This window comes from Gossypium hirsutum, chromosome A05 (assembly GCF_007990345.1).
Source record: "Gossypium hirsutum isolate 1008001.06 chromosome A05, Gossypium_hirsutum_v2.1, whole genome shotgun sequence".
Lineage (NCBI taxonomy): Eukaryota > Viridiplantae > Streptophyta > Magnoliopsida > Malvales > Malvaceae > Gossypium > Gossypium hirsutum.
The window spans coordinates 98,530,495-98,672,038 of record NC_053428.1 but is presented as its reverse complement, the minus strand read 5'-3'; the positions used below and the strand labels follow the sequence as shown (position 1 = coordinate 98,672,038).

At 33.5% G+C, this 141,544-nt stretch overlaps 13 protein-coding genes and 1 long non-coding RNA gene across 34 annotated transcripts; 9 read left to right on the top strand and 5 right to left on the bottom strand.

Moving 5' to 3' along the window:
- Positions 1–1,226: 1,226 nt before the first annotated feature.
- Positions 1,227–7,169, bottom strand: LOC107897907 (putative glucose-6-phosphate 1-epimerase). Of its 2 annotated transcripts, XM_016823510.2 has the most exons (9): positions 7,153–7,169; positions 3,405–3,551; positions 2,888–3,008; positions 2,740–2,796; positions 2,483–2,640; positions 2,255–2,386; positions 1,912–2,014; positions 1,735–1,834; positions 1,227–1,653 (listed from the first exon to the last, which is right to left on the bottom strand). In XM_016823510.2, exons 2-9 carry the CDS (start codon positions 3,461–3,463, stop codon positions 1,436–1,438), a joined length of 948 nt encoding a protein of 315 aa, XP_016678999.1. In that variant the 5' UTR covers positions 3,464–3,551; positions 7,153–7,169; the 3' UTR covers positions 1,227–1,435. The 2 variants fall into 2 exon arrangements, with proteins under 2 accessions (XP_016678999.1, XP_016678997.2); XM_016823508.2 differs by lacking the exon at positions 7,153–7,169 and having other exon boundaries at positions 2,888–2,962.
- Positions 7,170–7,198: 29 nt separating this feature from the next.
- LOC107897908 (ribosomal RNA-processing protein 8) lies at positions 7,199–10,411 on the top strand. The gene is made up of 9 exons (XM_016823512.2): positions 7,199–7,592; positions 7,675–7,736; positions 7,943–7,994; positions 8,398–8,512; positions 8,657–8,751; positions 9,194–9,300; positions 9,396–9,510; positions 9,848–9,892; positions 10,180–10,411. The coding sequence occupies exons 1-9, from the start codon at positions 7,410–7,412 to the stop codon at positions 10,249–10,251; spliced, it is 846 nt and encodes a 281-aa protein (XP_016679001.1). The 5' UTR covers positions 7,199–7,409; the 3' UTR covers positions 10,252–10,411.
- A 439-nt stretch (positions 10,412–10,850) lies between these two features.
- Positions 10,851–14,777, top strand: LOC107897906 (serine/threonine-protein kinase STY13). Its single transcript, XM_016823507.2, has 6 exons — positions 10,851–12,059; positions 12,214–12,346; positions 12,517–12,712; positions 13,392–13,516; positions 13,614–13,772; positions 14,148–14,777. The coding sequence occupies exons 1-6, from the start codon at positions 11,929–11,931 to the stop codon at positions 14,460–14,462; spliced, it is 1,059 nt and encodes a 352-aa protein (XP_016678996.2). The 5' UTR covers positions 10,851–11,928; the 3' UTR covers positions 14,463–14,777.
- Positions 14,778–31,919: 17,142 nt separating this feature from the next.
- LOC107897905 (CRM-domain containing factor CFM9, mitochondrial) lies at positions 31,920–34,990 on the top strand. Its single transcript, XM_016823506.2, has 4 exons — positions 31,920–32,384; positions 32,691–32,976; positions 33,330–33,731; positions 33,841–34,990. Exons 1-4 carry the CDS (start codon positions 32,311–32,313, stop codon positions 34,858–34,860), a joined length of 1,782 nt encoding a protein of 593 aa, XP_016678995.2. The 5' UTR covers positions 31,920–32,310; the 3' UTR covers positions 34,861–34,990.
- A 1,347-nt stretch (positions 34,991–36,337) lies between these two features.
- Positions 36,338–38,528, bottom strand: LOC107897903 (uncharacterized). Of its 4 annotated transcripts, none has more exons than XM_016823505.2 (3): positions 38,103–38,197; positions 37,984–38,029; positions 36,338–37,793 (listed from the first exon to the last, which is right to left on the bottom strand). In XM_016823505.2, exon 3 carries the CDS (start codon positions 37,770–37,772, stop codon positions 36,696–36,698), a length of 1,077 nt encoding a protein of 358 aa, XP_016678994.1. In that variant the 5' UTR covers positions 37,773–37,793; positions 37,984–38,029; positions 38,103–38,197; the 3' UTR covers positions 36,338–36,695. The 4 variants fall into 4 exon arrangements, with proteins under 4 accessions (XP_016678994.1, XP_016678993.1, XP_016678992.1 ...); XM_016823504.2 differs by having other exon boundaries at positions 36,338–37,796; positions 38,103–38,182; XM_016823503.2 differs by lacking the exon at positions 37,984–38,029 and having other exon boundaries at positions 38,103–38,528.
- A 9,098-nt stretch (positions 38,529–47,626) lies between these two features.
- On the top strand, positions 47,627–50,565 carry LOC107897902 (uncharacterized). 10 transcript variants are annotated; one of them, XM_016823500.2, is made up of 5 exons: positions 47,627–47,688; positions 47,755–47,827; positions 48,432–48,506; positions 49,821–49,993; positions 50,130–50,565. In XM_016823500.2, the coding sequence occupies exons 1-5, from the start codon at positions 47,642–47,644 to the stop codon at positions 50,266–50,268; spliced, it is 507 nt and encodes a 168-aa protein (XP_016678989.2). In that variant the 5' UTR covers positions 47,627–47,641; the 3' UTR covers positions 50,269–50,565. The 10 variants fall into 10 exon arrangements, 2 of the variants coding, with proteins under 2 accessions (XP_016678989.2, XP_016678990.2); XR_005927346.1 differs by having other exon boundaries at positions 47,641–47,688; positions 49,799–49,993; XR_005927345.1 differs by having other exon boundaries at positions 47,641–47,688; positions 49,791–49,993.
- A 1,814-nt stretch (positions 50,566–52,379) lies between these two features.
- LOC107897897 (golgin candidate 6) lies at positions 52,380–58,536 on the top strand. The gene is given in 19 exon segments (XM_041114226.1): positions 52,380–52,715; positions 53,167–53,219; positions 53,312–53,439; positions 53,551–53,603; positions 53,855–54,001; positions 54,099–54,172; positions 54,264–54,333; positions 54,549–54,602; positions 54,732–54,814; positions 55,029–55,104; positions 55,186–55,272; positions 55,398–55,511; positions 55,599–55,670; positions 55,744–55,929; positions 56,056–56,159; positions 56,327–56,375; positions 56,574–56,639; positions 56,744–57,499; positions 57,747–58,536. Coding segments are annotated over 19 exon segments (2,736 nt in total). The 5' UTR covers positions 52,380–52,691; the 3' UTR covers positions 58,287–58,536.
- Positions 58,537–58,685: 149 nt separating this feature from the next.
- LOC107897898 (uncharacterized) lies at positions 58,686–62,637 on the top strand. Its single transcript, XM_016823491.2, has 9 exons — positions 58,686–59,757; positions 60,245–60,300; positions 60,393–60,475; positions 60,651–60,729; positions 60,927–61,037; positions 61,295–61,404; positions 61,520–61,603; positions 61,781–61,818; positions 62,274–62,637. The coding sequence occupies exons 1-9, from the start codon at positions 58,854–58,856 to the stop codon at positions 62,342–62,344; spliced, it is 1,536 nt and encodes a 511-aa protein (XP_016678980.2). The 5' UTR covers positions 58,686–58,853; the 3' UTR covers positions 62,345–62,637.
- A 184-nt stretch (positions 62,638–62,821) lies between these two features.
- Positions 62,822–67,569, bottom strand: LOC107897899 (uncharacterized). Of its 7 annotated transcripts, none has more exons than XM_016823496.2 (16): positions 67,224–67,531; positions 66,855–66,945; positions 66,220–66,318; positions 65,985–66,155; positions 65,696–65,851; positions 64,832–64,936; positions 64,526–64,609; positions 64,323–64,438; positions 64,108–64,209; positions 63,911–64,027; positions 63,725–63,781; positions 63,560–63,626; positions 63,423–63,476; positions 63,251–63,325; positions 63,136–63,171; positions 62,822–63,060 (listed from the first exon to the last, which is right to left on the bottom strand). In XM_016823496.2, exons 4-16 carry the CDS (start codon positions 66,066–66,068, stop codon positions 62,944–62,946), a joined length of 1,170 nt encoding a protein of 389 aa, XP_016678985.1. In that variant the 5' UTR covers positions 66,069–66,155; positions 66,220–66,318; positions 66,855–66,945; positions 67,224–67,531; the 3' UTR covers positions 62,822–62,943. The 7 variants fall into 7 exon arrangements, with proteins under 7 accessions (XP_016678985.1, XP_016678982.1, XP_016678984.1 ...); XM_016823493.2 differs by having other exon boundaries at positions 65,985–66,096; XM_016823495.2 differs by having other exon boundaries at positions 65,985–66,093.
- Positions 67,570–68,930: 1,361 nt separating this feature from the next.
- On the top strand, positions 68,931–72,585 carry LOC107897901 (SAGA-associated factor 29 homolog A). The gene is made up of 9 exons (XM_016823499.2): positions 68,931–69,309; positions 70,162–70,255; positions 70,474–70,550; positions 71,067–71,176; positions 71,373–71,455; positions 71,544–71,597; positions 71,756–71,909; positions 72,092–72,105; positions 72,293–72,585. The coding sequence occupies exons 1-9, from the start codon at positions 69,192–69,194 to the stop codon at positions 72,393–72,395; spliced, it is 807 nt and encodes a 268-aa protein (XP_016678988.1). The 5' UTR covers positions 68,931–69,191; the 3' UTR covers positions 72,396–72,585.
- A 12,841-nt stretch (positions 72,586–85,426) lies between these two features.
- LOC107897896 (uncharacterized) lies at positions 85,427–87,117 on the top strand. Its single transcript, XR_001684312.2, has 3 exons — positions 85,427–85,617; positions 85,848–86,204; positions 86,298–87,117. It is a non-coding gene; the product is annotated as an uncharacterized lncRNA (long non-coding RNA).
- Positions 87,118–91,716: 4,599 nt separating this feature from the next.
- LOC107896206 (uridine kinase-like protein 5) lies at positions 91,717–95,496 on the bottom strand. The gene is made up of 14 exons (XM_016821307.2): positions 95,354–95,496; positions 95,179–95,270; positions 95,029–95,098; positions 94,830–94,945; positions 94,644–94,740; positions 94,343–94,422; positions 93,942–94,136; positions 93,766–93,849; positions 93,624–93,684; positions 93,415–93,475; positions 92,444–92,537; positions 92,275–92,347; positions 92,119–92,201; positions 91,717–92,043 (listed from the first exon to the last, which is right to left on the bottom strand). The coding sequence occupies exons 1-14, from the start codon at positions 95,451–95,453 to the stop codon at positions 91,900–91,902; spliced, it is 1,350 nt and encodes a 449-aa protein (XP_016676796.1). The 5' UTR covers positions 95,454–95,496; the 3' UTR covers positions 91,717–91,899.
- A 724-nt stretch (positions 95,497–96,220) lies between these two features.
- LOC107897895 (probable methyltransferase PMT9) lies at positions 96,221–99,990 on the bottom strand. 2 transcript variants are annotated; one of them, XM_016823489.2, is made up of 8 exons: positions 99,500–99,990; positions 99,129–99,293; positions 98,853–99,035; positions 98,126–98,720; positions 97,809–97,921; positions 97,458–97,678; positions 97,020–97,331; positions 96,221–96,586 (listed from the first exon to the last, which is right to left on the bottom strand). In XM_016823489.2, the coding sequence occupies exons 1-8, from the start codon at positions 99,749–99,751 to the stop codon at positions 96,583–96,585; spliced, it is 1,845 nt and encodes a 614-aa protein (XP_016678978.1). In that variant the 5' UTR covers positions 99,752–99,990; the 3' UTR covers positions 96,221–96,582. The 2 variants fall into 2 exon arrangements, with proteins under 2 accessions (XP_016678978.1, XP_040970156.1); XM_041114222.1 differs by having other exon boundaries at positions 99,129–99,208; positions 99,500–99,721.
- A 14,908-nt stretch (positions 99,991–114,898) lies between these two features.
- LOC121228977 (uncharacterized) lies at positions 114,899–118,196 on the top strand. The gene is made up of 3 exons (XM_041112030.1): positions 114,899–115,736; positions 115,941–116,153; positions 117,925–118,196. Exons 1-3 carry the CDS (start codon positions 114,899–114,901, stop codon positions 118,194–118,196), a joined length of 1,323 nt encoding a protein of 440 aa, XP_040967964.1.
- The last annotated feature ends 23,348 nt before the right edge of the window (positions 118,197–141,544 follow it).

Sequence of the window (141,544 nt, the reverse complement as noted above, 5' to 3'; positions counted from 1 at the left end):
AGCAGCTTGGAAAAGCCATGGAACATCACAACCATAAATACAATAAAAAACAAAACCTGTTCCAAAAAAGATGAGAAAAGTTATGGCAGTGGACATGCTTGTAGCGATTCTCTTGATTGTCCTTTATCTGTTTCTTGGCCATTGGTATCGAAACCAAAACTCAGGGGTCAAGGTTTGGTCTATTGTTGGCCTGTTGCCTGCACTTGTTTCCAATGCAGAAGGAATCTTAGATGGGGCACGTTCAAGTTCAAGGGACTCTGGTTTCCAAGCTTGGACTTTGTTATCACCCATCCTATGAACATTCAACCAAATTTTACAAAGAAACCATGAAAACACTCGAGAAAGGTGCAGAGTTCAGGGAAATCTTTGAGCCCTTCGGCCAAGGAATTCTCACTTTGGACTCACACGTATGGAAGAGGCAAAGGAAGGTGCTGCAGTCATTAACCAAGAACAACAAGAAGTATGCAGCCTACTAGCAAATGCTCGAGGGAAGTCTCATCCCGGTCCTCAAACATTTTCTGAGGCTTGGAACTGAACTGGACCTCAAAGATGTGCTTCACTTACGATTACATAGAGGCTTTGCTTTATAGGAATGTGGTGCCTCAAATGGTTTGGAGATTGCAGAAATGGTTTCAACCTGGTGAGGAAAAAAAGCTGAGCAAAGGGTTGGGAATTGTGGATGATTTTGTGTACGATTGCATTTCATCAAGATAAGAGCAGTTAAGGTGATCCAAAGGCCGATGATCACTTCGACTTGTTGACAGCTTATCTAGTGGAAGAAGAATCAGACGTGTGATTTAGGAAAATCAGAAGCATAGGACTCACATGATTTTTCTTTTCTGGCTCATCACATCGCATCTGTCCGTTGAAAACAAGATTTTGGAAGAGGTCAAAGCCCCAATTGTCCACAAAGTAATGATGGGAAGATGGTGTGTTTCAGTGCAAAAGAGCTGAAAAAGTTTGTTTACATACATGCAGCATTGTGCGAGACATTGAGACTGTATCCACCAGTACCTGTGAACAACAAATCTTCAATCGAAGCAGATATACTTCCGAGCAGGGATCGTGTGGGTCCGAGAACAAGGATTCTTCTATCAGTGTATTCAATGGGAAGAAGCGAAGAAATATGGGGTGTGCAATGAACATAATCCTCAATAATCTTCCATTATGTTTCAAAACAACAGTTGTGACGTATTGCTATTGATATACTTCAATTCATCTATAGATGTACTAAAATGGTTATCTTTAGCCAAAATATGTAAGAGTGAGAAAGTTTTCCATCTACTTATAGTATATATATATATAATCCCTCTCAGACAATGTGAAATGCCCTATATTGGCAACAACTACACAAAGAAGTGCATTTATATTTTACAGCAAATAGGACTAACTATTTGAATCATGAGAAAACCTTGATTTACTCTGAACCTGAGTATCAGTGAAAGCCGTAAAGAACCTTTCGGGGATCCAACTGTCCGCTGCAATAACTAGAGGAGACTGTGGAGATCTCTTGTCGGCCTTTCCATTCTTCAAATGGTTTCAAGATGATCGGGGTTTCTATAACAGCAGAATCTACACATAGCATGGATTGATAATCCTCATCCCCTAAATCTTGCAGAGCCTTAGCCTTTTTATCCCATGGATTCCATACAACTGCACACAAAGTGAATGTTTAGATCCTTGGAAAGAATCAAGCATTACAAAAGCAAAGTAACTTAAGAAATTTGAATGAACCTGCATCCGGCATCCCATCCTTCCACAGTTCGAATGTCCTCTTCTTCTCGTGGTCAATGATGGCAATCTTTGTTGGGGTGCTCAAATATACTCTTTCAAACTAAAGCATAATAAATATATGTTTTTAGTTATGGTTTTAAGGCTTTACACATGCATACGAATATACGAGAGGACTACCTCGCCATCAAAAGTGATTGCATCAGCTTGCTCAGTGAACCTTTGCCTGTTATTCAAATTGTCAAAATAATCGAGCGTCTCCAAGCCCTCCACACGCACTTCACTGCAAATTTAACAGAGTTTTCCGACTCTTCTAAGCAAAGAATATGGAACTTCTTCCTCAATCATCAATGCATAATGCATAAGCAAAATAAAGCAAAAAAATGAGCAAAGCTGTCCTGATATGTCATCACTACAGTTCATATTCGAATTTATATCGATTAGGGCAGTTCAACATTTAAAACCTTCTGGCCATTATTGCATGAAAAAGAAGAAACAGCGGTCAAAAAATCATGGCCCCAACCTGATGTCAGAGACAGAAAAATAGTTGCAGAGTGTGAACATGAAAGAGAAGGCCTTGTTATCCGTATTCCTCACACGAGGGATCAACGTCAGCCTGCCAGCACTGAGAGTTACACGAAGACGCAATTCGAAGCTGCAAAATTGCAGGGTGATCAACATTCATCAGTGCATACATGAAGTCCGCTTTTCCACGTTTAATCTCAAAAGAACACAGGATACACAAGCATACCAACGGGGCCAGATCTTTAGATCCTCTTCTGTAGACTTCAATATAAGATCCACCGATGACTGGTTGTTAGCAGGAGGCAAAGGCGAAGGATCACTGTCCAGTGACCACATTCGGTTCCGTGCAAACCCATGCTGCTCCAGCGAACCAAGATTTCCGAACTGCAACAACCAGCAATAAAATAAAGAACATACACCCTACCTTATCCTCAAGAATGTCTCTAAGCTTAAGGTTCTCCCAACTCCGTGGTATATACTAACCTGAGGAAAGCAGATGGGTATACCTCCCCTGATGGCTCTAGGTGGCTTCCAATTTGCCTAGGGATCACAGGAAAAACAAGTAAATACAAAGACAACACCAGCATTTTAAGATCGAAAAACATATAGAATAAAAGAAGAATTAATTCACCTTGCTGCTCATAAAAAGCAGTTCTTCCCTTCTTTCGTTCTTCCATGAAACAACTTGTCCACCATAGAGTAGCACCTGAAACTCTTTTATGTCAATTTTGAAGCACCCTTTATGTACTAATCTGATAGAAATTTCCAGTAGCAAAGAAAAGGGAGAAAGATGGTTAACATATTTGATAAACACATCCACCCACACACATACATCTTTCGAAATGTTATCAACTTTTATCCATCAATTCAAGAGTTATAATCATAGCAACAACCCCATTATTTGATAATCAGATTATATCTGACTTGTTTAATTATGTAAACTTTAAAATAGAAAAGGACTTGAGCTTTAAAACAAGATATTTGTCTCAAAGTAAAAATATATCTGATAACCATATTCACCGTTAAAATATCAATCTCCCCTACTTTTCACTCTATTGCTTCAGATCACCTGGCCATTTCCTTTTTCACTGCAAATTGCTCTAAATTTCTTGTTGATAAAGATTCAGGGAAAAGAAGGCAAAACAAACCTCAGCAGATGAACCAGTTGGTTCAGTGAGTATAATTCTGTGCAATCCATCAACATCATGAACTAGATTCATTGGCATAGCTTTTGGCCTTAATCTGGCCCTTATGCTACTTGAAAATGGATTTACTTTCCCTTTCCTCCACTCCAGCTACACCATAAATATAAAAAAAAAACCCAGTTAAATAAACATGCAAACAAACAAGAAAAGCAAGAAAATTTTCACATCAAGATTTCATATTTGAATAAGACAAGTTAACACGACAAACCCACATTAGAAAAACAAAAAATTAGAACTTACATTTACAGGTGTGAATGTGATGATAAGGAATATATATATATTTAACGAATAAAAAAAGAAAAGAAATGGAAGATTTTGGTAGTAATATCAGTTTCGACTATGAAGAACACCCAACTTTTCACCAACTCCCAAGTTGGAGAGAAAGCTGTGAAATAAGGAAGTAAAGAATATTAAAAATTGAATATGAATATATATGTGTGTGTCTAGAAGAGAGAAAAAGAAAAAGAAAAAGAAGGGGAAGTTATGGTGAAAGGAAGGATATCCAAAGAAAACCCATCAAATGTTAACTATTTGTAATGCTTTTTGTCATTGGATACTCTGACTTCCTTCTCTGTCTGTCTCTTTCATTGTACATCTGATGTTGTGTGTTTTGTCTTTGATTTTTTTTCTCTTTACATCTTCTTTCTTTCACTTTGCCATGTCTATTCTCAACCTATTTTTATTTCACTACATCAAATATTTCTTGCTCTTAAATACACTTATTAACTGTCAATCAAGATTTTATAATAATTTCGAATTTAACTGTGATGATCATTTTTTCATTAATTTTAAATATTTATTAACTTTCTCAAACTCTTAAATAAATAAAAAATATGTGTTTAAAGGCATTCAAAGAATTTTTTAAAAAAAAAGTTGCTTATTTGATTTTTAAAATAAATTTCTAAATATTTTTTGTTTAGATGCTTTTATTTTTATATGTTACATTTAAAAATAGTATACTAAATCAGAGGTGCTTAACCATTGAAGAGGAAGAATCTCAATCTCAGAGGCTTATGTTCATTGAAGTTTGACACGTACATAAGTGATCTTTTAAGGAAAATTTTAAAATAAATCAACGGTTCTAATTGGTTTATTGAAATCTAAATTTTGTCTGTTTTCATTATTAGGGATGGGAAAATATTGAGTCCACGTCACTCACACCCCTAATGAAAATGTTCAAATTGTAAAAATTTCCCCTTCATTTTTAATTTTTACTTGGAGGGCCCATACTCTTTCATATTATATTTCTTGGTTACTCTTCCAATATTTTATCATTTATTTTCAAATTTTCTAATCGACATAAATACTGGAAAATTTTTGAAATATTTTTTTTAAATAAGTCTTATGTTTTTATTATATTAAAATATTATTTTTACAAATTTTACTATAAATAAAATTACATTAAAAGGTTAACTGGCCTAGAGATCCTCATTTTACTATTACTTTTTATACTATTATATTTTAATTTAGTTATTTTTAGTTAATATATTTTTCGAATTTTAAAGTTTTAATCTTAATCAAATTTTAGTCTTAATAGATTTAATGATTATCATATGAATAAGAGCTGAAATTTTAAATTTTAAAAAAAATATAAAAATAATTAAATTAAATAAAAAAATTAAATTCACGCATAATATCTAAATAATTTAATTATTATCAAGACTAAAATTTAAATAAATTGAAAAAAAAGAAGGGTGAGATGGTGTTAGGAATAGGGTAGGTAGGTAAGAGAGATAAGGGGGTAGGCAAATTGCAAGCAAACAAACAAATCTATTGTAAGGCAAAGGAGGAAATGCTTAGGTATTCTTTTCAAACTTTCGGTGTATTTCTCATTTCATCCAGTCTAATCTTAACCCTACCTTACATCATTTTCACTCTTTTAATATTTCATATCAATCCTTAATTCCTATCATTTTCTATAAAGTATATTATATAATAATACATTATTAAATATTTTAAAAGAATTTATTTTTAAATATGCATTACCATTTTATTCACTAACCATGTCTAACCATGTTGATATTAAAATTTATCATATATCCAATTTGTCCTCTCCTTACCTTAGGAGTAAGGGGCGATGCTTGAGACATGCCCTCCAGTATCCCCCCTTTTTTTTTGATCCGAACATTTCCCGTAGACATTGCTAGGGTTCCACGACCAGTCCACAGAGGACCTAAGCTACCATATTGTTCGAATCGAAAGCCCTCAATTCATTACGAGGCTTTCAACTCCCGCCCAACTCAAATTCAACACTGTAGAATCCATTCAAGCTAGCATCGAACAAGCAATAATAATGGAACACTTTCCGGAGGGTAATGTATCGGGCAGGGGTGATATCGGTTTGGTTCGATTAAATTTTTTAAATCATTTATTATAAATCGGTTCATTTTGATTTTTGATTTTTTCAAATAAATTTTTTGTTTTGATACTTTTAGATTTATTTTGATAAAATAGTTTTGTTTTACTGCTTTTAAACATTATTTGACAAAATTTCAATGTCTTTTCTATAAATATTTTTAAAAATTAATAATTCTTTTAAGAACTTTTAAATTACATTCACTATTTTAAATATAAAATATTTATTTTTATATCATAATAAATTAAAATTTATTATATATTAAATAAAAAATAGAATTTGGTTCAGTTTCAGGTAATCCCAATTTTTGAACTTACATTCCATAAACCGTCAAAAGACTTTGATTTGGGTTGATTTTCGGTTTGGTTGGTTTTTTGCTCACCCATAATCCCGGGGCACAACAACAAAGCCCTCTCATGTAGATCAATTGACACTAGAAATTTTATCACATGTGTATATGGGTGGAAATCACAAATTTAGAATACAGATGTGTGTTTGAAAATAACATACAACAAATAATAAAACGTATGTTTGAAGCTAATTAATAATGACACATAAAATATGTACAATATTAAAATGAAAATAATTAGATTAAACTATGACACTAACTTAATCAACAACATTATTAATACTAGAAATTTTATCACACTCTATGCATGTGTAAACTACATACTTAGAACTAAAAAAACATGTAATTGGGCACACAAATTTTGAATTGAATATTGACTTTTAAAAATTTGGAGTCAACTTTGAAAAAAGCTACAATTTTTAAATACAAAGGAAACTCTATTTTTTTTTCTGATTTAGCTTTGATTTAATGGTCATTTAAACTTGATCTAGGAATGATGTGGTTTGCTTCAAGGGTTTTGAGAGTTAATCTTCAAGTTAAGTTTGGCTAGAATTTGATTTGATTTGGATTTAAGAGTAATCAAATTTGATCTTAAAAATAAGTTTAGTGAGAGTTTGAATCTAAGGATCATTTAAACTTGATTTTGGATGATTAAGTCTGCTTAATTATCATAATGACTTGTTCTTGAAACGAGTTTTGATCTCTCTTCTTCAGTTGAACAAAGACGACTTTTCTTTAAAACTGATATTGTATTGTTCAAAATTTCTTCAAAATTTTTAATTTTTTCAAAATTTTTTGTAAAGAGCTTGTAGAACCAATGCCGTTGCTTCCAAATATAATAACAAGCTGACGCGAAACAACTCTTCCAATTTGTGTCCATTATTATTTTAAGTATTGAAAAATATTAATATTAATATATTTTATAATTAAAAATAAATATTTAAATATTTAAATAAAGTTAAAGTGGAGCTAAGGTGATCTCTTACCCAAGATCCGATTGGGCGACCCATGGACAGGTTTAATAGCTTATATGGCAACTCCTCTGTTGGTTCTCTCGGATGAGCCTTTAGCAGTGATATTTGGGCTTCAAAAACACAAGTATTGACTTAGAATGGCTTGAAAACAGCCCAATTCCTCTGCAAAAACCTTCGCCCAATTCTTCTGCAGGAATGATTCCCTTGGCTTAAAACAAAGAGCAAAGGACTTTGGAAGCTGCCAATAATAGAGCAGAAAACCAGAGACGATGAAAGAAGAACAAAGCAGAAAGCGGAGAAGGGGGAAAAACAAGAAACCTCAAAAAACCCAACCATCTTTGCTACCTAAACACTCAACAAAGCTTCACAAAAAGACCCATCAACAAAAAAACCCTGCCCATCAATCTTCTTCTTCTTCTTCTTCCTTAAAATCCTCTAGTTTTCTTGACAAGGTTACTTCTATATGTATTTGCATATATGTAAATATATATCCGATATTGGATTTATTTTTATGGGATTTATTTCAATATGCAGATGAAAGCAAGGCTAGCTGGTGGGCATTTTAGGATGATCAATGAAAAGCTTTACACTTGCACGTATGTTCTCTTTCTTTTCACTTCTCTTCTATTTGAATTTAGTTGCGTATTGGTTTTGCTCAAGTCCGAAGGAGGAAAAGAAAGAAGTTTTGTTTCTTTGCCTTATGTACAAGCGGTGCTTTATTTTTGTATTTAGTTAATTTTTAGTTGAAGTTGTAGCTTTTCAACTTAGTAATGCAAATTCAGCTTCGTTTCTTGTGTCTTAGTGGTAAAGAAGCACTGGACTATTTCAAAGAAGACCCAGAATTGTTTGACATGGTAAGCTTTAAAATTATTACTGTTCTTCTATTTAGCTTCTGTTTGATATTCAATTGCATTCCATGAAATTATATGTCCTTATTTTATTTTATTTTTATGTTTTCTTGTGAGAACTATTTGCTTCTGAAATTGAATCCTTAGGTTACAAACTTTTTAGACAGCTTACAACTCACCTGCAATGACTTCTAGTAGGATCTTTGCTTTGAATTCGTTTGTTATGCTTCTGCTAGGCCTAACAGATGTTGAACTATTATTGTTATGTAACCATGTTGATGCATCTAAAGTGCCTTTTGTTTCCTTGTCATTCATGGTTCATGAATGGTAGTTCTAAGTTCGAGCTGATGTTCTTAAGTCTGATATTGAAGCTGCATTCTGGACTTATACATTTCGCTCACTTGGCCAGTACCATACAGGATATCAAGAGCAAATGTCACATTGGCCTGAGCTGCCAGTCAATATAATCATAAAATGGCTGAAGGAACGTAGTTCTTCTTTGATTGTAGCTGATTTTGGATGTGGTGAGAATTTGGTTAACTGGATTTTGCCTTTGTGTATTGCAATGATAATTTCTTGAACTCATATCCATTATAAATGTTTAACTACATCCGTTATTTCTTGTTTTGGCTCTTCTGCCATTGTCATCCTGCTCTATTTTATCACAGGTGACGCACGCCTTGCAAAAAATGTGAAGAATAAAGTTTTCTCGATCGATCTTGTCTCAAACGATCCTTCAGTAATTTCTTGTGATATGGCAAACGTAAGCCCCTCCTTCATCCTTTATACGAGCTTGTTATGATCATTGCATGAGTCCTTGCTGTCATCACTGAGTGTTATTACATAATTTTGATCCATCAGTAGGTACACTGCATATGCTATCAGTTATATAGCATCTGTAGGGAAAACTACTGTCTGCCTGCAACTATCAGTTGCCTGATGCAAAATTGGTTCCATAGGATACCATACAACCAAACACCAAGTTTAATTACCTTTTAAAACGAAAGAAAACACAACAAGCAGATGGTTCCGTTTATAGGTTTCATTTTCGACAATGAATGCAAGCTGTTATATATGGATCGAAGATAAGAGTTTAAGAATCTCTGCCTCTCTACATGTGCACACATGTGTCCGAATGTTTGAGAACACGAAGTATTGGGTGCTTCCAATGTAGTAATTGATTTTTTTTTGAAATTTTCTGGCAGACTCCACTTCGTCCTTCATCGGTAGATGTTGCTGTCTTTTGCCTTTCATTGATGGGGACGAACTATGCTAGTTACCTTAAAGAAGCATGTAGAGTTCTTAAGCCAAGGTTTGCTGAGCTTTAATATATTGTTTAATGTTTGTTGTTACCCTTTTTTTAATGAGTTTTTCGTTAATTAACCCACTTGTTTTGGTTCTTCACAGTGGTTGGCTTTTGATAGCAGAGGTAAAGAGCAGATTTGATCCAAATAATGGAGGAGCAGACCCAAATATGTTTTCAAAAGCTGTTTGTGAGATGGGATTTACTTCAGCATTGAAGGTTATTATCTTTCTTTTATCGGTTAATATGTGAAATCAACCCTAAACTTATACGCCCTTTAACAATTTGGTCAAACTAGCCTAATGGACTAAATTGACTAATACTAAGATGGCATTAATATTTAAAATATATATATAAATTTGACTTGAGAATGGCAATTTGATATTGGCTTTACCACATAACATTAGCATTTTATATAATCACTCTGTTGGAGTAATCTAATACAAGGTTTGGTACCTAATTGTGATTTTATGTAACTTACATATGGACCCTTTTATTTACATCAAAGCATACCATTTATCCTTGGCTAACTCATTCAATTCAACCCTATTTGCAGGATTTCTCAAATAAGATGTTTGTTTTATTATACTTCAAGAAAAAGGTTAGTGACTTTTTTTTCTCTTTATTGTGTTGTTCCGACTTTCCATTTTTATTGAAGTACTCGTGTTTGACCTCTGTGTCCAACACATTTTAGATATGGGTATGAGATTTGACCTTCCAAGGATCCTTCAAATGCATGTAAAAGACTTACCAAACACATACCACTATTTGACATTTGCACCAGACTTCGAGTAAACAAAGCTGATATGGGATGGCATGGCAAGAATTATATGTAGTTCCATTCATATCCCATTGTTCCTTAACCTCTGTTCATATTTTCCATTGTAGGAAAACCAAAGTTCACATGGGAGAGAAATTGAATGGCCAGAGTTGAAGCCTTGTATATACAAGCGTCGTTGAGATTAACCTTTTCTTTTATTTGCTTTGATAAGTCAAGCTTGTTGTCAATCATAGATCCACTTTAATGTAATTTTAGGCCACATTTTAGCAACTGTTTTTGTTCATTGTTATCATTTTTATTTGAGACGATCAAAGAACAAGGCATGATCATTTCATGACTTTTGAGTTTTGGCAGGTTTAGCTATGTTGCCTGGATTTTTTTTCTTGAAATATCTATTTAAATATGAATATAGCTTTTAATCATTCAATGCGTAGAAAAACTTTACAAAGATTAACATATCTATTACGTTTAACACTGGAATCAATCTTCTCAACAGACCATGTTAGTTATATTTTACTTGGACGAAATAGGCTCAAACAAAAATATCATCGAAATTAGTCCCACAGTTATTATATATTATACAAATACCATAAAATACAATAGAGAGAAAACATAGATATATACTTGTGAAATATATGATTATACTGAAATAAAAGGTAAAGAATAAATAAAATAAGGAAAGGTTAACAAGAAACATGTGAGAAGCAATGGAAGGTGGAAGAAGCGAACATGTCTGCCCTACTTATCCTTTTTATTTCCAACACCACCAGAATGCATCACATGAAAATACCCAACTCTCAATCTCATGTCTCTTCCAAATTTTGCACTAGCTTTCATTTTCAAATTATATAAAACACCCAAAACAATCTAGCCCTACCAAAAGAGAGAGAGCAACTGCCTTAATAATTTGTTTTCAGTGCATGGTTTCATAAGAAAGTGGATTTAATCAACAATTATTTAATCTCATTCTCATCATATGATATGAACCATCTCATGAATCTTATGCAGACTGAATTTTTACTTTTTCATGTTTGGTTTATGATCAAATACAAAATTAGTTCAAGAAACAAACAATAGAAATCACTGTTGTTTAAGACTCACAAAGAATAACGCAAGGAAATCAGAAGGGAAAAAAAGAACCCAGCTTTCATTGCACTTCCATAGTTCTATTACAATAACTTTCAACAATTAAATAATCTCTGTGTCTGTCTCTTATTAATAGCCAGTAACCAGTTCTTATCCCACCATTAATGCTCCCAGTACTCCAATAATTCTTCCTTTCATTTCCTTTACCTTAATATAATTCAACTATTGCATTTCTTTGCTTACTCAGCTCACATCCCATAAAAAAACTTATCTTTGTTTTTAAAATTATTTTCTTGTGTCAGTACTTGCTTGTTTGCTGAAGGGTCTTTTCTATTGTGTGTTATCTCTCTCTGGGTTTATATATTTGAATTTTCTATTACTACATATTCGTTTTATTTTAATTTTTTGTTTGTTGCGGGTTGTCTGCTGAGAACATGTGGGACTTTATTCCTTGCCTCCCATTAAAGGGCAGTTCTTGATGGTTTTTTGGATCTACAATCCCTGATTTTTGGGATGGTTTTATTGTTTTAAAGCTGGGAAAATAAATTTAAAAAAAGAGAGTAAAAATTCAGGCTTTAGGTTCTTTAATGTAGGCAAAGGCATGTACTTTATTTCCTCTTTTTTTTTTTTGCCCTTCAGCTATGAAAAGTTTTGAGTTTCTGAGCTTTTCATGTTCACTTCAAATGCGGGATTTTCGAAAGGGTACCTTATTGTTTGTTCAATAGATTTAGTTTGTTTTATTCTTGTTTTAAAAAGGGTGGTTTCAAAGTATGGGGTCTGGAAATGATTTTTTTTCAACTCAAGAGTTCAATTTAGATGCTAAGTGGTTGATTGATCCTCAGCAGCTTTTTGTTGGTCCTAAGATTGGTGAAGGTGCTCATGCTAAAGTATATGAGGGAAAGTAAGTCAATTTCCTTTGGATTCTACTTCATCCTGTTTGACCTTTTGATCAACTGTGAAGAACAAAAAGCTTGTGTTTCTTGATAATTTGATTATCTGTAGCTGTTATTAAGTAACGGTTATCTCATGTAATCTAATACATTGAATGCATTTAGATACAAGGATGAGACTGTCGCTATTAAAGTTGTTCGAAGAGGGGAAACCCCTGAAGAGATTGCAAGGAGAGAAGGAAGGTTTGCAAGGGAAGTTGCAATGTTATCCAGAGTTCAACATAGAAATCTAGTGAAGGTTGTTGAATTATTATATATGCCATTGATTTCTTGTTGCTGACTTTTTTTTTTTTGTGTGCGTGTGGATATTGTTAATGAATATCTGCAAATCATGAAGTTTGTAAGTTATCTCAATTGGAAATAGGTTCATATCATATCTTAGTTATCTGAGATTTTATCTGTTTCCAGTTTATTGGAGCTTGCAAGGAGCCTATCATGGTCATAGTAACTGAGCTCTTACAAGGTGGGACATTGCGAAAGTACCTTCTGAATTTGCGGCCGAAGTGCTTGGACTTGCGTGTAGCGATTGGGTTTGCACTTGATATTGCTCGTGCAATGGAATGCTTACACTCCCATGGAATCATTCATCGGGACCTGAAACCTGGTATGACTAGTGTGTTATTAAGCCTGATTTAGTAGTGTTCTTAGAAAAGGTTAAAACTTCTATGTTTAATTGCATTTTTGTCTCCATGTATCTGTAAGATTTGGTGTTTAGAGCTTTATGGCTTTTGTTCCTTTATATTGTTCTAGTCCAACTCGTAAAACAGCAAAAGGAATCCATGATAACCAATGGTGTGTGTTGCAAGTTATGTTATCCACCATAAAGAGTTTACAACTGATGAGTCCTGTTTTCCATATTTGTATGTGGCCACTGATAATTTGATCAGTATAATTTACTTACCTTCGAAAAGAAATACGAAAAAGAAAAAGTTTTTCTTTGAATACCAATGCATGTTCCAAAGATCTATTGCTTATAATGATAAACGTAAGATGATTGGCACGCAGGCCATTTGACATAATATAAGATGGCTTAACGTTCAAGGTGTGGCATTTGGGGTTTTGCAGGATCCAGTTATTTTGCTTGTTGACACCCTAGTTGTTTTCACCAATGCTTTTATTGGGCCATATAGTGGGTGTTGGAGGGATTGAATATGCTATTAATGATTCCAACGGCAAATTTAACTTGAAGTAAATGAAAGTAGCAACAGTCCTTAATGAAATTTATGCAATATTGCTGTCACATCTCATAGGTATGCATGATCCTGATTCTTTTCTTTTCTCAGAGAACTTGATCTTGACCGAAGACCATAAGACAGTTAAGCTAGCAGATTTTGGTTTAGCCAGGGAAGAATCGTTAACCGAAATGATGACTGCTGAGACCGGGACATATCGTTGGATGGCTCCTGAGGTAATGTACTGACCTATTCAGAACTTAAAATCAACTTTTCTTCCCTTTAGTTTTTTTTTTTTTTCTGAGATGCCAACCCTTTTACATATGTTAACAGCTTTATAGTACGGTCACACTAAGGCAGGGAGAGAAAAAGCATTACAATCATAAGGTGGATGCCTACAGCTTTGCTATTGTGTTGTGGGAACTCATCCATAACAAGTTGCCTTTTGAAGGCATGTCAAATTTACAAGCGGCTTATGCAGCTGCTTTTAAGGTAATGATGTGCAGTCTTTTTCTTATAATAATTTTTTGATATTAATGATTTCTTGAGTATGTGCTTGTTAGCCTGCCTTGGAAAACCTCGCCTGATACTATGTACCATGAATGTCACCGTAATACTAATATGTTATGGTCGAGAAATTACCTGACCACTGTTGAACCTGGATAGTTCTACCTTATCTTATACATAAGTGATTTGGAGAGTGTCCAGTTCTCGATGATGCTAGAGTAGCATTCATCTTGAAAGCTGTTCAAAGTTTGTGTTTGCCAAGAATAAGCTCATATACGATTAAGTTTCTTCAAATGCAACTATGGTATTCCAGTATTGGCATTTGGCATCGTGGTCTAAGTTTTAACTATGTTGTTTCAGAATGTCAGGCCTAGTGCTGAGGACCTTCCAGAAGATTTGGCATCAATTGTGACTTCATGTTGGCAAGAGGATCCAAATGCTCGGCCCAATTTCAGCCAAATCATACAGATGCTATTACACTATCTCTCAACCGTTTCACCACCCGAGCCTGTGATGCCTCCTAAGAGAACGACTTCAGAAAATGCTGTATTGCCACCAGAGTCTCCTGGTACAAGTTCATTGATGGCTGCAAGAGATGACGTAGTGGAAACCCCAAAAGCCACTGAAGAAGACCAGCCTAGAAGCTTCCTGTTCTGCTTCAACCAGTGTTACTGAATCTCTCAGACGCACAACTTCACTTTCGAGGATATCACAAACTAATATTTAGGGGAGTTCAATAAGATAACTAGTCTCGGATATTAGAAAGAATGCAATCTAATCGGATTAGTTTAGTTCAGTTATAACATGTATATGACAGAAAGCTGTCTGGTATGAATCTGATGTGTCTGTTAGCTTTATATACTGATTTACATGAATTTTAGAATGCCCTGACCAAGATGGATCAGAAAACTTATGGGGTTTAGGAGTTGCTGTGATGGAAATATCAATGTATATAAGGTGCATCCTAATGCCTATGCTCCTGTTTTCTTCTTTAGAATTTGCATTAGCTTTTACGTTTTGACATGCTATGCTACTCCAACTCGGATACGAGTGTTGTCTGTATAAAATTTCAAGGGGTTTTAGAAGGGTTATATTACTCTATCATGTTCAATATATGTAAGATGCCAATACTTCAAAAAAAAAAAGGTTAATGAAGAGCTGGAACAACCAAGTTAATAACTTCAATTGCATTATTCATAATCTTTGATTTCGTTTTTAGTGAACTGAGTAGCTGGCTTGAGAATGATTGAAAGATCTGCAAAAATGGAACGAAAAGGTTAAAGAAAATTAATGTGTGAGTGAATCTAAGAGAAAGAGAGGAAAACTAGCAAGACTTTGGTCTTAATTATCATAATTTTAATGTTTAAGAACATCCTATCACTTAATCTTTTCTTGATTTTAATGCTAGCTGCCAATAAAACCTGAAAGTTAGTAGAAGACTATAAATCAAAAGAGTGTGAGGATACTAAGAAAGAAATTGAAGTTTGATAATTATAGATTCAAGCTAGTAGTCAAAGGCTTTAGACAAAAAAAAGGTACATTTTTTTCTGAGCAGAATAAGATCAATAAGAGTTGCTATCATCTAACAATCCATCAAATGGATGTAAAAACAACTTTTTTAAATGTCAAGTTAGAAGAAAAAATTGTATGGGGCAACATGAGAGCTTTGTTGTGCCAGGTAATGAAAATAAAGTGTGTAAATTGTTAAATGGTTTAAAATAAAACTCTAGTGGCATGTGAAATTTGACATGTCTTTAATTTTTAATGGTTTTAAAACCAACAAAAGTGATTGGTACAAATTAGATAAAAATTCACATGCCATAATCTATTTATATGTTGATAATCTTCGTAGGAGAAGTAAATGTAATACTTGGCATGAGGTTTCAAAGACTTCAACTAGTATTTTTTAAATCAAAACTCATTATATTGAAATTTTTTAAAAGAAATATAAGTTTTTTCTATTATAGACTCTTGTGCTCTCTTTTTAATCCAAATGTACATTTATTTCTTATAGAGAATTATAAGATGTATGTAATAAAAAAATATATTATTGGTAGCTTGAGGTATGCCAATGATTACACGTGACCTAACATAACTTATGTTGTAAGGATGCTAGCTGAATTTACAAGTAAACCAAACTTGGAGCACTAGAATGTAGTTAATAACGGGATGAGATATTTAAAAAAAGATTCTAAGTTATGGTATACTTTATCAAAAGTATTTTGTACTAGAAGGATACAATGATGCTAAGTGGAATACATTATCCGATAATTTCTAATCTACCACTAACTATATATTTTTACATTGGGAGATGGAGCAATTTGTTTGAAGTATAAAAAGCAACAATTTATAGCAATCTCCACCATGAAGGTTGAACTTATGGCATTAACCTCAGTTAGTGAAGAAGTAGGTTGATTAGGGTTTTTTTTATATATTATTCCAATATAGAGAAACCAGTGTCACTTGTCTCAGTCTATTGTCATAATACTACATCTATTGGAAGAGTTGATAGCAAATATTATAAAGGAAAATCCACATCTACAAAAAGAAAATATGGTTGTGTGAGATCTCATATAACTAATGGTACCATGTTCACAATATTCAAAATGGTAATAATCTTGTAAATCATTTGAAAAAAAAACTCTAATTAGAGGAAAGATTTGGATAACATTGTCAAGGGATGAGATTAAAACCTAAATAAGAATAAAAATCAATTACGAGGATACCTACCTAATGATTGAAGATCCCGAGAATCAAGTTCAAAGGAAAAAAACAAATCATAAAGTTGTTTGATGTCATGCATATATAAATAATATATATAAATCCTTCCCTATGATGTAGTGCATGAATTTTGTAACAATAATAAAGGTCAAATGTAATTTATATGCTTAATGAGGTCTATAGCTTATTTGAGTGGATGTAGAGTTACAGGAGCATCCTTGATAGCATCACCCATATGAGTTTGGAAGTGAGGTTGTTTCCTATGAGCATTAGGGTTTATTTTCTAAAACACTTATTATAACTGAGATAAAGCACATGATCATAACGTGTAAACTTATGAAGTTCATTCTAGAGCACTAGAAATCTTTGTTTTCTCAAAGCAACATTAATTCAAAACTTAGTTCATTATTAATTTTGGAGAAGAGATAGTTCAACACTAAAGTGTAGGCTTAAGTAACTGACAACTGTATTATGCATAACTCTTTATCTTCATCTGAAAATTTTAGTTAAATCATTTCATTAAAATAAGTGCAAAAAATATTGGAGTATTTTAATGAGAGAAAAAGTTTATAAACTCACTTTATTAAATGTTTAAAGTTGCATTAAATTTTTAAAATTTTATAACCATTTAAAATCCAACATTTGCTTTTAAAGTTTTACTTTCATTACTTTTAATTTAAGGCATTGTTTGATAGATTGAAAAATTAAATGTTAAAAATTAAGTATTAAATTTAAATTATAAAATATATTTGATATATTACTTAAAATTAAGTACGGAATATAATTAAATTATTTGATAAATGAAATTCTTAAATTATAAAAATATGCATTCTACATTTTCATCCTTATTTGATCTATTTGTGATGCTAATCCTCTTACTTGTGATAAAATTCCACCATTTTTTGATGCATTTTTTAATTATCTTCATCTTCATTGCCGACATTTTCTAAGAAAGCATCTGTAATGTCTAATTTTCTAATATAGTTATGCACAATTACACAAACAATAACAATATATAAATTTCTCTATACTACATACGGATATGGTTCCATCCTCTTCAAAATTGAAAAACGAGCTTTTAAAACTTTGAAAGACCGCTCAATCACGATTTTTAATTTGACACATGCATAGTTAAATATCTCTTCTTTTGTATGAGGGCGAACACCATTACAAAAATTAGGCAACCAATATCGTGCATTACGATAAGGTACCATAAATCCTCGAGTATGTGTGTATGCGACATCATAAAGATAGTATTTATCTATTACAAATTATATAAACATTTTTATGGATTTATTACATAATTATTTATTGAAAAAATTTACTAACTTGGTGGAGGATATGGAAAATTATTTTCAGCATTTTGCATGGTTTCTGCTAATACTCTTGAATCATATGCTACACTTTCCCATTCAACCAGCACAAATGTAAATTTCATATTAAAATTACATGTAACCAGCACATTTTGATAACATTTTTCTTGTCCTCTTCCTAGGGTCCCATCAAGTGCACGAATGGCACCCTACTTCTAATTAATAAAAAGAAAATTATTAGAATAATAAAAATAATAACTAATCCTACAATAATTAATTTACTACCTTAAATACAATATATTTAAATCATCATCTTATATAAGCTCACTTTATTAAATGTTTGAATTTACTTTAAATTTTTAAAATTTTATAGCCGTTTAAAATTCAAAGTTTATGAACATTTGCTTTTAAGGTTTTACTTTCATTACTTTTAATTTAAGGTACTGTTTGATAGAATGGAAAATTAAATGTTAAGTATTAAAATAATAGTCATTATAGAGAATGTCTACTGTGATTTCTTCCAGCGCTAATTCCGGTGAGGCTGAGGACGGTGGTTCGCCTGAAGGTCGTTCAACCAAAAAATTTTGGAATAAAGATCAGAGAACAAAGTCTGTTATATCAGTAACGAAGAACATGGTCCATATGCCAACAGTGACATAGAATGATAAATTGGTAGGTACTTTGTCAACAGCAGAAAAGACGAACAAATTTCTAGAGATGGATTTAGATTATGAACTAGAATTTGATGAAGGGGGCATTAATAAATCATATATTAACGATGTCCCTACTATTGACTTTTCCAAGAGGATTAATTAATTGTTAGTTAAAGATATGGCCTTGACGGTCGTTGTCAAGTTGCTAGGCAAGAGTATTGGATTTAAGACCCTTCAAAACAGAATTTCAAATCTTTGGAGACCTTCGAAGCCTTTCCATCTTATAGATATCGACAATAGTTATTACCTTGTTAAATTTCAGAACAAGAAAGACTATGGAAATATGCTTTCACAAGGGCTTTGGATTATATTCGGGCAATAAGTTATGGTTCAGCCTTGGTCATAGGACTTCGATCTGGCGAAACCTTATCTGAGCGTGTTGAAAACATAGATCCGACTCCTTGACCTTCCAAGCCACTTCTACAATTGTAAGATTCTCTGGGAGATTGGAGAATTAATTGGTAAGGTAGTGTGACTGGATTTTAATACCGATAATAGGGCACGGGGTAGGTTCACACGGCTAGCTATTTTCATTAATTTGGACAGACCCCTGATTTCCCAGATTCTAATAAACGGAACCCCCCAACGAGTTAAGTATAAGGCTTTGCCTGTTGTTTGTTTTTCTTGTGGTAGGTACGGACATGGACAGGATCTGTATCCCAATGGGAAAAGAAATGAAGCTAAAGGGGGAGATCGATTTGCAGAAGTTAAAAATGAAAAGTCTGATTGGGTAATAGAGTCTACCAGAACGGAAGGAGGGTCAACGAGCTACGGTCCTTAGATGTTAGTAGAGAGAAAATCAATGCGAAAACCTAGAGGGATTGGAGGAGTTGACGGTGAAAATAAGGGGAGTGAATTTTCAGGATCAATATTCAACATTCTGTTTACTAAAAATAAAGGTAAGAGCTCTAATAGTGGGATTAGGGATACCCGTGAGGAACAACAGGTTGAAAGAATACATGGTAGAAGGCGTGGACCAGTTTTGACGAGCTTGGGAAGCGGTCTGGTACAAGGGCCAAGTAAGTCCTTTTTTAATGGACCAAATGTTTACAATGAGGACCTTTTAGGGAAGACCACTTCTGGTGACGTCTTTTCTTAAGAAATAGAGGCCTTTCGAGGGTAAGAGTCTCACTTATGATGGAGAACCTGGGGGTTTCAGTCCTCCCAAATGCCGTGGATTTGTAAAGTGTGTTATCCGCAGCTGATGTTTCTCCTTTGGATGGGGCCCCATTAAATTTTGAGCATAATTTTAATGGTAGTAAAATGGGGGTGTGTGTTTGGAAGCTGTGAACCTTATTATGGATAGAGAGTCTTCGCCCTTTTCACCTACTGCTAATTTATCCCATTTTAACCCTATTTTTTAAGGCCCTATTGATGTAGAGGTCGGGGTCAAAGAGATGTTGCTTGATAAAGAGAAACATAGTGCAATAATTTTTAAAAATAATCAAAGTCATGATACTAAAGATCTTGTTTCTGCTAATAGTGATGGTTCTTCTAGGAAGGCTCTCACCTCCTCAACTAATCACGGAAATCACATGAAAATGGGTATTTATCGAAGATGAAGAATTTGAGTAAAACTATTCGTGGGTCAGGCAATAATTTTAAGGTTTCAAGCGATCCTCAAGTGTCGTTGGCTGAGTTGGTCAATTCAATGGTGGAGTTTATTTCGTCTCAGTTTACGACACCAAATGGTAAAGGTTAATAGGTTTACTTACTTTTACATATGGATTTAAATTTCAATATTATGTCCTGGAATTGTCAAGGTTGTGCAAGGTCTAATTTTTCTCATATCTTTAAATAATATAATCTGGAATTTAAGTATGATATTGTGAGCTTATTGGAGCTAAGAATTAGCAGTTTAAAAGTTGGCGTTGTAATCGCTAAATTGGGTTTTAAACACTCTTATCGAGTTGAAGTGGTGGGATTTTCATGAGGAATCTAGATTGGATTAAATGATTCTATTAGGGTCAAAACAATTCGTAATAATCACCAATTTATTTTGGTTCGTGTCTTATATAATAATTTTCATAAAGATGTGTTGATAGCCTTCGTTTATGGAAGCTCAAACAAGACTAAGCAAAAATCCCTTTGGGAATATCTGAAATTAGTGATTCCTAAAGAAACGATTCCTTAGATGATAATAGAAGACTTCAATGCTATTTTTTCAAAGAAAGAGAAGTATTGTGGTCTCACAAGGGGTAAGCGTTGCCCCTATTTTGGTCACTTTATGGATTCTTTTGCCTTGCATGACTTGGGTTTTAGAGGTCTGAGTTTTACTTGGCAGAGGAATATGATCTCTAAAAGACTCGATCGTGCTATTGGTAATGATGATTGGGTTAACTCTTTCCTTAATTGTACGATCTCTCATCTTTTTAGAATCAAGTCTGATCACCGGTCCATTTTTCTTTCCATTAGGCTGGATATCCATATTTTGAGGGGACGTTCATTCTGTTTCTTAGTGGGGTGGATTAAGCATGGGGGTTTTCTTATTTTGTCAAAGATAAATGGTCTTTTAAGGGCAACATGAGTGACATTCTTTTTTATTTGACAACTGATATCAAGATTTGGAATAAAATAGTGTACGGCCATATTGGATCAAGAAAAAAAAAACTTCTCTCGAGGTTAGCAGGTATCTAGAGGGCTATGGAAAAATCCTACAATGAACGGCTTGCGGGTATTAAGAAACAGATTAGAGATGAGTTGGGGCCTGTTTTGGTTTACGAAGAGTTGTTGTAGAAGCAAAAGTCCAGATGTGAGTGGTTTAATCTTGGTGACTGTAATACAAAATTTTTTCATAGGCGTACGCTTAGAAGAAGGAAGCTCAATCTCATTTCGACCTTGCGCATTCATGATGGTGATTGGTGTTATGACCTTGAAGTTCTTCAATCTGAGGCTGTTACTTTTTATAAAAATCTCTATGGTGAGATGCCAACCCTTCTAATTAATTTACCGCTTAGTTCATTTCTAAGATTGGATGCTAGAGAAACTGATTTTTTGGGCAGGTTGGTTTCCAATGAAGAGATTAAAAGGGCTCTGTTTGACATGGCTCATTTAAAGGCTCTCTGTAGCGATTATATTCATGCCATCTTTTTCTAGAAACAGTGGAGTATGGTGGGAAATGATGTTTGTAATTGGGTTAAAAAGATTTTTGAATATGGCATCTTTTATCCGGATTTGAACAATACTCTCATTACTCTAATCCCTAAAGTTTCTAATCCTAAAAATTTTTCATAGTTTTGACCCATCAATCTTTGCTCCATACTCTATAAATTAGTGATGAAAGTTATAACAAACCATTTCAGGGTTGTCTTTCCCAGAATTATTGCCGAGGAACAAGTAGGGTTTATAGTTGGGAGAAATATTACCGATAACATCTTTATAGCCTAAGAAGTAATTCACTCTATGAGGGGTAGGAGGAACAGAAAACCTTGGATGATGATCAAAATCGATCTTGAAAAGTATATGATAGGGTGAGGTGAGAGTTAATTGGTGCATATATTTAAACAACTAGTATTTCAGATTATTTGGGTAAGGTTATGATGTCTGCGATCTCAAACTCTACCATGCGGTTATGTATGGAACATGCCTCTTACTCAAAATTTTAAGTCGGCCAAAGGAATACTCTAGGGATGTCCTCTATCCCCTTATTTGTTCGTTCTTTGTATGGAGTGGCTTGGACATGACATTCGCTCCAAGATAGCTAATAATCAGTGGAATCCAATCAGACTATCCAAGTTACGTCCTAACTTGTCTCATCTTTTTTCGCTAACGATTTAGTTATTTTTAGTAGGGCTGATATGAAGCACGCCAAAATCATCAAAGGAGTATGGATTGCTTTTATGCTTACTCATGCCACAAAGTCAACGCTCACAAGACAAATACTTGTTTTTCTCATTGTGTTGATGTGGATTTTGGAGAACGAATTAGCAACTGGATGGGGTTTCAAAAGGTTAATGATCTTAGATCCTACTTAAGGGTTCCCTTATTCCATGTGAGAGTCACAAAAGGTACCTTTAGGTTTGTGGTAGAAAAAGTACGCAATAAGCTTTCTAGTTGGGATACTAGACAATTATCTTTTACCGAGAGAGCTACTTTAGCTCACTCTATTTTGCTTTTCCTACCTAACTATTTTATGTAGACTATGATGATTTTTAAAGGGATTTGTAAGGAGATTGAGAGTTTGGTTTGGCATTTCATCTGGGGTTCTTCAAATGGGAAGAGGAAGTTGGGTCTTATTAGCTGGGATTTAGTTTGTCAACCACGTTCGAATAGAGGTCTTGGTTTGAAAAAATTGGAAGACCAAAATGTTTCATTTCTCATGAAGCTGGGGTTTAATCTGATTTCTAACCACAACGCCTTATCGGTTAAGGTTATTTAGTCTAAGTATGGTTTGAAAGAGAGCTTACCTAATAGCATTACGAAGAATAATTGCTCTTTTCTTTAAAAAGGTCTGCCGAGGATATAGCCCTTGTTTAGAGACAATTTAATTTTGTCAATGGGTAATAAGAAGTTTATTCAATGCTGGTTGGACCATTGGATACCACAGATTAAACCTTTAGTCAATCAGATTCCTTTGCACCGAAATTTGAAAGCAGATTGTCGACTTGAAGACATGGTAACTTCGGGAGGCAATTGAAATCTTGATCTCTTTCGCTTATGGGTCCCTAAGTCTATTATTAGACGCATTATGAGCATTCTTTCACCATACCCTGTTGATAGATCATATAGGATTTCTTGGGCGCCAAGCCCTAAAGGGGACTCCTCTGTGAAAAGCGCCTATTGATCGTTGAAGGAAGATTGTTGGAGCCCCAATAACCCTTTGTGGAATACTCCTTGGAAATTCAAAGGCCCTTATAAAGTTTGACTTTTTCTTTGGCTCACTTTCAAGCAACATTTACTCACAAACTTGGAGCGTGTTTGGCGAGGTATTGGCTATGAAACTTCGTGCCCGATATGTCGTCATGTAGAAGAAAGCATTTTGCATGTTTTGAGTGACGATTCGACGGTAAAAGAAGTTTAGAGATAGATTATTCCTTCGAATCATGATAATTGGTTTTTCTCTTCCAACATTTCAAATTGGCTACTTTCTAATTTATAATCTATTGAGAGATTTGACTCTTTAGAAGTTAGTTGGACAAGTCTGTTTGGAATTATAGTGTGGAGGATATGGAAGAATAGAAACCTTTATATGTTCCAAGAAATTATGTGGGAAGCGACACAAATCATTAAAGCCTTTATCACTTGGGCGAAACAAATTTGAAGCACCCGTAATATAGTTTTGGATCGAAGACGTGATACTGCTCCAATAAACTCTTTTTCAATTAATTGGATTTATATGCATACTGATGAAGCTGTCAATTTAAGTATAGGTTATGCATCTACAGGGGGAGTGATACTATAACAACCAAATTTTAGTGGTGTCAAAAATAATGGTTTCGAGACCCCAATTTCGACTAGAGAATAAATATTTTAATATTTATTTAAAGTCTATGGGATTATATTAGGGTCGTATTAAAGTTTTTTTAAGAAATTTTGAAGTTTAAATGGTTAATTAGGTAAAAAATACTAAATTGAAAAAGGTGCAAAAGTTGAATTCTATTAGTTAAAAGGACTAAATGGCTATGGAAAGGTAAATTAATGGACTTAAATGGTAAATACACCATGTGCTTATAGATAGTGGACGGTTATGAGTGTTGGTTGTATAAATTGAATGTTTAATTAATGGCAAACTGGTAATTAACTAATTAGTGTGAAATTAAATAAAAAAATTAAGGCAATCATCTTTCTCTTTGATGTTTTGCTGAAATTAAGAAAGAAAGAAGCCATGGAAGGGGTTTAAGCATTCAATTTTCTCTTTGGAGCTTGCATGGTAGGTTTTCAAGCCCTGTTTTTATTAATTTTTATGTTTTTGAGCTCGTATTAGCTTAATCTAGCTAGTCTAGGGTTAATTTGCAAAAATGATAAAGGTTGATGGACTTGCTATAGTTGAGTTAACTGTGTTTTGATGTTAGTTGATAGATTATCAATCTTAGTTGTTAAACAAACTTGCTTTGTTAAGTGGTTTTTGATGAATTTGGGATTAGGGATTAAATTGTTGAAAGTGTAAAAATCCATGGATTTTAATGTGAAATGTTGGTAATTATGGGTGGTTCCAAGGTCCCTAGTAGAACTGGTTAACATGGGTTTAGGTTAAAATAGTTAAATTTCAAGTTACGAGCTTAAAGACTTATTGAAATATTAGGGGTAATTTCATAATTTTACATTAATATGAATTATTGATTGAATTGAATGCTTGAAGCTATTTGAAGTACTTAATTAATTGAAATTATCTATATAGATCAAGATAAACAACAACCGATTTTAAATCGAGGAAAGGCTAAAGCTTTGGATTAGTCTCAAACTCTACTTCTACGACTATAGTTATCGAGGTAAGTTTGTATGAATTATAATCGTTTTAATGATAGTTAAATTGATTATCTGTTATATTGTGTTAGTTATAAACAGACTTGAATATACATATATCAATGTTTTGAGTAACTGATGGATAAATAGTCCTGCTTGAACCTTAAGAATTTTTACGATACGAATGACATGCCATTTAAGAATTTCATGTTTCGGGTGCCGATCTTGAATGTCCTACTGATGGCTGAGGTCTTACATTTATCGTGGATTTTCCATAGCTCGTGTGAGCAGCATCGTGTAGCTAACATTTCGACCCACAACTCGTGTGAGCACTATTGAAAAGGAAAGGTTATGGTTATATGGAAAGGTAAAAGAAATAACATGATATGTAGACAATTGGATATTGATTCATGATCTTATGAAAATGATTAATGTGATTAATTATGTGTATATGAAAATCTACTTATGATATAGTTGAACTTATATGTATCATGTATGAACCTACTAACTTGTGAGTTTGATGGTACTTATATAGGGTTTTACTAAGCTTATGGTATTGGTAATGATGTATGCTTATTTTATAATTTGTGCTTAAGAAATGGTAAGTTATGTTTGAGTTTATATGAACTTACTAAGCACTAGTTGCTTACATAGTTATTTTCCTATGTTTCGTAGACTATCGTAAGCTCGATCAGTTAGAAGCCTTTCAGATATCTATCACACTATCCAACAACCATTTCGATAGCTTTTGAGTTATTCTGGCCAAGGTTATAAATGACATTTATAAGACCATTTTATAATGGTTGTTCTTGAATGCGTAATGGTTAATTTGGTATGTATATGCTTTTGAAGTTTATGTTTTGTTTGATGGACTTTTAGTGCCTTAACGAGTTTTAGTCATTTTGGCCACTTTTAGGTACTTGTTATATATGGTCTTTTTGGTATGCTTGAGGTGAAATGTGAATGGTTAAATTGATGTCATATGGTAGTTAAAGGAACTAGGTTTTGTGCTTGAAATGTGGCTATGTTGCTTTGCTTTGGTTAATGATGTTTTGGTATAAATGTGGTGCCTTTGAATGACATATTGGTTAGATGACATAGGTTGATTGAAATTTTATGTTTATGTGTTTGAAAGGTGTTTAGGTATTTTGAATGTAAGCAAAAATGAAATGTTTGATTGGTTATGTTTTGGTATTGAAATGGCTTAATTTTAGGGTCAATTATGGGGCACACGACCTTAGACATAGACTGTCACACGACCATGTGTCACTTATTATTTTTGGTGTAAAACACGGTCGTGTGTATCAAGTCAGTGAGTTACACGGCTTAGTACACATATGTGTGTCATAAGTCAGAGAGTAACACGACCTGCGATAGGGCCGTTTGACCCAATTCAGTGAGTTACACGATTTGAGACACGGGCTGGGACAAGGTCGTGTGTCTCTTTGTTCGATTGTTACACAGTCTGGACTATGTCACACGGCCATGTAACTTGTAACACCCCTAACTTATCTCCATCGCTGGATTAGGGTTATAGAGCATTACCGATCAATCAAAAATTATTTAACATCATAATATTAAATAGATTAATCTCATTCAAAATCATATCAAACATATGGATTTTGTCCTTAAATCGAGCCTTCAAGGCCCTAAAAATAACTTAGAAGTAATTTGAGACTAATTTGAAATAAAATAGAAGTTTTAAGAAAAATTGCAAAAAATATGAAAATAAAGGTCACATGGCCGTGTGGCCAGGCTGTGTGACATAGCTCAGGCAATGTAACAGTCGAACAAAGGGACACGGCTGTGTCCCAACCCGTGTAACTCTTTGAGTTGCCACACGCAGCCGTGTTCTAGGCCGTGTAAGTCACTGACTTAAAACACTAAGAAATTTCAAATGACACACGATCGTGTGACAGCCTGTGTCCTAGGCCGTGTGATCCCAAAAATTGACCTAAAATCAAGCCATTTCAAGGCCAAATCATACTTAACTAATCATTCCATTTGGGTACACATTCAAGGGATTTAAAAATCATTCAAACACAACTAAACATACTATTTCAAACATTCTAATTCATCTAACCAATATGCCATTCAAAGGAACCACAATTGTACCAAAACATCATGGATTAAACTAAAGCAACATAGCTACTTTTCAAGCAAATAACCTAGTTCACATATCTACCAAAACATATCACAAATGACCATTTTCAAGCCATCACAAACATACCAAAAGATCATGCATTTCAATTACCTAAAGGTGGTCAAGATGATCTAACTTAACAAGCATTACAAGTCCATCAACCAAACATAAACTTCAAAAGCATAAACATACTAAATCAACCAATTACACTTTCATGAAGTACCATTACAAAAGATCCTATACATGTCATTATTAACCTTGGCCAAAATACACAAAGACTATTGAAATGGTTGATGGATAGTGTGATAGGTCTTCAACGAGCTTCCAACCGATTAAGCTTTCAATAATCTATAAAACAAAAGAAAGTAACTACGTAAGCAACGAGTGCTTAGTAAGTTCGTATAAACTTAAACAAAACTTTCCATTTCATTAGCACAATTCATAGTTTAAGCATAAAATCATTAGCAATGCCATAAGCTTAGTATAAGCCTATACAACATCATCAAACTCACAAGTTAGTAAGCTTATCCATGATACATATGAACTTAACCATAACATAAGCAAATTTCCATATGCATATCATTTATTACATTTGCCTTTTCATAGATTATGAACCATTTCATTTACTTACTTACCATGACAATCCCTTTTCTTACCGGTTGAACCATCTAGAATTGCATCGGATACTCAGGAATACTCACACACATAGTGTGTCTTTCCATATAACTGTAACATTTCCTTTTCAATAATGCTCACATGAGCTGTGAAGTGGGCCTGCTCACACGAGCTATGGAGAATCCACAACAAATGCAGGACCTCAGTCATCGGTAGGACATTCAAGACCAACACCTGAAACATAAAATCCCTAATGACATGTCATTCATATCTGAAGAATTTTTAAGGCTCTAATGGGATTCGTTATCTGTCAATTATTCATAAAATTGATACATTTATATTCAGATTCATTTAAATTAAAACAAAATAGCAATTAATCAATTTAAACAACATTAATACAATCATAATTCATACGAACTTACCTCGATAACTAGGGTCGTAGTAATAAAGTCAAACTAATCCGAAGCTTTAGGCTTTCATCAATTTAAGTCCGATTGTGGTTTATCTTGATCTAAATAAATAATTTCACCCAATTAAGTACCTCTAGTATTCAATTTAATCCATAATTCATATTTATATAAAATTATAAAATTACCCCTAACATTTTAGATTTTTACAATTTAGTCCTTAAGCTCATAATTTGAAATTTAACTATTTTAATCCTCCATAATAGCTAGCCTAATTTCATAGGGACTCATACCAACCCACATAAACCAACATTTCATAATTTTAACATGAAATTTTACTATTTTCACAAATAAATCCCTAAATGCAATTTCATCAAAAATTACTTACAAAACATGTTTACTTTACAACCAAGATTAATAATCTATCAAATAACTTCAAAACCTATTCAAAAACAACAAAATAAAGTCCCTCAACCTTTAACAATTTTGTAAAATAATCCCCGGGCTAGCTAGATTAAGCTAAAACGAACTCAAAAACATAAAAATCATTAAAAATGAGATACAAAATCATACCATGCAATGGATTTAGCCCTAGCCGAACTTCAAGCTTCTCCTTCCATGGAGAATTCAGTTGAAACAAAAATAAAATGAGGACGATGATAGTATTTTGATATTTGTTTTGTTTTTATTTAACTAATTACCAAATTACCCTTACTAATTTAACTTAAAACTAGCATAAATAATGCCATATTTTTCCACCATCAATATATATTGTATATTTACTATCTTAGTCCATTAATTTAAGATTCATAGCCATTTGACCCATTTAACTAATAGAACTCAACTTTTACACCTTTTACAATTTAGTCTTTTTTACCTAATTAACCATTTAAACTTCAAAACGTTAAGAAAATTTTAATATAATCTTATAGATATTAAATAAATATTAAATAATAACTCACTCTTTAGAATTGTGATCCCTAAACTACTGTTTCCGGCACCACTGAAAACGGGCTATTACATGACCCCTGTTTTCAAAATTTCTTACTTTTCCCAAATTTTTTGATTTGTTTCAAATTAGTCCCAAATTGCTTCTAAGCTGTTTTTAGGGCTTTAAAGGTCCAATTTAAGGCCCAAATGTACATATATGCTAGGGTTATAATGAGTTTTAGGTAATTGTTGTTAAATGACATTATTGATATGTTTTGATATTAATTGTTCGAATTTGGATAATGATCTGTAACCCTAATCTGGCAATAGAGACGAGTTAGGGGTGTTACATATACGGAATCATCGAGGAAATTGGATTTTGGGCTTTAATCATTCTCTTGGGGTGTGTTCGATTTTTTATGTTGAGCTGTGGGGTATCTACGATAGGCTCTCTTCTTCATAATCAGGTTTGAATAGGATTTTGATTTACACTAATAGCCTTGAGGCAGTCCATGCTTTGCGAAAAAGGAGTTTCACAACTATTTCAAGTTTAGCATCGGTTAGGCAAATCCAACTGAAGCTATGAAGTTTCGAGCAATGGGAGATCAGACATGTTTTAAGAAAAACTAATTTAACTGCTAATCGGATTACCAAGATGGTTTTTTCAAAGATGGAGGAGTGAATGTTTTGGCTTCTATTCCTACAAATCTTCTTGATGTTCTTGAAAGTGACAAAGCTAGTTTGCTTTTGATTGTATTAGTGTAGTATAAGCTTTCATGATTTGTCTTTTATGATCAAAAAAATGTTAAAAAATTAAGTACTGAATTTAAATTATAAAATATATTTGATATATTACTTAAAATTGAGTACGTAATATAATTAAATTATTTGATAAATAAAAATTTTAAATTATAAAAATATGCGTTCTGCATTTTTATCCTTATTCGATCTATTTGTGATGTTCATTCTCCAACTTGTGATAAATTTTCACCATTTTTTTGATGCATATTTTAAATATCTTCATCTTCATTGTTGACATTTTCCGAGAAAAACATCTGTAATGTCTAATTTTCTAATATAGCTATGCACAATTACACAAGTAATAACAATATTTCTCTATACTACAAATGTATATGGTGCCATCCTCTTCAAAATTGAAAAATGAGCTTTTAAAACTTCGAAAGACCACTCAATCACGATTCTTAATTTGACATGTGCATAGATGAATATCTCTTCTCTTGTACGAGGGCGAATACTATTACAAAAATTAGGCAACCAATATCGTGCATTACGATAAGGTACCATAAATCCTCGAGTATGCATGTATGCGACATCACAAAGATATTATTTATTAATAAAAAACTATATTAAACACTTTTATGAATTTATTACAGAATTAATTATTGAAAAATTTTACTAACCCGGTAGAGGATATGGAAAATTATTTTCAACATTTCGCATGGTTTCTGCTAATAGTCTTGAATCATGTGCTACACTTTCTCATTCAACCAATACAAATGTAAATTTTATATTAAAATCACATATAAGCAGCACATTGTGATAACATTCTTCGAGTCCTCTTCCTCAATAAGGGACTTGTTTGTTAGTTGGTATTACTACATGAACAAGAGTCCCATCAAGTGCACGAATGGCACCCTATTTGTAATTAATAAAAATAATAATTAATTTATTACCTTAAATACATCTCTCAATTGTTGGTGTTGTTGCTACTATGTTATTATAGTTGTGTACAATAATTTCTTTTGAAAAAAGAAACATTGCATTCAGCACTTAATGAAAGTAGAAATGTATTGTTGAGTTGAATGGTAAAATCTTCTTATAACATGATTTTTCACATTGTGATGAAATATTTTCACATTGTGATGAAATATTTTCACTTTCTCTTCAATTTTGATATATAACAATTATATTTCAACCATCCTTTAGTTTTTTGAAATGTTCACACATACGTATAAATGTTTGGTTATTCATTCTTAAAATTTCTAGACAATATATTGAACCATTCAACATCGAAATAGTATCCAATCTCCTCATAACTTGTTTCTTTCTCATTATCTTTTTTTTATAAGAAATAATGCAATAATTGTCATTTATTTTTCATTTAACATCCTATAAAATAATGAAATAATCATTAAAATCAAAAGATAAAAAGAATAAAAATATATCAAACAGAAAGAAACTAATGTTTTTAAAAAACGCAAAAAGTCTTCCATAATACAACCATTGTAATACTACTTGAAAATAAAAATAAAAGTAATTCACAAGTAACATGGCAGAATCAACAAGCAATTAACAGGCTTTTTCTCAAGTGCATTTGAAAATAAAAGAACTATGGTTGAACCCAACATTAGTGCTGAACATTAGCCGAAAACAAGATAAAAATAATCCATAAATTCATAAATGTATATGCATTGAAATTAATAATAAATAAACATCTCCTGCCAAAAACAATTAATTGATCATTCAGAAAAAAAAATAGATTAATTTTTTTCGATGAAAAGCAAGGTATACAATGAATTATTTGGTTTGTGCATCGTAACAACATGTGCGGCAGTTATCCTTACCAAAAGGACGCATCTTCTCTCAAAAGAGTGACTTAATCTATACCTCAATCTCCGTTACCTTATTTTAACCAGTGAAATTGTAATAGTTCAGCTTATATACTTGTATCCAGAAGAATTATTATGCAACCTTCTTCAATAATTCTATTTCCCTTGCTGGATTAAAGAGAATGAAATTGTGCCGAAGTTTACGTACTTGACTCGATTGTTTATGGGCCTTTGCTTACGGCCTTGAATTGATTAGGTAAGTGTCCAGACTACCTTTCTCTTATTTATACGCCTTTGCTTACTGCCTTGACATGATTAGGTAGAATTGCTAAATTCTTCTTACATTTTGTGCTGAGCTGAATACAGAAACTGTAAAAACTTGTTAAATCTGATAGAGGAGGGTGGTGTTCTAGTGCGGTAAAGATGTGTACTTGTTGCTTATAGATTTTAGAAAGTGAAAAAGAAAAAAGAGTCATTTCCCAGACTCAATGACCATGAGTGAAGTGAAACGGCGTCGTTTAAGGGCATTATAGAGATTATATCTAACAGTAAATTAATGGTTTGTCCCTCTCGTTAAGCGAAAAACTAAAAACCCAAAACCCTGGAAACACTTCACCGTTACCCATTCTATTTCGGCAAAGATACCATGAAATCAAAGAACTGATTTTCGGAGTGAAGAGGAAAAGAGAGGTCTTTATTGCCAGATTAAATGTTTGCTGCTAGGCATCTTCAAAAACACTGCTTGAAGACTCTGTCTTCTCTGTTGCAATCAAATCCCAACAGGTACATTTCTCCTTCTTTCCCTATAAATAAGACTAAATCAAGCTCTGGACATCGTCTTTTCTTGTCATGTTGTTAGTTCCCATCAATCAGACCTATAATCTAAGACACCTTTGTTCTTCAGTTTCCTTTACATCGGAACAGAGTGTTTTATTAGTTTTTCATTACTTTTTGGGGTTTTATTCGTATTCTTTAGTTTGATTCTTGATGGACTTTTAACAATTTCTTATTTCTAACAAGTTTCCTTTTTTACTGTAAAAATTGGGATTTATTCGTTTGACTGTTTTATTATTATTATTTAAAATGCAGGAATGTTGTGGCTTTTAAGGATACTGCTCCCAAACTAATTTCAAGCAATGTGATACGGTTAGATGGATGTTTTGAAGATAATTTTGCATCATTTCCTTCCTTCACTGATCCCTTCAATGGATGGTTTCGGATGATGTCGACTTCAAGGGGGAGAAGTATGCGAAGCAAGGTCGAAAGACGAATGCAGAAAGAGTCTGGTAAAACAGCTAGGGAAATCCGGAGGGCAAAGAAGATTAAGAAAAAGCTTATGACTGATGAGGAGAGGCTTATTTACAACCTCAAGAGAGTAAGTTTTTTGTGCCATTAATAAGTGACAATCAACTATTTCTTGCTGTGATTCTATGTTTGACGCTTGCCTGTAGCATCTCGTAGTTGATTTAGTGTAAATGAGTTTTAATGTTTTAACTCCTTTTCAAGGTTAAACAATCATTCAGACGAAGAGTTTGAGTGTTCTCTTCTGTTTTCCAGTGTGGTAGTTTTATTGTTGCTAGAGGATTGTTAGAATGATGCTTTACTGTTGAAAAATGGAAATTCTTAGCTGAGAAAATGAGTCATAAGTTCTGGTAGTTTGCTTTGGTCGTTTATTATTGGTTTTCTGAAAATAATTCAATCGGCATATGGTTTGTACAACTAACTCAGGCTAAGAAGAAAGTTGCACTTCTATTACAAAAACTCAAGAAGTATGAGCTTCCAGAGCTGCCGCCTTCTGTGCATGATCCCGAGCTTTTGACCCCTGAGCAGCTTCAAGCATTTAAAAAGATTGGATTCAGGAACAAAAATTATGTTCCCGTTGGAGTCCGTGGGGTCTTTGGAGGAGTTGTCCAAAATATGCATCTCCACTGGAAATTTCATGAGACAGTGCAAGTTTGTTGTGATAACTTCCCCAAAGAAAAGATAAAGGAAATGGCAACCATGCTTGCGAGACTGAGTGGTGGAATTGTCATTAACATACACAATGTGAAAACAATTATCATGTTCCGTGGAAGAAATTATCGCCAACCAAAAAATCTGATTCCCATCAATACTCTTACCAAAAGGAAGGTAAGTAAATTTATCATGGTCCTTACACATGAAATTGCATTTGTTTTGCATCAATGTTGTATCTGCAAAGTGTTTAGAATTATATATTCCTTGTCATTCGTAAATGCAGGCATTGTTCAAGGCCAGATTTGAACAAGCTCTTGAAGCTCAGAAGTTAAACATAAAGAAGATAGAACAAGAACTTCGGCGAAAAGGTATTAACCCTGAGGATCCAGTTGCAATGGCCAGTATTCAGAGAGTTGCTGCAACATTCTTCAATGCAATCGATGAGAAAGAAGGCAGTCCATATGTCTTTCGTGGTGACAAGTTGCCTATAGCAGAAACTAAGACAACTTTGGCACATGAAGAAGCTCCCGCTGAGAGTGACCAGGAGGATCTAGACAGATTCATAGCTGAGATCGAGCATGCAGCTGATCGAGAGTGGGCTGAAGGGGAAGAAGAAGAAAAAGAAGAGATTGGGAGAATTAGATACTGGAATAGACAAGAGTTTGGAGGTAGGCCTGGGAGATTCGATAACCTTCAAAATGATTACTCTGATGACGAGTTTAGAGGGTCAAGGGGTTGGGAAGGTCCACGTGGAAACAAGAGGACTGCTGGTAGTGAGGATGAATATGAAGATAATTTTGGGGATGCTGCTGGGCTGGATCGGGATAATGCTGGTGGTTCGGAAGAAGATTTTGAGTTCAAGAGACCTATGGTGGAAAAAATAAAGCAAGATACAGTTGGAAGGTGGAGTAGCACTGCTGGTATCAAGAGAAATGCTGGAGGTAGTTATAGACGAGCAATAGCAGAAGAAGATTCTGAGATGGAAAGTATGTTGGATGACCTCGACAGTGCAATGCGAGAATCGGAGGTTGAGGAAGATGAAGATGATGATTTCAGAGCATCAAATCGTAGTAAAAATTTCAGGAGCAGCAGTGATGAAGAGGATGGATTTTATACCACAAAGGGAAGTGAGAAAAATAGGGTCAAATATTACGAGAGTGACGGTTATGAAGATAATACCGAGCTTGAGAAGTCAAACAGAGCCGCATATGGGAAGGTGGATAGGATTGGTAGAGACAGAAACGCGGATGCTGAATATAGGAAAAAGATCACCAAGGAAGCTGATGATGTGTTCAGTGACTAAATCTAACAGGATCTGAATTATATTGTTAACATTATTCATATTGCGGGATAAAATGTAGCATCATATACAGAAAACTGGGTGGGAAATACTTTGTGAGTGCAAAATGAAATGTTGAATGAAGTTTCTCGTCCTCTGGTTGGTTCTTAAAATTCATTCCATGTTTATTGATGATGATGATGTATTACAGTGCTGCTGTTATCTGAGTCTTCCTCTCCTGATGAGTGGTAGACTTGTTAGTTCGGCTGAAGGTCTCATGGGGAAAAGAAAATACATGTCCTGATAGTTTAATCTAACTGGATGGCGCATGATAAAATTTAAAAAGAGGCTTCAATGAGTTCCACAAACATCAGTTCTCCACAACCGCATGCATCAATCATAATCGCCAAAATCAACACCAATTTGAATGTCAAATAAAAAATAATATAAACATCAAATCAATATATACGATATATGCAAACACATGGATACATAAAATATGTAGCTTTATTTTCTCAAGTTAGTACCCAATAATATAGAATTTAAAGCAAGTAAAGTCAAGGGGGACGGTGCACACCGCACAGCAAAACAAGCAGGAGCCTAATGTAGCTAAACACGTTTGCATGCCATCAATCACAAATTGACAGATTAAAAACAGGTAATCTAATTTTAAACATTTCTTTAAAACCTAGTCGGCTTAAAGTTATTTTTTTAATATTTAAATATATTATTTTTATATTATTCTATATATTACCTTCATCCATTGTAATGAATATGATATGTTATGTTACATGGACAATTAAATTAGTAAATTTTAGATACAAACGAGCATATTCATTTGTTGTTTTTTTAAAAAGGATTATTTGTTTAAAGAAACACTTTCAAAAACATATTTCAGCATAAATATTAGAAGATTGAAGAAGCAAGGCGTATGCATTCAAGCAATCAATGCAGAAGAAGCAATCTTCAGATTGGTGAAACACTTGTTTGACCTCAATTTCACGACCCTTTCCCATTAGTAGTTTGAATTTTTCGTCATTTACACCTGGAAGTTTCAACTGTCGTTCCTTTATTTTATAATTTATATACATATACGTATATGGATACTGTGTTCTCTGGAAGTTGGGAATAAAGAAAAAACCAAGATTGAGAGTTCAACTACCAATTAAAAACATGTAAGAAGTGTCCCTGTTCTGTTCTGTGTTCTGTCCTGTCCTCCAAGTGCTTGTTTAGAAGATTGTGGGTGAAATTTATTTAAAATAATAATTTAACTCAAATTTTAGTCAAAAAGAACCTTACTTTATTTATAAAGGTTTATTTATTTATGACAAAGGCAAAGGGCCCCAGATTTTGTATACTGAAAAATATAAAAATGTCTTCTTTTCCATCCATATGGAAAGCCAAGCAAAAAGATAAGAAAACTTTGCACCATCCATTATGTTTAACATCTTACTGAGAATATGATCACTTAAAATAATTTATGAAATAATAAAGCAATATATGAATAACTCAGCAATATGACCAATAGAATTAGCAAACAGCAGTCAAATGGTACAAATCAACGAGTTATGGATCAATTACTTGAAGAAAAACAAATTTCCCACCAATGAGAAAAATCCGGCGAAGATGTCATTCGACCGCTGAGAGATATAATAAGTAAGCGTTGCAAACCAGTAAATCTTTCTCCTACAACAAGTTATCAGATATGCCTCCGAATTTGTATAATGACTAGATTTTGTTGGATAAAGGTATTAATTTTAGCAATGTTAAGCTATAGCCATTAAACGGCCAATGGAGGCCCTTTCCTGTTCGTGGAAGGACTCGTAATTTAAGACTTTCGAGCAGGTTGTTTTCTTGATTCAGCCACTCTCTCTTCTGCAGTTGCCGGGCAAAAGGTATTTATATTTCTCTGCATTGTTCAACAGATAAGCAGGAAGATGGACGGCTGAATACGAGTGGGGGATCGGTCCCATCTTCCCGATGATCTCCTTGAATGTGTATTCTTCGGGAAGCATGTCGAATAGGTCAGCCCCTTTGCAAATTACATCCTGAATCCTCTTGGGGTTCAAGTAGTGAGGGAACCTCACTCGGTCGGTATGGCTGTAAGCTTTCATCTTGAATATGAACTCACTGACGTACCGAAAACAAAAGCTACAATGCCACCCTGAATCAGACAAGATTATATCGGATTGACGATAATGAGCATATCTGGTCTTGCCCGGCTTGTACCTGTGGACCGAAGCTCTCCAGCTCTTGTTGTCAACATGATACTCGAAAGAGTACAAATAGTTTCTCAACTGAAGATGAATGACAGGCGGTATATCATCACACCACCTCAATAGATTAATCGTATGCCCACTAGGGATCTCATCGACATCAGACATTGTCAATAAATCATCCTCTTCTATCCCGGCTATTCTAAGAAGCTGATCCAATGCAACTCTCTGATACGCTTCTTCGACAAAAGGATTTTCACCCTTCTTGAACCTCCCACCAATCATCCCATATGTCAAACGAGGCTCGACAAACTTAAATTGATGTCTGTTGCCAGCGAAAAGCAATGGTTTCGGTAAGCTAGTGAACGTGGAGTTAGACTCGAGAAGCACAAACTGCGTTACGTAGGGAGACAATTCATTCCAACGAAGTGCGAGGATGTCAATCTCGTTGTTGAACAATACCGCATCGAAGACACGTCTAGGGGACTCACGGACTTTCCATCCATGAAGATGGCAGAGTCTCTCCATTGTCACATTCTCATTATAATAGTGGGGGATTTCATGGAATGGCTTAGGAGGTGATCCCCATAGCGGTCTGAGGAAATAAGTGATCTTCTGACCGTGCAAATATATGCCGAACATGAACACCGGGATTGCGATGAGAAGGACGATACAAATCCGGATATCGATCCCCCGCAACATACACCGCAATCTAGACATCGTCAATGCTGCAAAGGATGCCTGCTGCAGTTTATACACAAATGCAAAGCTTCTAAGATGAAGAAATTAAGCATAAACAAACAAATATTACGAAATTCAATGTCAATTTATGTCTACTTAACAGCATCATCTCTAATAGAGAATATTATTTTCCCGAGAAAATCATTTCTTATCAAAATTCATTTTGTATTATCAGAAAGCATTTTCCCACCTTTCAATTGATTTCAAACGATCACCAGACTAGAATCATCAACTATCTAGAAAAAGAAATACCCATTAATCCAAACCCCAAAATAAGCTAAAAAAACAAAGTGAAAGCAGAAAAATTACCTGTCCACAAACTTTTTCATAGATATCATCAGTCTTCTTTGAATTAGAGTAGCCGCCAGACATGATTAAACAACCGCAGAAAGAATGCTGATGTTGAAAATAAAAAACTATTTCTTTTCAGAATTCAAATAAAAAGAAAAGAAATCCCCAAAGAAAAAGGCCAAATTTTTGAAGGAGAGAAAATCTAGCGAAATAAACCCAGTAAAGAGTTAAAGTTTAAGAAAGAGTTGAAGAAAAGAAAAAATCTAAAATTCCCTTCCTTGCCTCTGCTTCGTGTTGTGTAACGTCAATTATAGCCGTTTGGTTGTTTTTCGCTCCTTCACCAGATTCTTCAATTCCAAAGATAAACGAGAATTTATAACCCCACAAAAATTCCTCCACCAAAATAAATTCATAAATAAAAATTAAAATAAAATCCTCCCCACGTCCCATCCCCAACGTAACTTCCCAAGATTGTTATGTTATGTTGAGGTGTTCGTAGAGGATTATTACCTCACATGCGCTGATCTGTCAAACCTAGGCGGTTGCTAAAACCTGTCACCTTTCTTTTTGAGTTAACTCGTCCGCGTTATTCGTTTCTTAATAAAATGGAAATTTTTTATTTTTAACTATTTATTTCGATTTTTAAAACTCATGTGAATTAAGATAAGATTTAATTAATATAAAATTTTATTTTCCGAGGCTGTCTTTTACAGTTTATTTATTCATTTCTGCATTTTTTTTCTTTATTTTTATGTTTTACACACATTTTTAAAACTAATTTAATAAAAATAATTAAATTTCATATTACATTATATTTTTACCTTTTATTTTTTATGCTTATTACAATCTAATTAAAAAATTGTTTATTCTTTGCTTAATTCGTTACTAAGAATTTATGTAAGAAATATACTTACTGTAAGAATTAAATAAAATTTTAGTTGAAATAGAAAAGTTAAAAATTTTAAGAATTTATAATATTATAGGTTTGTAAGTTTTTTTTTAATTTTATATAAAAAGATGAAATATTTTTATAATAATATAAATTACTCTATAATTAAATCTATGCCAAATTAACTTGTGATATTAATTAGTTAAGAATTTTAATTATAATATAAATCTTCTATACTTTTACTTGCTATTTTTTTTCAATTATTTAAAAAAATTAAAAATGTGTTTTTTTTTCTGGAGTTGCTTTATTTGAAAGAAGATTACTTAAGTATAAAAAAAGAAAGGCAAAAAGTTTTCTGGTAAGCCAAACATGGCCTTTCTGTTGGGATTGGTATGAAATTGATAATTAGTAACTATAGATAATGTATATAATCTTTTGGAGGGAAAAAAGACAAAGAAAGGTTTTTTTTTTCTTTTCATTTTTTTTGTAAGAATGAGTAGTGATTTTAAGATTTTAAACAAGTTTTAGGAACAAAAATTATTTTAACTACTTAACTTTGGTTTTGAAATTTTAGAAAATAATAAAAATTAAAACCATATAATAAAATATATAGAATGAGTATGCACATAATAGTATACTTTTTAATTATGGAAATAATTACTTTTAAAAAATAATAATTTTTCTGAGTCTAAGTTCAGTTGGGATTGGCATTGTTGCCAGAGTAGGAGAATGTGGTTTTAAGCGTGTTGAGGTGTGTTTATCCTCCTATCTCCAGATGAGAAGAAGTATTGGAAAATTTTAAGCATTGTATCAAAAAATGTTTAATTTATGATTTAGCCCCTAAATTTTACCCATTTTCCCACTTTGGTACCTAAAGTATCAATTTCCTTTTATTTTTGGTCCATTTTGTAGTGGTTGTTAAAAAAATTCGTTATACAACTTCGGCTAACGAAAAAACGCAATGTGGCATGTTTTGGCCAATGAAAAAATACCGCGTAGCAATTAAGTTTATTTAAAATAAAAATATTAAATTTAAATTAAAAATAGAAAATTAATAATATTAAATATTTAAATGTTAAAAAATATTTTTAATTTTGATCGGGGTTGACTAATTGTTGACTAGTCGTTGACCGGCATTGCCGGTCAACAATCGATCAATGTTGGTCAATGATCAGTCAAAGTCAAAAGTTTTTATATTTAAATATTTAATATTATACTTTTTTATTTTTTAATTTAAATTTAATATTTTTATTTTAAATAAACTTAAATATCATGTGACATTTTCTTTCATTAGTCAAAATGTGCCATGTGCCGTTTTTTCATTGACCAAAGTTACTTAACATATTTTTGTAACCATCATTAAAAATATAAGAAATTAATACTTTAAATGTTAAAATGGAAAAATAAAGTTTAGATACTAATATGCTTTTGAAGTCAAATCATAAATTAAACTGAAAAAAATAATTTATTTTTACATTTATGGTCGATTACTGATATTTTCATAGAAGATAAAAAAGAATTAAATTTTAAAATAAAAACCTTATTTTAAAAATCTCAAATTATAAAATCAATAATTTAAGATAAGAAAATATTACTCCTTATAATGTAATATTATTCCTTATAAAAATAATTTGTTGTATTTATTTCTTTAAATCTGTATAATTGAATCAAAATGAAAGTTTCATGTATATATTTAAACCACAATTGAAATTTCATATGTATAATTGCACCAAATCAAAGTTCATATATCAAATTGCACATTGAATTAAAGTTTATGTACAATTTTGGAATTTATCCTTATGTTAGGAAGTAAATAATGACATTGGTTAAGGAGATTAATTTAATTTTTTAAACGTATTTTTAAAAATGGGTAAATATCAAAATTATACATGAATTTTATTTTAATGTGCAATTTGATAAATGAACTTTGATTTGGTGCAATTATACACATTTAACTTGAATTGTGATTCATATGTATATATGAAACTCTGGTTTTGATTCAAATATATAAATTTATTTTCATATTGGATTAATATAATTAGTTGTGCATAAAATAATCAATGCAAAATGAAGTTAATTGGATAATGTTGTTATTGATTTGTAAAAAATGGATCTAATCAAAATTTCGTGTATAAAATTATATAGAATCGAAATTTATGTATAATATTACACATTATAAAATGTTGAATAAATACCTACATGCATGTGTAAATTAAAACCATGGTTAAGAGTTGTGGTTTAAATTATGGGTAAATTATAAAATTAATCACTTTTGTTTGCCTCAAATTACATTTTAGTCACTTATATTTGAAATGTTACGTTTTAGTCACTTATGTTTTTTTTTTGTTACGAAGTGGTCATTATCCAAGTTGGCATTTAAAACCCATTTGGACTGCCACGTAGGATTACTGTTAGGGAGGTAATGGAGCTTAACGCTAAAGTGACCACTTCGTAACAAAACGATAACGTAAGTGACTAAAATATAATATTTCAAACATAAATGACTAAAATATAATCTGAAGCAAACAAAAGTGATTATTTTTACACTTTATCCTTAAATTATTGCAGACCACTCTCGTTCAATCATTAGGTTTTCCTTAATATCTTTTTCATTTGTATATCATAAATGCTTTAATGATGGTTAGAGATTTCTCCAACTTTTTTTTTTACACATTTTAGGTCCTTCAATATTAATTTCTTTTATACATATTGAGTTTTAACTCGATTAGTATAGACATTGTTGTCAATGCAGGAGGACGTGAATTTAAGTGTGTTGAAGCTCGTTATCCTCTTATTTATTAAATTAAAGAAGAGCTATGAAATGTGAAACATGAACGTGTTTAGAAAACAGAAAATAAACCCTTTATATTTCTATTGCTATGAAATGATTTGCCCTAAATTGTTTGCTTTCTCAAATAAGTATTATTTAGCTTTTTGTACGTGTTTTCTGAATGCAACGTGATGATAGTAACATCCATTACTAACTTCTTCAAAGTGGGTAAGTTCAGATAAATTATTTAATTGATCCTCAATGAATTTTACAAATATATATACATTTACTAGTATATTTAAAAATTTTAAAAAATAATTTACAAAATACAGCCAGGAATTAATTTTTTATTTAAAATAAAAACTCCATACCAATGTCTAGCAAATGAAATATTAACATCATACTATAATATTAAGCAAAAACAAATCAAAAATTAAAATAATAATCTGGACTAAAACTTGCACATAATAATACATTATAAAAATAGAGACTCATACATGGCAATTATCCATGATAGAAGTCGAAGCTATGAAATCAAGTATCCAAAGGAGAGGTGTATGACTCTTTATACCATGTAATTTTTTTAAAGTTGTAAATTAATATAAATATAAAATTTCATTTAACTTTTTTTAAAGTTTCTCCTTAAAAAAGTTTTTTATCTTTTTATTTTTATTTTTATTTTTGGGAGAGTTAGCCTTGGTTGCAAACTATGCCACACAAGGAATGATAATTCTATGTATCTTCCTAGAAATTTCAGACTATTTTATTTAAGAAAAAAAAAAGGAAAGCATATTCTTTACATTTTATGGTTTAAACTCAAATGATGGAAAATATTTGTCTTTTTAGAAGGGTTTGTTTGAGAGGGAAAGGGATTGTTTCCCATTCCTTTATGTCCCTATTTTCTAGAGGAGAATGTGTAAAGACGGAAGATTTAAGATATTGAATGTTTAAGTTTAAATTTTGTATAATTAAATTATTTTATATTGATTTATTTTTGAAAATGATAATATATATATGAATCAAATGTTGATAATGAAAAATAGTAACCTCATTCTTGTGATTAACATATTATATTCTTTAATTTCTAAAGTTGTTACATATATCACATGAAAAGCTACATAAAATAAAGATAGTTTAGGCGATTTGTTCTATTTGCATTATTGATGAAAGCTAGTTGGAATTAATGTCTCACTTAAACATTGTAATAAGCTCCATTATAGGATCTCATTGTTAAATTTACAAGAAATTAAGATCATTAGCTGTTATCGATGAGATTTTAGGTCCCTTTTTTGGATCAATTTTTTGATGAATTTGACAACAATATGTTTAAATTATATTTGAAGAAAATCATATATAAAATGGGACCACGTGGTTCTTTCCGCTTTCAATACAACAGTTTAATGTTTTTAGTGACGATTTTAACTTCCACAAGTATAAATTGTGAAATTTTAGTGACAAATGGCTTTTTGAGTGTGATGGATAAATTGATTTGTTGACCAGAAATGTTGAATTTCCTACCAAGTTGCTGTTGAGATCTCCACCCATGTACATTGTCACCACATAATTCTCTTTTTCTTCATAGTGTTGTGTGACAAGATTTGGATCGTTCATTTGTCCTCTTATATTCTTAGGGTATCTCAACTTAATGGATATTTCAAACAAAACTTCCTCAAATTCAAAGCATAAATGCCTACTTTACCAACAATTTGCCTTTTCAATTTTATGTAGGAATTCAAAGCATTTATATCGTTTTTATGAAATGATTCTACAAATCTTTATTGTTTGGAGTTAAAAGTGGATTAGATTATGAAAAGTGGTAAGTGAAAGTACTTTGAAACTAATTTGCATGGGTGAAGGATGTTAGAATAAATGTTGGGATTTGATTTTGATTCTCAACACACAAATATTCTTAAACCTATTAATTAACAAAATCGCCCGATAACAACTAATGAACATTTTTAAGTTGAATAAAATAAAATAAATAACATTTTGAGTCTCGTTTATTAAATGAATCCTACATAAATAAAACATATTCAATTCATTTACGTTCATGAACAAGCACATAATATTCATTCAAAGTTCCCTAAATAAATATATAAAGCTTGTTTATTGTTCAATTATCATATAATTGATGATATCACAATTGCTTGTGAGTTTATATTTTTTTTAATTAAGGTATCTTCCATATTTGTTTTACCATCCATAGTTATCAACCCTTTCAAAATTTGTAGTTGTCCAGAAATATCATTTTTAGGATTTAAACTTGAGTTTTCTCTTACTAACAGTACTTGTTGGTGAAGAATGTTTAATTACATGCTCATGAGCATGTTCCCGAAAATATTCACTTACTTCTTACAAACAAATTCATTTAATTTAAATGAAAATACACAAATATAAATAATTTTAAATAAACGAACCCAATTTTAAAATTCTGTGTTTCTTAACAAATACAAATAGAACATAGAATTTTAGAAAAAATAGAATAAAGAGAGTTCTGGGTTTGTTTAGGGATGATATTGACTATTAACAAGATAACCAAAAGAGAAACTAAAAAATAATCTTAGCCTATGGGTATTGTGTCTTGAATCTACCTTCATTTAATATTTTGATAGGATAAGGAAAAACTTTGAGTGGAGAATATGTTACATGCCCCTTTTTGTTCCTAGTAGTTTTGACAAAGAAGCAACAGGCTTTACTTGAATTCATCTAAGAAATTATCCAATTATTCTCAGTTTCGGGCTTCTCAAGTGGTGTTTCTAGCCGGGCTAAGCTTCGAAACTCATTTCATTATTTTAAAATATTAATATTTTTATATTTAAGATTTTTTTTAGTGTGATCATATCAACACTAATACATCGGATCTCATCAAAATTCTGCAGATAAATGTATTTGGACGAGGGTAGTATTAAGATGAGTGACATCTTAGGAAGTTCTCGTGTTGTACCTCTCATATTTTACGATGTGTTTCGAATTTTATAATTAATTTTTTCAACAATATCAATATTCAAAATTTGATAAAATAATCAAGTTATGTTTTTTTTTTGCTAAAAAAAGATTTAATACCTATTTTGACCTATGTATTATATACAAATTCTTAATGGAGATTTTTTTCTTTTTTTTTTCTGTCATTTATTCTATCTCTCCATCTATCTTGATACCTCATTTCGTATCTCTGTTAAAAGAATCCCACCAACCCAACAACAAATGCCATGTGTGATGTGTCAAACAAATAAAAAAGTAAATAATAAAAATTCATAAAAATGAAAAAAGAGTTTTTTTTAAATATAAGTCACTGTCTTTTAAATTAGATATATATATATATATATATATAATTATTAAGAATGAATGCTCATAGTGAACATGAATGGATGCATGTCTAGATTTATCCCATCAAAATTTAAAAAAATAAATGAGAAATTATTTTGAAATTATAAAAAAAATAAAATTATTGAAAAATCACATCTAATATAAATCTAAACAAATTATATTCAAATTCAGCTGAATATGAATGTCGATTTGTCTAGACTCATTTTAAACTTCTATTTTTAGTAGCTAACTCATAAAAATTATAAAATTATAAAAAATTACCAAAAAAACTATTTTTTTAATTTTTGTTTTTCAATTTAGAAGAAGCATATAATTTTTTTTTTAAAATCATGTTTGAAGTGAGCACAGATGAATAAACGTCTAGATTCATCTTATTAAAATTCAAAAAATATAAATTTAAAATTATTATTTTTGAAATTATAAAAAAATAAAATTATTAATAAAAAAAACCTTATCCTAGACAAGATGGATGTCCAAATTCAATTAAATTTGTATGTCTAATTGTTGAGGCTTATCCTAGACAAGCATTTTTAGTATTTTTTTATATTTTATAATTTTAAAAAATAAAAAATGGTATTTTAAGAAAAATTATAAGTTTTATTATTTTAATTTTTAGATTTTTCATATATATTTAAATTTTTAAGGATTTTTATTTTTATTTTTGAGTTTTCATATTTTAAAAGAATTTTGACTTTTTTACATGTGGCACTATTTTATTAGTTGATATGATGTTATTTTAATGGAAATCTCAAACGGAGGTAACAAGATAAACAAAATGATAGTACAAGAACACAAGTGATCAAAAAATTTCTTGAGGTACCAAACTGAGAATTTGTGTGTAGTATAAATATTAAGATAGGTATGATGTAACCACTCGATTTTTTATGGTATCAGAAAAGGTGATTTTGAAATTTCATTTTCATAGGCTGAGTTTGTTAATATTAAATATGAATATTTATAGAGTTGGTATAAAAATATTTTTAAGTTTAGTCTTGTAATTTTGTTGAATTAATAGCTAATTTAAGTACATGGAGTAAATTGTAAAAGTCTAATTGCTATATGTTTTTAACTGACGAAAGATTTAAGGACTTGAATTGCAATTAATCAAATGTCCAAAATGATAATTTAACCATTTTGGAATATGTGTTAGTGGATGTTGTTGTTGGAATCCACTAAGGTTACATACATATTATTTTAAGCATGTCATTTGTTCATGAAAATGAAAATTAATTGATTTCTTTATGTTGCTATAATGGGTTTTATAATTAAATAATATATTTGATTAAAACATATCTAGTATGCAAATTTGTGTTAATAAACCAATGAATTTTATGGTTATTCATTTAGTTCAAAGAATTGTTAAAGGTATACATTTTATATTATTTCATATGTTAATTATTTAGAGAAATGATATGAATAATTGTAGATAAAAAATTCTATGAGCATGAATGGTTGGACTTTGAATTAAATTTCATGCATGTTTATGATGATGGTTATGAAAGGAAAAAATTGTTATTTTTTATTATGTCATATTTTTATGTTTGAGATATGACTTTTATTAATATATTTAATTTAGGCTTGTTTCTATATATGATCTAGCCAGTTATTCTTGGTAGTTAATTGATTATATAAAATTCTTGTTAAAAGGACTTTAAAAATATTTTGAATTGATCTCATATCTTATTATGGCTAAACAAAATAACGAGTTATTTGTTTTACCAATTTTGCTACATTCCCTGAAGTGAATGTAGCTATTCATAACAATTATGAAAATTTAACTTATTATCATTATTGACAAATAGATAAGAAGAAGATGGATGATTCAAAATGTTGCCAAATGTTTATTCTTAGTACAAAATATTCAATGATTTATATTAATTTATCATTTCTTGAAGCAGATGATATCTATATAATCTTATTGGTAAAAAATATGATATATGCTTACATTATTGTCTGAATTACTTTTTGCACATTTATCGAAGTAAATGTTTGCAATAAATATAATAAATTTTTTTTAGATATTTGAAGATTTTAACATATTTTCTAAAGCGAATATTGCACATAGTTGTTTGGAAATTATATTTATTTTGTTGACTTAGTGGCATTATAAACTTCACATTGATTTACACATTGATTTAGACATTTCTAATAGTAAATGTCACAGTAATAGTTATATGTGGATATAAAGTAAAAGGAATGGCAGTAAAATAATCAACTTGTCAAAAATTATAATGCCATTATTAGTACAATTGAAATGCATGTTAAAGTAAACCAGAATTTTATTGATACAAATACGTTTACTACTTGGCGTGACCAGTTAGACCATATTGGATAATATATGATGCGAAAATTAATTGAGAATTTATATAGACATTGGTTGTTCTCAATGAAATTGATTATTAGAAATTCACTAGCTGAAATTGAGATTTAGGCTCCGTTTGTTTGCAAGAAAACATTTTTCAAAAAATATTTTCTTGCTTTTCCAGTGTTTGTTTAACTAAAAACATTTTCCAAATGGAAAATATTTTTAAGACACGGGTAAAATGCCTTACGTTTTTTGGAAAATGTCTTATGGATTTCATTTCTGTAAGACATTTTTCGTTTCCTCCTTCATCCAGGTAAAAGTCTTCTTTTTCCCTTCTTCATTCATTTTCCTTCTTCCGTTCTTCATCTTCTCTTCTCAGGCTGCTGTTTCATTTCTTCTCTTTCTCTCTTTCTCGGGCAAATCTCGCTCTTCTTCGCTGGGTCTTGGCTAAGGTATGGCATAACGCTCTTTTTTCTTCTTCTTGTTCTTTAATTGTTCACATTTTTACCTATTTTATGCCTTTCTTTGTTGCTTTATTTTTAATTTTTTTCTGGGTTTGGGTAAAATCTATTGATTCAGGGTTTTACCTGTGCTTCTGTAATTTCAATATCATTTCAGATTTTGATGTTGGGTTTATGTTTGAGCCAAAATTCATGAAATACATGTTTAAGTCTCTGCGAGCAATAGAGAAAGTTTTTTTTTCAGTCATTACAGTTTCAAGTTTTGAAGTCTCTCCAATCACTTCTGGTTGAACTGGGATTAGGACACCATTTTTCAATTTCCCCTCCCCACTACTTTTGCTTCAGTTTTTGGGTGCTTTCAGCTTTGCTTTGCTTTGTTATATATCTTCCTTAGGCAAAACAAGCAACTTTGATTAGTGCCTTAAAACAGTTTAAACCTTACCAACTTTCACTATTAACAAAAGCAAAATATATATACATACACAGACATATATATACACAGTGCTTAAAAGCTTGTATTGTTTGCCTTCTTCCCTTTTTTTGCTCTTTTTATCAAACTGAGAAAAGCTGCCTTTTTTTTTTTGGTTGCTTGGAGCTTTCGAGGTCAGAGATTAAACGGGTGACTAACTCTTTTTTTCGGTTGATCTTTCTTGGATCCAATTTCCTTGAGGTAAGAGAAAGGAAAAAAAAGAAAGTTTATCTTTTCACTTATTCTATGCATAAAAGTTTGCAACTTTCTCCTTTGTTTAATACCCAAATTAATTCCCAGTTCTGTGCTAAAAGATTGAATTTTTCTTTTGATGGAGTTTTATGTTTCAAATTATACAAATTTCAAGAATCCCATCAGTTTTGTCTCTAAAGTGTTTGTAATTTTTCATTTTTGATTGATCTGTTCTCAATCTTTTATACTATTTGGATAAATTTTGAGTTTTAGTTAAGTTGTTTAAGGTTATTTATTTTTGGTTATGGTGTTTTTAAGCAATATGTTTTTGTTTATATATATTTGATAGATATGTTTTTGTTTATTTCCTTTGTGGTGTGATTTAAGCTACTGCAATTGTGCTAATTCGAATAGAGTAACCTTGAGCTTCATTCGGAGATGTAGACTCCCTTTGGCCCTTCTTTCTCATAGTTGCGAATGAGTTCTCCAGTTGTGATGCACATGTGTGGCCCTATTAATTGCATATTTGTTCCTTCAAAGGGTGCTCAAACATGGACGATGCACCCTTGAAAACTACATGCTACTTTTAAAAAGACAAGTTTCAAAAACAAGAGTCTCTTCAAATGTAAATGGTTTGTATAGTTTCCAAGAATAATCTACTCTACTAGAGTTTGGGATGTATAAGATATGCTCAAATGATGTGATGTCATTAGTTACTCAACTTGACATACTACCTAAATGCTCACATGAATAAGATACCCTAACAAATGGTTCTAAAAAAATATGCAAAACTAAGATACCCTAGGGATTCATTGCTGATATGGTGAAAAAAGGATGGGAAAAATAGAAGATGCAAAGGCGGATATTTGTGTTTAAGATGCCAATACTAATACTAGATTTCACTTTGTTAAAGGCATGTGGATTCGGTGATCACATTATATATCCATTGGTGCACAATCTTTGACTTTTGTTTCTCTTGGATTCTGGAATAAAGAGTCAATGTGTTTGATTTTATTGACAAATTTTTATACTTGTTCATAAAGCTTTGGGTTTCTAGCATAGAGTAGTTACCGTCCAGTCAAAATTTTCTTCATTAGCGTGAAAAACATGTTGGATTCTACTTTTATAGGGGCTTTAAATTAAAGTTTGAAAATGGTCCATCAACTTCTAAATAAATTTATTCATACTATTTTTATTTTCATAAAACTCTCCTAAAGTTTTCTTTGATTATGAGCTTGGATGTCATGTTTTATCTGTTTTGTGTATATTTTCTTATGTATGCTTTCCAACAAGGTGAAAAGGGCTTATCCTTTGCAAGTTTAGGCAGCTGGTTTTACTGTTGCTATACTGAAGAAACTCAACTCAAAGAATGGATCCGAAAAAGGAGAGACCAATTCCACATTACAAAAAGCGGAACCTCAAATGGTTGAAGTTGTAGTGCTAGCTTCCCTGGAAAAGTTCTTTAAATCCGTTCTAAATATGCCGGAAGTGGAAAGGTAGGTTTTCCTTTTATGATCCGATTTTGCTTTCCACATAAATGTTAAATGAACACATACATGCCATGCTATTTGCTCTCTCCGAATGCAATCAAATCTTGTGCTTGTGATAAACAACTTGTGGTTCCTACTACAGAAAGTTTAGAGCGGTGCTTGATGCAATTTTGGAGGCCCATCCGCACTGTCTACAGCTATATCTTTATAGCACAGCTGATAAGTTCGTTCCGTATAGCACTGTCCCCCATCCTTTACTGTCAAAACCCCAACAGATGTGATTTGTAGCTCTTCCTTTAGCATTGATAACCAGCTCAAGGCTCGACATTGCACATTCTACATGGTGGCCATAGGCTGTTTCAGTTACTAGCCAACGGTTGGTTTTAGTTTTAAAGTTATTTGGAGCTAGCAATGCTTGCATTGAGTTACTGATGACAAACATTTGAAATAACATGCATTAAGACGCACAGACATTGAGAAAAATGGTATTGTAAATATTTCATTAAAGAGATTTGAAAGAAGAATGGATAGTTCTGTACTTATGTCAAACTTATTTATACATGCTTTTTTTCTCTTCATGTATTTGGCATTATGGATCTATTTTTCAGAATTCATATATTATGGATCTAGCTTAATAATGGAGTATTATTATATATTTAATTTTATTTATTTATTTATAAACAAATCATTCCAATATAAATAAAAATAATTTAAAATATAAATTTATTGATATATGTAAAAACAAATTTTCCGAAAAATATTTTCAGGAAATCTGCCAAACAATAGGAAATATTTTACACAGATTCATCCAAACACCAGAAAAGTAAATCATTTCCAGAAAAGTAAATCATTTTCCAGAAAACATTTTATTGGCAAACAAACGAACCCTTAATGTCTTGCATTTCTGACATGAATATGAGCTCATTCTTCCACCATGTGGATGGTTTTGATATTATATGATTTTGGTAGATGCATCAACAAAATAATTTCATATGTGTTATCAATTTGCAATCTGTCGTTTGCAAGATTGATTATTTAAATAATTAATTTCATATTATACAATTAAGACAATCCATATTGCTCAAGCTGTTGAGCTTATATCTTAGTCTTTTATTGATTGAGTTTGAAAAACTTTTGTAAAAGTTTATTATTTATGCTCATAATGGTTTAGAGAAATTATTAATTGAACGCCTCTGATTAATATCTAAACCATTACTTATGAGAACTAAACTTCCTAGTTCAACATGAGATTATGTTGATTTACGTGTTGTATGCATCAAGCCAATAAGTTATAAATACTCCCCATTACAATTGGTTTTTGATCAAGAGTTAAATATTTCCGATCTTTAAACTTTTGTATGTGCGTATATATTCTAATTGTTCCACCACAACGCACAAAGATGAATGAATCCTCAAAGAAAGTTAGGAATATATATTAATTATGAGTCTCCTTGTTTTATTAGATGTTTTGAATGTATTTGATATTCAATTATGACATAATCTGTGATTACTATTTTGATTTGTCAGTTTTCTCGACATTAGGGGAGGAAAATCATAGTTGAATGAAATCACTGCTTGTAATGAGTTATCATTATCTAAATCCTTATAGAGAGTAATTTAAACTAGAAGTTCAAAAATGATAACTTTTAGATATATTATTAAACTGACAGTTCACAAAAGATTTAATTTGCGTCTAATGGTTGTTGTTACAACTTTTTATGAATTACCATGTTGTAAAGTTTATATTAAAATTCTTGAATGATTTAGAATGGTAGAAGTATATTGAAATTATCGAGAAATTGTTCATTTACATGACTTGAAATAATTTGAACATATGTGGTAAATTTAATTTAGTGATAGTAGTTGACAGAGGATTATAAAATGATCCAAAATACCTATTTATATTTTTATAGTAGAATCATGATTAAAATTTGTTATAATTATTGTTGAAACTAAAATATATTTCTCCAAAATTTTTTTCACTCATGAATTTCAAAAGAATGGTGATATAAATGCTTAAAAAATACATTCAAATAGTCATTTTCATGAAGCTGTACTCTTTTTTCTTTAATCAAGGTTTTGTCCCATTGAATTTTTCTGGTAAAATTTTTAATGAGGCAGCATATTATACGTATTATAGATATGTGTTTGATATATTTTAAGTTCTAGTAATTATTAGAATTTATGTTCTATTTTATTTATACTTCTTTACTTTTTACCCTATTTTCTTAACACAACAATTTATTTAAAATAAATTTGGAGAAAACCTACATACAATTTATACAACATCCACATTGATTAAAGCCTAAATCTAACAGATCACCGCCGTAGCATGGGCCTCGCTTGACCCAAATCACCATTAATACGCACAGTTTATCTATCTCTCTAACTTTATTTATTAATTTTGCCTTTTGGCTCAAAAATCTTTCTTTCGATAATCGTCAACTCGCTGTGTCAAAGAAACGACGATCAAAATCCACGTACAACGCAGATCCAAATTGAAATTTGTGTCATATTCCTTCTCTTTCCATATCACTCGATCCTAATCAAGTCTTTCCATTTTTGCCCTAGACTCGCTTCTACTACCCTAATTGTTAACTTCGATTAGGTCAATCCATGATTTTCACTTTTCAATAATTTCGTATTTCTTCGCTTTTCTTTTTCTTTATAATCAGGATTTTCTGTGCTCCTTCATTGAGCTTAGATGGATTTGGCGTCTCGTTACAAGGTGAGTTTTATGTTTAATTCTTGTGATTATTACTTTCTTTCTCGATCATTGGTTGGGGTTAATGTTATTCTAGTAAATCTTTTATGTATACATATTTAAATTGCAATTTTGATTTGGTTTTAGCTCAAGATTGATGTTAGAATTAATGTGATGAACCAAATTAGCAAATATATAAGTTCGTGTCGATCCTATAGTTTCTCTGTGTTTGTAAATTAGATTCAGCCTATTGATTTTCTTATTAAAAGCACGGTTTGTAGTCTTGCATTTTCTAGAAAAAGTAATTAGAGAAGCAACAGCTTTTTGTTCCTCTTATTGCGTGTGTTGGTTAAGGTCATGGATATATGTTCACTGGATGTTGCTTAAATGGATTCTATTGGTGCACTGATTATGAGTGAAGTGATTGGTTAAATTTGTTTTGTGATTATTAGTATTAAACTGAGTTCTTGTGCAGGGGGTTGTTGGGTTTGTTTTTGGCAATGAGAACTCTAATTCCAGTGAGGATAGGTAACTGAAATGAGAATATCAGTACTTGCTGTTTAATTTGCTAATTCGATATTGATGACGTGACTGATTTACCATTTTTCTCATGTCAATAGTTATGTTGAACGGTTGCTCGACCGTATAAGCAATGGTGTCCTTGCGGAGGACCGGAGGCATGCTATTGCAGAGCTTCAGACCATTGTGGCTGAAAGCCGTGCTGGGCAGCTAGCTTTTGGAGCTATGGGTGTGTATTTCTATCTTGATCAATAAAGCTAGTACTGAAGTTAAATTTGTCCGTCTTTCTTGACTTGTCTTTCTATGTTGTTTAATAAAGCTAGCATGTAAATTTTTTCAGGTTTTCCTGTACTCATGGGTGTCTTAAAGGAAGAACGAGATGATGTTGAAATGGTTTGAAATCATTTTTTCTTTCTGTGTTTCATCTATTTGTTCTTCTTGTTGTTTGTCATACAATGTTTCTCTGTAGTGATATACAGTATCCCCAAGAGAACTTTTGGCCAGAAGTCTGCAGTTCAAAGGGCCTTTTTTATTCCCTTGTAGACCAAATATTGTTGTTTCCCTTTATCCTTCCATTTGAAACAGTTCATTGCAAATTTCCTGAAACTTGATAAAAACGATTGACATTCATTCCCTTTATGCAGGTTCGTGGTGCCCTTGAAACTCTTGTTAGTGCTTTGACACCTATTGATCATGCAAAAGGGCCTACAAATGAGGTTCGGCCAGCTTTAATGAATACTGATTTGCTTTCCCGAGAATCAGAGAGCATTTCTCTTCTACTAAGTTTGCTGGTGAGAGTTCTTTGTATGGATCGGGAACTTATTTTATCTGTTATTATGGATCTTTCATGTGATATCATCATTTTCTTCTCTGTTGGTGATTTTGTAGTCTGAGGAGGATTTCTATGTGCGATATTACACTCTTCAAATTTTAACAGCCCTTCTCACTAATTCTCCAAATAGGTATGAGTTTTACAAAAATTCCTTCTATCCTAACTGGATGTTTATTTTTGTTGGTTTCTGCTCGAAAACCTCTTGCTGAATTCATATTCAGGTTACAGGAAGCCATTCTGTCTATTCCTCGTGGTATTACTCGACTTATGGATATGCTGATGGACCGTGAGGTAAACAGTTATTAGCCAATTGTTTTTCATGCAAATTTTGTTAACTTCCATGTTCTGCTTTATTGTAGGTCTGCTTTTTTAATATGTCTCTTCATGAACCTTCTGCTTATCTTACCTAAATTTTCTGTTTGTCTCAGTTTTTTTGGGATAGGATATTGATGATATTATGTAGGTCCTTTCTTTTTTTATGATGTTGATCACTGTCGGTCTTCCAGGTTATACGGAATGAAGCCTTACTGCTTCTTACATACTTGACTCGTGAAGCTGAGGTGAGCCCTTTGTGTTTGTTTATACCTCTTCCCTCTTCTGCCCTTTAAATTTCATTCTTTTCTTTTGCACGTGAACTTCTTTAAATATGTTTGATTGCCTTTCTAACTAAGAGAGTCCTATGATTTCAGGAGATTCAAAAGATTGTAGTCTTCGAAGGTGCATTTGAAAAAATTTTTAGTATCATGAAGGAGGAAGGAGGTTCTGATGGGGTGTGGTTGTGCAGGTGGTTCATCAGATTTAATTCTGGACCTCAATGAACTTGTTCTGGCTTGTTTGCTGTTTGAGCAATTTTTTTATTTATTTTCCCTTTTTTTTTTTGTAAATTCTTTTTACCATGTCTGTGACTTCTTTAGATAAGTCATGTGTGCAGTCAATTCTGTTATGGCAATGCCACTTTTGGAGAATCCTATTAATGAATTAATGAGGTAATGATATATTATTCTTGCCCAGGATTGTCTTGAGTTGCTGAACAACCTTCTTCGCAGTAATGCCTCAAATCAGGTACACTCCACGTTTTATTTTCATTGTCATTGCTCTCTGTTTACGAAGTTTTCTCTGGTACTGATTTTAGGTGTGTTTCAGGTGCTACTAAGGGAGACTATAGGTTTTGATCCCTTAATATCAATCTTGAAACTAAGAGGAAGTTCCTACAGTTTTACTCAACAGAAGGTTAGACACTCAAGTATTTACAGCTTTATTTTCTTTTCTTTTTTTCTTTTGTAGCCATTCCAGTTGATTGTTCACAAGCTTACCGGTGATTTTCCATTTTCGTGAAACAAACAACATGCCAGTAGACAATTAATTTACTCAGTGCGTTGGAAACTATTAATTTGTTGATGATGGGAGGCTCGGAAGCAGATCCTCAAAAAGATTCAAACAAGATCACTAATAAAACAGTCCTAGCTCAGGTTAATTATAAATCATGTCTGCTTGAATTGACTTCGTGGAGAGCTATCTGTTTTTGTGATATGTTATCCCTGTTTCCTTAATTGTAGAAGAAGTTATTGGACCATCTACTAATGCTGGGTGTTGAAAGCCAATGGGCTCCAATTGCTCTGCGCTGTTCGGTGAGATCACTTTCTAGATTTGTTCTATTTCTTCATTTCAGCATACCCTCTTCTAATGCTTATATTTTGCCAGGCACTAAGGTGCATTGGTGATTTGGTTGCTGGGCATTCCAAGAATCTGGATGCCCTCTCCAGCAAAGTTCTTGGTGAGGAGCGACAAGTAGAACCTGCTTTGAATTCTATTCTCCGAATTATTCTGCGAACATCTAGTATGCAAGAGTTTATTGCAGCAGACCATGTTTTTAAGAACTTCTGTGAGGTTTATATCGTAGCATTCTCTTTACTTGATATTTTTCTTTTGTTAATAGTTATGTCTGTTATTTACAATAAGTCTCTTGGTGAAAGCTGCTGTTGCTTGATTGTGAATTTTGGATCTTATGTTTAGAAAAACACGGATGGGCAAGCAATGTTAGCGTCCACATTAATTCCACATCCAAATTCAATGACTGATGCTTCTCTTGAGGAGGATGTGAACATGTCATTTGGAAGGTTTGTTTACTCATAGTTCTTTCTTTTTCTCTATTATAGGCTATTCTGACTAGGAATTGAAATCTATGGTGCTAGTTAAATCTTAAATTTTTATTTCTGTTTGTTTGTTCTGTATAAAACTCCTGCATTTGATGAAATTATTTGATTGCGGTGTATATATGTGGCAGCATGCTTTTACATGGTCTTGCATTGAGTGAAAGCGATGGTGATCTGGAGGTAATCTGATGTTCTCAATTCTCCATGGTTAATCATCAACTTAGAAGAACAATACAGAGAGCCTAAGTTTGTTGGACCATCTCATGATATATGCATTAAGATTCTATAAATATGAATCTCTATCATTTAGCATACTATTAGATTTTCTTAATGGTGCTTATCGCCTGAGAATTGTCCAACTAATATTGTGAAGTACAGACTTGTTGCAGGGCTGCTAGTGTTATTACTCATATTCTTAAGGACAATAGTCTGTGTAAGGAAAAGGTATGCTGTCACTTTTTTTTCTTTCTTTTTCACTTGCATCTAGAGCAAAATGACAATTTTATGCCTCTGCTTTTCTGTAATCTAATTTCATTGGAGATTTGCAGGTTCTACAGATTGAGCTTGAAGCGCCAATGCCATCCTTAGGGGCTCCAGAGCTACTATTGCACCGAATTGTTAGGTACTTGGCAGTTGCATCTTCAATGAAAAATAAAGATGGGAAGCCAGGTTACTCGTATGTTCAACCAATTATCTTGAAACTGCTCATCACTTGGCTAGCAGATTGCCCAAATGCAGTGCAATGCTTCTTAGATTCACGGCCCCACTTAACGTATCTGCTGGAGTTGGTGTCAAGTACATCATCAACTGTGTGCGTTAGGGGGTTGGCTGCAGTTCTCTTGGGAGAATGTGTGATTTACAATAAATCTAGTGAAAATGGAAAGGATGGTTTTACCATAGCTGATGCCATAAGCCAGAAAATTGGGCTTACATCCTACTTTCTGAAGTTTGATGAGATGCAGAGAAGCTTCATTTTCTCTTCAGTGAAGCCAGCTCAGTCCCATAAACCATTGACAAGATCAACTACTGCTAGCATGGCAGAGATTGAAGATGATGAGAATGATTTGACAGATCAAAAGAATGAAGATCATCCAATCCTCACATCGGTATTTGATGCTCAGTTCGTTAATTTTGTGAAAGGTTTGGAAGTTAATATTAGAGAGAAAATGGTAGATGTTTATAGTCGCCCTAAGAGTGATGTGGCAGTTGTGCCAGCTGAACTGGAACAAAAGGGTGGAGAAAGTGATAAGGAGTATATCAAGCGGCTAAAAGCATTCGTGGAGACACAGTGCTCTGAGATACAGGTAATTGGAAACTAAAAATTAGAAAAACTCATTAGTTGAAAATCACTTTACTATTTATAGACCTGTATTGGATTTCATTTGTTGTCAATTACTTGTATTATTTTCATTTTGAAAATTAACCGCTATTATAAACTAATTATGTTCATTCATTGACAACACTATCTGTGAATATTTGTTGTTTGTCAATTATCTTCAGATGTTCTTACCTGTCTGATCTCCTGTTTTCTTTTTTCATTTTCATATCTAGAAACTTCTTGGCCGAAATGCCACTTTGGCTGAGGATTTGGCAAGGACAGGTCATTCCCATCCTGAGCTTATGGCAGGCAGTGGCTCAGATAGAGTTCAGATAGAAACGCTTCGTAGAGATCTTCAGGAAGCATCTCAACGGGTAGAGATGCTGAAGGCAGAAAAAGCTAAGATTGAATCAGAGGCATTAATGTACCAGAATTTGGCAGGGAAGCTGGAGTCTGATCTCAAGAGTCTTTCAGATGCTTACAATAGTCTTGAACAGACCAATATCCACCTAGAAAAAGAGGCGAAAACTTTGAAGAGTGGAGGGACATCAACATCTCCCGATATCGAGGCAATAAAAGCTGAAGCTAGGGAAGAAGCCCAGAAGGAAAGCGAAGCAGAGCTGAATGATTTACTCGTGTGCCTCGGACAAGAGCAGAGCAAGGTGGAAAAGTTGAGTGCAAGGTTATCTGAATTAGGCGAGGATGTAGACAAACTGCTCGAAGGTATTGGAGACGATATGGCGCTTCCTGAAGATGAAGACGAAGAAGATTGATGGAGCTTGTGTTAGTACTACTAGTACCAAATATTATTATGTCTTCAACCTCTCTTGAGGTAGGCTGGTTGTATGTTGTCAGCTCCCAATTTGTACATTTCCTGGGGAAACTGTGCAGTTTATTATTTACCAAGGAGGAGTAATTAATCTTTGTTCATTTGGATTTGTGTCATGATTTCTATAGACCTTTCCGGAGCATGTCAGAAAGCTGGATTTATCGTCCACCCAATACAACCTGTTCATGTCTAAATCATGTCGGATTTATTTATTTTATTTCTGGAATTATATTTCGTTGTTATAAACTTAAACTTATGATTACTTTGTTAAATAGATTTAGAAAAAAATTAGGACAATCTTTTTTTTTTTCATTTTTAAACTATTGGGCCTTGCCTAAAGCCTTAAATTTTAGACCAAAATCCTATTAAATCTTTGAATTTCAGTGCTTCGACAAGGGCTCTGCTAAACGCCTGAATCTTTAATTACAAAGAAAGAATCGCTGCTGTAAACCTTCTACTCTCAAAGCTTGAAACTTCAGTGTAGGCAAGATTTCCCCTCCTATAGCTACAAATGTCGCTTCATTTGCTACGTCCAAAGATCCTATATTTCTTTACAGCAACTGGGTCTAGTCGTCTCTTATCATCAAAATCCTGTATTTTCACGAACAATTTGATCTTTTCAAAGCAGCCATTTTCTTCATTTTTCTTCTCCACAACATCGACTCCTTACCCTCTTCAATATGACATGATCATCAACACCCCGACTCAGTCCCAACCTACCCCAACTCGCCGCCGACTCAGTAAACCAGACTCTCCCAACTCACCTGAGGAAGAGGACCCAGAAAAAGAATTGGGTTTTGATTCATGGGTACAAAAGAAACTGACTTCAGAAGAAGAAATGGATAAGTCTAAGAGGAAATATTATAAAAAGAGAAGGAAAAGAATGTATGGTTCAGATTCTGAAGATGATGATAAGGGGAAAAATGAAGATGGGTTTGTTGAATTGAAGCCTAAAGTTGTGGAATTTGATAGGCTACATGAGAGGGAAGAAGAGCTCTACTTTTATGATACATTTGCCTATCCTTGGGAAAAGGATAAACATTATAAAATGGTTTATCAATTGGAAAAGAAGTTTTTTCCTGACCAGTGTTTTGATAAAGCTTTTCTTGAGCCTGGAGAATCAAATGAGAAAATCAAAATTAAGGGAAAAAGTAAAAAGACTGATGATAATAATAATAAGAATAATAAGGTGGAGGATAAAGGGTTGGTTTTTTTTGAGGAACAAGAAAATTCAGGTGAGGATGTGAAGGAGAAGGTTATTGAGAAGAAGGTGGAGGAGTTTTTCAAGTGTTTGAAGAAAGTTCCCAATAAAGAAACCGACGATGGGGAGCCTTACCTTGTTAGTAGGAGTACTGGGCTCCCCCCGAGATGGGATGGTCCATATGGGACGGTAATTTTGGTGAATAAGCCCAAAGGTAAGCTAAGAGTATACTTTTGAATGCTATATCTTGATTAGCGTCTTATTTTGATTTCCTTAAATCTGTAATTTATCTATCAAAGAGTGGAGGTCTTTTACTCTTGAAAGGGTTGCATTTCGTTAGTGTTTTTGTGCATTTAATGATTTGTGAGCCTTTGTTCCTAGTGAAGTAGGCATGCTTCCTTATTTGGTATTATGTAGCTTACAGTCTGATGTTAGCCAACGCCTAGGACAAGGTGGAAGGTTCGTTTTTACTGCTTGCTTTTGGCTTTAGTATAGGGACTCTTCTACTTCCTGTTTCTAATTCGGAGAGGGTGCGAATCATATTTGTTTGGCCGCACTATTAATTGTTAGGACTCTTTATCTAATTCTTTGACTTGCTGATATACGAATATTGAAAATCCTCAGAAGATAAATGCAAAAGAACTTTCGGAATTATGATATTGACTTGTATCAAATGATAACACTATTATATTGCAAAACAGGATGGACCTCATTTACCGTTTGTGGCAAGCTGCGCCGCTTAGTCAAAGTGAAAAAGGTAGTGTTTTGCGTTTTTACATCTTGATTATTGGATAACTTATTACTTATTTTCATCTATAGTTTTAACTTTTTGGACTATACTTATTACAGGTAGGGCACGCTGGAACACTTGATCCTATGGCAACTGGTCTATTGATTGTATGTGTTGGTAAAGCCACTAAGTTGGTAGAGAGGTATGTTTGATCTGATTTCATGTCTGAATTGTAAAGACTAGCTCTTTCTTTCAATGTCCAAATCCAGACTCCATACCCTTACTTTCCTGGCTTTTTGGCTTGAAACTGTAGATTTTCTTTCTCTTACATGCACCAAATGAATTTATCTGAGGGGGTTTGAATATTTCAATTGCAGATACCAAGGAATGGTAAAGGGATACATCGGAGTTTTCCGATTAGGGGAGGCTACTTCAACTTGGGATGCTGATTCACCGGTGTGTATATCATTCATCAGTCAGTCTGAATAGGATCTGCTGTTCTTTGTCCAGATTATATATATTCACTCCACTCTACTGTTATGTGCTGTTTAATGTTTCTCTAGTGACAAGTCTAGAAGAGCTCAGCATGTATTTATTTAGTTCTGGGACATTAAACCTGCTATATTTTTAAGAGTCAATTTGATCTTATATAGGTTATTCAACGTGAGCCTTGGGAGCATATCAAAGACGAGGACATAAAAAAAGCTGCTGCATCCTTCTGCGGAGAGATATGGCAAGTTCCTCCAATGTTCTCTGCCATCAAGGTAAGGTAGAAAAATGCTTTAGGGGATTTAGAATTATTTTTCTGAACTTTGTATAGAAATACTTTTCACCTGCTTTGGGGACAGAGGTATTAATAAAACTCTGATACAGTTGTATGTGTTTGGAGTGCTAAATGTATAAACTTCTATTCCTTCTTCCTTATATGCGGTGTAGAGTGTACCTTACTGGTTTCATCTCAGATTCTCGCGAACTTGGGAATTTACTGAGTAATAAAAGAAATTGTCAATATTGTGAATAGGTTGGTGGTGAAAGGATGTATGAAAAAGCAAGAAAAGGGGAGACCGTTGAACTTTCACCCAGACGAATTTCAATTTTCCACTTTGACATTGAGCGTAGCTTAGAAGACAGGTGCCTATTTCTTCTTCTTCTTCTTCATCTTATTTTTACCTCAAAAAGAACTGGTTCGGTCATCTTAATACAACATAACTCAATCTTGATTTTAATATTTCTGATGTCTTTGCAGACAGAACTTGATTTTCCGAGTCACATGTTCAAAAGGAACATATATCCGATCATTATGTGCAGATTTTGGGAAGGCTTTGGGCAGGTAATCATTTTCTAATAATTTGATCATCAAAAGTTTTATGCCTTGTGTTTAGGCCTGACCCTGAATTTTATTTAGCTCATTCATGATGATAATAGTTTCTGGATTCTAGAATAAGTACTCAGCTTCATCGCTTCAACATTTGAGTTAATATTTCTCTTATTTCCTTGGCTGTTTCAGTTGTGCTCATTTGACGGCTCTGCGAAGAGATTCAATTGGTAAGATCCCATCATTATGTTAATAGATTGGTGCTCTGATCAAATAGATCTTGATGATTTCACAATATAAAAAAGAAGATAGTGAAGGAAAAGAGAACAACTGCTATATAAATTTATCATTTCTTTCTTTGTTTCGGTTTCTCTGCGAGGTGCCCTGGCACATTTCTTTTACAACAATCCTACAATTCTGTGCAATCACCACAAAGACTGTGTATGGTTCCATACCAGATCCTACACAAATTTGAACCCCTTGATTTTATCGTTGTTGTAGTTGAAATGGTCCTAGTCTAAAGACGGTCTTTATGTCAAAGTTAGGTATAATGCTAAATGAAGAAACAAAACACGAGATGCATTTGTTTTTTGTCAGATTAGAAGGGAATATAGCAATTTTTTAGTGGATTTTTGTTTTGAGGTGCAATAGTTGGTTAAGAGATCATGTCTTTTCCTCATTGTAGGGGAATATCCAGCGGAGGATGCATGGGAGTTCAAGGAACTAGAAGAAGCAATCACTAAAGGTTATTTCTAGCTGCATCTCCGTTGTTTCAAGAGTCCTAACATTGATGATCAATCAGCTCCAATCTTCAAATCTTTCTCCCCCATATTTGTTTGTAACGATTAAAACTGCAATAATTGTTAACATTAATTTCTTTTTGGCTACTAGTTTTATTCTTTTGAAGGCAAATTTTCCAAGTTGTACAGGGCAGAGATGACTGTCTCACATGAATGCTTAACGATCTAAAGCATTTACAAGTTTATGTAGTTGTTAATCGTTTACTTATGTTGATAATGGGGGCTAAGGTGCCACCAATGCCTTTCTGAGCTTGAGCCTCAATGAACACCTTCGCCATTTGTTCATACTGCAACTTTTGGTATGGATTGATTTGCATCAGGAGAAGAAACAAATAAGAAACTTCATAAATCTGAGTGGGATTTAGTTGAGTTAGTTCCGACAATTACTTTTAATATATATGATATAGACAACACTTGTGCATGTGCTCTGATAGGATCAAAGTCGCATTTTCTTGTATCCAAAAATCAAAGTTTACTAGGTCACATATAGAAGTGACTGACTTGTACAACTCTAATGCTATTGTAAAAAAAAAAAAACTATATTATATCCATTAATTAATTAGCTGTTAAATTGTAAGGATCAGTAATTCCCAGTGATGCATAATATGCTTTCTCTGCAGTAGTCATCCGATCCTGGAACATTGTCCATTCTTTCCTACACCTTTGCCTCACCTGTCATTAACCCAACTCTCATCAAACACATACATATATAAAATTGAGTGAGAGAGAGGAAAATGTAGTTCATACCCCTTCCCATGGAGCCCTTCCACCCTCTGCTTCTCCCTGTGAGAAAAAAGAAGAAAACAGAAGTGAATGATATACTGTGCATATGAATATGGTAATATCAATGGTCAATGATTACCTGGTTCCCAAGAGAAGGTACACTTTGATGTACAATCCACTGAGCATCTACAACCCCAATTTTCTCGTGAGGAGGCTGCTCAAGGACAAAATTGCCAAATCAACATAGGATTGTAAGAATGGAGAAAGCTAACTAATGTAGGAGGAATAAAGACGGTCTCTAAGACTCTGACCTCGACACATTTCCTAAGAGAGAAATCTAGACCCCATCCGTGAACCAAGTCGTTCTGCGTTTCAAAAGAGAAACTATATTATAAAAAGGTAATGACAGCAAATTGGCAACATCCAAAACCATAAGCTCATTGCTTACTTGAATCATATGCCAAACACATCGCCATGCTTCCCGAGAGAACACTGTAGCCATGATCTCCACAAACCTAAGCATCCAGTATGCAAGAGTGATTAGCTACGATTCAAGAAATAAGCAACAATATGTTTAATCATTTTAACAAAGGGGGTTAATTATGTTTCATACGCTGCACATGGAGGCAAATGCGGATCGTTACACCAGCCAGGTCTCTCATCAGTATCCCTATAGGAACAAAAGCAAATGCCAAAGATGAAACTACCTTTCTAACAAAGAACACACTCCAACCTACGCGGAGTTACCAATTAGGAATATGTAAACTGCAATCAAGCTGTTAATGTAAAATGCTCTTACTTGTGAACTTCGGTGTCATTTCTCTTCCTTGTCATTGCCCATGTCAGCCCAGCACTATTTGCATCTAAACCTGGCTGGGATATTTCTAAACCATGTTTTTTGACAAGTTTTATGTATCTGAGAATGGAAGGGGTTCAATTTTAGCTTTATGCAAACGGACTTTCACTTGAAGCAATATAGTCAACTTATGGACTTACTCCTCCGCATTGAAGTTCTCCACTCCAAGATCCTCATCCCACATGAAGATGTACTCATAGGGTGCAACAATATCAGGGTGCAAAAAGCGCTTCGCATACCACCTATATGAAAACTTAAGGAGTTCATATACAAACACAACTGGAGCTTGGGAAAATCCCATACAACCAACTACACTAACATAAGATTTATAAAGATAAAGGAGTCGGTTGCTAACCATTTAGCCTGCTTTTGAACACTCACGTGAATTGCTCGCTTTGACCACTCAAACTCATCCCATTCACTGGTTAGGCCATCGTAATGAAACAACAAAATAGTGAAGTTCTCCGAGAACTGTAAAATATTGGTTTTAGATAAGAGAGTATAAACATGCCAGAGAATATATATGTGTATGTGTGCATGCAGTGAGAGAGGACAGACCTTTTTCACAGCTGCATCAATGTTGTTTTTCTGATTATAACCAACGGTAAAAGTTACAAGGTACTTTGGCTTGATGGTTAAGTCCTGCAAATATGACCCATCAACCCGGATTAAATCAGAGAAAAATGATCATTGCCTTATTCAACTTCATCAGGTTACAAGAGTCGAGAATGCGGTAACACAAATTTAGCTTTAATAAAATTCTTCCATACGTTAGACGGCAACCAGTTTGAGTTCTTTGACATGAACCAAACTAGGATGACAAAACATAAAAAAAGGAGTCAATGTGAAGCAGATGATGCATACCTCACTTGGCAGACCCCATAGTCGACGAAGGAATAAATCGGACTCAGGTGCAACTATACCAGGGGGAAGTCTTTCAGCACCCCGTGGATTTGTTGGAATCCAGATCTGCCGTAATTAAGGATTAAGAGTTAGTGCTCATGCTAAAACCTGAAAGTGTTAATGCTTATTGATTTTCCTTGAAAATTGTTACACCAACCACAGAAAACAGGCACATATTAACCTGAAAAGGAGAATCTAATCCAAGTGGATTTTCAGCTCTATAGCCAATCACATAATGTATGAATAACAGTGAGACACCATCAGAGGTTGATGCACACAAAGTACTATACAAGGCAAGGAGTAAAGGAGATTCACAATGTTTGTCCGGCCTAAATTAACAACAGTTAGAAAGCGTGTGCATCCATACCCGGGCAAAATCTTATAAAACGATTAACTTTTGTTTCTTTAGTTCACAAAACGATTCTAACCAACACATGAAATTTCCTTGATATGACATAATCATCAAACCAGAACCAAGAAGTTGTACATGCAATTCATTAGAAACATTCTAAGCTTCCAAGCTGACATTAGCAAACATCATAGCAGATTAGGCCATAAAATACCTCCTACTTGAGGAGCTCAATCCTAAAGAAAAGATGGTTTCATGATAGAACTGACGTCCAGATATTCAATTCCTCATTATCAAATATGCATTTGACAGCTTGGTTATGAAGAGATTTTTTTTTTGTGTGTGTGCAAGAATCTTCAACCACTTCTATTAGATTTCATGGTTAAAATTTTTATAATTTCAAGACAAGAAGCAGCCTACAGTCCAAGTTCCTGAATTGCAATGCTGCATATATAACCAAAATAAAGGGGATTTACCTTGGTCTCGGTGTAGCCAGAAGATGACATTGAGTCGACCTTATTAGCTTTGATAGTGTTCAAAGCATTAAATAGTGCTTGGGTTGAAAGGCCGGAATATTTGTCCTCAATATATGTAAGATCAATGGAAGGGAATAGGCTCGACGGGAGATGCATCTACCAAAATTTAAACATACCGAAATGAACTCATTATTCCATGTTAAAGAGTATGTGAAAGGGGGAAAAATGGAAACAAAACAAAACATATAACAGCTGCATATGTATGAGATAGTGCGAGTGGCCGTAGTACCTTAGTAAATGAAACAGTTGGAAAAGATACTCCTAAAAAAAAGCCAAATATTACTCCAGCAAAAGCCATTATAATAAGCCTCATTGTCTCATTTGGTATCCTTAAATTGCTGCTGCAGCCCAACAGAGGTGAATGTAACTCATATTAATACCACTTCTGGTGTTACCGAACCTTGTAAAGCAGTAAAAATGTCAATGAACAGTTTCCCGTAAAAGTATAGTATGAAAGGTGATACCTCCGTAGGGGAACTCCCATTATGCTCAAGATCTTATTCTAGTTTTACAAAGATAACTGCACCAGATGCTGTCATCAAGTTTGAAGTTCAAATGATAACCTGCAGGACATGATAAACCAATGCAGAATAAAGTTAACTAAAAATTACTGTTAATTACATAGCACAAAAACAGAACATTAGTTTGAATCTATTCCTGTCGGTAATAGATTCATCTCAGCTAATCACACTTTAGCTATCGAAATTCTTTATTCTTCATGCATTAATTTCACCTATTTACTTGAATTTAGCAGTAAGAGTTTGGCTGTTAAATCCTAAGCTCTATTTTACCATTTGAAATACAGATCAACAGAAAAAGAACTGTCTTTCTAGTACATACACACAGATATATAAAATACAAAGTTGGCTGAGAAAAAAAGATTTCAACTCTAGATTTCCTTTGAAGGAAAGGTGTTTCTGCCAATTAAGTTATGATTCAGCCACAGCATACAAACATGAGATCTAAGGATATGCTAATTAAGTTGAAAAAAGAACAATTTTTTTTTATGAACCAGTGCGAAGCTTTCAAGACTGATCTTCCAAGTTCCAGCATCTAAATTCAGCTAAAACAAGCTTGAAAATTTTCTTTGTAAACGTACCCACAAATTAGAACAGCAGGAAAAGAAAAGAAAAGGCAGCTGAAATCAAATGAACCAAGTAAAATCAGATATTCTTCCGAACCAAATACACCTGAAAATATATCAAGGTTTCCATTAGCATGAAATCCCAAGCTAAAAATATTTCCCAACATCCCCTTTTACCATGAAAAAAAAAGAGAAAAAGTTCCTGTCTTGGAATAGCTTAGCGCCATTTCAAGCCAACAACCTTAATCGAGCTTTAATCACAGCTATTAATGAAACAAAAAAGAGAAAAAACCAAAAAGACAACCATGGAATTGAACATTCAAAGAACACAAAGAAAAGCTCATTCCTATCCAAGAGGAAAAAAAAAAGAAAAAGGGGACATACTTGAACCAAACGGGGATTTTCAATCTGGATTTTCCTTGAAAGAGAGAGATCGTGAAAGTTTTTGAACCTTGAAGCCAAACAAATTTGGCAGCCAAAACCCAATCAGCAGCCAGAAAAGAACTGGTCCCAAGGATTGCAGCTACCCCCCCTTTTTTTTCAGTCTTTAAAAACGTAGTATAGTAACTGATGAAGGCTTCGTTGTTAAAAACCCTGTCAAGTTCTGTTATCTTTCTTCCTGCTCACATAATTGATGGTGTAAAAAGGAATTCCCATTTTTCACCGTTTCTCTTTGATTAGGGGTTAATACTTGTGTGTGTTTGCCATTATTAGGACTCCTTTAATAGCTTCATTATATGTCCCAGTCAAGGTTTTTTGGCTAGTCATTTAAGTTCCCCCAAGAGTGGGACCCTTTCACTGATATCCTCAAAAGCATTTTTTGCCATATGGAACCCAATATTAAACTCTGTTTTGTCTCTTAGGCAGTTCACTATTGAAATCTTTTCAGAATTTTAATCATTTCTTTTTCTTCCATGTTAACAACATTGAAGAAGAAGAGGATGTTCCATTGACTTCTTATTAAAACATTACCTAAAATTGACGCTTTCTTCAAGTTTAGGTTTTTTTTTTAGGGGAATTCATGTGACAATGAAGAATTTAAGGTTGTTATTTATAATTTTCATCAAGAAATAAAAGGAATTAAGATGAGATTTCTTTCATAAAAAGAGGGTAGTGTATTTAGGGACTGAAATTCAAATTTGATGTTATTTTAATATCTTTTATTATATCATAGGCTAAATTAATAATTAAGATGACGGAAGTTCTAGGTCTTAAGTATCTAGATAAGAGGTTCATCATGTACAATTATATGTCTATATGTGGGTCTCTAAAATGCTTTGTAATTGTTTAATTCTCACTTTGTGATTACTCAGGCAGTTTCTACAAATGGTAACTTAATTATGCCGGTTTTCCTATTTTGGTAGTTCAACTTTAAAAATTTTCAATTTTAGTATTAATGTTTGAATTTGTCCTTGTTTTGGTCACCCACGGTTAAATTGATAATGAAAAGTCTTATTTTAATTGGTATAATAACACATTTAGTCCTCAATATTTATATATCCAATCAATTCGATCATATTTCTAAACAATTAAATAAATTTAACCTTTCATATTTACAAATTCTATCAATTTTATCCTCAAACTTTTTAACCAAAGCTTTCAATTTTTTAAACAGATCATTCCACGTCTAATAATTTATAAAACCCAAAGAAAAAAAGATGCTCCAATAAATTTATAAAACCCAAGCTAATATTATTCAATGTAATTTACAATATTATTATGGATTTTGAATGTTTCAGGCTGTTATCCTCTTAATAATTTATTCACATTTTAATGCATTAAATAAAAAAGTTGCTTTACATGATATAAATTCCTAAAAGATAATATTAAAATAGTTGCCGCAAATCGTAAAATAAAAGAAAAAAATATTTTTTTTCCTTCGTTTTTTTATCAATAATACAGATCGTATTTGGGCCTACAATAATTTTTATTTTTGCAATTTGGGCTATAAAATTTTTATTTTCCAATATTAAGTCCAAACTTACTAATTTCAAAGGGAGCCCACAGAAAAACAAGGGAGTTGTGGCATTTGAGTCTCGCACGTGGCAAAGTTTGAATTTCATTTTTTGATACATGTGTGCAAGCAAAACAGAAATTAAATAGAAACTCAAAAATCAAAATGATCCACCGATTAATTTTTTTCCCCGGGGTAAAAGAATTTAAGAAAAGATTTACTATCTATAATTACTGTTATAATTTATAATTGTAATCATGAAAAGTATTAATTTTTAATTCAACAAAAATTGAACTTTTGATCGAAGTTAAGATTAATTGGTGCGAAAAATTATAGCTTGAAGTTATCCTGTAAAACGGACAACATTGTATTTCCGACCAAGACAGGGAACAGATACGATGTCGTCGCCGGACATTGCTTCAATCTTGGAAAACTCAAGGGAACTCGATCGGTTAAGGAAAGAGCAAGAAGAGGTGCTTGTCGAAATCAACAAGCTTCACAAGAAGCTTCAAGCTAGTAAATTTTCTTATCCTTTTTTTCGTTTTAGCTTCAATTTTATGATGTGGGTTTGTTTTAGATTATTAAAATATGGTGATTTTTTGTGGGTGTCTCTGTTTTATTTTTCTTGTAATTAACAAAAGTTCTTTTTTGAGGTGGGTTTGGTTTAAAAGAGCTCAAGTTTTGTTGATGATGTTTGTATTTGATAAGAAATTTATATTTGTTATGCATTATTGGTGATTGTTTTGAGTTGTGATTCCTTTAGGAGAAAGTGAGTTCAAAGAGTAATTTGCTAAAACTTAGCTACATAGTTTCCAAAAATAATACTTAGCTACATTTGTTTTTGAGAAAGAATTTAAGTTCTGCTAAGTGCATGTGATCTGAATTGAGGTTTAGAGCCAAGTGGAGTATCTGTTTCATGTAATTTTTGTGTAAAGTTTTTGCCTTTAGGATACAAAATTATGCTGTTTAGCTGAAATGGCTGCTCATGGCATGCTGACATCTGTTTTCCGAAATGTTTCGAACGTTTGCATGAAAGATGAATATTTTTACAAATTAAGAACTGATTGCACGAAATAGAAACAAGAGGGAAAACGAAAATTTTTGTTGTTAATTCAATAGCATTTAAGTTTGCTTAGCAGCTTCTTGGATGTGCATACCTGGAATCTTGTAGAAGTATCAGAGAAGGAACTCTGAAATCTATATACACATTATCTAATCAATGTCTGGAGTGTCATCTTGCATCAAATTGATTTACTGCATATTTAATGGGTAAAAAACTTGGCGAAAACTTGAGAATATGTACATATATATTGTTTTCTGTTACTTTACTTGGCCTTGTTCTTTCTAAACTTATGTATATTGATGCAGCTCCTGAGGTAGTTGAGAAACCTGGTGATTCTTCGTTGGCAAGGCTAAAAGCTACGTATATTCAAGCTAAAGATCTTTCAGAGAGAGAAGTAACGTCTGTTCGTTATCTCTGATATAACCTTTTACCATTTTGTTTGCCCTTTTTCCTCCCCCATTTTATGGTGAATCTGGGTACAAATGTCAAAACCTTTTCTATATAGAAGTTCGGGGCTAGTGTAGAAATGAACTTTCTGGTTTCAGTTGTAGACCTTTTATGATTTTCAGTGTTGTATTCCATTGTTTTGACCAATCCTATTTTTTGGCATGATACAGTATTTCCAACTTGTTACTAAGTCAACTTGACACTTTCCTGCCATCTGGACTTCCCGGACAACAACGAATAAAGATGGGTGTGTGCTACCAACTATGTCTACATGAGACATTTCCATTGCTTTAACCTCTATATTGAGTTCTCTCTTTGCCCGGTATTTACGAATTAGATTATTATAAAGCAAAGAGTTAAGTCATCTCTTTGCCTTAACTGTGGAAGTGTTAGTTTTTTTTTTCTAAATGATAATCAAAGAAAATGTTCAGATAATGCTGTAGTTTTCTGCAATTTTATTTTCTCCATCTTATCCTGTCTCTCTCTCTCTCCGTCTCCCTTTCTAAAAGTGCAAACTATGAGCGGTTTAATGAATCATGGAATTGCTTTGGCTAATGAGAGGAAAGTTGTTGAGTTGATATGACAATGGATTCCTAATTTTATTATGATAGTTAAAATCATATAATTTCTTAGCAATTTTTGTCCCAATTGAGAACATTTCACAATCTATTCCAAAACACAAAATTGTTTACATGTGTAGATTCTAGATACTTGAGAGTATTGAAGCTTCCTATTTGCATAGCTGACGGTAAACAAATTGCAGATGGTAATGATTCGAAAAGAAAAAGGATGAAGTGTGACTCAGATATATCTCGTCTTTCTCCTTCTATGTGGAGATATATCGAGGCTTGTGTTAGTCTCAAAGATGAACAGGCAAGCTTGTAGACAATGTAGCAAATAGAAAAACAAAATTGTTGTTCGTATAGATACATCACAATCAATTGTTGATGTTTGTTGATAGACCTAATTTACTCTATTTGATCTTAACTCTTATAGCATACCAGATAACAGAGTGTACTCTTTCATATACTTATGAACTAAAGAGATTGAAATGTGTTCTTTTTCTCAGGTGGCCGCAAGAGTCACCTCAGATGCTGAGAAGGATGAGTGGTTTGTTGTAAAAGTGATAAATTTTGATGAGAAAACAAAAGAGTAAGCACGACCTGACATTTCATTTTTGGCTTGTGTCAAGGTTCCATTAAAACTCTTCTTTGTTTTTAAGTTGTATCTTCAAATGCAGATTTGAAGTACTTGATGAGGAACCAGGTGACGATGAAGAGGGTAGTGGCCAAAAGTAAGTTTTTATTCTTTCAGTTTTTCTAAGTTATAAGTTTTTATTCTTTCATTTTCTCTAAGTTACATTGAAATATTTTTCTATATTATGCTTGTTCATGAAGGAACTCTTATCATGTTTTATTTGTCGAATTTGACTTTTTCCTATCAAAACTACAGGAAGTACAAGCTGCCTGCTTCTTGCATTATACCTTTCCCCAAGAGGAATGATCCTTTGAGCACTCAAGAATTTCCTGCTGGAAGAAATGTTTTGGCCGTTTACCCAGGAACAACTGCACTCTATAAGGCAACTGTCATCAGTACTCCTCGAAAGGTGAGTATCCCGGCGATCACTGTCATTAATAACCATATTTCAATTCAGATAACTTGTTCGAGTTCTTATTCCTTAGTCAATTTGCTAAAATATCATCGTTATTTTCTTATATATGTTGAACTGACTACGAAACTCCTCGTGCATATCTTTGGGGTGCAATCGACCATTCTGTATCTTTCCAGAGGAAATCAGATGAGTAAGTAACATCCTTCATTGTGGCCCTATTATAGCAGATTTGGCCTGTTGCATTTTTACTCATTTTGTTAATCTTCCGAAACTAGAGTAGCAGAGCATGAAAGTTCCCTTTTGGAGTCCTAAGTTGTATATAAATTGCTGGTTATTTGTGTTACTGAAATACTCGAACATTTGACTTCCTTGTGTAGGTATTTACTAGAGTTTGATGATGATGAAGAAGACGGAGCCTTGCCACAGAGGACGGTACCTTTTCACAAGGTGGTTCCATTGCCAGAAGGACACCGGCAATGACATCTGTGTATAGATGTGCATAATACAGAGCTTTAAATTTTGAGCTGGTGTTAAAACATTTGAACCAGAACCATAATTTTCACGTCTCCTGTGGTGTATTGGGTTAGTAATGGAATATATATATATATCCCTTCTTGTTCAGGATTCTAAAGTGATTCTTCGTTAATTGTAAAGGCTGGCAATTCATTTCTCTTCTTCTTGAAAGGCACAAAATTCCATTCAAATCGCATTAACAGACATTTTTTAATTGGAGAAAAATGAATACCTACAAAATGAAGTTCGCTGCTGTAGGATTACATGTTGATTATTTTTCGTGTATAAGAAGATTTTTGGAGTATTATATCTCATTTCATGTTTAGATATGCGTTAGGCATAGATGTCAAACATTGATTAAAAAAAACACAATGAAGAGTTGAAGCAATATAAACAAACATTTATTATCATCAGTGCGGTTGCAGAAATGAAGGGAACTCAGTATCTGATAATTGAAAAATCAGTGATCTCTAAAATTAATTTCCTGCATGATTAATACATCTCTTTAATTGGCAGACGCGGATCACTAAATGAGCCATTGTCCATACGCTAAGCAAACCTACGAATGGCGACCTCATTGTAGTAGACACCATCCGCAAGGATCTTCACAAGAACCGGCGTAGATTTCCCGTACCCTTTATTTCTTGTTTGTCACCACAATAAATTTGAATCTCATCATCATGAAATCTGCTGCATCAACAAATCCTACCGACCAAAACACAGATACCATTTTCAACATCAACCATTGGTTTATGTTATTCGGAGTCAAGAGTGAATAATATATAAGCATAGGACGATTACTTTGAGGAAACAAAAATCCAGATGATATAAACATTCTATAATCATAAATTTATTCACTGTAGAATGAGTGTTAGACGGGCTAGAAAATGAGTGTTGATTGCGGATACTTCGGCGTATATGGGAAGAGCTCGGATGTCTATAAGGCATATGACAAAGGTGCCAAGTACCAATACTTTTGAGAAAACAAAGAGTTGGGATATGAGATTTGCTATAAACCCATTGGACGTTATCCTCACAAATTTATCTACACTAGTGGTAAATACGTAAACAAAAAAGTGGTTTGGGAAAACGAGTACTCGTGGTAACAAAGTTTATATAAATCATTAAGAAACACCAGGATGAGATTGTTTGAATGATTTACCTTCCTTTTTTTATAGCACTGCCAATGACTTTATTATACTTTGCAACATGCATATCCGCAAATGTGATTACATCATCTGTAGCTCTGCCTAAAGTTTGATAATTCTTTCTTGGCTCCTTTTAAGGTATATACAAGGTTGTTTGTAGTACCCAACCGCGGAGCCAAGTAGAGGCCCGGGGAACATTCCCCCAAAGGTTTTTTTTTTTTTTCTTCAATTTAGTCTTTTGTAAATATACTATGACTCTCCCAAACATATAAGTATCCTCCTCAAGGTTTAAGATTTTTGTAATTTCCTCATTTGTGTATATATTATAGCCCTTTTAAAAATATAAGTAGGCACCTTCAATATTTTTATAGTATTAAAAATAATATTAAAAAAATTATTCTTGATAAAAGCAAAGAGAAAATTTTATCGAAGAAGTTAAATTCCTCATGATGATTTTTGAATGATATTTTTGTTAAATAATAATTATTTAATATCTTACTTAAAATAATATTTTATAAGTAATATAATAATATATATAAAAAGAAAAGAAAAGATCGTCTTTCTTCTTCATATTGGTGCCTAAAAAGAAAAAAAAATTCTATAAATTTACCTCCAAATTTCAAGTATAATATATGTTTTTCTTCAATTTCTTCATAAATTTTGAATCTTTAAAGCTTCGCTGACGTATACTAACCAATAGTTTTTATTTTATCAAGTGTATTAAAAGTTTTCATCCAAGGATATTGATAGAAATTTATAAAATTAGGTGAAATGTGTGTTTTTGAATAGAAAATAATTAGGAGGCGCTTTCTAACTTGTTAGAAGTGTAAAAAATAAACAAAAATAGCTGGATAATCTTATGGTAAGTTTCAGCCAAAGTGAAGGAAATGAAGAAAACCTTAATCATTTTGTTTAAAGTTATGTCAAACGATAGCTTGTGAAACAGTGAATATTCTGATGAAAACGGAATAAAAAATAGTTAACCAAATTAAAAGTCATTTGAATTTTGGATTAGAAAATTTAAATTATCAACTTCATAAATCATGTATATTCAAACTTTACTTCCGCCCTTAGTAGAACTCATGTAATCTTACTAAGCATAGGGTCGCTATAAGGTATAGAATATATTTATGCATAACTTTTAATGAAAAGTATTTGTATGGTAAAGATTCGTACATCTTCCAAGAATATAAAATTAGTGACAATTGTTGTATATAATAATATGGGGTGTTTTTTTTATAAAAGTAACTTAAAAAAATAATTGATTACTTAAATGATCTATTTTTTTAATAAAATATGAAAATAACTCAAAACCTACCGTAAAAGTTAGTGGAGCCACAATGTTTGACGCCACCAACATGCCACATCAACAATCTGTATTAAAAATTAATTTTTTGGTAAAGCTATGTAAAATGACGCCACTTATATAAATACTAGAAAAATATTGTGATATTTGAAAATATGAGGAGATTTAAGCAACTTTACCTTTTTCTAGTAAAGCCAAATAAATTGGCACTACCAAATTCTAAGAGAGTGGCCTGTTTGCCTATTTGCCTATTGAAATAGGTAAATTTTTTATTTTTTTTTCATTCAGGTTAAATTTTTAAAATTTTTTCATTCACGTTAATTTTTTTTATTCTTTGTCCTTTTTCATTTTTTTTTGTTTTTCCTTTTAAGTTTTTTTATTTATTTACTTTTTAAGTTTTTTTATTTGTCATTTATTTATTTATTTGTTTGTTTATTATTGGTTTTATAAAAATTTAAATTTAAATTTTAAATATTTTATAATATTTTTTAAATACAATTTTTTAAAATTTTAAATATATTTTTAATAATATAAAACATTTAAAATAATTATTTTTAAACATATGACATTTTAATTTTATTATTTGTTTTATAATATTTTAAATGTATATTTTAAAAAATTTAAATATATCTTTATTTAATTATGATTTATTTAATTATTTTTAAAGATATTCAAACTTTTTTAAAATTCTATTTAAAATTTTAAAAAATAATATTTTATTTTAAAAAGTGAAAATTGAATTGATTGAAAAAAAAGATTTGTTTGATAAAAAATGACTTTTTTAAAAATATATATATTAAAAAGTAAAAATTTATATTAAATAATTAAAAAAATATTATAACTAGTCACATTGTGTCAATGATATTAACAATGTGATCAGTAATTAGCTTAATTGTTATCTTTTAAAAAGAAGAAGAAGAAGATGCAAGTCTTATTTAAGAATATGGGCTTTGGTCTCCCCATCTAATATTTGCACGATGAAGGAAGAAAAGAGAAAAAAAAAGGTAAGTTATTTATAGTTTTTATTTTGTATTTTTATATTTTATAGTTATTGTAATATAATAATTAATTATATTTAATTTATGTATTTTTTTTAAATTATACAGATATTAAAATATCTTCTAGAGTAAATACGGATTACACTTCATTGAGTATCAACAAAGCAGTAAAATTAATTATAAATTAAATAAAAAAATCGTTTTAGTTTTTCGTTTTTTCTTGCTAAGAGTTATTTTGCTCAACGTGTTTTGATTGCATGAAATTGATCTCTATTTGATTGTTATTATCCATTTTTAACTCTTTTTTGCATGAAATTAATATCTACGTGTTAGTTATAATTTTTTTAATTTATGACATATTTATAAATTTATATATTAATTTTTTTAATATGACGACTTTTCTGCTTAATTTTGCATTGTTACTATGCTTGGTTCCATTTGTGGGGTACAAAAAAGTTATATTTGTCTTTAACGAGTGAATATATATTTTTTATAAAAGTTCTCGAATGTAAGATAAATTTTCGAGTTTAAATATGTCTAGTTTATATTATACGTAAAACTCGATGTATTATTATACATATCGATTCAATAAAAATAAGTCTTTTTTTATTTTTATATTTACGCATACCACCTATGTTTTTTTAGGACATTATTGTTTTTTTTAATGTACTTTTTGTAGTTTTATGGTTGCCGTTAGTTTTAATGCTTAACTATGATTAGAACATAATAATCACATTTAATTTTTACGTGTTATTATTAATATTTTATGAGAAATCTTCATTCTATTATTAATATTTTATTACTTATTTAATTTAACTTAAATAAAAAATACTTAGAATAGCTACGTTGGTATAGTATAAGTGTAATGTTTTTGCTTTCTCAACCTTTCAATTTTACTCTTCAATATATAATTTTATCTTTAAATTATATAGATAATAGATTTATCATATTTTTATAAAAATTTTACCATACAAGATAGGTATCAGGTTTTGAGGTCGCGGTTTTATTTTCCCTAGTACGATCTAGACGAGCGAATCATACCATACTTAAAGTTGGTGGGATTTGGGGATGTCGCATTGATCCGAAGGTTTGACTTAAGTGCGAACTTAATATCCGCCTTGATTGAGCGGTGGTCTACGGAGACCCACATATTCATATGCCGTGAGGGGACACTATCACATTGGAAGACGCCGCTATGCAACTTGAGTTACGAGTTGACGGTGCTGTGGTCATGGGTCGAAGCAAAGTGTTGGAACCTTCAGTACTATGCCACAAATTTCTTGAACGATCCTCTAGTGATGGGGAAAAGAATTTCACATGATTGACATTGACATGGTTGAAAGAAAATTTTAAGAAGTTATCGAGCACTGCAACTGAGCACGAGGTGATGTGTGCTGCTAAAGCTTATATTATGTAGCTGATTAGGGGGTAATTATGTGAACAACACATCTAACAGGGTCCACTTAAAGTATTTGCCTCTATTGGAGGATTTCTCTCGTGCTGGTAGTTACAGCTGGGGATCGATAGTGTTGGCCATATTGTACCATGAGCTTTGCCGAGCAACAAAACATGGTGTTAGTAACATTACTGGTTGCTTGGGTTTGTTGCAGTCTTGGGCACTATACAGCCTGTCGTTTCTAGCGCCTGTTAGGCACCAACTATATTCGTGGCTACTTGTAAATAGGTAAAAACAAAATTATACTTAGCATTTAACGACTCATAAATGTGGATAATATTTTCTCAAGTTTAACTGCTAACGTGTTTGTTTCGGTTTTGTCGAAACTATTTTTAAATTTGAAAAACGGGGATCGACTTTAAAACGAGGGATGGAGTCGCCACTGATCTTTTCTAAGGTGTAATCGGATCACTTTGAGATTGATCATTTCAATAAAATATTTTGATTTATTAAAACAATAATTTTAGGTCTATGAAATTCGAGAAAAAAATATTCGGGAGTCGGTTATGTACGAGGAAGGGTTAGCACCCTCGTAGCACCCAAAATTGGTATCAATTGACTATTTAATGTCCTATCGTTGAAGATTTGGAAAAAAACAGTGAAATACAAACCCTCTGTCACCAAATTTAACTTTTGGTGCAACGATAACGATGCTGCCCCTGCCGAGTGAATCCATGGCCTCCCCAATAGGCAATTATAAGAAAGCTTGATATCCATGACTAGGAAATCTACCTCGTATGTGTTTTGTCCGATCAGAAGAGGCACCTCAATCCTTTCCACTACCTTCCTTTCGGTGCCATCAAATACTCTCACTATGTTCTGGCATGTCTTCATATGAGAACTATCTATTGGCAACCTATTCAATATAGATAGGGGTAAGACATTCAACGTCAATCCATTATCAATTAGTACCCCTGGTAATGTATACCCCTTGCAGCGAGTGGTGATGTGCAGAGCTTTGGTGGATCTCATGCCCCCAGGTGGTATCTCGTCGTCACAGAAAGAGATGAAATTATCGGCGCTTATGTTGCTGACAAGATGTTCTAGCTTGTTCACCGAAATGTCTTTAGCGACATAGGTTTCGTTCAACACCTTCATCAATGCATTAAGGTGTACCTCCGAATTTTGGAGCAGAGTTAGTACCGATGTACGTGCTGGCTGCTTGTGCAACTGTTTCACAACACTATACTCACTGTGTTTTAGGAACTTCAAAAATTCTTTAACTTCATCCTCAGTTACCGGTTCATTAACCAGTGGTTTTTTCCTCTCTTCCCCCTGTTCAAACATCAAAGGTTTCCCTTTTACAGGCTCAGCTTTCGTATCTGGCGTGCTGACCAGACTCCCTTTTTCTAATGATGTCTCATTACAGTAATAATTCCAAGACACCCTTTTGCTATCCTTGTAAGGAAAAACTACGGGTTTCTAAATCACAACTTTTGGTGCCATTCTTGCTCCAGCTTCATTGATTCTCGGTAGTGAAATGATCACCACTGGGTGATTGACCGCACAGACCCCCTCTATCAGCCCCTTCTCCGAGGTGCATACATCTTCCTCCTCAGCAAACTTAAAGAACTCCAGTTCTTTGTTGTCCATTAGATCCTGTACCAGAGTTCTGAATTCATTTCATGTTTCAATCTCATGGTCCTCCTCTCCGTGGAACTCACAATAGTTCCCTGCTTCTCGGGATTTGCTTCTAAAGTCTCGCATGATTAAACCTCTCTCCACCATTTTCTTCAAAACCTCTTTCATCGGGGTTTTCACTTCTGCCACATCCAACTTAATTCTCATCCCCATATTCTCGACTATCTCGTTTACCCCATTATCAGTATGGTTGGGTAACGGATTTCCTACACCAGGTGCATCATCGAATTCCACAACACCCATTTTGATGAGCCTTTCGACTACCTTTGTAAAAGAGGTGCAGTTCTCTATCAAGTGTCCCGTGATTCCTGCATGATATTCACATTGGGAACTTGCATCTTACCACTTAGGGTATGGGGGTTGCAACAGTCTTAAGTAGAATGGGGATACAACGTGTGCATCGAATAAACTTTTGTACAGTTCCCAATATGTTATTGAAATGAGAGTAAACTAGGGTTTTTCCGTGTTCTGCTTTGTATTGGGCTCTTGCCTTGACGAAGCTTGCTAGCCCGTGGCTATCGCTTTTGGCTGGTTTACTGTGATTGGTTTCGTATAACCCATGCTTACATTGCTGACTTTATTTTCTCTCTTTTTCGGGGACGACCTTCTAGTGCTTTCCCCAGTCTCTATCTTTCTGTACCTTATCGTATTTTTTGTCATTTCACTGGACATCACTATGTCTGCGAAAATTTTAGTCGCACTCCCCAGCATGTGATTAATAAAAGGTGCCTTCAAGGTATTAATGAAAAGCATGGTTGTTTCTTTTTCCAACAATGGTGGTTGGACTTGTGTAGCAACTTCCCTCAATCTCTGAGCGTATTGCCTGAACCTTTCATTCGACTTTTTCTCCATGTTTTGTAACATGATTCTGTCAGGCGCTATATTCGTCACATGGCCATACTACTTCATGAAGGCCTGTGCTAAGTCTTTCCACGATTTAACTTGGCTACGATTCAATTGATTGTACCATTTGGTCGCAGCTCCAGATAAACTGTATTGGAAACAGTGAATCAAAAACTAATCATTATTGACATGACCAGTCATCCTCCAAAAAAAATTGTGATATGAGCCTCAGGGCAACTGGTTCTGTTGTATTTCTCAAACTCTGGCATTTTGAACTTCTGAAGGAGTACCAAATCCGGAACCAGGCTCAACTCCTTAGCATCAATTCCACAATGATAATCAGCGCTTTCCAACGCCTTAAATTTCTCCTCCAACCACTTTTATCGGTCTTCCAGCTGCTTTGGGAATTTCGCTCCTGCCTTTCCTACTTCCACTACATTATCAAGATCAGGGACTGCAGGATTTGGCTGACTGTCTTCAGGGTTAGAACACTAGCCCATTGAAAAATTTATGGGTGCTGAAGTACTGGTCTGATATTGGGGTTTGATATTGACAGACACCCCTTGTGGTGGTATTGGGATATTTATTAGGGTGAAACCAAGTGGGTAAGCAATGATCTCACTATCGTCTTCATTATTGATAATAAAACTTTTCTCTTTTTTTGGCCTTCCAGCCAGTAGCTGAGACAAATGGTTTATCATTTTCTTTTGAGATTCCAACATATGATCCTTCATATCCTGCTGAATCTTGGCCAACTATTCTTGCATCTGTAATTGTAGTTGATCCTGCATCTCTTTCTGCATTTGCTCTAATTTTTCTAATCTTTGATCCATAGCTTTGGTTTTTTTCCGTGTGTAGTATTGATGTTCTAGGATAACTATAATGCGATTTCGAATCAATTAGGATTCTTTTGTATTTCAATGTACATGATGCGATGAAATAAAAATACATGAGATGAATGCAAAATAAAAAGACGTCGATTCTGACTCAATTCCATTTAAAAAACTTTATTAGATAAGCAAAATCCTTTACATAAAATAGATCATATATACGACTTTACCTTAATGCCCAAAGTTTTAACTTTCTTAAGAAGGCAAGCCAGCTCACGATCCCAGTCTGACTCTAATTCATACTTCACACTTAGCACATCAGCTTGATCCACTAAGGTCTGTAGATGATCGGCCACTTCTCGAATTTGAGCCACAGCTTCACCCATGATATGATCTCTATCTCTGACCTGGTCCTGCGATCGACGGAGCTGTTCCTTCCACTACTCATTATTCGACTCAAGAAATTTGATTCGAAGTTCACAATTCTCTAATGCAGACTCGAGTTATTCTACCTTTTTTTTTAAATTCTCCATCCTGCTCAGGCTGGCTCTTAATTCAGTGTCGGAGTTATGACCACGGTACTAATGTAATGGCTTCTCTAGCTCCGCTATCCGAGTTACTAACATCTTCTTCTCATCTTGGCCTTCAACCAAGCTCTTCTTTAAGGCATTTTCACGTGCTCGAGCATCATGAAACCTCTTCTCCCACTGATCAGCCCTAGCTTTTTCCCTTTGAACTTCTTGTCGCCATTGCTCCTAATCCAGCAGTTCTCATTGACATACACAGTTTCTTATAATCGGTCTTCAAACTGTCCAAGTCTTCTTCAACCTTTCTTTTCCCTTTTCTCAACTTCTCGGCCTCGAGTTTCTGAACATTGACATCCAACCTCAAATGCATCTTTTCCTCTTCCAATTGTTCTATCTTTTTCCATAACTCCTAATTTCTCTTTTCGAAGTCCTGTTTTATGATTTCTAGCTCAGAGGGGATTACTTGTAAGTATTCTTCCATCGATTGAATGCCTTCTAAATTCGGCCCAGGGACATTATCATTGGTTCTTTTACTTAACCATCCCTTGTATTCAAGAGTCGTCATTGATCCTACAGCCAACCTCTTCATCCGGCGTATCTGTTTCCAAGCATCAAAAATCTCTCGAACCTTCTTCTTATAATTGTTCTCCCTATACGAGAACTCACTCTGGGCTAGTCCATGTGTCATCGGTATAAACTGCCTTGACCTGTATTATTTTAAAACGAGCAAAGGGGCATATCCAACAGCTCCCCAAATTCTAGGCAGAGGTACCCAATCAAAACTTCCACACCGATAGAGGATCTCATCAGGAACAAACCAAGTAGCTCTGCACTCAACATCCTCTTCCTGAAGATTTTGGAGGAGCGCGATCCAATTTTTTTCTGATATGTCATCTCTCCTGGATATGACTGTTATTTCTTTTAACAGGGAGTAACTCTCGGAGAAAACCTGATAAGAAACCTTATCCACTTTTCAAAAATGACTGTGGAACCAAGTCAGCAATAACTGCGCACACCCTATAAATCTACCTTTCACCTGCCCTCAGACATGCACTCAAAAATCTGAATGTCTTGGCCAGAATTACCGATATTGGTGTAACCCATTTGTTAAGTCAATCAAAAAAGTCAGCAACTACTTCATCTATATGCCTTAAAGCTTTTGGGAAAATTACCAAACCATAAATGCTCAAGGCGAAAATGTTAACTTTCCTCTTTGTATCTAGATGTGCTACGATCAGGTCCCTCAAACTTACCCAATAGATGCACTTACCATCATCCTTTTACTGAATTCGGGCTGTAACCTATTGTTTACTCATCCCGGTGATACTCATTAACTTCTTTACAAAAGCTAGGGCATTAGCAGCCTTGGAATAAATTTTGTCGACTTGAGCCTTTGGACAACGAAGCAAAGCTGTATACTCTTCCACAGTAGGCACCAAGTCTACCTTCCCGAAGGTGAAACAACTATACGCCGGGTTCTAAAACTGAGCCATAACCCGAAACAAGTACTTGTCCACCTTGATATCGAGCAAGTAGGGCAAGTCACCATAACTTTGATAGAACAACTGCTTAGTCTCATCATCCCAACGAGCCCATATATCCCTCAATTTTTGGAACTCGTTTTGGGTCACATTGATGTGAGTGAAATCCAACAAACCCGATGTATACCCCTTAGCTAGGCTATCCCCTTTCTCGAGTTGCATCTTCTCTAACCACATACGGATAGTGTCATTATCCTCTACTTTATCAAGGAATTCGTTCTCCATAACAAGCTTTCTAATTTAGCAATCGAACATAAATTGACACCTCTTTAATACGAAATGACATGCAAACATAACCACAACAAAACACAACAAGTTAGTATCGAAAAATAAAAATCAAAGCAAATAGAAAATAATCAAACACCTAACTGGGTAATCGCTAGGGTTCCACATAGCTCTACCTAGGGCAGGCTCCTAGAGTTCACTATGTGTGGCTCGGTTCTAATAAAATGGTACCTGAACCAGCAGATTCCTCAACCCTCACCCATTATAGGCTCATGTGGATCAAGTTCGGTTCAGGGGAATACATTTTCTTATAGCCACGCGGAGGTGAAAACCTCACGAAGACATAGGTACGGATGTATCCCAGAAGTAGTCCACTAGCCCATGCGGAGGTGAAAACCTCACGAAGGTATAGTTTCTCACACCCACTTAAAAGGTGTGACCACAACATTCATGCAATGCAATGCGAGGGGACATAAAAACTCCAACACAAAAACATTAATAAGATGATAAAAACCATAACACCAGTTAAAAGGATCATATGTCAAAAACCAAATTTTAAATTTTCGGCAAAAGGACAGAAAATAATCAATTTTACGGCTTGACTCTCTTATTGGTCCCCAGTGGAGTCGCCAAGCTGTCGAAACCATTTTTAAATTTGAAAAACGGGGATCGACTTTAAAACAAGGTATGGAGTCGCCACCGATCCTTTTTAAGGTGTAATCGGATCACCTTGAGATTGATCATTTTAATAAAACATTTTGATCTATTAAAACAATAATTTTAAGACTACGAAATTCGAGAAAAAAAGGTTTGGGAGTCGGTTATGCACGAGGAAGGGTTAGCACCCTCGTAGTACCAAAAATTGGTACCAATTGACTATTTAATGTCCTATCATTGAAGATTTGGAAAAAAAACATTGAAATACGATCCCTTTAAAAATATGTGAACAAATCGAGTTGGATTTTAAGATTCACTCGTTCCAAAGGAATAAAATATCACATCCAGCACGTTAGGACACGATATTTTAAGTCTCCAAAAACCGAGATCACCTCACACAACAAAATTAAAAAAAGGATATTCGGTTATTTGGTCCAACGATAAACCGAAACCTAACACGTTAGGGTACGTTCTTTCGAATTTCCAAACATAGAACATTGCATTGTTTTGAAGTTTGGAAAACACAAACGAAATTTTAAAGCGATATTCGATTATTTGAACAAACGGGAAATCGAAACCTAGCACGTTAGGACACGATTTCCCAAATTTTCAAACATCAAACATCTCTTTTATTTTATAAAACTGGCTCAAAACGCATTAATTTGATTTGAAATAAATTGGAAATTTTGGATCAATAAATTGAAAATTTCAATTGTAGTGTGACACTCACAAAAATTTCAATTATACAAATGAGGAACAATATATGAAAATAAAATAAAAACAAATTAAAACATACACAACAGTAATAAACTCACGTCATACATTATGCAAATGTTAACATTGACGCTCAAGAACTTATGTGCCGAAGATATAATTTTCAAAGAAATATAAAACCAATCAACACAAATAAAATGCAACGGATTTTAAAACGATGATAAACGTGTTTAAAATTAATGATGTGAAATCAAATAAGGAAATTTGAAATTATAATACATACAACAATTTAAAATTAATTTACATAAGTAGCAAATGTGACAGTTTGAAATATGAAAAGAAAAGATAAATAATATATAAAATAATAACATATAAACAAACCTTAAAATAAGTATTATATGAAAGGAAATTTAAATTTAGTAATATACAAAACAATTTAAATGACGTACATTAACCCAATAGAAATTTTATTCATGGAATAAAATTAAATTAATATGAATTATGCATCCATGTAAATAAAATAATATATAAAGATATTTAGATTAGCCATCAGAATAATCTAAACAACACAAAAACATAAAACAATTAATTCTAATGTAATGCACTACATAAATACGCAATATAAAAGTATATACAAATGAATATATATAAAAACAACAATTGATATAGCATGAAATAAAAAATAATAATTCCAAAGAACCTTTATTAAACAAATTTTCCAAAGAAAACCACGAATACTTACAATAATTTAAAATGAAATAAAAATAATAATAATGAAAGGACTCAATTGAAGTAAAAACGAAATCACAAGGATAGTTTACAAGCAAATAAAAACTGTTAAACAACAAGGAGGACTAAAATGCCATGTACAAAAACTCGTAGGGATTAAAAAGACAAATGCACTAAACCCCCAAAACGGAACGTTTCAGCTTGGACTGATTTGAAACAACACGCAAACTCTAAGGGAAATTTTAAAAATAAATAAAATCCAAATAAGCGGCCAATTGAAAGCTAGCGTGAAGGGGAAGGACTAGCCACGAAAATTTCCCATTTAAGGGAAAAATGCGCGTGGACCAAGTCAAACACGCGTGACTCTTCATCCCCCCAATGCTGTTTCACTTTTATCATTTAAACCATTTTTATATTTAAAGAAACATTTTAACCATTTTTTTTAAAAAACTTTAGAACCTCTCATTCCTTCCCTTCCCTCCAGCCGAAAGGCTATGTCCAAGCCCTCAACAGCCCAAAATTCGACGATGAACGAAGTTGAGCCTTTCGACAACGTGAGCGCGACACAACATCGGTGAGTCTCTTTCTCTCCCTCTTATTTCGTATTTGATAGATTTGATTAGAAATGGAAAAAAGGAAGAAAAAAAAAAGATAAACCTTTGAAGTGTTTCTTGACTGCTCTTTACTTTTTTTTTGTGTATTTTGTATTCTAAAAATCGTAACCCCAAAAAAAACAAATGAATAATTGTGGCCTTTTATAGCCATTTTTACAACGGTTTCTTCGCCTCTTTGCTCACGTTGCAGGTATGGTGAACATGGTTTGTGAGTGCGTTGATGGTCGTGGGTGGAGAACATGGGCACATGGTGGCTGAAGGGAGGCAGTTTCTCTCTTTGCTGGAAAAGTTTTGTGTGCTAGGGTTTTTTTAAAAAGTTTGGGCTTTTGTTTTATTTGGGTTTAATGTAATTGGTTTGTATTTTGGGTTTATTATTCATTTTGCATTTGTATGTATATGGGTTGTAACTGAGTATTTGGGCTGGAATTAGGTATCCCGGGCAAAATTGGGTCTCACAGGTTTCATATGGGCCATGTCTTCAGGAATTGGTGGAAGTCAAACATTAATCATTTATCATCAAATGATAGAGGCGTCCACCGGAGAGAAAGTAATATATATTAATATGGTTTAAGTAATGTTGATTTAACTTATCCACTTGCAGTATATGATGTGACTTGACTCATTATATTATATTGTGCAGTTCTTGTGGATGCCGTATTCTATACCAAACATTGTTCCTTAGTGGATTCACACTGAAGCCCACGTGTGGTGTATTAACACACCGGTGCTCAACTTCTCAACCGTTGAGTGGTACATCGACGATCGAGTTATGCGACAATTTGGGTGTAGACAATTTGTATCGGTCGAGCCACAACAATTTGTTGATGTCCATGGTAAGACCATGAGGGGGAAACATACAACAGGTTGGAGTGTGGAACACAAATATTATGTAGCACTAGGGAATGCCTAGTACGATAAGCGGCCTGAGATGCACTCCTACATGTTTGACTTCAGTCCCTCGACTAAATACATGCAGTGGTACATGACTCGATTACGCGTTTATTTATACGGTGGACAACTTATGATAGTACCGGATCATGGCTACAAACGTGGAAATCAACCTATGGGGGGGCTGGAGGATCAATATATGATAGAGCCCTGACTTGGAGGATCAACCTTTGAACACATTAGATCAATGGGTTGACGTTTTTTGTGATGAGTCGTAAAGCAGTTCATATCACTCGGACATGGGCAGTTCGAGTTCATATCACCCGAACATAGGTGGTTCAAGTTCATTTCACCCAGACCAACCATTGATATCACTTGATATGTTTGGTAATAACATGTACTTCATCTCGCTTCAGGCCACGTTCGATTTAGCTGTCGATCCTCCTGATGTGTACAGTACACCCTAACGTCCACCCTATCAATGAAAGCCTGTAAACTGCTATACCTCGAAAGATGATACCAACCCCGGTTCTTTCCAATTTTGAGTTATATAAATTTCAAGTGTTAAGTAATATTTGGTGTATTGGTTTATAATTCCACAACTTATGTATTAGTCTTTTTTTTTTGTATAATTTATAATATCTTTTAAAGTATTAAAAGTTGTAACTGTTAATTTTAAATAAAAGCTTAACACTAAACAATACAAACTTTATTTCCAAAAGACCATAAAATGTAAAAATCAGGTACAACATTTAATTTCTTTCATACCATGATGATTGACCAATATAGACGTTTCCAAGAGGACACTTGCTTCGATTGTGGCCAACTGTTCTACATATGGTGCAACACTTTGGATCGACCTGTTCTTTTATATCCATGTCATTCTGAATCCTCATTGTTGTCGGTCAACCTTTTACTCTCCTACGTAGTGGCCGATCTAGCAACATCTCTAACGCAGGCGGTTGCACTTCCCATGTTGATACATCCCTTAACACGGAGAACTCGTTACCCCAAGTTCAAGTGTGTACACATCGTCAATATATTGTTTGACATTCAAACTGTAGGTAACACACCCTGCAACTACATGCGTACACGAGTACTATAGTGTTTGGAACATCCCGTACTCATACCGCCTGTTTTGGAGATTAACTTTGTAGGACCATGGCGAGATCCTCGGCCGACAACTGATGTACTCTGTCACTTGAAAATTTTCCAAGTTTCGAGAATATAGTTCTGCATTCATCGACCTAGCCCTTTGAGCGTTCTTTTTTATGGCATCCCTGATTTTTTTGATGTGCACGTGTCCTGCCTCTAACTGTTTTGTTTGTTTCAACCCCATTTTTGGCATTAAGGTTGCTAGCCTGTAAAATGTGGCTGAAAAAACCCCTGAAATTGGCAAGTGATGCATACGCCTCAAGACAGAGTTAACAGGCTCAACGAGGTTAGTTGTCATATGACCATATCCGTACCTCTCGTCAAAATATTAAACCTATTTCCACGACTTCATGTTACCTAACCACTGTCTAAGAGAAGGTTTGGACCCCACTATATCAATCTCTAACCTCGTCAGCTTATGTCTGAATCGGTGTGCTTCCAGCTCATGTCCTATGTATGTATTCCGATAAAACATGTTACCGTCTCAATTGGGAAACAGACTCGAAATTTTTACAAATACGAATTTAAGTATGATATTTTTACCCATATTCATGATTCATTTACGCTAGTCTTTGTTCTTGTACTCATTGTGGAAGTTGACACTGGTGTGATGAATACAGTAGACGAACCTCTACGGAACCTCAGATTGTCGAATCGCAGCAACAAAACCTTTCAATGTGTCGGAGATAATGTAAATGTTGCCTTGCATGACAAACTGTCTCTACAAGTTCCGAATGAAATATGCCCATGATTCAGAGTTCTCTGACTCCACAATGGCGAAAGCGATTGGTAGTACATTTTCGTTACTATCTTATGCAACCGCAATTAGAAGTATCTGCATGTATTTTCCATAAAGCCATGCTCTATCAACTTGTACTAGCGGTTTGCAGTGGGAGAAAGCCCTAATACATAGATCGAAAGTCCAGGAAAATCGACGAAAAACTCTTCTCCCTAGTTCCAATTGTCCATTCGGGCCTCTATAAGGCAATGTTTGCAAGTCCATGACAATTCCTGGGACGTACTCTACCATCGTTGAAATCCAACCCTGAAGTTCATTGTATGACTCATCCTAGTCACCATACAATTGTTTCATGACCATTTGTTTCGCCCACCTTGCTTTCCTGTACGACACTCTGTACTGAAACCAAGCTTGCATGTCCGCAGTCAATGTCGACACAGGAATGATTGGGCTATCTTTCACTAGTGGCATGATACAGTTGCAAATACTTTTGACATACAATTTTCGGTGGTTTTGAAACATACGTGCGACAATGTATGTGTAACGCCCTTCTAATTTTTTGTATTTTCCATTATTGAATCCTCTGTATAAATGTAGCTCGAGCCCACCAACCACACCCATTCTTTAGATGTGTTTGCTATCAAACAACATTCTCCAACATATAATGTCGGTGTAGACTTAGCAACCTTGTAATCAATTGACAACTTCATGATGTGCTGTTTGATGGCAAACACACAGTCCTCCTTGTTCTCGAACCGTTGCCCAACGAACAACTCCTCCAACTGTGAAATTGACGCTAATTTATTAGTAGGTACTATATCGGCATACTCAAGAAACTCGGATGCATACGCTGCATCTGGATCCACGTTCAACATGTCGCTCCCAGGTTCATTTTGTAAAACAATGCCATGATTTGGGTTACTGAATGAAGGGTCGTAAATATCTTTAACCTCCTCCGGCCCTTCATCATCGATATCATCCGAAACCTCATCAACATCGGGGCACTAAAATCTTCAACGTCCTAATCAGAATCTTCACCATTATTAGTCATTTCTCCGACATCAACCTCTGTGCTTATTATCATCTCTAGATGTATTTGTAGACGGGGATCAGGGGGAGGGTTGTTATACGAACTCCCACCATAATTTAGATTTTTGGGTATCTGCGATGTCCTTCCACATTCTAACTGGTCTGTCCATCCAACATTAAGATCAAAGTCAAATTTACGATGTTGACTTATTGGACTAACATTCTCAATAGGTTCTAAGTTTGCTAACTCAACAAATAACTCAATTGGTTAGGGGTTCTCACTCCCAGTCGACCACCATATTTCCATCATAGGACCCAAGTCATTATCATCTAACAGTTGCATCTCACAAAATTTGAACGGATTTTTAGAGATGGAAAACTTGTAAATTAATCTGAACATCGCCATTCCACAACGGATAGCTATTTTCGCACTAATCTTCCTTTTATTTTTGCTAGCTTCACATTTTTTTTGAATCGCAACCCTACTCTTTGCCGACTTTGAAATACACAACCAGCATCACCTTCTATAATTTCATCATAAAAAAGAACGTACACCAAAAATACCTCATTATTCATCTTCAACAGAATTTTTGAACTCTCCTACTAAACACAACAATTTCACCATTCTATATATGCTAAAGAACCAAGAGGTAGAACCATAAAGAGTGGCTCCACCAAAATAAAATATTAAATATTAAATTTTTATATTAAAAAAATAAAAAAATACACTCGTAATAGAATGGCTCCAACAAACAAAATATTAATTTTTAAAATCTTAAATATAATTTAAAAAAAGTTTGAATATCTTTAAAAATAATTTAAAAAATTAATAATTTAAAAAAATTATAATTATAATTTTAAAAATATTAAAAATATACATTTAAAATATTATAAAATAAATAATAAATTTGAAAGGTCATATCTTTAAAAATAATATATTTTAAATGTTTTATAATATTAAAAATTGTATTTAAAATTTTAAAAATAATATTTAATTTTTAAAAAATAATATTTAATTTTTTAAAAAAATATATTTAAAATTTTTAAAAATAATATTATAAAACATTTCAAATATACATTTCAAATTTTATAAAACCAGTAATAAATAAATAAATAAAACAAAGAAATAAAATAAATAAATAAAGGACAAATAAAAAAACTTAAAAAGTAAATAAATAAAAAACTTAAAAAGAAAAATAAAATAAAAAAGGATAAAGGATAAAGAAATAGAAAAATTAATGTGAATAAAAAAATAAAAAAATTACCTGTTTCAATAGGCAAATAGGCAGATAGGCTATTGTCTTAGAATTTGGTGACATTAATTTATTTGGCTCCACCAGAAAAAAGATAAAATTACTTAAAACCACATATTTTTAAAAATCACAGTATTTCTTTAATATTTATACAAGTGGTGCCATTCGACATGAGTCCACCAAAAAAATAATTTTTTAATGTAAATTGCTGACGTGGCATATTGATCGCACCAAACACTTTGGCTCTACCAACTTTTACGGTAGATTTTGAATTATTTTTATATTTTATCAAAAAAATTCATTTAAATAATTAATTATTTTTTGGGTTATTTTTATAAAAAATCCAAGTTACTTTCTTACAAGTTTAGAGAACGTTATCAAAAGTTCAGACCATGATCTAAAGATGGTAGTATAAAAGGAAGGTCATAGAAATCAAAAGTGTAAAACAACAAAAAATGAAAACAAATTAAGACAACAATGAGAAGTACACGAAAAACCGTCTGAAATAAAGATTCTTAACCGAATGTAAGGATCTAAAATAAAGGTCTTATTTTGACCTCGACTCAAGTCATCGGTGAATATAATGTTACGAAAAAAATTTCCAAGGACACAAAACAACAAAAAAAGAAAGAAAAGAAAAAAATGTAAAAACATCGACTAAAGTTTCAAACATCTAAAGAACAGCCATAATCTAAAACAACAAATCAAATCTGTAGTGGGTGGCCCTGAACTCCTGGTTCCTCCTTGCTTCAAGGGCTCTAAAATCAAGGGCTGAAATCCTTGAGAAATAACTTTGAGGAAGCAAAAATTAGAGAAACAAGGAGAACCTCGAGAAAGGAATTAAGAACAATGGAGGGAAGGAAGAAAAATGAGCAAGAAAACTCAAAACCATAGAAAGGGAGGAAATACTAGGATTTGAAAAGTGTAATAAAATGAATTTTGACATATTGTTAATTCGTGTTGAGTACAAAAAAAAAAAAACTCGTGATAGAATGTGTTGAAAGATGCAAGTTTGAATAATTGTACTTGCAAGGATTATTTGTTGTTTCACAAGAATTCTTGTACTCTGCAGGCAGAAGGAATATTTACAGAACTGAGATGATTTGAGCAAAAACTAGCTAATGTGAGTCAATATCTTCAAGTTTTGTTTGGGCGTGTAGACTGGATCACCAAAATAACTAATCGGTGCCAAAATAGCGATCCCCGAACTCCCCCATGCCTGGAATCACCCCGTAATTCTTATCTAGCGATGAATCTATCTCGGATGTCACTATTTTTAGCTTTGGGAATTTCCTACACACTGCATGAATTCCTTCCGGTGCCTGCAGTTTCACAATACTCATCTTATGACACGTGAATTTGGGAATAGCTGAGAAACAGCAGGTGGCTGAACTTACTGATATAAGATTAAGAAAGATGATGCTGGTTTCTGGGACGCCTTTACTAAGAAGCAGAGATATAGCCTTGATTGCCGAGTTTCCTAACCATGCATACATTTGAGAAAGGTCATCATAGATTTAGAACAACGATGATATAAGTTCATGTTGTCAAACCTGAAGCTAGAACAGGATCTAGTAACAACACATGGCGGCTTGAGATGTCTGCTGGTAGCTTCTCATAAATTAACTGCAGTAAATGTTATTAGTTAAATGAGAACTTGGGTGTGTGCCTGCATGCCTGTATGGCAGAAAGATTCTTTGAACATTGGTTTTTCCAACCTACCTGCCGCCCATTTTTTCCATCTCCATGGATGAGAATTTTACCAATTTTGATTCCCTTGCAGCATGCTCTTAGTGCATTCTCCATGCTTTCTCCACTGGCATCAACAAAGTCTCGTTTATCAGCAACTTTGTTTTTATTTATATACACACATATAAAATTCTTCTTAATTAACAGTTTGGTTTGAACTTTGATTTGACTCTTGAATTTGGTTTGACTTTTCCATAAAACAAAGCGCATCTTTTATTTTCTAAAAGGTTCCATTATGAATCTTTATTTTACTGTTTTACCCACGAGCAAATAATAATACATTAACAACGCAGTTAAACTAATCATAAATAGTGATAATGAATACTCTGACATCTATTCTAGTACTTTGACACTCAAGATCATAGTCAATCATTTAAAAGTAGTGCTTTGTAACAGAGGGAATCAGATTCCCCAAGAATGTTGTTATGAAAAAAAAGATAAGAGCATCTTTTTTTTAAGAAGTCCAAATTGCAAATGAAAAAATCGGATCATCTTTTTAAGAACTCCTTTGAGAAAGTTTCAAGTGGTATATCATTCTTTCGAATTTTCAAGTTTTTCTTATGATATTTCAACTAGTATTGCATTACCTGGTTGGTTTTCAATAAGAGTTCTAATATAGCCCAATTGTTTTGTATGGTATGAAGACTTAGATTTGTCGAATTGTTTTGTTCTACTATCATTTTATTATTCTTTTGAGGAAATTTGTTCTCCTATATCAGGAGCACACAAAGGGGTCGCAATCTAGGTATAAAAAGGAAGGTTGCAAAACTTATGAGGTTGATAAAAATGATTATACGAACCAACTTACTTAAAATTTAGACGATGAGTTTGAGACTTGGTTGTTTAGTGAATCCATAAATGATTGAGACGACTAAGCATAGAGAGAACAATTATGGCCTGAAAAGAGAACAAAAGAAAATATGGATAATTGGTTATTCACCCACCTTCTAATAACGGAGACCCCACATAACCTTTTACAGAACACAACTCCAGAATACACAGAACCTGCAAGCAAGAAATGAGAGAGAAAAAGATAATTAACAAATCATCAAAGAATTTCTAAGTGCATATGGCATGAAACTAAAAGGAATAGCATGATGAGTGGCTATCTTGTGGGAAAGACGAACAAAAAATATAATTGCTGAAGAGTTACCTGTTGGAGTAATAATCTGTTTCTCAGTGAAAGGAAGGTGCCCGAGACCATGCTCCACAACCTGAAACATGGAATTTTATACCATTCTATATCATTCTGATTGTTTTTGACTTAAATTTCCTATTCATTTAAGCTTCATTACCAAGCGAATCAATCGATCTGAATAGAATACAAAGTCATGCTTTGTTGTTTTGACATCACGGACAAGGGTGTGCATTCCCCGAATCTGAACACCATGCCAAAACATCATTCAACCCACCAGAGAATTCAGACACAAGAGCAAGTTAATAAAATAATTACTACATAAATAAATGCTACCTGAAATGTTGAAAATATAACATTGATATTTGGATATATTTTGCATAGATCATGCTGGCCAAGCTTGGTAAGAATATGTTGTACTATTAAATCAATGGCGACATCATTATCTCCTCCTCTAGGGATGATTATGTCTGCAAACTTCTTCGATGTTAGTATGAATTCTTCGAAACTTGGCTTTACAAATCTCGAGTACTGCAAAATTGATACAAAGATTTGTAAGAAAAACCTAAACATTTATTGCATGCCCACGTTGTAATAATTTGTATTATGCTTACATCTAACACTATTTAAACATGGAAAATAAAAACATGAACATGACACACATAAACATATATTACCAGCTTTGCGTACCAATGTAGTAATTAATGAGATAAACAAGTACTAGAACTAGTACTAACTTGATCGAGAACATTCTGAATGTTCCTCCCTCTTTCCACTGTATCCCTTTGAATTCTTCTTGCAAGCCGCACATCGGAATCTGTTAGCCATTATCATTGATAAATGAATTCTATGCTATGTTTGACTTGAATGACATTCAAGCACCTATCTCTTTTTCTACTTTTTAAATATTAGGGTATCTGATTGTGATAACATTTATTACATAACAATGCAACCAAAATCGTATTTAAAGCCCTTAATACCAGTGATTACTTAACCAGCAAAGCAAGTAAGCAAAAACAGCAGGAAAAACGGATAAACCTATATCAACAAAGATCTTCATGTTCATAAGATTGCGAACGTGGAAATCATGGAGAACGAGAATTCCTTCTAAAATGATAACATCCGCCGGATTAACCTACATTAACACAAAATTTAATTTGTCAGACATTTCTGATTTAATTTCAACAAAATCAAAATTATTTGAAAAGAAATATTTAAATTTACCAGACGTGACGGTTCAATACTTTTATGACTCTTGAAATCATAGCTAGGAATGTTAACTGGATGTCCCCGTCTTAATTTCTCCATACATGAAAGCAAAAGCTCAGTATTAAAAGCAGCTGCAAAAGAAAATAATAATGTTTTAAAAAATATTTATTAGAAAAAGATTAATAATTGAAGAAGTTTGATTTGAACGCTTTACCAGGATGATCGAAATTGTATTCGTGAACGTTCACTAATTGATCATCGTTGAGTGAGCGATAAAACGAATCCTAAGTTTTTGAAAAAATATATAATAAAAAACCGGAAGAGAACATAATAATAACAGAAGAATAGAGATTAAAAGATTTACTTGATTAACAAGAACAACACGTTGATCGTGAAGCTGTGAAATGATCTGGTTGCAAACTGTCGTTTTGCCAGATGCCGTTCCTCCTGCAACTCCTGGATCAAAAAAATTAAAAATAAATAAAAATAAATTAAAGAAACAAAATAGAATTTATGGAAAAAATGAAAAGAGATGGAACCGATTATGAATGGTTGCTTATTTTTTGGACAATCAAATCCGCCGTTAGATTCGACTGAAATATGATCATTGAATCCACTTCTCAATGCAGCAGGCTCCATTATTAATCGAAAAACGATGAAGTTGAATATTAAAGTATCTTAAAAATTGAAAAAAAAAACGATTTTTTGAAGCTTGCATTTATTTGTTCCTTTTTTATGCTGCTTGTGTGAAGGAAGCGAGCGAATTACGCGGGAACTAGCTTACGTGGCGCTTTTGTTTTAGTTTGATTTCCACTTGCAACTGGGCTTCCTAATCGTTTTTTCTACTAAATAAAAATTAAATAAAGATTTACTTCACAACTAAGTTAAATTAAAGTATGATATTAACATAATTCGTACTTGCTTAAATTCATTTCAGTTTAAAATATAAGTTTAAAAGTTTTCTTAAATTTGTTCATATTTATAAAAAATTAACCCAAATTGATTTCAAATCTGCTCATATTATTTTAATATTTAATAATTTTATACATTTTTTATTTATTAAAAATTTTTATATAATCATCTTAACATTATTTTAATATTTATATTAGAATAGCATTATATATTTAGTATCTGCTTATTTTTTTAATGTATTTTAAATTACATAATATATAAAAATAACATAATATAAAATATTATAAATTTAAAAACAAATTGAGCCGAGCTAAACTCAAACTTTGAATGCTCAAGCGCAAGTCAAGCACATATTTTAAACAATCTAACTTTTTTACTCAAGCTTATTTTTCAAAAATCATCCCAAACTTTTAGACCCAGACAGATAACTCAACCCATAAATAAGTATACTTGCAACCATCTTAAATTTAAAAATAAAACTAGATGCAGCTCCATTTGAATTTGGAATAGAACATCTTAACTATTTCAGCTCGAATATGCTTTTGGGTTACACCTTTAGGACAAGGTTCAGACATGTACTTAATGCACAAAGAAAATTGGGACTTTAAAACAGGTTTTTCAAGGGGGAATAAATTGTTTACAAATACATATGAAAACAAGAACAATATACGAAAGTGATTTTAGGTACTTTCAACAAATACATCCCATTGAGTGCAAAACAAATGTCTAAGGCTGAGCTTCGCTCTTTCTTTTCTTCATGGATTGCCGCTGTTTGCAGCAACCAGCAGGCATTATATCATTCTATAGTTTGCACATTCAACGTGATGCCAATTACTCTTGAGCTTTGGTCCTGTTATTATCTACAAAGAAAACAAAGTTTTAATCTCAAATGTATAACAAACCTAGTCATATATGTTACTTTCACTTGAATGCGAGTGTCATAACCCACATGCTCAATATGCATGGTTTTTTTTTGGGGGATCATATCCTGATAAGCCTATCTGAATGTCAAATCAAGGTATTTTTAAAAATAAAAAGAATCGGAGAAACATAGATGGCTAAAACATTCAAGAGCACAAACAAAAGAAACAAAATCTGCTCCAAAGAATAGCTGAAGCCTAATTGCATTTGGTTATGATGTGTATCTTATAATTTAGCAGCTTCACGTGGAAGAGAGAGTCAAGAAGACGAGTAGCATTCGAAACAATCAGCAAATGCAGAGATCTAAGCATGTAGACCAATCAAGGAATGATACTAAGTTAAGAAAAAACCTGAGAGAGAAAGTACATTCACATTGTCATAAACCCATCAGTCCACAACTTCTTTCTCGCTATTAACACTCGTTCTTCACCACCAGTGAGAGCATCAGTTCTGGGTTCAACCTCAGATAACCAGCCATCCCACCGCAATGCAGTGATAAATTTCTGGATGTAATTTATCACTGAGTGTTTATCTCTTATAATGACAAACCCATCAGGACGAAGTATCCTATCCATTTCAATCAGGAAGTCCTCTGGACTACAACCGCGCTCCTTAATCTCCGAAAACACCGCCCAAGCATGAAGAAGATCATATGTACGTGGGTATGTAGAAAATGCTTCGCACCTACAAAACCAAAGGTGAAAGCAATTAAGCCAAAAAAGAAGAAATGGCATATCTGATTATCAGAATGATATGAAAAAAAAAAAAAAAAGGGTCAAGGATGTATATGTACAAAAAGTGAAGGCATACCAATCATGAACTGTTCCAATCAAGCCTCGGTCATAAATAATTTTCAATCTTGCAGACATTTTGACAGAAGCCACATTCATTACCCAAACATCCTTATCTTTGAGTGCAGTAGCAAACCCTCCAAGGTTCGAGTTCATATCCATGACATTTCTGATGGAATTCTTCTGTATAACAGATTTCATCTGTTTCCAATACTCAATCACTCTAAAATGCCATATTTTCTGCATCATAAGAAATATCATAGACATCAAAACTTAAGACTTTATATGGGAAACCAACCAATAAATCAAGATCAAGAAAGCATGGCAGAAGTAAATCACTTGGGACTCTATTGTGATCTCAGAAACTTACAGTATCTTCATGGAATTCCTCAGAGCTAACACCAATTTCTTCAAGGCGAGGTGGCGCTGCAGTAAGCCTCTGTGGCCAAGGAAGTAGTCCACTCCATCTTTCTTTGTGCACCCCTGTAGCATCAAGCAACAACCGAGTTAACACTTGCGAAGTAGTTCAGACCCTATTTCCAATTTTTAATAACAATAGACCAGTATCTTCAAGTTGATAGAGAAACATTCACAATGACATTACAAGTAATGAATTATGCAGTTTTACAACAAGGAAGCAATCACAACTTTAAATCCCATCAACATACACATGGTACTTCTACTTACTTGCAGAGTACGGGGTGATGCAAGCCTTCATAGACACATTCCAACTTGCATCTTGGTCATCACTGGAATTGCACAAAGGAGGCAGAGTCCCAGGATCTCTCTTCAAGTAACAGCTATTGCTCAGAGGCTTAGACCACATCACAGTTTGGCCTCTCTTTGCAACAACTTTCCAGCACATTCTTTTCAAAAGGCTGTACATAGCATTCCAGATCTTTCTATTTTCTGGATCTTGTTCATAGGCTTCAGGAGAAGAATATGCAAAGTACCCTCCAGGTCTCAGTAATCTATCGAGTTCCAATAGGAGAATCCCATCTCTCTGAAGCCAGTCAATTCGGCATCGTGAACAATGAGCTAACTCAAATGATCTGCTTGGATAAGGAAGCCTTTTTGTTCCCAACACACCAAGTGTTGAAGGGATACCCCTTTCCAGTGCAAATTGTATTTGATTCTCATGCACATCATTAGGTGCAAGGGACATGGCTATGATATCATGGTGTAGGAGATAGGCTCCAAAACTTGCAACTCCACATCCCACATCAAGAACATTTCGGATATGTCCACCATTGTTCAGTTTATCACCAGGAAATTTTAGCATCTATATAAATATAACGACTCAACATCAAGCTCAACAAAAATAAACTTCTAAGAAAAACAAAAGAAAAAAAGTTGCAGTTATTTGGCTCTTGCAAATAACAAAAGGATCATTAGCACAATAAGTAAGATTTACCTGAGCAAGACCAACAATATACTTATCAGCACCATAATGAAAATGGGTTCCACCACCAGGGAACTTTATCTTTTCCCCATCAACAACCATCCAATGCTGATCTGATTTCTCTTCCGCAAGATGCGTATGGGGTATATTGGCTTTCCAGACTTCATCTCTACTTGCAGGCCATCTTATAGGAATCTGAAATTCTAATAACAATTTCGTTGGTATCAAAACTAACTGAAACTATAAAGATTTTAACTATTAACTTAAGCAAAAAGGAACATCACTGACCTTGTAACCTTTTGGCGGTGGAATTAAGCAATTGTAACGTCGTTCTGGTGGCGGACAATGACGCTCATAGTGCTCCATTACTGTTAAATTAGGCTTTAGTTTCAACTGATATATAAGGTTCCTATCCAAGCAGGGTATCAACTCTGAATATTTCATGTCACATATCTGAAAAAACTCATAAAACACCATTACTTAGCTAAACTAAAAACAAAATCCAGAATAAACTTAACGACAGTTAAGAAGACTCAAAAGTAAGAGATTTTAGAGAAGCACGAAAAAAAAAAAGCAAATGAAAAGAACAATTTTTAGTAAATATTTTGATGGAAAAAAAAGGAAAAGAAAACTTGATCTAATAAAAATGAAATACTTACAGGGATGCTCTTAGGAACTTCAAGGTAGTATCCTTGCTCGTCAAGCAAATCAACCAAATCTCGGTTCCTTGAAAACCCACCAAAAACTGGGTCCGATCCATCCAGCCGAGAATCTGTGTCGTCATATCTCCTCGACCCCGGAGCAACTGAAGATCCATAGTACAAACAAACCAACCCCAGAACCCCGATTAACCCGATTAAAAGATAAGTTAACAGCCTTGTAGTATGAATTTGCTCATTCTTTTGCTTCATTTTGGGATCAGAAAATCCCAAAGCCTAAAACCCTAAAAATAATTTCTCTGGTTCTTTTTTTGTGTCAAAATGAGAGTGAGAGAGGGCTTAACAAAAGCGCTCCCTAGATTTAGCTGAGCTGATTTTTCGCTGGATTGAATTTAAGAGAAAAATAATAGATAATACGTTGATTCTTTTTTCTTTTTTACTTGGGCTCAAATTCTCCTATCCGCTATTCTACAGATTTCATTCCTCAATTTTTATCTTTTTAAATTTTAAAAACGTTTAACTTTATTAGGTTTTTCCCAAAAAATATTGTACGGTTAAATTTTAGTGTTAAATACTCACCAAGCTTGCATTTGTTGGGTGATTAGGAGCCTAGCCTTGCAATGTATTAAGGCTAAATTACTCCACAGGTTATCCAACTGTAGATCTATTTTTTTAATCATTTAATTATAATTTTTTTAAAATTAATCACTTAATTAATTGATTTTGTTTTTAATCTTTTTCAGTTAAGGGTGAAGTAAAAATTTAAAAATTGATATAATAATAAATTTCTCTTTAATTTTTATATTTTATTTTAATTTAGTTATAATTTCAAAAAATTTACTCTCAACATTAAAAAATATCTCTATCTAATCCTAATTCTAAAATTTTCAAAAAAATATATTTAAAAATACATAAAAAATTTACATTGCATTTTTATATAAAATAATAAGTTAATTTGATTTTTATTTATTCTTTTTCTAACATTATACAAATGACCTTTTTAACTCCTTTTCTTTTTTTCCAGAAAACGCTAGAACTCCCTACAGTTCTCTCGTTAGCGTTATTGTTGTTATCGTCGTTCAGTGTGCCACCACTGATGTTGGCACTGTCACCGGTTAGGAAGGCGTCGACCTTCTCTCCCTCTCCCTGAAGCTTGGAAATGGTATGGTGATGATGCTCATGAAGGATAATGAAAACAAGAATGATTTTCTTTTCTGCTTTTTCTTCAATTCAGAATATATCATTATTTATTTTTCTAGGATTGGTTTGTTGTTCATCTTCATGGACTTTTTCGACTTCATATTGCGATTTAAAGGTTATTTCTCGGTTTGGTATGTTTTAACTTTCTTGAACAGTGAACACCCATTTTTACTGCTCTATTTCCATCACTTTCTCTGTTTATTTTGCATTAAAATTGCTTCTTGTTTCAATTTAGAATATTACATTATTTTTTGGGTTTGGTTTGATGATCATTCTCCTGGGTTTTTTTTTTCCACTTCAAATTGCAATTTTAAGTTTTTTTCTTTTTTGGGTTTGGTTTGCTTTAACTCTCTTGAGCACTAAATACATCAATAGCAGTTTCTGCATATGGTGTTCATGTGCACTTAAGATTGCAATTTAAATTTTTTTCTTTTATTTTATTAGGTGTCTGGGTTTTTTACCCCAATATTATTATAAAAAAAATACTTGAAAATGAGTTGTTAACCAGATTAATTATGAAAATGGTATATTTTTTTAAGTCGCGCCTATCAAATAATAGGCGTAACTTATTTTTTTAATATTAAATTTTTTTGTTTAAAAATTATTATTATTTTAATATTTATATTAATATATGTGTAAAAATACGAATTTTATACAGGTAAAAAAACACCCGAAACGGGTCGAGCCTGTCAGGTAGGCACGACTAGCCGCGTCTGACAGGTAGGCGCAACCCCCCCCACCTGCTCCTGCTGCTGCCGCTGCTTTTGGCTGCTACTGTCGTTGCTTTTGCTGCCCTGCATGTTGCCCATATTTTCTTCATGCATGAGTCATATCACTCATGGAAAAAAAAACTTTATGGGGACCTTAAATCTATATATATAGAGTGAATCTACTAATACATATTTTATCCGGATAAAGTATGCATTATTAAAATTAAATTAAAATATTAAATAAGAAATAAAATTATAAAACAATATATTATTTAGAAAATAACTATTATTGTAATGAGATACATGTTTTATTAGGTATAAGTATTTAAATTTTTGTTTTTGTAATGTGATACATGCGTAAATATCTATATATATATAATCATATTAGTGAATCTGCTAATACATACTTTATCCGGATAAAGTATGCATTATTAAAATAACTAGTTGAGCCTGTCAGATAGGCGCAACATATATGTATGTTCCCGTACATATACTTGGGTTCTATACTAACCCGAAAAAAAATATAATAATAATTTTTTAAACGAAAAAAATTTAATATTAAAAAAATAGGTTGTGCCTGTCAGGTAGGCTCGACCTAAAAAAATATACCATTTTCGTAATTAATCTGGCTGACAATCCATTTTCATGTATAATATTTTTTATAATATTGGAGTAAAAAACCCGTTTAGTCTGTTTTGTTGTCTTAAATAGTGAATATCGAACATCAGAAGAGGTTGTAGGAGGTTTTCGGGTAATTATATATATATATTTAAAACTAGGATCAAATTGAAATTATTTGTGATATTGAAGGTTAATTTTTAAAATTATGATTAAATCAACACAATATATATAAATGTTGAATATTAAAATTGTTATTGTACTAATTTTTAAGTTATCACATCACCTTCTTGTTAACCTCAACAAAGAAAGATAAAAAAATCTAATTAGTTAAGTAATTAAAATAGAAACGAGCCCATAGTTGAGTTACTTATGGTATAATTTACCCAAATATTATTGACCTTTATCTTTTAAAGAAAAATATTTACCTTGTATATTTTTTTAGTATTGATTTAATATTATTTCTAAGAAATACTTTCGAAATAAAAATATTATTAAATAAAAAATATTTTTGAGAAAAAAATATTTTATAAAATTATTTTTTAGTCAAAAACAAAAAATTTAATTTTAAATTTTACTCAAAAATATTTTTTGACTCAAGAAATACTTTCTTAGAAGTAATACTAAATTTTTGAATTTAACCCAAATTGTTGACGAGTGGAATACGTCTTAACTGACACCATTATAGGTTGCCAAAACAATCTCTATTCCATGCAACTTTGATCGGCTGAACGGGGGAGAGTTAGTGCTAAACATTTTGGTAGTACTGACAAAAGAAAAGAAAGAATAAAGAGAGGAGACAGAGCAAAGAAGTTAGAGAAAATTTGGCTAACAATTGGCCAAGCTAGTAACGTAAAAAAGGGAGGCTAAATCGTGACCCACAAGTGATTAATCCCTTAGAATACCATTACAATTTGAGTGAGGAAGGTGTGCCTAGCTCATTCAATTTTTTACTATCAAAAGGGAGAAGAGAAATTGAAAGGCATCCATATTCTGTCACTATGAGATACTACCTTTTTTTTTTCTTGAAAATCTAATTCTTAATTTGATGAAGTTTAGCATTAAACTCATGTTTAATGCTGTTACTGAAGGAGAGAGTATCAATTAAAGAATTTGGAGTTGGGAGACGTTAAAAGAGGAAGTAAAAGACCGGTTAGTTAATTGTAAATTGTGCAAGTATTACCAAAAGAATAGTCTTATATATTAAAGAGAAATTATAACCAATTGCAAGAGTGTAATCTTATAGTGTTTTTATGGTGTTTGTCATTACCGACCCGTTACTCAAGATACCTGATTGGGATCGACTCGATCTGATAGCAATGGCCTCCATAGTTCGCTTACATGGGTTCGCACATGTTAGGTTCACATCGTCATCATGGGTTTGCATCACTATGCAAGTGAACTCATATTGAGGAAACATGTGTTAATCTTAAAATAGGGTACATGTTGGTATGCATGGGACTTACGTAGGACGTCACATCTAGGAATCATATCATATAAATAGGAAAATTAGGCTCCCTTAGAGACAGACACACAAAAATACTCAACAATTTGGTGCGGTGAACATGGACAGACTTTGACCATCAAAAAATAAAAAAACCAAATGACTCACCCTAACGAGAATTTCCCCAGCAACTTCTCATCGAACTAAGCAAGAGATTCTGACACTGACAATCAACCCCGAGAAATGGATCTTTTCACTGGCTGGTTTGTTGATCGGCTAGAAAACTTAGGTAACTTAGAATAAGGAGATGTTTCTAATCGATTTAATCTTAATGCCCCATTTTGGTCAAGGGCCATCCTTTCCCATTGATCAAGAAGTATCGTCGCAACAATTATTTGGTTTACAAGAACAACTAAGGTTTATGAAAGAACAAATGACTCAACAGAGTACCTGGTTTGAATAGTAGCAATTGTTTCACTAGGAGCTGCTCAGATAGATAGAGGAATTAAAAAGAAAGGTGTAGTTTGACCTTTTTGATCTTCAGGACAATGTCACCCCCCTCCAAGAAGAGGTTGTAGAAGTACATGCAAAGCCATGGTAGAATGAGATGGATGCTTTGTGTAGAGATGTTCAAGCATTGCACCCTAGTATACAAGACATGCACTGGTTGTTTTGTTCTAGCAACCCTTTGTCACTAGAGGTTGCAGTTGTGAACCTACCATCTGAGTCTAAAGTGCCGAAAGAGATGTTTGAAGGTAGAAGGGATCCCAGAGCATATCTCATGCAATATAATGATTATATGAATGTGTTAAGGGCCTCTGACGCGGTGAAGTATAAGGCTTTCTAGACAATTCTTAAGGGAAATGCGAAAGATTGGTATTTATTTTTACCACAGGGTTCCATTTAGAACTTTTCACAATTAAGTTAAATGTTTCTTGGTAGATTTCGTGCTCATAGGCCAGTAACAAGTACTCTAATGGGCTTAATGTCAGTAAAGTAGAAAGATGGTGAATCTTTGCAAGATTATGTGAAACGAGTTCATACAACCGCATTGAACACGAAGAATTTGGAAGACCAATAGGATATTGATACCTTCATTATGGGGGTTCAAAACGAGCATCTGCAGTACTCATTTACTGATAATAGACCACAGAGTTTGGCAGACTCATATAAAAGGGCACATAAGTTTACTAAGGTGTAGGAAATCAAGAAAGCAGCTCGTAATACCTTTTAAAGGGATGATAGGCAATTTAGAAGTCGCCAGAATACACGCGGCTAGCAGAGTCCTTCTTCTTAGAGTCTACGGATCCAAGGTGGGGGACAATAAATGAACTATTTGCAGAATGAATCATCAAGGCCATTCTAGAGGCCTCAGGGTAAGCACACGATAATGTATGTTTCCCATAGAAAATCTGAAGCTTACACTCCTTTAAATGCTTCGCGTACCTACATATTTAATTAGGTCAGGAATTTGGGAATTTTGTTGAGTCCACCACCTATGTGACCCAATCAGTTGAAGTTCAACTCAAGAGACAAATGTAACTTTCACAACGACAGGGGACATAAGATAGAAGATTGTTTCTTTTTGAAGGATGTTATAGAAGAGGCTATTAGAAACGTTAAACTAAAAGATTTTGTAGTACAAAAGGCTTCACCTTCAGGGCAGAGTTTGCGAGGTGCAGATAAAGGTAAATATAAGGTCAGAGGCATGATACATGTAATAATTGGTACAGATAAAGAGTAGGCAACATCAAACATAAAAAAAGAAGGCTCATCTCAAGAGCGCGATGTCGATTAGTTCATCGAAGAGGTTACGTCAGCAAGAGAGATGGAACGTAGAATTTAATGAGGAATATGAAGATTTAGTGTATGATGAGGAAAGCAACGACCCTATGGTCGTGACAACAACCATTGCTGGATTCGAGGTTAAAAGGATTATGGTTGATGGTGGAAGTGTTGTAGAGGTTTTAACTTGGGACATGTAATAAAAAATGGGGTTGAAGGAACATGCTTTGAAGAAGGTGAACCTTTTATATGGATTTGCTAATCATCTAGTTGAAGTAAAATGATGTATTACTCTGCCTGTCACCCTTGGGGATGACGAGCACACTACTACAAAATACATTTAATTCTTTGTGGTAGGCCATCTTATGGCTTGCAATGCCATTTTTGAGTGTCTTATTATGTGAATGGTCAGAATGATTATTTCCACCTCTTATATGAAAATCAAGTTTCCTACCAAAATGGGGGCAGGATTCATGAAATCTGACCAGCGGTTAGCCAAGCAATGTCATATGTTGTTAGTTAAACAAACTAGTGAGTAGGAAACGCAGGTCAAAGTTCACAGTAGTTAGACGCAGGGTCACCGTTCGTCTCCTCCTTCTCTATATATGGTTTCGAAGCTTTAAAATGTAAAGAGAAAGAATGCTTTCTATTTCATTCCACCAAACTTTTATCTTTTCTTTAATTTAATAAATTTTCATGTTATAATTTTAATTACTAAAGTTTTATAATATAAACATGCATACTTAATTCATTTACCATCCATAATTTTCTAGGGGTATATTTACTTATTTAATCCTTATTCTATTTCTAATTAATGAAAACATATAGTAATTGAACTTTTACCACTTTTATTATTTAGTCCTTGGAACCTGATTAAACATTAATTCGATAAAAATACCTGATCAAAATTCGGTTCACTTCTAATATAACTTCGTAAATATTTAATAATAATATTTACTAAATAATAATATTTACGCGTTCAGTTTACAGAAATAGGGTTCCAAAACCACACTTTTTGACACCATTGACTTTCGAGTCGTTACGTCATTACTGGTTTTAGACTACGAAATTAGAAAAGGAAATCTACCTTTGCATACTTATTCAACTTCGATATATTTCTCCTTTACTAAGTGTATATTATTTCTTGTGTTATCCAGCATCAAAATAGTCCCCTTGTGAGCTGTCAATATCATAAAACCTTTTTGGTAAGTACCACTAGCAAAAGACAATTTGTACGTTCTCCTAAACACGTCAACCAAAGCTACTTCCTCCATTTGGTGGCAATGTAAAAAAAATAGGCCACCAGAGCTCACCAAGAGGTCCTATTTAATTGCCCCACTACAACCCCATAAGAATTCAAAATTTCTATGAAGAATAGATGCAAACCTACCTCGAATACATATGGTGGTATGAAAAAATATAGCAAATCATCTTCCTTCAACCCACCTCACTCAAATAATGATTCCCTTAAGGATTGAAAACCTATATCTAAAGTTAGAAAAGCATTCAATCACCCTACATCTCAATAAGTGCCACATCTTCTCCATAGTGGTTGTACGTTCAAACTCATCACTTTCAATAAGGACATCTTTAAATCTTTTTAGTGCCATAACTTTTGAAAGATAATCAAAATAGAACAAAAAGAAAGAACAAGAAATAAAGAAGAAGGATAGCAAAAAGCAAAACAAACTTACCAATTTAAACTCTAATTATTTGAAAGCAAACTCTCCAAAATTTGAAAAAATGAAGGTAAATCAAAAGCAAAGATGAACTTAGATGAATTGGAAAGACTTCAAAAAAATTCCCACAAAGTAAGCATAAAACAACAAGATAAGAGTAAATAAAAACAATCCATAACTATCTATATTTATAAAGAAGGGGGCGACCGTTCAGTCACACTTAATGAATAACAGCCAAGCAAACACGCGCCACCCTCACGCACGATTCTCAACAAACAGAAAAGATTAACCACTCACGATAAGACGTAATTCGCTTGCATCACCATTACTATTGCCTTAGTTGCCAAAAAGGTGCGTCCCCATTCTAACATATGCCCTCATAACTTCTTCATCGCGCCTAAATTCAGAGCTTGCTTTAAGTGGTAAACTTAAATTTTAAAAATTTAAAATTTCAAAGTCATAAATTTTACAAATAATTCATTTTAAAAATTACATGAAACTCATATAAGTCCGAACTGATATCAACAAACATCCTACCCTTTCAATAGACTTGGTGGACTTTATCTATCAACAAACTTGGGAAGGTCACTTTATAACCTTCTTTTGTTTAGGGGAGCAATTGTTATACCACATCTGTAAGTCCTTTACATGTGTCCCTAGCAGGCGAACCTCATATCATATATGTATTGATGTAATCCCGAGACTAACTAAAAATATGACAAAGGCAAGTGCACCTATTGATAAATAGTATAGCTACGGTGAGCAGAAATATCATATCCATGAGGACTAAAAGTACTAGTAATTACCGTTTTTCTATTATTTAGCTGACAAATTGGAGTGATTGGTTTAAATTAAACTTACTAAATTAATCTAACTAAAAAACTCAACAAAGAATAAATCAGGAAAATAATTGAATAATAACCAATGAGAGAAACAATAACCAATGAAGAATCCACCTAGACTTCATCTATTATTATGAATTTGAATTAAATGATTTATCCACTTGATATCTTGATCCGTAAAAATCCCTAAATTATGATAATATCTTTTTTGAGAGTAAGAGCAATTGACTCTAGGTTGATTAATTGAAACTTCTTTCTAATTAAAACCCCTATCGTCGCATTAACTCCATATATGGATTCCCTTATTAGATTTGACTCTAATCCGATAGATTTATGTCATCATATTTCTAAGATTGCATATAAGTCCACTGAATTATGCTAGATCTACTCTTAAACAGGGACTTTTCCTCCTCTGATTTGAGCACATTAAACATGAATTAACATCCTGAAAATATTAAAACAAGAGATAAGCACACATAACTGAGAATAAGAATCCAGTATTTATCACATAAAATAGAAATTAAATAATAGAATTCATCATAAGGTTTATCTCATCTAAGTATCTAGGAAATTAGTTCATAATTGTGAATAAAAACATCTTAAAGATAAAATAACCACAGGAAATAAAGAAACTCATAAAAACTTCAAAAGAAATTAAAATAAGGTCTTCAATCTTAATAAAAATCTGTTTCAAAGTTGGCTCCAATGGTGTTCTCCAAGTTGTTTTCTTCAATATTCTTTCATGACCCCCTCTTTTCTTCTTTTATTTGGTATTTATAGACTTTAGAATGCCTAGAAAGCCTAAAAATTATGTTTTTCTGCATGTTTGGGATGCGAATCGCGAAATCGACATGGTCGCTTACATGGCCATGTGTCCACCCCTTATAGCTCTTGAAATCTACTCTATTTGTTTGATTTTCACTCGTTCTTCGTACATTTTACTCTCAAATGCTCTCCTAAGTATAAAAACATGAATTTAAAGTATTAGAAGCATAAAATTCACCAATTTGCATAAATAATCATCCAAAAACGCATTAAGAACGGGATCAAAATATATTACTTTTATCACTTATCATGACGAACAAGGAGATGAGATATAGTAATTTAGAGAAATACTGATTCATAAAGTTACAAAATTTAAACTTAATGGATTAGTTTTGACAACCCAGTTAAAGTTCTTAAATATATTTGCTCCGTGATCAGTTATAGTATGAATATAAAAAATAAAAATTATTATTCTATTATTTAATTATTTATTATTATAAATTGAATAGTATGAAAATAATAAATTATTATAACATTAACATAACAAATGGGCGATAGGGAAAATAAGAATCCCCTAACCAATTCATATTACTTCAAATCTATTTGTCATACAAAAAAGCTTTTTAATGAAAAAGCTTTCAAGGCTACATAATGTTTTTTCTTTTTCCAAACATTTTTTCGAATACTTTTTTGATGTAGAAGTACGTTTTTTTTGAAACTGTCATTTAAAAAAAAGTTATTAAGTGCTATAGTTTGATGTTAAAAACATCTATTTTTTAAAACAAAATGATCGATATTTTGATGTCATTATTTATCTATTCCTATAGATTTTCTAAATTATAATTATATATTTACTATGATACAAATTGCATAAAAAATGAATAGAGATGGGAAAATTGCACGTCAAACAAACCTTATGCATCAGGTAGCATCGTGGTGAACTCTATCTAAGCAATCTCTATAATAGCTGACTTTCAATGATGTTGGAAATAGTGGTTCGAGACCACTAAATTCGGAAAATAAGTTCGTAAATTTATTTATTTAATAATTATGAACCAAATGTGATTTTTAAGAGATTTTTTGAATCAGTACTTTGTGTTTTATAAAGATTTATTAAGTTAAGAAATTGAGGAAAAGAGGTATCGAGACCTCAATGTTATAAATCAAGTTGTAAATATTTTTATAAATATTTAAGGAGTGTCAATAAGGTAGCATTCAAATTTTGACAGAAAATTTTGACATTTGGTTGGTTAATTAAATAAAAAGGACTAAATTGAAAAAGGTGTAAAAGTTGCTAAAAAGATTAAATAGCTCAATTATCAAATGAGGAAGGACCTAAAGTGAAAATAAGCCCAAAGGAGATGTTTTGGACGGCATGAAATAAGGGCAAAATTGGAAAATTGCCAAAATTAGCTAAATAAAAATGGGACCAAATTGGAATATCTAGAATTCTTTTCATTTTTCTTCATTTTCATCAGCTGAAAAATAACCATGGAAGAGGGTTCAAGCTGGTTTTCATACTCTAGCTTCATGTAAGTTTAATTCTTGCTTTCTCCTTGAAATTTCTAAGATTTTGGACTTTTACAATTGGATCCAACTTACTATGTCATTAGTTTTTGATTTCATGGCTAATTTTTAAAGTTTCTATGGATGAGTACTGGAAGAATATGATGAATAAACATAGAATTGAATCTTTAATTTTGATATATGATGATTTTATCAATTAAAATTGATGGAAATTGATTTTAGGACCTAATTGTGAAAAATTTTGGAATTATAGTTTAGTGATGAAATTCTGATCTCTAATATTATAAAGTAGTTTAAAGTGATAGAATTAAGTATTAATTGAACAAATTAGCTCAATTGAGAGGTTAATTGAGCAGGGATGAAATTGTCACTTATTAAAAGCCTAGAGGCAAAATGGTAGTTAACATCTTGCATAAACAGTTTTGGACAGCAGCAGTTATATGCCTTTGAAAAATCACCAAAAATTGTAGAAATTGAATTAGAGGATTAATAAAACATGAAATTAAATCTTATTGGGTCTAGTTTCTTATAAAATAAACGATTTAAGCAATGAAATTGTAAATCATGAGATATAATAAATTTTGTGAGACAAGGTCAGAATGATTTCAAGTTCCCTTATTCTGACTTTGGAAAATCATAAAAAATTTAAGAAAAATAATTAGGGGCTTAAATTTATATTTTTAGAATATTGAATGAATCTATTTTCAAGGGAAACAAACAGAAACATCATTTGAATCCTGTACGATGAGATAATTAATTTTTAGTGTAGAAGGGTCGGAACTGTTAGACAGCAGAACAATGGTGAATTTAAAGAATAAACTGTACTTATTGGTTAAACCTAAAATTCTGAAAATTTTATGGAAAGGAAATATGTGAGTCTAGTTTCAGAGAAAATTAGCTAATCTTAATTTGGAGTTCTATGGTTCAAGATAAAAATAATTTAGTGACTATGATATAGATGGACAGCTTGAATATTCATATAAGTAAATAGTAAAAATTATAGATAATGTTACTTACAAGTATGTTATTTATACTAAGGATGTGGATGTAGAGGAGGAGGAGGAGGAAAAATGCATGAACGACTTGTGTATAAATTGATAACATGCTTGATTATAGTTGATAAACTTTGAATTAGAAATGATATAATGTTTTATTTGTATTTCTATAATCCGAACTTAATATTTAATTGTTGAAATTATTATCTAATATGTATGGTAAGTGCATTGAGGTGATTATTTGAATTGGAGTGAACGCTGGTTGAAATTGAAAAGTGAATTTAATTATTAATTGTTGTATTTTGATTAAATGTTATAGTAAGTAATTTAGGTGAGAATTATTTGTATTGTGTTTTACAATTGAAATAGATTGATTTGGTATGTGATAAATTTACTGAAATTATATTGATATATGTGATTGATGTAGAAATTGAATATTGAATGTATGTTATATTGAAAATTAAATTGATTGGGAATGTGATGAAATAAATATGCATATGTGATATTTGTGGAATTTGAATGTATGTTAATGAAAAGTAAATTGAATTGTATTGAATTATTAATTTATGTGATTAAATTGAAATGTGTATTGATTGAAAACTGAAAATTGATCAAAACCCTATTAACAGTATCAGTCTAAGTCGGATATAGTTGGCATGCTATAGGATTGGAAGTGTTCAGGGATACTTCGACCTTGAGCCGATTAGGCAGTATAAGTGTCGTACTGTTACTTCGACTTCGAGTCAATGAGGCACCATGTGTGTCGTACTGCTATTGTTACATCGGTTTAATCTGATGAGGTACTGAGTACCGTACTGTTACTGCACTGAGTGCCGTACTGGTGTGTTGGTTGGATCCATGTATCCGTCTGTGTCCTAGTCATGTTAATAGGGGTAAATAAAAGTACTGGATGACTGATTTCTCTAATGATTGATTGTTACTAAATAATAAAGATCAATTGATCATTATCGAAAAATACTAACTGTTATTGAAACGGATAAGTACAGAATACTGATTGAGAAGTGAATAGTTGAATACTATTTATTGATATTGAACAGTGAACTGAAGTATGAGTGAGACATATGAATTATGTATCTCTGAACTAGATATGAATGGAAAATATTATTGTTCAAATGAAATGTGAAGTAAAGCGATAGTATTTAAGTAGTTAACAATATTGAGTTCACTTATATAAATGTAATGAACCGAAAGTTACGGTATCGAAAATTGAGTCTTGAGTACTGTTTCCGTGAAATTAATTCATGAATATTTATTATAAATATTTATGAATTATAGTTGAATGGTTATTTAGTGTTTAATTAAGTGAAGTAGCTTGAATTTAGTTTAAAGGACTAAATTGCATACGGTATAAAAGTTTAATTATAGATTAAAGATTAATAAAGGGACTAATCTAGCAATTAGACCTTAAGTGACATGTGTGTGTTAATATTGAATATCATGTGTAATAGTTGGTAAAGATATTAAATGTGTTAAAGTAGTTTTTCTTATAGATTAAGTTATTTTATTAGAATAATATTATATTATTAATATTATTATATTGAATATAGATTTATGAGTAAGTTAAAAAAAAAGAGAAAGAAAGAAAGATAGAAAAGTTACAGAGAGCAAACGTAGAAAGAAAGAAAGAAAGAAAGAAAGAAATAGAAAAGGAAAATTTGAGGATTAAGGCCCTAAAGTTTAATTGGTAAGTTGTTTTAGCTCATTTTCTTATGATTTTTATGTTTATGGATGCCTAATTCAAAGTTCTACATGTATGAGGTCAAAATGAAGAAAAATAGAAATTTTTTAGATATTGATTTAGTTGAATAAATTGAGGTTTTATAGGTTAAATTGATAGAAATTTTGAAGTTAGAAGTGAAAATTGAGTGATTTATTAAAAGAATTCTAAGTTAAGTTTAAATAGGGATTAAGTTGAATAGAGCTCAAAATTTATGTTTTATAATGAATTTTATGAGTTAGAAATTGTTAATGGGTTGATTAAAAGAGAATATGAAGCTTAAGTTAAAGAAAAAAGATTAGTAATGGAAAAAGGACGAATTGGAATTTTTGTAAAAGTTTGATAGAAAGTGAAAATGTGTTTTATGAATTAGTATATTGATGATTTTTAATTGTATGATTGTTAGTAGCAAACGTAGCACCGGATATGTCATCAAAGAAGGGAAAAGAGAAAGTGAACGAAGATATCGATTAAATTCGATAAATAGTGGTTTGTATTTCTATAAACCGAGCTTAATCGTTATTGCTATATTTGATATTTATATTGTATGAAAATGTGAATGAGGTAAGTATTTTTACCATATTGAAATGAATGTGATTTTGAATACCCTATTAGCAGTGTCGGGCTAGTTGGATATAGTTGACATGTCATAGGAATTGGAAGTATTGGGATATTCCGACATTGAGTCGATGAGACACTATGTGTCGACTACTGTTAAAGTTCCAGATTTGTTCCGATGAAGTACTTTGTATACTATACTGTTAAAGTTCCGGATTTGTTCCGATGAAGCACTATATGCTTATCCCGGAGTGTGGGTTGGATCCGTGTATCCGTTAGTGTCCGAGTTATGTTAATAAGGGTAAATAAAGTAAAGATTATTAAAGTACTGATTGATATTGAATAATAGCAATAATGTGTTTGAATTACCATGTTTTAAAGTTGATTAAGCTATTGTTTATAGAAATACCACTGAGAGTATTCTTAGCGTACGGTTTGTTTCCGTGCACAGGCTAGGTACGAAAGTATAAGGACTCAGCATACAAGCCGATCCCTGAACTCAAATTGGTGAAGTTTCTATCTTTTTGGAAAATGGCATTGTACCTAGGATGTCTTTTGGTCATTTTGAAAGTATCTAAGTTGTTAAGTGATATTTTGGTATGTTTTGTAAATGTTACCAAAACCTTAAGTATGGTATGTTTTGATATGTTAGTGAAGAGTAGTAAGAGGAATTGTTGGTAAATGTTGTAGAGAGAAGAAATGAAGATGTTATAAACTTAGTTATCAACATTTTTTACTAAAACAGATTTGGACAGTAGCGGTAGTCCAACTTTGAAAATATACCAAAAATAGTTTAAAGTGAATTAGATAATGAATAAAATTTTTAATTGAAGCTTAATGAATCTATTTTTATATGGAAGAAACAAAATAGGTAAAAGAGTTGTATTTTATGAGATATTTACGTTTTGGTGAAACAGGTTAGAACAATTTATGGATTCTCTGTTCTGACTTTATAAATTCACCATAAATTGTGTATTAAGAATTAGGACTCAAACTTTATTTTTATGGATTCCTTATTGAGTCTATTTTTAATTGAAATAAATGGCATAGTCATTGGATTTCTGTACAGGAAGAAATTTGATTCGTAGTGCACAAGGGTCAGAGTAGCCGAACCCTGAAACATGGGAGACTTTTTCTAATAAACTGTACTAATTGGCCTGACCAAAAATTCTAGAAAAAAAATTAGTAAGTAGATATATGAGTCTAGTTTTAGGAAAAATTTACGGAATTGGATTTCGAGTTTCGTAACTCGATATATGATATTTTTAGCGACCGTGACGCAGATGGATAGTTTACTACCAAAACTGTTTAAGTGCTAAGATAAGTTTTGTAATGTCTCCTGCTTGACTCCAGCAATGGTCTCGGGTAGGGGGACGTTACAATATTGATTGGTATCAGAGCTAATTAGGTTTTGTCGGTTCTAGGACTAAATCGAATGTCAATGTGAATCTAGAGGTACATGCCATTACTGAGTCAAATTTGAGTTGGGATTGGATGCTGATATGTTTATTGAATATTTTTGTTTTATAGCATTAAGAATGTCTGATAAAAGCATTGAGGATACTGATCAAGAGATGTATAGTGAGGATGATGAACCATATAATGTGAATGAATCGGAGTCTGCAACTCCAAGTGTGAATCCAGTAGGAAATCAACCGAATGTTGGAAGTGATAATACTGAAGTCTTTAGAATAATCGCCGATGCCCTTCAAAAAGTGGTAGGAACTATGCTTGCTACGTCCCCTATCCCTACTACCCGAAGAGCTCCAATTAAAGAATTGAAAAAATATAGAGCTACAGAATTTTTGGGTGCAAAGGGAATTGATTCGACTACTGCTGAAAATTGGTTAAAGACTACAAAGAGAGTTCTGAAGCAACTTGAATGTACACCACAAGAAAGCTTAGTGTCTGTTGTCTCATTACTGCAAGAGGAAGCTTTAGTATGGTGGGAATCAGTGATTCAGAATGTACTTGAGGAACAGATAAGTTGGGACTTCTTTCAAAAAGAGTTTCAAAATAAGTATTTGGGAGAAATGTACATAGAGGACAAAAGACAAGAGTTCTTAACACTGAAACAAGGTGAGATGCTTATAGTGGATTATGAACGAGAATTTCTGAGATTGAGCAGATATGCCATTGAGTTTGTACCGACTGAAGCCGACCGATGTAAAAGATTTTTAAGAGGATTACGTGATGAATTTAGACTACAGTTGATGCCTCTTAGAATCACTGATTTTTCGGATTTAATGGAAAGAGCTAAGATGATTGAACAAATTCTCGGAAGGGATAAAAAGTCTGAAGTTGCTCATTCGACAGAAAAACGTCCTGGAATGGTTAGTTCAAGTCCGCAGCCTAAGCGGTCAAAGGAATCACGAGGTAATTGGAGATTTAGTTCTTGATCGGAAAGAAGTGATCGAGGTCGGAAAAGACAGACTACTGTGTCTACTGGCAGTATCCGAAGTCCAGTTTAGAATACTGAAATTCCAATATGTGAGCATTGTGGAAACCGACACAAAGAGGAATGTAGAAAGTTGACTGGAGGTTGTTTACGTTGTGGAGCTACCGATCACTTTATTAAAGATTGCCCAAAGATATCTGGAACAACACCGACAGTAGTGAAAAGATCTGAATTTGCTTCCAGAGGTCGGGGATCAGGCCGAAGTAGTTCGTTTGCTAGAGGTGGTACTAGAAGAACTAGTGAGAGTGCTACAAAACAATCTAAAGCTAGAGCTCCAGCGCAAGCGTATGTTGTGAGGACTCGAGAAGAGAAAGATGCTCACGATGTGGTGACAGGTATATTCTTATTGAATTCAGCACCCGTTTATGCTTTAATAGACCCTGGGTCATCACATTCATATGTTAATACGAAAGTAGTTGAGACAAAAAAATTAGAGTTTGAATTGTCTAAAGTTATGATAGAAGTGTCTAGTCCACTGGGACAAACTACTTTAGTGAACCATATATGTCGAAGATGTTCGTTAATGATTCAAGATAGAATATTCCCTATTGATTTATTGATTATGCCATTTGGCGACTTTGATGTTATTTTGGGAATGGACTGGTTATCAAAATATGGAGTGATTTTAGACTGTTATAAGAAGAAGTTTATTGTTCAGAATGAAAGTGAAGATAGAATTGAAGTAAATGGTATTCGGACTAGTGGATCAATTCGTATTGTTTCGGCCATTAAAGCTAGCAAGCTTCTTCATCGAGGTTGTAATGCTTTATTAGCATATGTGATTAATCCGGATTCAATTGAAAGTCAGTGTAGTAAAATTCAGACTGTATGTGAATTTTCTGATGTATTCCCTGAGGAATTACCTGGATTACCCCCTGATCGAGTGGTGGAATTTGTGATTGAAGTCTACCCAGGTACAAATCCGGTATCGATACCTCCGTACCGTATGGCACCTACTGAGCTAAAGGAATTAAAAGTATAGTTACAAGACTTATTGGACAGAGGTTTTATACGACCTAGTACATCACCATGGGGAGCTCCAATGTTATTTGTTAAGAAGAAAGATGGGTCGATGCGGTTGTGCATTGATTATCGACAACTCAACAAATTGACTGTCAAGAACAAGTATCCACTTCCCCGAATAGATGATTTGTTTGATCAACTGAAAGGAGCTTCCGTTTTTTCAAAGATTGATCTGAGGTCGGGATACTATCAGCTGAAAGTAAAAGAGTGCGACATATTGAAGACGGCATTCCGTACGAGGTATGGGCATTATGAATTCTTAGTGATGCCATTTGGACTGACAAATGCCCCTGCTGCTTTTATGGATCTTATGAATCGAATTTTTCAGCCATACTTGGATCAGTTCGTTGTAGTTTTTATCGACGATATTTTGGTGTATTCCAAGTCAGAAAAAGATCATGAGCAACATCTCCAGATTGTTTTGCAAATACTACGAGAAAAGCAATTGTACGGAAAATTGAGCAAGTGTGAATTCTGGTTATCAGAAGTTGTGTTTCTTGGTCATGTCGTATCAGCGGATGGAATTAGAGTGGATCCAAAGAAGATTGAAGCAGTTATTTAGTGGAAAGTTCCTAAGAATGTATCAGAGGTACGAAGTTTTCTCGGATTGGCTGGTTACTATCGAAGATTCGTCAACGGATTTTCAAAGATAGCCTTACCGATGACCAAGCTACTACAGAAGAATTCCATTTGTTTGGAGTGAGCAATGTCAGAAAAGTTTTGAAGCATTAAAACGAATGTTAACAGAGGCACCGGTGTTGACTTTACCAGAATCAGAAAGAGATTTTGTAGTGTACAGTGATGCTTCATTGAGTGAATTGGGATATGTACTAATGCAGAACGGGAAAGTCATGGCTTATGCTTCACGACAACTGAAACCGCATGAACGCAACTATCCAACTCATGATTTAGAATTAGCAGCTGTAATTTTTGCCTTGAAGATTTGGAGGCACTATCTTTATGGTGAAAAGTGCTATGTTTATACGGATCATAAAAGTTTGAAGTATCTGCTTTCGCAAAAAGAATTGAATCTGAGACAAAGGTGTTGGATAGAGCTTCTAAACGACTATGATTGTGTCATAGACTATCATCCAGGGAAGGCTAATGTAGTAGCCGACGCACTGAGTAGAAAAGCTGCGATTGAATTACGAGCAATGTTTGCACAACTTAGTATCACTGAAGATGGAAGCCTTTTGACTGAATTAAGAATAAATACAGTAATGTTTGATCGAATCAGATCAGCACAGTTAGAAGATGATAAGTTGTTAAAGAAAAGAGAGATGATTCGGAATGGTACAACAGAAAATTTTAGCATTGATGGAAATGGCTGTCTAAGATTTCAGAATCGACTTTGAATTCCGAATAATTCTGAGTTGAAAGAGTTAATTCTTCGAGAAGCTCATAATAGTCCATTTGCATTTCAACCTGGAGGTATGAAAATGTATCGTGATTTGCGTGAATTGTATTGGTGGTCGGGAATGAAAAAGGATATAACTGAATATGTGGCAAAGTGTTTGACTTGTCAACGAGTGAAGGCAGAACATCAAGTTCCATCGGGATTACTTCAACCCATCAATATTCCTGAATGGAAATGGGACCGAATAACGATGGACTTTGTGACGGGATTACCGATGTCTACAAGTAAAAAGAATGCTATTTGGGTAATAGTTGATCGACTTACGAAGTCAGCTCATTTCTTAGCTGTGAGAACCGATTGGTCGTTAAAGAAACTTGCTGAGGTTTATGTTCGGGAAATCATTAGATTACATGGTATTCCAAAATCAATAATTTCTGACAGAGATCCAAGGTTTACGTCAAGGTTTTGGAAGCAATTACATGAATCTTTCGGTACTCGACTTCATTTTAGTACAGCTTTTCATCCACAGACTGATGGTCAATCTGAACGGGTAATACAAATTTTAGAAGATATGCTTCGAGCCTGTATGATTGATTTTGAGTCTAACTTGGAATATTATTTGTGATTAGCCGAATTTGTATATAATAATAGTTTCCAGTTAAGTATACAGATGGCACCGTATGAGGCTTTGTATGGACGAAGATGCAGATCACCCGTATGTTGGACAGAATTGAATGAGAAGAAGATGATTGGACCTGAATTGGTTCAAGAAACAGAAAGTACAGTTAAGAAAATTCGGGAAAGATTGAAAATTACTTTTGATAGACAGAAATCGTATGCAGATTTGAAACGACGGGATATTGAATACTCAGTCGGGGATAAAGTATTTTTAAAGGTTTCAACTTGGAAGAAAATTCTAAGATTTGGTCAAAAAGGAAAATTAAGTCCTCGTTTTATTGGGCCTTACGAAGTTATTGAGAGAATTGGACTAGTAGCGTATCGATTGGCCTTACCTCTTGAACTACAGAAAATGCACGATGTCTTCCATGTTTCTATGCTAAGAAGATATCGATCAGATCCTCCACATGTTATTACTACCGAGAATGTAGAGATTCGACCTGACTTATCGTATGAAGAAGAACCAGTTGAGATTCTAGCACGAGAGGTAAAAGAATTACGTAATAAACGTATTCCTTTAGTAAAAGTGCTATGGCGAAGTCACAGTGTTGAAGAAGCTACGTGGGAACCGGAAGAAACGATGAGATCTCAATACCCCCATTTCTTTTCAGGTAAATTTCGAGGACGAAATTTATTAAGGGGTAGAGAATTGTAATGAACCGAAAGTTACGGTATCAGAAATTGAGTCTTGAGTACTGTTTCCGTGAAATTAATTCATGAATATTTATTATAAATATTTATGAATTATAGTTGAATGGTTATTTAGTGTTTAATTAAGTGAAGTAGCTTGAATTTAGTTTAAAGGACTAAATTGCATACGGTATAAAGTTTAATTATAGATTAAAGATTAATAAAGGGACTAATCTAGCAATTAGACCCTAAGTGACATGTGTGTGTTAATATTGAATAACATGTGTAATAGTTGGTAAAGATATTAAATGTGTTAAAGTAGTTTTTCTTATAGATTAAGTTATTTTATTAGAATAATATTATATTATTAATATTATTATATTGAATATAGATTTATGAGTAAGTTAAAAAAAAAAGAGAAAGAAAAGTTAAAAAAAAAAGAGAAAGAAAGAAAGATAGAAAAGTTACAGGGAGCAAACGTGAGAAAGAAAGAAGGAAAGAAAGAAAGAAATGGAAAAGGAAAATTTGAGGATTAAGGCCCTAAAGTTTAATTGGTAAGTTGTTTTAGCTCATTTTCTTATGATTTTTATGTTTATGGATGCCTAATTCAAAGTTCTACATGTATGAGGTCAAAATGAAGAAAAATAGAAAATTTTTAGATATTGATTTAGTTGAATAAATTGAGGTTTTATAGGTTAAATTGATAGAAATTGAAGTTAGAAGTGAAAATTGAGTGATTTATTAAAAGAATTCTAAGTTAAGTTTAAATAGGGATTAAGTTGAATAGAGCTCAAAATTTATGTTTTATAATGAATTTTATGAGTTAGAAATTGTTAATGGGTTGATTAAAAGAGAATATGAAGCTTAAGTTAAAGAAAAAAGATTAGTAATGGAAAAAGGACGAAATTGGAATTTTGTAAAAGTTTGATAGAAAGTGAAATATGTTTTATGAATTAGTATATTGATGATTTTTAATTGTATGATTGTTAGTAGCAAACGTAGCACCGGATATGTCATCAAAGAAGGGAAAAGAGAAAGTGAACGAAGATATCGATTAAATTCGATAAATAGTGGTTTGTATTTCTATAAACCGAGCTTAATCGTTATTGCTATATTTGATATTTATATTGTATGAAAATGTGAATGAGGTAAGTATTTTTACCATATTGAAATGAATGTGATTTTGAATACCCTATTAGCAGTGTCGGGCTAGTCGGATATAGTTGACATGTCATAGGAATTGGAAGTATTGGGATATTCCGACATTGAGTCGATGAGACACTATGTGTCGACTACTGTTAAAGTTCCGGATTTGTTCCGATGAAGTACTTTGTATACTATAATGTTAAAGTTCCGGATTTGTTCCGATGAAGCACTATGTGCTTATCCCAGAGTGTGGGTTGGATCCGTGTATCCGTCAGTGTCCGAGTTATGTTAATAAGGGTAAATAAAGTAAAGATTATTAAAGTACTGATTGATATTGAATAATAGCAATAATGTGTTTGAATTACCATGTTTTAAAGTTGATTAAGCTATTGTTTATAGAAATACCACTGAGAGTATTCTCAGCGTACGGTTTGTTTCCGTGCGCAGGCTAGGTACGAAAGTATAAGGACTTAGCATACAAGCCAATCCCCGAACTCAAATTGGTGAAGTTTCTATCTTTTTGGAAAATGGCATTGTACCTAGGATGTCTTTTGGTCATTTTGAAAGTATCTAAGTTGTTAAGTGATATTTTGGTATGTTTTGTAAATGTTACCAAAACCTTAAGTATGGTATGTTTTGATATGTTAGTGAAGAGTAATAAGAGGAATTGTTGGTAAATGTTGTAGAGAGAAGAAATGAAGATGTTATAAACTTAGTTATCAACATTTTTTACAAAAACAGATTTGGACAGTAGCGGTAGTCCAACTTTGAAAATATACCAAAAATAGGATAAAGTGAATTAGATAATGAATAAAATTTTTAATTGAAGCTTAATGAATCTATTTTTATATGGAAGAAACAAAATAGGTAAAAGAGTTGTATTTTATGAGATATTTACGTTTTGGTGAAACAGGGTTAGAACAATTTCTAGATTCTCTGTTCTGACTTTATAAATTCACCATAAATTGTGTATTAAGAATTAGGACTCAAACTTTATTTTTATGGATTCCTTATTGAGTCTATTTTTAATTGAAACAAGTGGCATAGTCATTGGATTTCTGTACAGGAAGAAATTTGATTCGTAGTGCACAAGGGTTAGAGTAGCCGAACCCTGAAACAGGGGAGACTTTTTCTAATAAACTGTACTAATTGGCCTGACCAAAAATTGTAGAAAAAAATTAGTAAGTAGATATATGAGTCTAGTTTCAGGGAAAATTTACGGAATTGGATTTCAAGTTTCGTAAGTCGATATATGATTTTTTTAGCGACCATGACGCAGATGGATAGTTTATTACCAAAACTGTTTAAGTGCTAAGATAAGTTTTGTAATGTCTCCTGCTTGACTCCGGCAACGGTCTCGGGTAGGGGGACGTTACAATAAATTTGTTAATCGAGATTGTGATCGACAAGAAGAGATAGCGAATTATATGATTAACAACATGTTGAAGACATGTGTTAGAGCTCGTGATCAATTTGAATGTTTAAGCTTTGCAAATTTATATTAAACATAGAGAAACGTTATTCGGAAGCTCGTTGGATTGGAAGCATTGACGGAGATCGATCATACTAACTACAGGTATATTCAGCATATTTATATATATGTGCGTGTGTGTGATAAATCACTAGATTTATAATGGCATGTATAGGTTTATTAACCAATGTTGAATTATAACTTGATATGCAAGTATCTAGCCACTAATATGGCTTGTATTTGATATATGTGAGACATACATTTATATGGTCTTAACATGTTAATGGAATGAGAGTGTGAATAATAAAATAGTGGTAAACACATAGAAGAATTAAAATGAGATAATAAAATTAATATATATTAAGCCTATATAAATAAAGTGGATGAAATAAGTAATCTTGCATATACAAGTATAGAAAAAGATATAATAAGCATAAAGCTTGATTTGGACTTGGTTAAATATCTTGAATTAATTCTTTAATGTGTTTAAGTGTTGGTGTAGGTAAAAGATCAATTGGAAGATAAATAAGGCTTGGAAAATAGCCTAAACAATGTTCACACGGGATAGACACGGGCGTGTGCCTCGGTCGTGTGAGGCACACGGCCTGAAGGCATGGCCATATGATATGACTGTGTGAAACTTGTACTTAATTTCGAAAATTAAAATTTACCACACGGCCCAGCAACACGAACGTGTACTAAAGCCGTGTGACCCAAGTTTATTCATAGATGCAAGTCAGAGAGTTACACGCCCCAGAGACACGGCCATATGAGCCACACGGTCAATCCACATGGATGTGTCCCCAGTCACATGGGCGTGTGACCCTTATATGTGAGAAAAATTTAAAAAGTTGTGAAAAATTTTCTTGAGGATCCGGTTTAGTCCCGACCGATCTTAATGTATGGTTTGAACCTTGAAGATTCGTTAAAGGAATGTTTATAATCAATTTCAATATTTGAACGATAAATGACTTAAATTATCTGTAAGTGTTCTGTACTCCTTAGTAATGCCTCGTAACCCTATTCCGACGACGGATACGGGTTGGGGGTGTTACAATCTCTGCTAGGAGCACATGAAACCTTGGACCTATTGATTACTTGGTCGTCTTAAGATATCACATCTTCGACATAGAATGTCATATCACTGTCAATGCCAGAAGACAAGAGATGACACATCCGCCAATGAACTCAAGTCGCCTAACATCCTTGTTTCCCATATATAAGCCCACTTATAGCACCAGAAATACCATTAAACAAATAACCAAACACTTAGAACCTTCTTTCTTTATCATTCTCATCCTTCCAATTCCCTTCACCATCATCTAATCCAACAACTCTCCACTCCAAACCAAGATGAACCGCCATAAGCCTAACTATCTACTCATTGTTTTTTTTAAACAATCTCATTATAGGTTTTGATCATATATGTTCTTTTTAACATAATGCCTAAAACTACCCATTACCCCTCCTCAACCCATAAATAAGAGGATAACGCGTTTTAGCACATTCGAACTCATGTCCTCCTGCATTGACAACAATGGCCATGCCAATTGAGTGAAGATTCAATCGAAAAACTATCTACTCTTTGTTAATTACACTTGTCAATCGTATTTAATTAAAATATGTTAATTTTTATTTAATTTTGGGTTAAATATAAAATTGGTATCGAAACTTGTCCACTTCTCCCAGATTGCTACTTATGGTTTTTTTTTTGTCCTAGATTAGTACCTGAACTTTTTTTTCCGTCAAATAAATTGATACCCGAGTCTAATGTCGCTAACTAAATTGGTATCTTTTTCTCTTTTTTTCCCTTTTTCTTTTCTTCTTCTTTTCCTGGCCCTACTTCTACACTTATACTTTTTTCTTCTTTCTTTTTCACCCCCCAAATTTCCCCTCACTTTCTCATCATCCAATCACCACCAAAACCACATCTTTTAGACCTCTGTCGTTTTCCTCCCCATTTTCCAGTCACCATCAACAGTGGCAGAGCTAAGGGGGGCTGGCAGGGGCCCCGACCCCCCTAAAATGAAAAAAATTCATTTAGACCCTTTATAGTTTATAAAATTTTAAAAATATATTAATAATGGTAAAATTACACTTTATCCCCCCAAATAATAAAAATTTGATTCAATCTTTTAAAAATTATAAATATATAGACTATTAAAATGGTGAAATTGCATTTTTACTATCGTAAAAAATATACAATTTAATTTCAACCCCCACCAGCTTCCATAGATGCTCTTGTTTGCCATCCCACTTTCAAGTTTCACCATTAATTACTTTAAACCCAAACCAAAAGTATAGACAAAATCTGCTCACAAAATTGATCTGCAAGCAGATTTTTCACCATCTAAAGCCTTTATTTCTCTTTGTTTTCTTCCAGTTAAAAAATAGAAAGCATTTAAATACATGGAATCTTTAGGGTCAACAACTAAGTTTTCTCCAACATTTTCTTTTCGACTAAGGTTTAGTCAAAGCAACTTTTTGAAGACCACCAGAACCACCATACCCGTCGCTTATCTACGCCTTCATTGGTGGTGGAGCTAGCAACTGCGAGCCACCACTAGTATGTTTTTTGGGGTTTGTAAATTTTCTAGGTTCAGTGTTATTGGGGACATTGATGGATTTTTGTGATGTTAATTTTCTTCCAACTGATAGGTTCGATTTTTTAGGGATTTTTGATTTAAGGATTTTTTTTGGTTTTATTATTTTGTTTAATAAATAATTTAATGAAAATTTAAAATTTTCATTTAAAAATTGAAGTTAAAATCATTTGAAATTTGCAAAAAAAATTAAAGTTTCAAACATGAACATAAATGTGAATGATAATGCAATATATGATTTTAGTGGATCTGACCAACCATGGAACTTAAATGTTTTTATCGTGTAACTGCAAAAAAGAAAGAGAAGAACTCATATATTTCTATCAGATTTTGTCTTTGTAGGTTAGTTTGAAAAGGGGAGGGGTTAATGGTGGCTGAAAAATGGGAAGGAAAACGAAATGAGTTTAAGATATGTAATTTTGGTGGTGATTGGATGGTGAAAAAGTGAGGGAAAATTTGGAAATTTGGAGATTTTTTGTCAGAAGAAAAAATGAAGAAAGATGAAGAAGTGTAGAAGCAGGGCCAAAAAAAAAAAAGAAAAGAGAAGAAAAACAAAAGAAGGTACAAGAGAACACCACATGACAACGCACAATTGGCCAGCGCTGTCACGTTAGCAAAATTGGATTTCTTTCTTATAACTTAATGATAAATGTAATGATAATGTCGAAACCATTTTTTAAAGGGATGTTTGAAAAATGGAGATCAACTTTTGAAAAACGAAAACGGGAGTCGCCACCAACCTTTTTAGGTGTGATTGGATCACCTTATAAAACATTTTGGTCTACAAAAATTAAGAAAATAGGTTCGGGAGTCGGTTACGTACGAGGAAGGATTAGCACCCTCGCAACGCCCAAAATTGGTACCAAATTAAATAGTTTTCTGTCTTAATGTCAAAAATTTGAAATGATTTAAAAATAGGATCCCTTTTTTTAAAATCGAAATTATTTAAGTTGAAAAATCGAGATTCCTTAGCTCTGAAAGAATACAAACATCACATCCAACATGATAGGACACGATATTCTTAAACTCTCGTAACTGAAATCATCTCGTGATTTACAAAATCTATTTAGAAGGATACTTTAGACATTTAGGCAAATGGGAAATCGCAACCCAGCATATTAGGGCACTATTTCCTGAATTCCTAAATACGAAAAACATTGCTTCATTTTAGAAAAAATTTTGGATAAAATATGACAATTAAATGAAATATATTTTTAAAAATAATGATTTGAGTAAAATTTTAAAAATAATTTACTAAGAGTAATACTAAAAAAAATTATTAAAAATGAAATAGTTTGATATGATACTAAAATTATTAAAAAAATTAAAATATATAAAAAAAATCAGGGAAATATGGATTAAATCAAAATAAAAAGGGTTGAAAAACGAAGATGAAGAAAGAATAAAATAAGAACAAACCGTAGAAAATAAGAACGTAAGAGGGAGAGAAATTTAAGTGAAAGCTCTCAAAAATTTTTATTGTTTCCCAAAACTCCAATGTGTTTAAAATGAAGGGAGAGGCCTCTATTTATAGTTGAACCTCTTGAAATCCAACGGTACAGATCAATTACATCAACGGTTAAGATTAAAATGTATCTACAATTAAATCTCTAAGATTACAAAATCATATCTTCTAAGATTGCATATCATATCTAAGATTGCAATCATATCTAAGATTGTATCATATCTAAGATTGCATATCATATCTAAGATTGCATATCATTGAAGATTATATTTCCATATGAGTCAAGCTTGTAGATGGACCTTAGATCTTTTCAAGTAATGGGCCATTCCGATCGGGCCAAATTATATTTGTAATTCTGGACTGAACTTGGACTTCATTTTTTTTTTGGGTTTATTATTTTTGTTTTTAGACTTATTTCTGGGCCCGGGAAAAATTGAGTGTCTACAGCTGCCCCTCTTTGCTCATTGCTATGTAACAGGAATAGAGCAAAGACTATAAAAGGACCAATTTTGCCCGGGCTCACCGAGTCTTGAGTTCTTGATCCTTGATCTTCTTTAAATGGCCTCTTGACTGCTTCAATCTACTTCACTACAACTCAGGAAGGCTATATCTACTATATTTGATCTGCTCCCCATCTAATACAGAGACGCCAAATCTGTTATCTTCGATCTGCTTCCCGTCTAATACAGAGACGCCAAATCTGCTTCTTCAATCTGCTCCCCGTCTAATACAGAGATGCCAAATCTATTATCTCCAATTTGCTCCCCGTCTAATACAGAGATGCCAAATCTGTCATCTTGGATCTACTTCGATGTAAACACATGAAGGTCAGATCTGCTATGTCTTCGATCTGCTTCCCGTCTAATACAGAGATGCCAAATCATCTTGGATCTACTTCAATGAAGGTCCAATCTGTTATGTCTTCGATCTGCTCCCCGTCTAATACAGAGATGCCAAATCATCTTGGATCTGCTTCAATGAAGGTCAGATCTGTTGTGTCTTCGATCTGCTCCCCATCTAATACAGAGATTCCAAATCTGTCATCTTCGATCTGCTTCAATGAAGGTCAGATCTGCTATGTCTTCAATCTACTCTCCGTCAAATATGGAGATGCCAAATCTGTTTCTTCGATTTGTTCTCTGACAGTACAGAGATACCAAATCATATTAGATCTGCTTCAGCATAAACACGTGAAAGCCAAATTTGCTATGTCTTTGATCTGCTCCTTGTAAATGCAAGGATGCCAAATCATCTTGGATCTACTTCAATGTGAAAACATCCAAAAGTTAGATCTGCTATGTCTTCAATCTGCTCTCCGTCGAATATGGAGATGCCAAATCTATTTCTTTGATTTGTTCTCTAACAATACAAAGATGTTAAATCATCTTGGATCCACTTCAGCGTAAACACCTGAAGGTCAAATCTGCTATGCTTTGTCCCTTGAAGGACATAACCTATATAATGTGTATGAGTTCATGCCTAATGATTAGGATGCTATGATCGAAATGAGTCAAATGCTCCTAATTAAACCTGTTATAATGCAAAATGTTTATGAATATGTCCCCTATTCCAGATGTCACCACTCATTCTTTCGTCGAAGTTTATCCTTATTTCTCTCGAAGTATCATTCCTACTCAGCCTGTGGGTTTGTACCATTCTTCAAATGCTATGACCCACCAAAAATGTCTGTAAGATGATCCTCTCTTAGGATCGAATCGTTTGATTTGTCCAATCATCATTTTGGACTAAAGAAAGAATTTCCTCGAGTTCTTTCAAACCTCACTTACGTGAATTCTTCGAACAATTGTTCTGCTTTAGTTTCTTGTATTATCTAGAAATTTCCAGAGTAATGAGCAAAATTTCATTTGTGAAAATTATTTAGTTCATCTATCATTATTTTAATGCAACATACTTTAAGAATAATGGAAGATGAATTTAATCTTGAGAATAATTAAATTTGAATAAATTTGTCAAAAATAAAAAGGAAATTAATCTGAAAGCCTATCTTTGAGAAGAAAAAGAATCTAAAGATAGCAAACATGACAAAAGTTAGATGCCCTAGATATCGCCGCTTGAGCATTTATATGCCAGCTCCATGAAGACTTTCTTGAATTCAACATGTGTTTAAAAGATCCAAAGTACTTTGTTGATGCCCTGATATGCAACGTGCTTCACTCTTTGTTGAATCAGATATAGCAAGATTACCGCGTGCTCTTCAAAATTTGAGCTGCCCTTTCGGGTTTTCAACTCAAAACCCCTTTGGTCACAAGGTGCCCTTTGCGGGTTTTCACCTTAACCTCTCCTTTTTTTTTCGAAAACTCAAGGCACCCTTTGCGGGTTTTCACCCTGAATTCTTCTCTCCTTTATACAAAGTACTTTTTGACTGAGTCTGAATTCACTGGATTGGGCAAACTCTTCCCATCCATTTCTGTTAAGATCAATGCACCCCTAGATAAGGCCTTCTTCACGACATACGTCCCTTACCAATTTGGCATCCATTTTCCTCTAAAGTCCTTCTGAATAGGGAGGATCTTTTCAGCATAAGATCCCCCTTGTGGAATTCTCTTGGTCGCACTTTCTTGTCGTAAGCTCGCATCATTCGCTTTTGATACATCTGACCATGATGAATGGACTTTAGCCTCTTTTCCTCAATCAAGTTCAACTGATCATATCGCGATTGTATCCATTCAACTTCATTCAACTTTATCTCCGGCAAGACTCGAAGAGACGGTATTTCTACTTCAATGGGTAACACTGCTTCCATCCCATAAACCAACGAGAAAGGAGTTGCCCCGGTAGAGGTTTTGACAGATGTTCGGTAAGCTAAGAGTGCAAATGGTAACTTCTCATGCCAGTCTCTGTAGGTTTCAGTCATTTTCCCCACTATCTTCTTGATGTTTTTGTTAGCAGCTTCCATTGCCCCATTCATCTTTAGGCGATACGGCAAAGAGTTATGATGCTTAATCCTGAACTGACTGCAAACTTCTGCTATCGTTTTGTTGTTCAAGTGCAGTGCATTGTCTGATATGATCCTTTCAGGCATCCCATACCGACAAATAATATCTTTCTTCAAGAAACGACTTACAGCCGACTTAGTAACATTCGCATAAGAAGCAGCCTTTACCCACTTCGTGAAGTAATCAATGACCACAAAAATAAAGCGATGCCCATTTGAAGCTTTTGGTAATATTGGCCCAATGACATCCGTGCCCCACATAGAAAAAGGCCATGGAGAAGTCATAACGTGTAGAAGTGAAGGTGGTACATGAATCTTGTCTCCATAAATCTGACATTTATGGCATTTTTTGGTGTAGTTGATACAATTGCCTTCCAAAGTAGACCAATAATATCCAAACTTCATGATTTGTCTAGCCATCGTGAAACCATTAGCGTGCGTCCCACAAACACCATCGTGAACTTCTTCCAAGATTAACTTAGCTTTTACGGCATCAACACATCTCAACAGTACTTGGTCCTTTCTTCTTTTGTATAATATGTCCCCATCCAAAACTTAGTCGCAGGCTAATCTCCTTAAAGTTCTCTTATCATTTTCAGTTGTCTGTTCTGGGTATTAACGATCTCTCACATATCGAAATATATCCTGATACCAAGGGTTATCATCCTTTTCTTCTTCCTAATTGTTACAACAGTGAGCTGGAGCCTCGAAGATACTCATCTGAATGGGTCTTATCTCCTCCTCTTTATTCACTTTAATCATTAAAGCTAAGGTTGCTAGAGCATCTGCCATCTGATTTTCGTCTCGTGGGATATAATTGAAAGTGATGTCATTGAACTCCTTAAGTAACCCCAAAACTACCTTTCGATAATTGATCAATTTAGGATCCCTTATCTCCCATTCACCTTTACGCTGGTAAATTACCAACGCGGAGTCTCCATAAACATCCAAGGTTCTTATTCTTCGCTCTATAGCCGCTCGGAGTCCCATGATGCACGTTTCATACTCGGCCATATTGTTTGTGCAATCAAAATCCAACTTGCACGTGAATGGATAATAATCACCATTTGGGGATACCAAGACTGGCCCAATTCCATTTCCCACTGCATTGGATGCCCCATTAAAGCTCAACTTCTAAGGATAATCCTCTGTAGCTGCTACACACATCAACTCCTCATTTGGGAAATCAAAATTCAACGGCTCATAGTCTTCTAGAGCTCTACTAGCCAGAAATTCAGCTATCGCACTTCCTTTTATAGCCTTCTGGCTCACATAAATTATGTTAAACTCTGAAAGCAGAATTTGCCACCTCGCCATTCTTCCATTCAAAGCTGTTGACTCCATCATATACTTCAGAGGATCAAGTTTTGAAATAAGCCAAGTAGTATGATACAACATATATTGCCTCAACCTTCGAGTCGTCCAGATTAAAGCACAGCACAATTTCTCAATTGGCAAATATCTCATTTCACACTCTGTGAATTTCTTGCTGAGGTAGTATATCGCCCTCTCTTTTCTTCCTGACTCGTCATATTGGCCAAGCACACATCCCATAGAATTACTAAACACTAATAAGTACAGAATTAATGGTCTACCTGGATTAGGTGGAGATAACACAGGAGAATTTAACAAGTATTGCTTAACCTTATCGAAAGCACTCTGGCATTCCTCATCCCAAGTACCTTGGTTGTGTTTTCTAAGGAGGCAAAATATAGGGTCACATTTCTCAGTTAATTGTGAAATAAACTGAGTAATATAATTTAACCTTCCAAGAAAACCCCAAACTTCTTTCTGAGTACGCGGTGAAGGCAAATCTTGTATGGCTTTCCCCAACCTGGCTTAGAAAGTGCATTTTACCAGATTAAGTTTTAACTGAAACTTCCTTAATCTCAAGAATAGTTTCTTTAAAACCTCAATATGTTCCTCCTCTGTTCGAGATTTGGCAATCATATCATCAACATACACCTCAATTTCCTTGTGCATCATATCGTGAAATAAGGTTACCATAGCCCTTTGGTATGTTACCCCTGCATTCTTTAGCCCAAAAGGCATTACCTTGTAATAGAAAGTCCCCCACAATGTTATGAAAGTGGTTTTTTCCATGTCTTCAAGATGCATCTTTATCTGATTGTACCCTGAAAAACCATCCATGAAGGAGAACAATGAATATCCCGCTGTGTTGTCTACCAAAGTGTCTATGTGAGGTGGAGGGAACTTATCTTTTGGGCTAACTTTGTTCAGATCCCTGTAATCAACACACATTCGTACCTTCCCATCCTTCTTAGGAACTGGTACAATGTTAGCTGCCCATTCAGAATACTTCACCTCTTGTAAGAATCCTGCATCGAACTGTTTCTTGACCTCATCCTTTATTTTTAATACGATATCTGGTCTCATTCTTTGCAACTTCTGTTGAACTGGTTTACAATCCTGTCTTATTGGAAGACGATGCACCACAATATCAGTATTTAACCCTGGCATATCTTGATAGGACCATGCGAAGATATCCTTGAACTCACGTAACAACTCAATCAGTCATTGCCTTATACCATCAGCAATATGCGTGCCAATTTTCACCTCTTTCCCTTCCTCTAGGACTACATTCTATACTGCCTCTTTCTCATGTGGCACGATTTGTTTCTCCTCCTGTTTCACCATCCTCAAAAGACCTAGAGACACATCACAATCCTGGACATTTTCAAAATCCTGTGATTCCTCTGAACACATGTCTTGCTCATGAGAAAAATCAGGATTTGTAATTTCAATGCTCATGTCATTGATATCTAGGGATCTGTGAAGTATAAAGAATATACAAAGAATGAATGAATTTAAGAATGATTATTTATGTGCTATGAATGAAAGAATAAGAATTGCCAAAATTTAACGGAATATTGGTTGATAAAAATGAAACAATACTTGTTCAAACTGATAAAAATTATGCTTTATTAAAAATAATAGATGATTGTAAGCCCATTTCACAAATGAAATCCTATTACTCCTAGGCTCTAGAGTAACAAGAATGTTTCAAGAATTACTCTGAAAAATTCCTAAAGACTACAGGAAGTTCCTCCACAGTCCAATTGTTCAGAGAGCTTCCCGGTTCGTAAGGGCGAATGCCCTCAAGGTTTCCTTGCTTCGATCCTTTGTCGTGTATTTCTCTCTTTCTCCTTATTAATTTTAACTAATTAGGGTCTTTCTATAAACTTGAATGCATATGATACAATGAGATGCTATAAAATGTAAATGCATGAATGCAAAAAGATGTCGATTTTGATTCAATTTCATTTTAGAAAACGTTATTTAAGGAACAAAAATCTTTTCAAAAAACGGATTACAAATACGCTTTCGCCCGTAGGCCTAGAGTCTTAACCCTATCTAATAACAATGTTAACTCTCATCCTCTGTCTGACGATGACTCATACATTATACTCAGCGTTCTAGCTTGTACTGCCAAATCCTGCAAATGTTCAGCAACCTCTCGAATCTGAACTAAGGCTTCCCCCATGAGATAATCCCTATTTCCAACTTGATCCTGAAGATGGTGAAGTTCTCCCTTCCACTGTTCTTCTCCTTCCTCGAGCTGTTCAATCCGTAGCTCACAGCCCTGTAGTACCGCTTCCAACCTTCCGATATCGTGTTTCATTTCCTCGATCTTATTCAAGCTTGCCTTTAACTCGATTGCAAGGTTACGACTTCGGTGATGATGAAGAGATCGTCCAAGTTCAGCCTCCTTAGTTTTTAATCCTTGATTTTCCTTCTGTAGGGCCTGATTACGCGACTGCATCTCTTGGAACTTCTTTTCCCAACACTCGGCTTTGGCTCTTTCTTCCTGAATCTCTTGCTGCCACTGCTCTAGAGATCTCCCTAATCCGACCCTTTTCAACGTTACCTGGGCCATTTTGTAGTGAGTCTTTAAATCATCTCGATCTTTCTCTTTTCCTTTTTCACCTTCTCGACTTCCATCTTTTGAACATCGACGTCGAGACTTAAGCACATTTTTTTGTCTTCGAGCTTCTCAATCCTCTTTTCAATCTTCGAATTTTTTCTCTCGAACTCTTGCTTCATAACTTCCAACTCTGATGGAATCACTCGTAAGCTTTCCTCTAATGATCGAGCCACTCCCAAAATTGGCCTAGGGACATTATCGTTGACTCTCCTACTAAACCACCCTTTATACTCAAGGATTAACGTTGAGCCTTCAGTCAAGATCTTCATACAGAAAGGCTTCTTCCAAGCCTCAGAAATCTCTCGCATCTTCTTCTTATAGTGATCTCATTTATAAGAAAAATCACTTTGAGCTAGATTCTGTGTAACCAGTATGAACTGCCTCGCTCTATATTGCCTTAGAACAAGCAATGGTACATATCCAACAACTCCCCAAATTCCTGGCAAAGGGACCCAATCAAAACTGCCACACCGGTAAAGGACTTCACTAGGAACCAACAAGGAGCCTTCCACATAACATCTTCCTCTCGAAGATTCTGAAGAATGTCTTTCCACCTCTCCTCTGAAATGTCATCTCTCTTCGGCATGTCTACTGTTTCTTTTAAAGGAGAATAACCTTCAAAGAATACTCGGTAAGGAACCTTATCAAGCTTCCAAAAATGACTGTGGAACCAAACCAACAGCAACTATGCACATCCAATGAATCTACCTTCACCGGCTCTCCGACATGCACTCAAAGATCTAAATGTCTCAGCTAGGATTGCTGGTACCGGTGTATTCTGCTTACCAACGCGATTTAACAAATCCACAACTGCCTCATTTATGTGCCCCAACGCCTTTGGGAAAATCACCATGCCGTAAATACTCAAAGCCAGGACGTCAACCCTTTTCTTTACGTCTGGATGTGTCGATATCAAATCCCTCAAAACGGCCCATGGAACGCACTTACTATCACCCTTTTGCTGTATACGAGCTATAGCCCATTGCTCACTCATCCCAGTAATCATCACCAACTTCTTTGCAAAAGTTGGAAGACTAGCAGGCCTAACATAAGCCTTGTGACCCTGAATCCTCGAGCAACGCAGTAAAGTCGTATACTCCTCCAAAGTAGGTGCAAGATCAATATTACCAAATGTAAAGCAACTATAAGCAGGGTTCCAGACCTGTACCATAGCTCGAAACAAGTGCCTATCTACTTTGACGTCTAGCAAATAGGGAAAGTCTCCATAATTCTGATAGAAAGCTACTTAGCCTCGTCATCCCATTGAGCCCAAATGTTTCTCAGCTCCTGAAACTCATTCTGCTTCGAATTAATACGGGTGAAGTGCTATTACTCTGACGTATATCCCTCAGTGACACTATCTTCTTTCTTTAACTGGGTTTTTTTCTGACTAGGTACAGACAGAAGCATTGTCCTCTACTCTATCAAGGTATTCATTCCTTATTACAAAACTTTCTAATCTAGAAATCGAGTCGTGAATTGACACCGTTAAATGCCAAATGACATGCAATGACAGCAAAATAAAAATAGGTCAGTATCATAAAAAAATGATAAACAAATACTTACAAGGGTAGCTTACTAAAGGCTATCACTATCTTTCCTAAACTCTTTAAAGTTCACTATATGAGTTTTAGCTCTAAAGCAAGGGTACCTGAACCAGCAGATTCCTTGGTCTTCACCCATTATAGGCTCATATTTACCAAGTTCAGTTCAGGGGGACACATTTCTCTATGGCCATACGGAGATGAAAATCTTACGAAGACATAGGTACAGTATCCCAGAAGCAATCCACTAGCTCATACGAAGGTGAAAACCTTACGAAAGTGTAGCTTCTCACTCCCACTTAAGGGTGTGACCACAACAGTCATGCAAATGCAATGTACAGCAATAAGGTAACAAACATATGCAGCAAACACATGTAAAAAGGATCCAATTTTAAATTTAAAAAACTTCCGACATTAAGATAGAAAATACTCAATTTCTTAGCTTGACTCTCTTAAGTCCCCAGTGGAGTTGCCAAGCTGTAAAAACCATTTTTTAAAGGGATGTTTGAAAAATGGGGATCAACTTTTGAAAAACGAAAACGAGACTCGCCACCAACATTTTTAGGTGTGATTGGATCACCTTATAAAACATTTTGGTCTACGAAAATTAAGAAAACAAGTTCAGGAGTCGGTTACGTATGAGGAAGGATTAACACCCTCGCAACGCCTAAAATTGGTACCAAATTGAATAGTTTTCTGTCTTAATGTCAAAAATTTGAAATAATTTAAAAATAAGATCCCTTTTTTAAAACCGGAATTATTTAAGTTGAAAAATCGAGATTCCTTAGCTCCGAAAGAATACAAACATCACATCCAGCATGATAGGACACGATATTCTTAAACTCTCGTAACTGAAATCATCTCGTGATTTACAAAATCTATTTAGAAGGATACTTTAGACATTTAGACAAACGGGAAATCGCAACCCAGCATGTTAGGGCACTATTTCCCGAATTGCTAAATACGAAAAATATTGCCTCATTTTAGAAAAACTTTTGGATAAAATATGACAATTAAATGAAATATATTTTTTAAAATAATGATTTGAGTAAAATTTAAAAAATAATTGACTAAGAGTAGTACTAAAAAAATATTAAAAATGAAATAGTAAAAAAATTATTAAAAATGAAATAGTTTGATATGATACTAAAATTATTAAAAAATTAAAATATATAAAAAAATCAGGGAAACATGGATTAAATCAAAATAAAAAGGGTTGAAAAATGAAGATGAACAAAGAATAAAATAAGAACAAACCGTAGAAAATAAGAACGTAAGAGGGAGAGAAATTTAAGTGAAAACTCTCAAAAATTTTTATTGTTTCCCAAAACTCCAGTGTGTTTACAATGAAGGGAGAGGCCTCTATTTATAGTTGAACCTCCTCAAATCCAACGGTACAGATCAATTACATCAACGGTTAAGATTAAAAGGTATCTACAAATTAAATCTCTAATATTACAAAATCATATCTTCTAAGATTTCATATCATATCTAAGATTGTATCATATCTAAGATTGTATCATATCTAAGATTGTATCATATCTAAGATTGCATATCATTGAAGATTATATTTCCATATGAGTCAAGCTTGTAGATGGACCTTAGATCTTTTCAAGTAATGGGTCATTCAGATCGGGCCAAATTATATTTGTAATTTTGGACTCTTCGTTTTTTTTGGGTTTATTATTTTTGTTTTTGGACTTATTTCTGGGCCCGAGCAAAATTGAGTGTCTACAGATAATTTTTCAGTCTTTTTTTTCACTCATTTTTTATCAGCATAATATTTTTCCTAATTCTTTTTCAATTATTGTTGGACTATAGACTATATATAGTTTAGATAGCCCGTGAAAATTTTTGATATATTTGATTGTGATCTTGATATAGACAGGGCGCTCATTAATCTCAAAATCTGAATATAATAATCTTTATTATTTGAAGCGATTCTTTCGGACAGTTATCAAAAGAGGGCAATTGCTTTGAATTTGATCAATTGAGATATTTGGAAACAATAACAATATCAATAAAACAATAATATATACTTCATTCGAATTCAAAGTGGATTCTTATTTTCTATATTCTATATTCTTTTTAGAATCAATTAGATTCAAGGCTTAAGCACTGAATAAAAAAAAAAGGAGAATAGATTCATGGGCCCTTACTTTATAATATAATGGAAAGCATGCTTGATAGAAATGTTAGATCACATAAAGTCAACGAATGAGGTGAGTTCATTAACAACTCAGATGAAAAAATGGCAAAAAAGAAAGCATTCACTCCCCTCCTATATGTTGCATCTATAGCATTTTTTTGCCTTGGTGGATCTCTCTCTCATTTAATAAAAGTTTGAAATCTTGAATTACTAATTGGTGGGATACTAGGCAATCTAAATTTTTTTTGAATGATATTCAAGAAAAGAGTATTTTAGAAAAATTCATAAAAGAGAGATCAGCCTCATCGTGGTGATTAGAGGACATCTTTGATTGTTCACCTCTAATGTGACACATTCCCTCCTAGTTATATGATCAACGGGATCAGTTGGCTAGAGAGTGGGGCTATTCTTCTTCTAGGAGGGGGGGCAAAGTCATCCCTTATACTAATCGAACCCTCAGTTCAAAGGTCTTCGCCAACCAATTTTAATTTAGAAAATGCACGCTTTCGTTTCGACAAAGTTTTAGTAGAGTAAGTTCTTAGGTACTGGCTCAATCTGTTACAAGAGCACAGGCATCGCTGCCATATATATGCAAAATTCCTATTGCATTTTCATCACAAAAGTTAAGTGTGAAATACAACTTGTCTAAGCATGGCTTAAACTTTATGTCGATCCCTGCTTTGGTCCCTGGTTTGATGGTTGCAAGTGTGGTCCATTTTCCCACGTAGTTCGTCGGTAAAACCAACGATTCTCTTCTCAAAGTAATAGAGAGATCCTTTTCTAGTTAGACTTCTATCAATACAATGAAAGAACCATCCCTTCCCTACTTCTTTGTCCTGTCAGATAGAAAGAAAATTAAACCCTAGCCCCTTTTTACCACTTTAGGGAATGGAGGTGAATGGGGGGTTCACATACAATTGAGGCAAAGTGGTTAGGGCCGTAGGGCCTACACACTAACTTCATCTTGGAATACTAACCGAATTTTTCAATTAGAAGCATAGACACAACCAATCTGCAATGTATATCCCCCGAGAATCGGGGAGTATGTCCTCGTTCCTTACAGACCTGAAGGTCACATGTGAGTCAGACACTCAATGTGTAACACCCCATATCCATACCCTTTGTCGGGACAGAATACGAGGCATTACCTAACTTTAAACTCATGCTTGCAAACATTGCTGAGTCACCAAAACTTTGCTCAATTTGAACTTTTTATTATGGGCCTACAAGCCCCAAATCGACCTTTGAAAACTATTCGAGAATTGCCCGAGCCCTTAAACTACCTACAGAAAATTTGACATTAAAGCAGGACACACACCCATGTAGAGGGTAACACGCCCTTATGGTTATTTCAACATGGTCGTGTTGATGGCCCGTGTGGTTCACATGGTCTAAGTAATACAGGGACACGCCCGTGTCCTCTACTCGTGTGGAATTAATTCTAAATGCACACCTACAGGGGTTTTCACATGGCCTGGCACACGCCCTTGTCCCTGGCCTGTGTGCTTCACACAGCCATAACACGCCCGTGTTTTAGCTCGTGTGCAAAAACATGGACATTTTGTTTCTGACGTCAGCATCCCTAAAATCCACACGGCCAAGGAACACGCTCGTGTGCTAGGCCGTGTCCATCACACGGCTAAGACATACGGTCGTGTCTCTGCCCGTGTGTTTACTATCATGCATACTGACTTGAAATCTTTACGTGCAGGGGACACACGACCGAACCACACGCCAATAGGGCAGATCGTGTGTAACACACGGCCTAGACATACGCCCGTGTGTCTACTTACGTAGACAATATAAAGTTATTTACCTAGCCTCTTTGCCACCCCTACTTACACAACCTACACATTAGCAACCAAAACCAATACAAGTACCAAAACCAATACAAGTCTATCTCATGCAACCAAATCAGCCACAATAAACAACATTCCATGTGTGCATTTTACCCATTTATAAAGATAACATCCTTGCATATAAATCAAAATGGGTATTAGCCATAATTCGAGGTTTAATACAAAATGAAGGGTTCTAACCCAAGCCAACACATTTGGCCAGTTTTCAATGACACAAAAATAGCAAAGTCTAAGCCCTATACATGTCATATTCAGAAATATAAATCAAACTATACCGAAGGCTTCAATTGATAGTGTGATCGATATCTCTAACTTCCGTTGATCCTTGAGCTAGATAGGTGGCACTGTAAGAAAATGGAAAAAGGAGAGGGAGTAAGCATAAAGCTTAGTAAGTTGCATATAAATAAATATACAACATATCTTTACCATCCATCAAAAAGTATCAGAATACACAAGTGGCATAAGCAAAACTTACTCATCAATATTCATTACACCTCATATAACATATATTGAGCTCACATTTCATACATACCATATAGGTACCTGTACCACTCACAACACGGTTATACTTTTCTAGTTAACTTTAAATAATACTTTCACCGTGGAACCATATGGAATATCATCGAATACTCATTTAGCCTTAAATATGGGGTCAGACATCGATGCCATGTCCCAGATATGGTCTTACACTGACACATCTCGTAGCCGATGCATGTCCCAGACATGTCTTACACTTGCTTATATCTCGAGGCCGATACATGTCCCGGACATGTCTTATACTAGCACTCGTCTCAATGCCGATGCCATGTCTTAGACATGGTCTTACATTGACTTACACAAGTGACCCAAATATCATGGCATGAATATCCGATTTATTTCCTGAGGTTCATTCGGGAATTCTATTATCTTTATTCTCATCATATTATCTCATTTCCAAAATCAAGCAATTCATGCTATAATAATTCAACTACAATTCAACACATACATAAGCAATGTAGTTGTATTATTTACATACAACTTACCTCGGATTACAAAATGTGGCAGCTAGTCAATTTAATCGATTTACTTGGCTTTCCCCCGATCTAGGTTCGGATTCGATATTTCTTGATCTATAATAAAAAAATTCACAAATTTAATCACTTTATCAATCTAGGCAAAATAGCCATTTTGCCCCTAGACTTTTACAAAATAACTATTTTACCCTTAGGTTCTAAAATCGATTTTTTATCGAATTTCTTCACATCTTAAGCTTAGAAAAACCCTTTTTACTCTTATAGAAACTTCAAATTCCCACTATTTCACATACTTAACATCTATTTTACAACTTATGCAATATAGTCCTTTTAGGTGTTTTCATGTTAACATTTTTCACAAAAATTGTTCATAATACAACCAAGACTTATTTTCTTCCATAAAAACTCAGCAAACATTACAAACCCTATCATGGCAAAACCCTACACTCTTAATCATTTTGTAAAATAGTACCCTTATTTGAAAGCTCATGCTTCAAGAGTCTCAAAAGTACAAAAAATTCAACAAAGGGTTGGAAAATCACTTACTTGTGAAGGCTTAAAGTTTGTTGAAATTTTTAAGCTTTCAAATCCTTAACAATGGCTCAAAAATTGGTGGAAATGAAAAGAGAATGAAAGAAAAAGATGGTAGCTAGGATTAGGTGTTATTTTATCACATAATATGACATCACTTACCTCACATTTTGACTATTCACTCTTCCTTGTCTCATGGCCGGCTAAGCTCTTTTAAAAGGGTCTAATTGCCTTTTAAAGACCCCAAAAATTTATTCTCTAGCTATTTGACACCTTTAGCTATCAAATTAGGACTTTTTGCACTTTAGTTCTTTTTCATAATTGAGCACACGAATGTCAAAATTAACTCTCCAAATTTTTCATGCACTCTTAAAAACATGTTATAACATCTAAATAATTATAAAATAATTTACTCAACTCCGAATTTGTGGTCCCGAGACCATTATTTCGACTAGGCCCTAAATCGGGTTGTTACACGATACCAGCTTCAAGTAAAGTAATAAAGTCTGGAACAGATAACACCCCACTATAATGAGTTTCCCCATTTTCATTTTAGCCAGCGGGGAACACAGGAAATCGATCATTCCCTTTCTATTCTAATAAGAAAGAAAGTTCTCTAACGCAATGTCAAAGTTGAAGTGACAACATAGCGTTTGAGTTCCTTTGCTAGAGTCACACTCGAGAGCCTCACATTCTTCTTTCTATACGTGACATCTCTTCCTTGCACTTATATACGTGACCACCCCAGAGCAAATAAACCTTATTTCGATGGTAACTTACTTAAAGCAAAGCAAACTAATCTCTTATCTTTAACACGGAGGACTCCTATAAGATATAAGCTTTAACGCAGGGAACTCTCACATCTAAGACTCCTAATGTCTCTGGTTACCAGTTCATTCTCCTCTTACATCTTTCTTTACTTGGGAACTTGTATATCTATTAAAGTTAAAGTAAGGTTTTGACGCTATACAAAACATAGTTTTTTGACGTAGTAGCAACGAAAGGAACTTCATTTTGTCACCGGGGAATTTACGTTGAACTAAGGTAGTGTAAACTAGTTGGTGACAAATTTGAGCCTTGAGAGGGGAATTGAACCTTATGGTAAAGTAATACCAATACAGATTCCCTCAATTAGGGCTACTTTATTAGAAAGTTATATGGTCCCACCAGAACAAACCCGAATTAGGGGATGCGAATGGAGGATTCCTATCATTGAAGTGAAATTGGATTGTACAATTTATCCTTCCCTTTGATATGCAATATCAGTATGTAAAGTTCATTTCTCTCGTAGGCCTATTCAAAAGCTTTTGAAACTTCTGGTTTGAGGGACTTCACCGGTAACGGGCAATGATAAG

What these genes read in the sequence shown, in the direction of transcription:
- LOC107897907 (XM_016823510.2), bottom strand. Translation starts at nt 3,463, where the DNA reads ATGATGTTGATGGATTGCACAGAATTATACTCACTGAACCAACTGGTT. An exon ending in TGCTTTTTATGAGCAGCAAG is followed by an intron (nt 2,797 to 2,887) that starts GTGAATTAATTC and finishes TGTGATCCCTAG; the next exon opens with GCAAATTGGAAGCCACCTAG. An exon ending in GGATGGGATGCCGGATGCAG is followed by an intron (nt 1,654 to 1,734) that starts GTTCATTCAAAT and finishes CTTTGTGTGCAG; the next exon opens with TTGTATGGAATCCATGGGAT.
- LOC107897908 (XM_016823512.2), top strand. Translation starts at nt 7,410, where the DNA reads ATGAAAGAAGAACAAAGCAGAAAGCGGAGAAGGGGGAAAAACAAGAAA. An exon ending in TGTAGAGTTCTTAAGCCAAG is followed by an intron (nt 9,301 to 9,395) that starts GTTTGCTGAGCT and finishes GGTTCTTCACAG; the next exon opens with TGGTTGGCTTTTGATAGCAG. An exon ending in TATTATACTTCAAGAAAAAG is followed by an intron (nt 9,893 to 10,179) that starts GTTAGTGACTTT and finishes TTTCCATTGTAG; the next exon opens with GAAAACCAAAGTTCACATGG.
- LOC107897906 (XM_016823507.2), top strand. Translation starts at nt 11,929, where the DNA reads ATGGGGTCTGGAAATGATTTTTTTTCAACTCAAGAGTTCAATTTAGAT. An exon ending in TCATCGGGACCTGAAACCTG is followed by an intron (nt 12,713 to 13,391) that starts GTATGACTAGTG and finishes TTCTTTTCTCAG; the next exon opens with AGAACTTGATCTTGACCGAA. An exon ending in ATCGTTGGATGGCTCCTGAG is followed by an intron (nt 13,517 to 13,613) that starts GTAATGTACTGA and finishes ATATGTTAACAG; the next exon opens with CTTTATAGTACGGTCACACT.
- LOC107897905 (XM_016823506.2), top strand. Translation starts at nt 32,311, where the DNA reads ATGTTTGCTGCTAGGCATCTTCAAAAACACTGCTTGAAGACTCTGTCT. An exon ending in TTGCAATCAAATCCCAACAG is followed by an intron (nt 32,385 to 32,690) that starts GTACATTTCTCC and finishes TTTAAAATGCAG; the next exon opens with GAATGTTGTGGCTTTTAAGG. An exon ending in ATACTCTTACCAAAAGGAAG is followed by an intron (nt 33,732 to 33,840) that starts GTAAGTAAATTT and finishes TCGTAAATGCAG; the next exon opens with GCATTGTTCAAGGCCAGATT.
- LOC107897903 (XM_016823502.2), bottom strand. Translation starts at nt 38,165, where the DNA reads ATGTCTGGCGGCTACTCTAATTCAAAGAAGACTGATGATATCTATGAA. An exon ending in ATGAAAAAGTTTGTGGACAG is followed by an intron (nt 37,797 to 38,102) that starts GTAATTTTTCTG and finishes TATAAACTGCAG; the next exon opens with CAGGCATCCTTTGCAGCATT.
- LOC107897902 (XM_016823500.2), top strand. Translation starts at nt 47,642, where the DNA reads ATGGATTTCATTTCTGTAAGACATTTTTCGTTTCCTCCTTCATCCAG. An exon ending in TCGTTTCCTCCTTCATCCAG is followed by an intron (nt 47,689 to 47,754) that starts GTAAAAGTCTTC and finishes TTCTCTTCTCAG; the next exon opens with GCTGCTGTTTCATTTCTTCT. An exon ending in TTCGCTGGGTCTTGGCTAAG is followed by an intron (nt 47,828 to 48,431) that starts GTATGGCATAAC and finishes GGTTGCTTGGAG; the next exon opens with CTTTCGAGGTCAGAGATTAA.
- LOC107897898 (XM_016823491.2), top strand. Translation starts at nt 58,854, where the DNA reads ATGTCGCTTCATTTGCTACGTCCAAAGATCCTATATTTCTTTACAGCA. An exon ending in GCCACTAAGTTGGTAGAGAG is followed by an intron (nt 60,476 to 60,650) that starts GTATGTTTGATC and finishes TTTCAATTGCAG; the next exon opens with ATACCAAGGAATGGTAAAGG. An exon ending in CTTGGGATGCTGATTCACCG is followed by an intron (nt 60,730 to 60,926) that starts GTGTGTATATCA and finishes GATCTTATATAG; the next exon opens with GTTATTCAACGTGAGCCTTG.
- LOC107897899 (XM_016823492.2), bottom strand. Translation starts at nt 66,239, where the DNA reads ATGGGAGTTCCCCTACGGAG. An exon ending in AATGACACCGAAGTTCACAA is followed by an intron (nt 63,782 to 63,910) that starts GTAAGAGCATTT and finishes TTGTTCCTATAG; the next exon opens with GGATACTGATGAGAGACCTG. An exon ending in CATTTGCCTCCATGTGCAGC is followed by an intron (nt 63,627 to 63,724) that starts GTATGAAACATA and finishes CTGGATGCTTAG; the next exon opens with GTTTGTGGAGATCATGGCTA.
- LOC107897901 (XM_016823499.2), top strand. Translation starts at nt 69,192, where the DNA reads ATGTCGTCGCCGGACATTGCTTCAATCTTGGAAAACTCAAGGGAACTC. An exon ending in TTAGTCTCAAAGATGAACAG is followed by an intron (nt 71,177 to 71,372) that starts GCAAGCTTGTAG and finishes TCTTTTTCTCAG; the next exon opens with GTGGCCGCAAGAGTCACCTC. An exon ending in GAAGAGGGTAGTGGCCAAAA is followed by an intron (nt 71,598 to 71,755) that starts GTAAGTTTTTAT and finishes TCAAAACTACAG; the next exon opens with GAAGTACAAGCTGCCTGCTT.
- LOC107896206 (XM_016821307.2), bottom strand. Translation starts at nt 95,453, where the DNA reads ATGGAGCCTGCTGCATTGAGAAGTGGATTCAATGATCATATTTCAGTC. An exon ending in CAGATCGATTGATTCGCTTG is followed by an intron (nt 93,685 to 93,765) that starts GTAATGAAGCTT and finishes TCCATGTTTCAG; the next exon opens with GTTGTGGAGCATGGTCTCGG. An exon ending in AGATCCTGTTCTAGCTTCAG is followed by an intron (nt 92,202 to 92,274) that starts GTTTGACAACAT and finishes ATGCATGGTTAG; the next exon opens with GAAACTCGGCAATCAAGGCT.
- LOC107897895 (XM_016823489.2), bottom strand. Translation starts at nt 99,751, where the DNA reads ATGAAGCAAAAGAATGAGCAAATTCATACTACAAGGCTGTTAACTTAT. An exon ending in AAGTTCCTAAGAGCATCCCT is followed by an intron (nt 99,294 to 99,499) that starts GTAAGTATTTCA and finishes GAGTTTTTTCAG; the next exon opens with ATATGTGACATGAAATATTC. An exon ending in CACCGCCAAAAGGTTACAAG is followed by an intron (nt 99,036 to 99,128) that starts GTCAGTGATGTT and finishes TTAGAATTTCAG; the next exon opens with ATTCCTATAAGATGGCCTGC.
- LOC121228977 (XM_041112030.1), top strand. Translation starts at nt 114,899, where the DNA reads ATGTCTGATAAAAGCATTGAGGATACTGATCAAGAGATGTATAGTGAG. An exon ending in GCGGTCAAAGGAATCACGAG is followed by an intron (nt 115,737 to 115,940) that starts GTAATTGGAGAT and finishes ACTTTATTAAAG; the next exon opens with ATTGCCCAAAGATATCTGGA. An exon ending in TGCTCACGATGTGGTGACAG is followed by an intron (nt 116,154 to 117,924) that starts GTATATTCTTAT and finishes ATTGTGTCATAG; the next exon opens with ACTATCATCCAGGGAAGGCT.